At 41.3% G+C, this 134778-nt stretch overlaps 5 protein-coding genes and 1 long non-coding RNA gene across 6 annotated transcripts; 3 read left to right on the top strand and 3 right to left on the bottom strand.

Moving 5' to 3' along the window:
- Nucleotides 1–37703: 37703 nt before the first annotated feature.
- On the top strand, nucleotides 37704–80573 carry LOC117452227 (rapamycin-insensitive companion of mTOR-like). Its single transcript, XM_034090729.1, has 37 exons — nucleotides 37704–37782; nucleotides 37908–37955; nucleotides 39392–39489; nucleotides 45667–45731; nucleotides 45939–46070; nucleotides 46280–46343; nucleotides 51101–51227; nucleotides 51882–52051; nucleotides 52928–52995; nucleotides 53450–53517; nucleotides 53622–53704; nucleotides 54269–54356; nucleotides 54920–55010; nucleotides 55132–55198; nucleotides 55288–55368; nucleotides 55548–55648; nucleotides 55850–56015; nucleotides 56573–56674; nucleotides 56762–56808; nucleotides 56892–57027; nucleotides 57139–57338; nucleotides 57435–57561; nucleotides 60815–60979; nucleotides 61476–61552; nucleotides 61667–61745; nucleotides 61871–61980; nucleotides 62072–62159; nucleotides 62288–62380; nucleotides 62498–62604; nucleotides 63396–63625; nucleotides 68815–69907; nucleotides 72901–73160; nucleotides 74802–75008; nucleotides 75126–75290; nucleotides 75399–75522; nucleotides 75831–75969; nucleotides 78961–80573. The coding sequence occupies exons 1-37, from the start codon at nucleotides 37734–37736 to the stop codon at nucleotides 79039–79041; spliced, it is 5196 nt and encodes a 1731-aa protein (XP_033946620.1). The 5' UTR covers nucleotides 37704–37733; the 3' UTR covers nucleotides 79042–80573.
- LOC139434494 (uncharacterized) lies at nucleotides 46669–48390 on the top strand. The gene is made up of 2 exons (XR_011643845.1): nucleotides 46669–47178; nucleotides 48202–48390. It is a non-coding gene; the product is annotated as an uncharacterized lncRNA (long non-coding RNA).
- Nucleotides 80574–82442: 1869 nt separating the features above from the next.
- On the bottom strand, nucleotides 82443–96590 carry npc1l1 (NPC1-like 1). The gene is made up of 21 exons (XM_034090302.1): nucleotides 96414–96590; nucleotides 94917–95078; nucleotides 93252–94163; nucleotides 92524–92817; nucleotides 92026–92249; nucleotides 91423–91523; nucleotides 90893–91065; nucleotides 90665–90793; nucleotides 89629–89811; nucleotides 89418–89532; nucleotides 88618–88883; nucleotides 88314–88403; nucleotides 88037–88227; nucleotides 86184–86311; nucleotides 85947–86076; nucleotides 85809–85864; nucleotides 85492–85642; nucleotides 84807–85038; nucleotides 84128–84241; nucleotides 83878–84040; nucleotides 82443–83338 (listed from the first exon to the last, which is right to left on the bottom strand). The coding sequence occupies exons 1-21, from the start codon at nucleotides 96453–96455 to the stop codon at nucleotides 83121–83123; spliced, it is 4074 nt and encodes a 1357-aa protein (XP_033946193.1). The 5' UTR covers nucleotides 96456–96590; the 3' UTR covers nucleotides 82443–83120.
- A 6928-nt stretch (nucleotides 96591–103518) lies between these two features.
- nono (non-POU domain containing, octamer-binding) lies at nucleotides 103519–105777 on the bottom strand. Its single transcript, XM_034091167.2, has one exon. The coding sequence runs from the start codon at nucleotides 105640–105642 to the stop codon at nucleotides 104356–104358; it is 1287 nt and encodes a 428-aa protein (XP_033947058.1). The 5' UTR covers nucleotides 105643–105777; the 3' UTR covers nucleotides 103519–104355.
- Nucleotides 105778–106004: 227 nt separating this feature from the next.
- pold2 (polymerase (DNA directed), delta 2, regulatory subunit) lies at nucleotides 106005–109673 on the top strand. The gene is made up of 11 exons (XM_034091166.2): nucleotides 106005–106165; nucleotides 106368–106597; nucleotides 106687–106808; nucleotides 106914–107037; nucleotides 107235–107349; nucleotides 107433–107631; nucleotides 107750–107830; nucleotides 108005–108162; nucleotides 108762–108889; nucleotides 108982–109083; nucleotides 109210–109673. Exons 2-11 carry the CDS (start codon nucleotides 106375–106377, stop codon nucleotides 109368–109370), a joined length of 1413 nt encoding a protein of 470 aa, XP_033947057.1. The 5' UTR covers nucleotides 106005–106165; nucleotides 106368–106374; the 3' UTR covers nucleotides 109371–109673.
- A 264-nt stretch (nucleotides 109674–109937) lies between these two features.
- aebp1b (AE binding protein 1b) lies at nucleotides 109938–124882 on the bottom strand. The gene is made up of 22 exons (XM_034091165.2): nucleotides 123983–124882; nucleotides 122713–122913; nucleotides 122563–122619; nucleotides 121404–121865; nucleotides 119977–120051; nucleotides 119402–119467; nucleotides 118913–118996; nucleotides 117774–117845; nucleotides 117584–117693; nucleotides 117072–117211; nucleotides 116911–116995; nucleotides 116670–116814; nucleotides 115842–115930; nucleotides 114919–115042; nucleotides 114018–114214; nucleotides 113702–113878; nucleotides 113293–113456; nucleotides 112534–113120; nucleotides 111845–111984; nucleotides 111472–111571; nucleotides 111216–111382; nucleotides 109938–110617 (listed from the first exon to the last, which is right to left on the bottom strand). Exons 1-22 carry the CDS (start codon nucleotides 124230–124232, stop codon nucleotides 110243–110245), a joined length of 3867 nt encoding a protein of 1288 aa, XP_033947056.1. The 5' UTR covers nucleotides 124233–124882; the 3' UTR covers nucleotides 109938–110242.
- Nucleotides 124883–134778: the final 9896 nt, after the last annotated feature.

Here is a 134778-nt window from a genome sequence, read left to right as displayed (position 1 = left end):
GAGCCTAGGACCAGCTGCTGCGAAGGCTCGGTCATGGATGATCCTGCGGTCCTGTGTCCTGGATCGCGAGCGCTGGATCTTGAGTCGTGGCTGTGGTCCTGGATCATAGGTCCTGGATGGATATCCTCGTGGATTCATCTTCCTATTATACACACATGCATTTCCAAACATTTGGACTACCTATGTTGCAAATGTATTATCTTTTCAATTTACACACGGCATCTATTGCACGTCTGTCCGTCCTGGGAGAGGGATCCCTCCTCTGTTGCTCTCCCTGAGGTTTCTCCCATTTTTCCCTTTAAACTGGGTTTTCTTTGGAAGTTTTTCCTTGTACGATGTGAGGGTCTAAGGACAGAGGGTGTCGTATTGTCATACTGATATTCTGTACACACTGTGAAGACCACTGAGACAAATGTAACATTTGTGATATTGGGCTATATAAATAAACATTGATTGATTGATTGATGTTGGTTAAACGTTGAGGCTGACTAAGAAGTGTTTGTTTTAATCTATGAAAATCATTTTTTACTATGTCTATGGTATATTCACTTTAATTCAAACATTTAAGAACCTCCAGCTGTGCTTTAACCACAATTGAAACTCTAACTACTGCCATGTTTCATCTTATTTAACCTAGTAAAGCTGAGCTTTCGAACATTTTGCAAAGGTGAAATGCTTTCACAATATTTACTAATCTTGTTTATCTTCATTGGAGGACATGTTAAATCATCCGCATGTGTTAAACCCATAGAACATACACTCTTAGAAGTAATGTGTAATTTTTTTTAACACACTGCTGTGTCAAAGGCAATTCAACACATTCAGTGTCATTTCTGAAGCATTTTACACACACATGTGTAAAATAAAAATGCACATAGTCAACAACAATACAACAATAACAATAGTGTGTGTCCACTGTCCTGCCCATTAACGGTTGAGTTATTTCAAATGTATCATTTTTCAACTGTCCAACTGTCCAGGCATCATATCCAAACAAACTGCCCTTTTCACCTCTGCTGTGGAGGATTGATGTGTCAGCGGAGGAGTCTAACACTAGGTAAGTTATTACAGAAACAAAATGTTTTTAACAAAATGAGCAGATATAGTCATAGTGTGAGCAAGCTAGGGGTCTAAATACATATTTGTTAACTTAAATAAATATGTTTTGCCAATGTTGAACAGCTAAATATTGTTTGAGTTTAGCTGCCTGGATGACAATTATTTTCCTTTAGGCCCATCTTCTTTTTTTTATTATATTTATTTTAACTTAATTTAGCTTACACTATTTTCTGTGACCATCATTCTTCAATCGGCATTATATTGATAGCATTAGCAGCTATATGTTTAATGCTATCTAGATACTTTGGTTAGGTTTCATTGTTCGGCCAGATGTGGCCAGATGTGGCGGGAAAGTGAGAGTGAGAAGACCGACAGAGGCTGCGTTAATATACAGTCTCTTACAGTGCAAATAAGTAACTCGGCACTACATTTATGAATTAGTAGTAAGTGTACACTACAGTTTACCTGTTTCTGACTAAAAACATCAGCCACTACTCTATACTTGCAAATATTAAATTGTGTAGAATTGAGATTTCATATCTGGCAGCAGGGCCGGCAGCAAGAGTTACGACACTCTTTGATGTCGCCACCAGCCGGTCACGTGGTTTATGTATGCCGGGATAGTTACAAACGCACTTCCGTGGCAATGCTTCTCTATGACAAAAACAGCACGAACATGGTCAAAATAGTCATAGATTAAACCAACGCTGTGATTTTTTAAAGATTGCTTTCATATTTAAATGATGTGGTTACACTTTGTATGGATTGGCACTATTTACAAGTTTCGTTATTTAACGATATTTTGAGGGGAAAGTGTGGTATAGCACAAGCAGGCTATGTTGATGTCACTGCCAGGGCAGTCACGTCCGTAGTATAGTTGCGCTGCGCTGTCATGTTCTTCTATGGGACAGACAGACATCAGCGATTGCGTTATTGGATGGTAAATAATATATATTAAAAAAACACACACACCCAAGTACTTTTTCAGCTGTAATTGTATTATTGCATACTTTTTATTGACAGTTTTGCATTTGGAGAGGCAGGGTGACAACGGAAAGCTTGGTAGCCTATTACTTAGATAATTAGATGCTAGATATGTTAGCATGGGTAGCATGATCATGTTAAGACTATGAATATCATTTTACCACAACAGTGGATGAACAATTGATATATGTGTTTGAACAAGAACAACAGGAAGAAGAAAGTAAAATGGACGAACAGTGTATGGAAAAAGTGATGTGTGTTAGAACAAAACAAAGTAAAATGAATGAGAAGGAGAACAAAGAGGGTTAGGGTTAAACAGAAAAAGATTAATTCAGCCAAAAAACACAATTTGATTCATCTAAAGTGTAAAACAATCTTCAACACAGACCAAATTAGTGCCCTTGGACAACAAAACATATGGTGGGGCAAATAAATGATAAATTAAATTGAGACAGAGTGGGAGACTGAAAATGATTACTATGATAAATATTCAAACAATTTACAAAACAATTTACAGAAGCTCCTGTTGAACCATGGTTCAACAAAGCAACAAAAACAGGTTTATCAACAATAAAAATAAAAATGACGAGGCCACTTTTCCAGGGGGAGGTGATCCAGCGACGAGACAATAAAAAAAAAAGAGAAACTGATTTTACAAATATTTACTAACAAATATTTACAAAAAAGCAACTATTTTTAAAATAGCAATACTATTTACAAAAAAGGGTAAGGGTAAGCAACTATTTACAAAAAAGCAATACTATTTACAAAAAAGCAATACAGAACCATTTTGAAAAAAACAAAAAGCTTCCTTTGTGAAAGGGACATTTCCTTTGCATCTGTTTCCTGGGCCCTAAAAAGCAGAGCAGAATAGGAACAGTGGTGAATAAGGGGAGAGAATACAGTTGGGAGCAGACTGAACAGAGGACATAGCAATATTCATGTTAAAATGTTTGCATAACAAATATTATGGTACTTTCGTTTATATTGCATTTTAATATATCAGTTGTCATACCATGGTTGGATGTGCAGCATTTGGATGCTCTAATCGATCCGAGAAGGGGTTCCGGATGTATGGCTCCCCTAAGGACGTATGAAGGAAGAGATGGATGGCAATGGTCAACAGACAAAACCTGTGTCTGAGAGGACAACAACAGCAGAAAACTCTGTCATGTAAGTAATGTTCACAGAGGTGACATGACTTGTTAACATTTTAAAGGGCATTGCGTCAAATATAATTTACATTTGATCTAATCGCCTAAATAATCTGCGGTCGCGAGCTGTTATGTGCCATCATGACGCGCATGGTGTTATTTTTTAATATATGAAGCGCGAGCTGTGTGCTTGAGTCTTCCTGCCTGTCGGGCCGGCTGAACTCTGCTGCTCCGGGATGAGGGTCAGCTACATTATCTACGGTGCGTTCGTTAACTGTGCGGAGTCACTGTGGCACAGACTGCACCGCTGGTGAACAGCTGTTAGAACGGGCAGTTCAGGTGTTCAGAGCAGAGCTCCCTGTCGGAGCGGCAGAGCGTGATGTGAACTGAAACGTTTTTCTGTCGCAATCGTTGAGCTAGCTAGCTAGCTAGCATACATTGTCACTATCCATGGTCACTATCTGCTAACGTTAGGTTTAGCCTTCGTTTTCTAATAATTTTTTTCATAGGCTATAAACAGAGGTGGTATAAGGATAGATATTGTGCTAGAGTAAAAGTAGAAGTACTCAGATCTTGTACTTGAGTAGAAGTACTCAGATCTTGTACTTAATAAAAGTATAGTACTCAGATCTTGTACTTGAGTAAAAGTATAGTACTTAGATCTTGTACTTGAGTAAAGGTAGAAGTACTCAGGTCTTGTACTTGAGTAAAAGTAGAAGTACTCAGGTCTTGTACTTGAGTAAAAGTACCAGAGTGAAGGAATACTCTGTTACAGTAAAAGTCCTGCATTCAAAATGTTCCTCAAGTAAAAGTATTATCATCAAAATATAGTTAAAGTAGCGACAGTAAAAGTAGATTGGTCCATTTCAGAATAATATATGATATGTTTTATAATGATTGAACATTAAAGTGTTCTCAAAGCTGGTAAAGGTGCAGCTAATTTGAATGACTTTGTATACTGCAGGGTAGCTTGTGAATTTACTCCAGGTGGAACTAAAGTCTGATTTAACACTTGATTATATTTCACATCATTCATCCACATCTGTAAAGTAACTAAAGGTATTAAATACATGTAGTGGAGGAAAAGTACACCATTTACCTCTGAATTGTAGAGGAGTAGAAGTACACAGTAGCAACACATTGAAATACTTAAATAAAGTACAAGTATCTCAAAATTGTACTTGTTGAGTTTATGAATTTAGTTACTTAACACCGCTGGCTATACAGATAGAAAGACTAAGCCTTGCACAGAGGCATGACAATACATTTTCAAAATGCTCAACAGTGCTGCCAGAATTATAAACTGAATGCGACAAAATTAAAATAAATGGTTTTATATATTTCCATTAGATGTGACTCTTTGGCATTTCTGTTATTATTACCTGCTGCTTTAGTTGTTCTGGCTGCTAAAATCCTCTGTTATTCCTCATTTTAAAGTCGATATTCCGTGGGGTCGGGGGCTCGGATACTTGTCACCTTTTTCATACCTGATGAGTTTGCATCCCTGACTACAGTTGCTTAGCGTGTAGAAGCTAGTAAGCCTACTATTTCATTTGTTTTAGATAGGCACAACATGTTTCATATGCAGACCTTATTTTCCTGTTCCATGTTAAAATAAAACATTTTCAGTGGTAATTATTTTTGGACATAGAAAATTAGGTAAAGGTCATGGAAAAGTCATTGAAAATCATTGGTGAAAAAGTATGAACCCTGGATATATGAAGGTAACAATGGTTCCCATGTTATATAATTCAAGGATAGACTACACTCCTAATGCAACCTTCAGATTATACATCTTAAAAACTACCAGGGTTCAGGGATTCTCTGAAGATTCATATACCACATGTAGATAATCTACAGATTTCTTCATACTTTAACATTGCCAATACGAACTTAGATGAATGTCCCTATAGGAGTGTAGTGTACCCTTAAATGACAATAGGTGCACATGTAAAGGCAGCATACACATATAACAGCAAGATTGCCTTGTTATTGTTACAGAGATTCAGGGAGATATTGAGGTGGAGTTCCAAGGGAATGAAAGGGACATAACAGACAGAGTGAGACAGATGTCAGCAGACTGCCAGGGGCCAGTATGTCAGGGGCCGACAATCAAGAGGCCACCTTACCAGAGATCAGTGTGCCAGGAGCCAGTCAGTCAGGGGTCAGCTATGAAGAGGCCAGTTTGCCGGGGTCAGGTGCTCCAGGGACCAGACTGCCAAGGGCCAGTTGTGACCGGGCTCACGTGGAGGATCTAATGAGGCAACTGAGAAGGGAGAGATTACTAAGAAAGAGAGCCGAGAGGGCTCTGGTAAACCAGAAAAGGATTAATTTGGCATTACAAAAAACACAATTTGCTTAATCTAAAGTTTAAAAAAATCTTCAACACAGACCAAATTAGAGCACTTGGGCAATCAAAAAAAGGTGGGATACGGTGGGGGAAAGAAACTGTGAAAAAAGCAATACAACTACACTGTAAGCCCCAATAAGTAAACTTAACTCAAAAAAATTAGGGCAACTGATTGCCTCAAGTATTTTAAGTTAATCAACTCAAAACTTACAATTTTCGAGAACTTAAATAATTGGATTAAATGCTACATGTACCTATTGGTTACAGTAAAATTAAAATGGATTATTAAGTCAACTCAAATATGTTCAGGTACTGTGACTTAAACATTTGAATTCACCTCTACTAATGGATTAAGTTACCAGAACTTAAAGAAATAAGTACTCAAAGTCTTTTTTTTTGGGTTAACAGAACTCAATATTTATTATTACAACCAAACCAAACACAATGACAGTCTGAACCCTTTAACTGTAAAACTCTAAAATGTAAAAGAGTTACATTAACAAGTATCAAATCTCTGGATGAGTAAAAGTGCAGCAACAACAACAACAACCAAACGCATAAACACACATTCACATTAAAATACCAAATATTTCTGATTAACTGGCATTAATAAAGTGCAAACAGTCATCCCTAAAAATCAAAGATACTTTGATGAATGCCTTAAAATGCCCCACTCCACACCTGTTCTTCAGATGCATTTCTACAGATGCATCATCAAGTCATTCTTGAGGGTCTGCAACTTGGGCGACAATTTACCATCTTCCAGACCAAGTAAAACCTTCTGTGTGAACTCGAAAGTGTTTGTCAGTCCTTTGGGATAGCTGAGGTGTAGTGCATAAATTAGTCCAAACATTACTAGGAATGCATCTGCAAGTCTGGGGAGGCTGACCACAATGTCATTTTCGATGACAACCGAGATCGTCACAGGCTGATAATGCACTTGACTTGTGCCATTGTCACTGGTGACAGTAAGGAGGGCCACTGCAACACCTCCAAGCTCTGGTTCGGACTCTTCCTAAATGAATGAAAGAGAGATCACACACACACACACACACACACACACACACATACGGGTTTTTATGTAATAGCCAGACTTTTCCCCTGAACGGGCTCGGTGGTGGTTTAGATGGGCTACCCTTGCCTGAGGTTCTACAGCTATGGGAGTTGGGTCAAAGTACTCTAAAAAATCTGAAAAAAAATCAGCTCACTTTAGATAGCTGATACACCCTTTAGAACGGTTACACATACCACCCAATTATATTGTGGTATACACAGACATTTGTCTTTTGACAAAAGTGTGACTTATAAAGACCAAACAAACACTATGGGGTCTTTAAAGGGACGATAAGGCCACTCCCACAACCCTCCAAATTTACATACATACACGACAGGACACAGCATTATGGGAGCAGTCATTTTAATTGTAAAAATAAAGTAGTATTAACTCTAAACAAATGTATTGGTTTGAGAAAACACATTAAAGTCAAACAGCTACACAGGCAGAGACATACAGATCGACAGACAGACAGATCGACAGACAGAAAGACAGCTTACAGACAGACAAACAGAGAGACATACAGATCGACAGAGAGAGGGCTTACAGACAAAGAGACATACAGATCGACACACAGAGACAGCTTACAGACAGACAAACACCTACACAGACAGAGAGACATACAGATCGACACACAGAGAGACAGCTTACAGACAGACAAACACCTACACAGACAGAGAGACATACAGATCGACAGAGAGACAGCTTGCAGACAGAGAGACACACAGAGACAGCTTACAGACAGACAAACAGCTACACAGACAGAGAGACAGACAGCTTACAGACATGCAGACAAACAGCTACACAGACAGAGAGACATACAGATCGACAGCTTACAGACAAACAGCTACACAGACAGATCGACAGCTTACAGACAAACAGCTACACAGACAGATCGACAGACAGCTTACAGGCAGACAAACGGCTACACAGACAGATCGACAGACAGCTTACAGACATGCAGACATGCAGACAAACAGCTACACAGACAGAGAGACATACAGATCGACAGCTTACAGACAAACAGCTACACAGACAGATCGACAGCTTACAGACAAACAGCTACACAGACAGATCGACAGACAGCTTACAGGCAGACAAACAGCTACACAGACAGATCGACAGACAGCTTACAGGCAGACAAACAGCTACACAGACAGATCGACAGACAGCTTACAGGCAGACAAACAGCTACACAGACAGATCGACAGACAGCTTACAGGCAGACAAACGGCTACACAGACAGATCGACAGACAGCTTACAGACAGACAAACGGCTACACAGACAGAGAGACATACAGATCGACAGAGAGACAGCTTACAGACAAACAGCTACACAGACAGCTTACAGGCAGACACACAGCTACACAGACAGAGAGACATACAGATCGACAGACAGCTTACAGACAGACAAACGGCTATACAGACAGAGAGACATACAGATCGACAGACAGCTTACAGACAGACAAACAGCTACACAGACAGAGACATGCAGATCAACAGACAGCTTACAGACAGAGAGACAGACAAACAGCTACACAGACAGACAGACATACAGATCGACAGACAGCTTACAGACAGACAAACGGCTACACAGACAGAGAGACAGACAGATCGACAGACAGCTTACAGACAGACAAACAGCTACACAGACAGAGAGACAGACAGACAAACAGCTACACAGACAGAGACATACAGATTGACAGACAGCTTACCACAATCGTTTTTTCGGCCACAAAACAAAATGGCCTGGATAACATCCAAAATGTTACATAGCTTTCCTATTATAACGCAATTTGTATCCAACTTACCACAACATTATAACACAGGACACATCTGAATAGTATACAATTTAAACCAATGTCTCAAAAAACACATTGGATACAAATAAGAGCATCAAATCCTTGGTTTAACACAAAATAAAATTGGTAAATAACCCAAATCAAAGGCTTTTCTTCATTAACAGCTTTTTTAGTTTTATGGCCACAAAACAAAATGGCCAGGAATATAACTTATATGCTTTGCTTTCAGCATAATCTCTGTCAACACGTTAGTCATCAGGATAACCACAAAACAAAACTGATGGTTTCACTGTGACTGTGACAGCCTCTTCCGAGCAATTCCGCGATTGCGAACAAAGTCTCTTATATTTTGTATTGTTCGTTCATCAAGCACTTTGCCTTCAACCAGCTTGCAATGCTGGCACTCTGATTTGGTTGCCAGATTTCCTTTGGCAATATGACACTTAAAATGCCGCATTACTGCGGCAACCTCATCCTTGGCCCACAGTTTTTTTATCGTTCTTCTGGTATTTTTATGATCCTTTCCTGAAAGATATACAAGTAAAAAAAAAAATCAGTAGAATCAAATGTGAAATGTACTAGGCAGTCATATTTTAGTTGGAAATAACTGTAAAAACATCTGCTTTTTATCTGAAAATTGGATACGAGTAGCACATACATCCCATCCTCTTCCTGCCTGCCAGTCCTAGGCTGGAAATGCATTCTAGTAATAATTGACCACTCCCAAAAAGGAAACTAATCAATCAATTTTTGAAGATCAAAACTGTCTCGGCTAGGTCTTAACACTGTTTTGTATTTTATTTATAAGCTTATTTCAATGTTTTTTCGGAGTTTAACAACCAAACTGGCCTTACCTTCAGAGGGAGGAGCAGTCTCACTCACTGTGGATGACACCGTTTCTGCTTAACACACAAATGTTTTTGTTGTTAAATATATAATTAGTATTCTCTATTCTGTCAGACATAAGTCAGGTAAGTGATGCAACCTACCCAAATGGTCAATGTCTTGCTCTGTGACAACAGATGTGGATGCAGCAGTCACAGGTTGGCTAGTTCCACACTCTGTTGCTGGTGCTGCTGTATCATCATCATCATCATCATCATCATCATCATCATCATCAGAGTCACTGTTTACGTCTTCAGCATCACTGAATGAAATTTCATCTAGGAAAAAGTACAAGCAAAACGTGCATTAATATCTAGACATACATAAATAAAACATACCTGAATTATTTTAGCTTTAGATATATACAATTCTGTAATAGTTTAAACAATGCAAACTCAAGAAGCTTATTCAATGTAAGTGCACACTTTAAGAATCAAAAGCCAAAGTCAACCTCACTCACAATCAGTGTTGGGACTAACGCCGTTATTTTTGGCAGTAACTAGTACTCTAACGCATTACTTTTTAAATCCAGTAACTCAGTTACCGTTACTACATGGTGCGTTACTCCGTTAGTTTTTTTATATAGTCAACAGCCAGGCGAACAGAGATGAGAACAGTACTTAAGTACAGTACTTGAGTAAATGTACTTAAATACTTCCTGTGTCAAATGCGGAGACGCGCTGTGGGCGTGTTTGTGTTGTTTACTAACAAGACTATCATGGCGGCGGCGGAGCTCAAGTCTAGTTTCTCCACCTGGAGATATTCTCACTATTCCACTTTTGTCGAGCACAAAGAAAAAAACGTTTTAGTTAAATGTAAGTTGTGTCCTGGCGGGTCAAAGAGCCTATCTACTGCCCAAACCAGTCATTCACATCTCTTAAAACATCTGCAGAAACAACATGCTGGGACGAAGCTAGTAGCTAAGACCACAGAGACTCAGCCGACGCCACTCCACCTGCACCTCAGCAACAGCGGCTGGATTTTAACCAAGGGACTGCTAGCCAGGGAAAAGTCGATAAAGCCATTGCACGGTATGTTGTAGAACACATGCAGGCTATTGCTACCGTGGATTCACCCGCTTTCAGGGAGCTAGTTAGCATGATAGCATGTCCGGGCGGCACACGGCATATGGGACGGAAAACTTTTTCCAACTACCTGGAGAAAGAATATACAAAAATGGAAAGCCAGCTAATATCGATGCTATCCAGATTGCATATAATGCATGTCAAGTTGATCAACAGATTGTATTATTCTCCAATGCAATAACAGTACTGACATGAAGGCTAAGGGCATTAATATAATGGGAGCCCTTTTTTTAAGTAACTAAAACGTTACTTTTCACAGTAACGCATTACTTTTTGGTGTAAGTAATCAATAAAGTAACTTGGTTACTTTTGAAATGAAGTAACTAGTAATGGTAACTAGTTACTGGTTTTCAGTAACTAGCACAACACTGCTCACAATGCATTTCATTTGATTGGTTAATGTTGTTTGTGAACTCAACATTTTCCTAGACCATTCCAGGCTGGTAAGAATGAGTGCAAGTATATTTTGGTTTAAAATAAAAATAAAAAAATCTGTACAAACCTTCAATATCAATCTCGTCCAGTGATTTCCCCTGAATGCTGGAAAGCTGTCCTTTCTCCAGAGTTAACAGCAGTTTGAAAATCTTGGCCAGTTGTGTGGTTGGAACTGGTAACCTGTAGAAATCCCGGTGTACCCGGATATCATGACCCAGGAAATCAGCTACCTGGTCCAGTTCATTGTTTTTCAAATTAAGCACCTGGGAGAGTGTTGCGACATGTTTTCTAAGGTGTGTCGACTTGAGGTGTTCAGGGTGCTTTGCACCACACTTGCTTGCATGAAGACGCAAGCAGTCCTGTCCTCGGTAGTAGCTCATACATTTGGGTCTTGCAAACAGGAACACATTGGTGGAATAAACACCACATTCAGTTCTTTTACTCACAAGAAGGGACAGGGCATCCAACATGCTTGGTGAGAGCAGAACTGCAACCTTTCTGCCCCTCTTTCCCGGGATTTCAACTCGGCTGAAATAGTTGCAGAGCCTCTGTTCAGTCTTTGACAACCCCTTGGCAACATCTTGATGCAGTTCTGCGTTGTCTCTTTCATTAAAATGTTTGAGACGCATTTTTGAAACCTCCCCAGTACGTCTTCGATTAAACACTATGATTTGTGCAAGTGCAACTTTTGCAAGTTCAGCATAGTTCTGAGGCGTCGCCTCCTCTTTTAAGTTGCAAATGGCACTTTCTGCAGACTTGTCAAGGTGCCGATGAAGGATCTGAACATCTTCGGTGAAGGGTAATGTTGATGGTTTGTTGTATTTTGCATCGCTCAGAGTGTTCAGTGCACTGTGAGACACAAATTCAGACCACTTGGAGGTGTAGAGTTTCTGGAACATTTTAGTCGATTTGATCAGTTCATCATCTTCTGCCATAAGGGCCCGACAATGAACAATGTCACTTATTTTGAGTAGCGTATGTCCAAGTTTCAACGCCAGGCTTGGTGTTGAATATGTGTGGTGTTTATCATCAAATCCTGACACTATCTTCACCGCTTGCACCACTCTTTGGAAGTTAGTAGGTTTAACAGCCTCCTCAAGGTTATAAACCGAGAATTCTGTTCGCAGACAAAGCAACAAACGTCCAACTTCACGTAGCTTCTGACGTATGTATTCATACTTAGTAGTGTCTTGACCGTGTTTGTTGTAGAGTGACTGGGCAAACTGAATAATAGAATGGTCATTTCGGACAACTGAGGCAACCTCATCCTGTCTCATCGCATTGAGTAGCTTCCACACTCCACTTGAGATCTGCTGACAAAAAACTGACTCTTGAGCTGAGGCCAAACCCAGTACTCTGGTTCTTCCAGGTTTTTCTTCTTCTTCGTTTTTTGGCTTACAGGGGCATCTGCGGACATGTCTCCAAAGGTCCTTGCGGATGTACAATCCTTGACAGTGCATGCAGTGGATGAATTTTCCTGCCGGTGCTTCAGCCTTTGGTTTTCTCTTTACTTTTAGTGTCCCTGTTCCACTCTTTAAAACTTCAGTGTTGTTTTTAAAATTTCCTTTATTCCTCATTTTTTCTATTAATATCTTTCGCTCTTTCGAGTGTTCGGGAAGGGAAAATGCATGTATAATTTCAGCATGTGTTTTGTGAATTCTCAAATGGCGGGAAATTTTGCTTTGTGGTTTTCCACAAATAAAACAGTAATTTTTAGTGCTCATTGTCAGAAGTTGTTTGGGAAGCTCAGCTTTAGCCTTTGGCTTTTTCTTGTACGTGTCTTTGTTAGAAATCGATGGACCAGATGTTGTAGCATCGATAGCCATATCAAGAGGGGGCCAATCCTTTGATGTACTGGCCAATACTGGGAGGCTTGTGTCCGATGGATAATTTTTTCCGACATCAGTTAGTGTTTCAAATTGAATCCGTCCAGCTTTTGACTGACTAGGCATTAAGGGGATACTTGCATCTGAATAATCATCATCATCCCCTTGTGAGTCGGGTATGTATTCCTCATCAGACATGCACTCATCTGATATTTGATCCTTTTCTGAATCTGATTGGTTTGACTGCAGTTCATCTCTGAAACTGTTTTCCTTCTGAAAAGGAAGCTGTTGGAAATGAAAAAAAAAAAAGATGACATTTGGTTTTGACGTAGTTATAGACAGCTAAAGGTTCAACAAAACCTTAAGCTCATACTCACCTTAGGTAGATAATGGAGGTTATCATCTTGAATTTTTCTGAAGCAGGATTTATGCCAGACTTGTGAACACTCTGCAACACATTTTTTGTACATTATTGTACATAGTACATATTGAAAAAGTTTTGTTTGCACAATGAAATACAAAAGTGGGGTCAAAACGATCTTCAGCATTAACCCATAACAGATAAGGAAGAAAAATAAAACATTTGTAATTAATCTAAACAATATACTGGAGTCTACAACTATTATAATTCAATAATGACCTCTTTTTACACATCATTACACAAATACAGTTTATACTGTATAGCCAATGGTGTAAACCAGGAATAATTTTCCCAAGGTGTATCATTTTAAAAAGTATACCAAACTACTGCAAATTCATACATGACTATCTCACCTCTGCATTCATATCCAAGCCACTTGAAGGAGGACACAGGTCCCACACAGGAAACACACCTGTCCAATGAGGATACAGTTGCGATCCTCAAGCAATGCTGTTGGCAAAATGTAACAATTTAGTTTTTGAGCGGCAACAATTTCACATTGACATATTGATATCTACTAGCAAATCCTTTAATAGCAAAGATCAATGTTTAATTACATTTGCTTTTACAAGTCTCAAGACTTACTCACAACTTAACATACAGATCACATGCAGGCAGTGCAAGTACGAGTTAAACTCAGATGAATGCCACTATCAACGCCAGCTGACGACATGGCCCCTTAAACAGCCAGGAACTCCTAAACCATGTCCCTGTTGTTCTCAGATTGATACACATACACTCAAGATCCTGACTTACACTTTGAAAAGCGTTTGAAGACAATGTCCTCATATACCATTGTCTCTATAAACCATATGATATTCAGACTACTGCATACACACACACAGCCCAAAGAAACATGTGGGTATGTAAATAGATCAAATCAAGTAGGATTTAAATGTAAAGTACCTTTTCAGCTCTGCTGAGGGGAGAAAGCACTGGACCTGTCGTCTTCATGTAGCTCTCAGTGCAGTCGCTGTTCTTCACCATCTGTAGCAGATAAAACACAAAGAGAAGGGTCAATAAACAAGGTCAAAAATGTACTAGCAGAGAATATGTGGAATTGAATAAAAGAATGGTCCTACTGATGACAGAAAGAATGAAAGGAAAACTTAGTTTAAAACCTTACTGGATCCTTTTGTAAGCCACAAAACATCAACTTGAGATATTACATTATATCTTGTCATTGATGACATGAATCATTACTTAGTGGGTCGCTTTTCACCACCTGTTACTGAACAACTTCACATACATGTAAAACTAACATACAGATCACATGCAGGCAGTGCAAGTACGAGTTAAACTCAGATGAATGCCACCTGACGACAGTTCAAAACCTTACTGGATCCTTTTGTAAGCCACAGCACATCAATTTGAGATATTAAATCTATGTTAAATGTAAAAATACCTCTTCAATGTTCTCATTTGGAGATGTGGCCTGTGTGGCCCCACAGGTTTCCAGAGGCATCACTTCCTCAAGACCCTGCAAGATGCAAACACACACACAAAAACATTACATGAAAGCATTTATGGTTGTGTTTCTGAAATCCAATGCAGTTCTGCATTCACTCGACAGCCCAAATGATTACAGGTCTTAGGTTATGAAAAGTATAATCCTTAAACCTACTTTTCACTTAGGAATTCAGGATATACTACATTTAGTTTACATTATATCTTGTCATAAATTACATTTACCATTACTTGGTGAACAACTTAACATACAGATCACATGCAGGCAGTGCAAGTGCGAGTTAAACTCAGATGAATGCCTGATAACCACGAATAGTAAGCAATGATATGACAGTAATGATATCACATGATCATGTCAGACACTGTGTTATTTTCAATCAAGCCTAAAAGATAATGTGTTCAAACTGGCTTCACTCACTTGAATTGCTTCCTTGAATATAATTTGTATATATCCCTACTCAACACATGTTTGTATTGTAATGCCACTCCTATTTTTTGTATTTTAAGGTGACATTGAATGCTTTGAAAGGTGCCCTAAAATAAAGTGTATTATTGATCTTATATCTGTGCCTCTATTACATTACATTTAATTTTCTATCACACTATTAATGTTCTTTATTTTAGACTAGGTTAATCCTGGTGTCAATAGGGAAGATTTTAGGGCACCTTTCAAAGCATTCAATGTCACCTTAAAATACAATTAAAAAAAATAGGAGTGGCATTACAATACAAACATGTGTTGAGTAGGGATATATACAAATGATATTCAAAGGAGCAATTCAAGTGAGTGAAGCCAGTTTGAACACATTATTTTGTAGGCTTGATTGAAAATAACACAGTGTCTGACATGATCATGTGATATCATTACTGTTATATCATTGCTTACTATTCGTGGTTATCAGACACTTAAACAACAGAGAAGGTTTTAAGAAATAGGACTATTGACAAATCACATATTATCCTGTCATTGTCTGTTCTGTAGGAAGGAGGAACATAGCAGAGTGGGACTATACACTCAAAAACGGAAGTTTATTCCAATACGAAGATTGTGACAGATCTGAAAAAGGTGTCCTTAAAACGAGCCTCCTCGCAATTGTATGCACATTATTTATTCAGCCGTTTGCTGTTTAATCTGATATATCATTCAAAAGAGAGAAAAAAGCTTTGATAAGGGTGAAAATACGGCGAACGCCCAATACAGGCGATTACGTCACCTCTGGGCGTCCCCGCGAACAGGGCTTCAATCCACGGCAAGGCTTCAACCTACGGCATAACACCGGTTCAATAAAACGGAGGCTCCTTATAAACTACAGTTCATACCTTCCGTCCTCAGCTCTGGTGATTGAAATATCATACATTACTAAAAAAGACAGGAGTCTAATCTTGCCCTGTTTTTTCCCAAACCAGTCTGCTTTCTACATTAATTAATGTTCAATCAAAAAACAAAACAGCTGCCGACATTATTTCTTTAGCATTACTCCTAGCTAGCATTTACACACGTGCAGCGAGATTACATCAGCTGTTAGCTCTTAGCCCTCAGAGCTCACAGCTCCTCATAAACTAGACAAAAGTTAAACAAGTACAAACCGCAGACTGTCTGTGTCATGGCGAATACAGTCGCTGGTTTATTTATGTCTGTATAGGCCGTTGCTGTGAATGTGGATGGTCGGAGCATATACAACGTTAGCTTAGCCAACGTTAGCTTACCCATTTTAAAAGGTTTTTTGCCTGCCGTCTGTCTGCAGACTTGTCAAGCATTAATTCATGGTTTTTACTAACCGGTATGAGTATGTTGTTACTTCGGCATCATTTAGAAACGTGTATTAGAATTAAATCACGGTAAAATATGTTCATTTTGTTGTAGTTGTAGTAACTCCCGACACAGCTGACAGCCGCGGTGAAACTCGAGCGATTACAGCGAAGCAAATATTCGCATCGTGTCCGGTGTGAACGCAGCATTAATCGTGTAAAAATAAGCAATATCTACAAGTATGCAAGCTTACCTGTTTGTGTTTAATTGAGTAGGCTCGTAGTCTTCTGTCTTTCCATGAGCTGAGTGAACGCAGCTGCAAGCATGCGTCTTGGACGTGACTTGTTTAAGGACCGCCCACGCAATTGTGTATGGAACTGCAAAAATGTGTATGACCCTGCAATCGAAAAACCACCTGAGCGACGCTGTTCTATACACTGAGATACATTACATAAACGGGTGTTGTGGTATAACTTGACCTTTCAGAAAATGAGGATTTAAGTTAGTTAGACACTAACAAACATGGATACACTCTTAAATTGTAAGCGGACTTCGGCATAGGTACACAAAGACGTTGTCAGAAATGAGGATTTATGTTAGTTAGACACTAAAAAACATGGATACACTCAAAGTTTTAAGTGGACTTCGGCATAGTCCATGTATACCACTAAGGTTCGCGTTTTGCTGGTGGGTAGTCAGGTAAAATGGTAGGGTATACCACATTGACCAACACACACACACACACACACACACACACACACACACACACACACACACACACACACACACACACACACACACACACACACACACACTAAGGAGACTCACTGTGCAGGTTCGGAAAAATCCAGAGGTGTCCTCTTGCAGATACACAGGAAGGGCATGGATGACGGTGGTACGCCTGGTGTTGATGTCGTGTAATTCCTATAACGATAAAAATATAAGCGTACAAACTGTTGACTGTGAAGTTTACTGAACAAACCTGTCAATCCAACAATCCAATCGGAACATATATCCACAGATAACCTGTTCACATCTTTAATGCAATCAGACAAACAGCAAAAACAAAGTGGGCTAATTGTAAAATTCAAAAGATATTTTTTTAATCTGTTTAACGTTAGATGTTCGACCTTTGAATTGTAAAAATAATCTCTTTACCTGTTCATCGTGGATTTTAAAAATGTCAGCCAAAGCCTCAGCTGTCTTCCCAGTTTTGGACGCCTTCTCTCTAAATATGGCCATCAGTCGAGGAAGATGGCGGTCAAAAGCAGCGTAGAATGTGTTAGGCAGATTCTGGTTGGTAATCCTTTGGAACTCTGCATACACCTATTTAAAAAACAGAGCAGAACATACAGCAATGTCAATTAGTCAGTTCAAAATAAATCAAACCAGGTTAAAGTGGTATCTTCCTTACAAATGTAATAGATCCTCCAAGTTTGACCAGTCAGTTCCTTCCCTGTGGCATGAACGAGAACTTCCCCTGGACTGTTCTTTTCCTTACATTACATTACACCACAGGGAAGGAGCTGGAACTTTGAAGATCTATGACACTCCTCTATACAGCAAATAGCCACTATAAGAGTCACAGAATGTGCCATATGTTATCAATAAAGAAGAAAACAGGAAAAAGAGAGCTAATCCATATTACCTCAGACTCCATTTTGAGAGCAGGCCAGAGGTCCATGAGCTCGTTCACTGGTGGGCATGTCCTCACTATGGTCTGTCGCCGAAGTGCAAATGTGGTCTGCATCATCTTTTTAATGAGGGATAGGTCCATCTCAGTCTTCTTGACTTCCTCAAAAATTGTCTGCCTCAAGTGCTCAAGACTTGAGGGATTCTCTCCTTGGGGAAGGTTGGGTAGAAAGTTGACTTCGGCTTGCTTGGGTCTTTTAATGTTGGAGTGTGGAGGTTCATTGTGAGGATTGCTTCTACTTCTTTTTCCATCATTTACAATGACCTCCAGACATCCAGCCTGTCTCATCTTGTTCCTGTAATTGCCCATCTTAAACTTAATGCTCTGCTTCCATCCATTCTGCGATCCTGCTTCTTTCAAGCAGGGATGTGTGGCCACAAGAGCCTCAGCTACCATTGCTATGTTGTTATCACTTGGGTAAGCCTTGAAGCCATAGATTGTAGATGCAAGCTTTTCTAATATGTCGTGCTTTAGGTCTCTTGTCATCTGAAAGTATGTGTTGTTCTTCTCAAATTCAGTGTTCCCTGCTCTAAGTTTCAGCTCAACATCAAATGAAAATGTGGGAACTAGAAAAGGACCTGGAGGCCATCTGCCTTGACGTTCTTCAGATGACACACTTGGAAGTGTTTCAGTTGATGCAAGAGAGCTGGAATCCTGTGCAAGTGAGATATGCACAACAGCTTTTTGGGGCAACTCCTCAATGTCAATGAGGGAAGTGAGTTTTCCATCAAAGTCTGGATCTTCGTATCGCAAACTGAAGTCAAGGTCTATTTCCAACTGTGCTTTTAGAATATGAATCAGTGCATCAACAGAGGCTAGTCGTGCATTGAGTTTTACTTTTCTAACCCGGCCCGCCGTCTCAACAACACGAAGGATCATGGGTTGTGGGGATTCAGCTGCCATTGTTGCCATTGCTAACGAAAAAGAGACATTCAGTGTGTTAAAAGGTTATTATTAAAATATACAGATTATGAACTGCGCGATTACAGAGTAATAAATAAAGATACTACTCACCATTGGCTGTCCTCAGTTCTGTTTCACTTGCAAGAACGGCTTGGGTGTCAACAGCAGCGAGCCGCCTATCTTGTATGCTGAGAGTGGGACCGTATCATTGAGACCAGATTGCAGGTGGATCGAAAGACTTGTCCGTGTGGCTAACAGCTCATAAGACCGGATATGTTCTACATACCAGGAGTCATAATCACTACAAAGAAAAGACACACTGTGATTCACAAGGTAGATCTGTTCTATTTTGCAAAATGTAGACAGTCCACCACTGGCTCCAACAGACACAAACATTCCACAGACATAGTCAGTGCCATCAATGGTCACATTTGATGTGTGGTAGATTGTGTCACTTGTTGTTTGTCTTCTTATGTGTGCCTGAACTACTTCTGGTAGAGCTGAGACTAGAACAGAGTCCACCCTGGACGCTTCTGTTTTTGGCTTGAAAAAAGATGGTGCAGCAAGATGATAGGCCATCATGTGTTGGTGTCTGATTGCCATTGTCTTCAAAATATTTTTGAAGTTTTGAGCGTCATGTACCACTCTCTTGAAAAAGCGGTGTTTGGCCTGTAAAGAAATATTTGTATGTATTCAGGTTAGTAAACTATCAAGATGCTTAAAAAGGGAAAATGATTTGTGTAGAAAACTGGGCTGGTTTTGGGCCTGCTAACATGTGGTTTTGTGAGGACAAAGGAAGAGGGGGAAGGTGTGGAGTTGACATAGTCATCTCAGATCCCTGTGATAAGGAAGCTGAGCCACTGGGATTGGGGACTTAAGATGTGGGGTGTTGATGATAATTTGGGCAGCCAATCACTGGTCTGGAAGGGAGGCGCAGATAACTCCTCCTTGGGTCAGCGAGGGATATAGACAGAAACCCCGCTGTGTTCGGTCTCTTTCTTCTCTGGCTGGCTGGCTGGCTGGCTCACGTGAGTATCAGGTAAATGTGGGATCCCACAGAACTGTATGTAATTTGTACTGTATTGATTGTACTTGATTGTATTGCATTGCATATTACCATTAAAGTGGATTATTGTTAAATGGTTACTTGTAGGTTCTGGGTTTCCTTCCTGTAAGATAATGGCTTGTAGGAACGCGAGGAGATTTAAGAAAGTGGACAAGTTGTCTACCAAATCTCCTAACAAATGGTGATCTCCGACGTTTCCGAGTAGACAGGGCTGTGGAAGGATTCAGAGGACCACACTGGGTCGGGAACAAGCACTTTTAGACGCCTCGGACAATAGCAGGGCCATGTATGATTGTCTGTAGGCGTTTCAGAGTGTTTTTGAAGTTTGAATGGAGTATACAATGCATCTTTTTTACCATGTTAGGAAAGTTATATATAACACGTGAACGTTGATCGTCAGGTATAGAGAGTCCTGCGTAACAAGAAATTAGAGCAGTTTAGCGTGGATCTTCAGGTAGTTTAGTCCGGAAGTGGCGTAGGAGCGGTGCAGTTCGTGGGATGTGCGGTGTGAGTCCCACACGACGTAACCTGGATGATCGATATTTAAGATCGGTCCGCCGTTTATAACTGGGGGTAAAATAAGAGTCCAAGACCAAATAAGCGAAAGTGTCAGCGGACTTTTATCTGTTAAATCCTTGGGAGAGAGCGCTAACGTCACCTACATTGTGACGAGACCGGCTCCCGTTTCCCTTGTCTGTAAAAATTAATTTGAAAGGCTGACGTAAACATAACGTTGATCGCAAGGTAGGCAGAGAGTCCTGCGTGACGACATATGAAGCACGTTATCAAGCCGGACAAAATGTAAGGGGAATAGATCTGTGTGATTTTTACCTAAATAACCTGTATGAGCATTGTCTATGGATATCAGACGTTCGCTCAGAAGAGTGAAGCTCATTTGTGCTCTGCTGCTGCCATCTAGTGGCTGAAAGGGGGGGAAGCACGTTAATTAAGTCAGATAAATAAAAGCGAGGTCAATATATTGCGTATATTTAAAGAAATGAGCTGTCTGTAGGTTGTCATTGTTGATTAGTACAGACCTTGTTTTATGTTGGTAAATGTAATGATACAAAAGCAAGCTATTCATCACAATTGTATTTTTAGGTTATGAATAAGACAAAAATAGTGGCCTAAGGGATAAGCAGAAAGGTTTTTGAACGCTTGTCAGTTATGACAAGGCGTTTAGGTTTTCAATGTGCGCCATCACGTTAAAACAGGATTGGTGGCATTTTCAGTTCATTGCTTGCTTCCACACGCCTTCCCCCTCCTTGTCTCTTTCAAGACTATAGTTAATGCATTGGAACGATTGTCAATTTGCCGTGTTTCTAGGAACACGGCTGTTCCGGAACGGTCTTTCAAAATAAAAGCCAAAGGCCGCTGTTCGCCAGAGATGCCTTCACAATAAAACAGTAATTACCTTAACAATATATTTAACTTATATTGCGTCTTTAAATATTGATTTTAATTCATTACAGATCTAACCTGCTTGTAACACCACTTTGATCAAAATAATAGGATAAGCAAGTGGTTAAAGGGGGTTTCCTGTCTGGCTCATTTGATTTAGAACTGAAGTAAGGGAGAATAGTGTTTTATGAGTCATTCCTCATGGTTTATAAAGATAAATCATCAGTTTGTCTGGACTTTGATATAGAGATAGGATCATGGTGGAGAAGGAAGACCTTTTTTGGTTTCAAATTAAAGTAGAGTTTAAGGATGAAGTAAGCAGGACTTCAACTGGCCAAAAGACATTTTAAAGTTTAATATTCTTGGTTAGCAAACAAGACATCTGATTATTATGTCACACATGATAATCTTGCTATAGGAACTAGCTTAAAATATTGGAGTAAATATGTAGATGTTCTTTCGTAGTGTGTGGAATATGTGATGCTGGAAACATGTACGTTTTTCAATGTATAGGAGAAAATGTTTTCCTGAAAGAGTTATGTTGGGTACATATGTAGCAATGGATGAAACAATTTTTAGAGTGAGTTTTTGTAATATCATTTGTAGACATCAATTAGGTTGTTTAGATGGCATGTAACAATTAAGACAGATAGTATGATTACAAAGAGTCAGAGTGGAAAGGGTTGGATTTATTTAACCTCAGTGTGCTAGATTTTTTATAGGTAATGCGTCCCGAGACCTGGACTCCCCCTCTGAGTTAGAAAAGGCTACGGTCCCGACCCTCCAAGCAGACAAAAGACCTAACCCAACAGGAAACTCCTCCTTCTCCATCGAACAGACAGAGAACCAGAGCTGAAACGACAACAAGACTGCAGCCAGAACTATCTCCGCCTGTGACATCCAGAACCAGACAGCATGCTGACGGGCAGAAATCTACGCTCATCAGTCCCTCAGACAGGACCATGAAGTTCCGAGCTGAGCACAAGAGCAAAGTGTGGGACATGAGAGCAGAATCCGCCCTCCATAAAAACAGCAGAGAGACTGTAAAGGAGGGGATAAAATGCAAAGCAGTGCAAGATGGGGCATGCAGAGGTAACTGGGCCAATGGCTGACAGCGGATGAAGTTACAGCTGAGGGACTGAAGAGAACACAGAATCAGAGGAGTTGGCATGGTCAATTAGAAGTGAGGAGGCCGGGGTCACGGCTTGAGAAAACCAGAGGAGGAGAAAAGGAAAACGGGAATGAGTGAGTTTACACATAAACACACTTATTCACAAAACGCACATTTAAAGCATAAATACGTAAAGACAGAAAGATTTATTAAATTAAAAATAGCAGTAAACTATTAGAGTAAAATGAGAACACACTGAGGGTTAAAGGGGGCCACATGACAAAGTACAACCATATTCTTCAATCTTTTCATCAGGTTAACAGAATATTCTTTGACATTTTTATTCACGTGTGAATAAAGTAGTGGGATAGTTTTGGGAACCACTCTATAAGACAAATCTTTATCTGTATGGATAATGTTAAAGGGAGAGCTGGTGCCAAGCCAGATATAGTATTCCAATCTAAATAATTGATTTCACCATTGTAGCATAGTTATTACCATGGGAAATATGAAATGACTTCTGTTTTTAAATCCTTGATAAAGGAGGGAGGAATGGTTGCATGTTCGGACATCCAGGGTTCCACACACTGCTAAAGAGTTTAACATTGGTTTTTAGGTGGACCAGAATGGATGACATGTGGTTGTTATACCATTGTTATCGTGAACAAAACATAAATAAGGAAATAGTATCGGCTTGAAGATGAATGGATTTCATATCCTAGAGGGGATTTAGTTATTGTGAAGACTCCACAAGGTATCTACTAATGTATTGTAAAGAACTTGAATTGACTTGATAAATAAGTGAAGATAAGAAGATGTATGGACCATAAATTAGTCAATTGGTAAATAAAAATAGCGGAAAAGAGGGGAACTATTAAAGGCAAGTGAAAAATCAGTCTAATACACACTGATACAAAAAAGGGGGGGGGCATGAAGGAAGTATGCACTGGATTTTTTATTCGTGTGTGAATTTGGTAGTGTTTTAATTTGTTACAGTATTGATCAGTTCAAAGGGAGAGTTTTAGTAACAGCTCTATAAGATCAGATAAATATTTATTTATATAGGTCATGTTGAAGGGAAAGCTGGTTCTAAACAAAATATAGTATTTCAATTTGAGGTACTGGTTTCATGTTCAGACACCCAGAGTTCCACGCACTGTGAAAGAGGGTAACATTGTTCTTTAAGTGCACCAGAATTGAAGATAAATTGATAGAATGAGTTATGGAATAAATAGCAGAGCTTTACAGATCCTAGTAATGTTTTGACACAAGATAGTGAGGTACACATGTTTCTGAAATAGATCTATTAGTCATTTTAATACTAATTAGGTGTAAATGAATTGCAGTAATAGTAATAGTACAATAAGGAAGTGACATTTTTTTGGCTAGACACTTTTCAGGGAATGTGGGAAACAGCAAGGAGGGGTTGGAGATATCTTGAACGTTATAGTTGTAATTGTGAATTAATAAATGATGGTGCTCCATATATACAGATTTGTATAGACGGAGGATGCTGGCCTGTGCTGGAACATCAAAGTCTCTGCAGAGCACAACACATGGCCAAAAAGACGGAGACCAACTGACCTTTGACCCTGACAGACAGGGTAACTTGGGAAGGCACTGTCAATGACTGACTCTGCGGTGAACCTGACCAAACCTGACTTTACAACCTGACAGTGTGAGTGTGTGTATGTCTGCACCTGATCAGTGCAACTGCGTGATTTGAAACGATGACTAATCAAGCATGTTTTGGACTAACACATTATTTTTGTGTGATAATAATGTGTGAAATGAGAGCTTTCCTAACATTGCACAAAAGGGGAAACCGTATCTAATCTGGTTGATGATGTTTCACTCCCACAGGAGGTGGCGGTTTGAAGAATGTGAAACTCAAACTAGGAAATTTGGAATTCTGTTTCTTTTAGAACTGAATGATGGAGAGAAACACTCTCAAGTGTTTACTGGGAAAAATGTTTGGTATTGTCTTATAATCCATTATGACCTGAAGGTTTTCTTCCCATACAGGTTTTTGTTTACACATGAGAGAATGTGTAAAAAAGGGGGAGTGTAAACTTTACAATGTACATTTTTCATTTAGGGACGGAAAGGAACCTGCTGCCCAACTCCATTGTTCAATCTGACCAGTGATTGACAGTTTTAGAATTGACCTGCTCCATATTTGGGGATAAGAGGCTGTTTGGTGAATGTTGACATGTCTCTAGTATTGATTGAGTTATAGCAGGTAACACAGGTAGAGAATCAGTGGCCAAGGGGCTACCAGAGAGATGTAAGTCCAGAATGAAATACTGGAGAGGCTGACCGGTGAGTAATGTGTCAACTAATGTTTCAACAGGTATTAAAGTAACTGAGGTTTGAAATGTAGAAAGAACATATTTACAGTTAAGCTAAAACATAGTAATGTAATGAGACACAATGTGATTTGGACAACATCATGTAACTAGTCTGGTAAAGAAGTAAAAGCCATAGACTTTATTGTTTAGGTCATTATGGGGATATACATTTCATCTACATTTAGAAAGACATTTGATGACAGTTGGTGGGAATTCTGTATTCATTTTTTCAGTGGGATAATATCTAAGCACTGACGGGTAGAAGCAGTATCACCAGGAAGCCATTCACTTTGTTAGTATTGTGATTTTGGTTGTTTTTGAATCCATAAGATTAGTGTGTTTCTTTACCAGAAACATTAGCAGTTCAAATCATATTTTTAGATTTTTAATGGGATCTCAGGGATTTCATTTAAAAATAAATACAGATGCTTGTGAGAAATTCAGAGCTATTGAAATATGTTATTTAGTTTACCTAAAGATGTTGGGGTTCTTATTTAGTGGGCACAGTCCAAGATTCTGAAGCAGCACAATTAATTTAGAAAACCTGTGCACACACGTCTGTTGTTTTAAGACACCCCACCAACAGGCTCCAAGTTGCCACGCACTGGTGGGTTAAACAGCCGAGGGCCCCAGAGCCCGGAGCGTAGGCTTGAGGGATTTGTATCAGATTTCTCCACACAGGTTGCGGACGCCGAAAGAGGGACCCGAGACGCAGGAGGCTGACTGTCAACCCCAGGCTCTCCAGCCCCGACCGAGTGACCCAGAGGACATCCCGTGCCGTCCGCCTACAAGGAAAGGGGGACAACTGGTACCAATGTGCGGAGCCAGTGTGCGGCGGGGGAAAACACCTGCGAGGACCCTAGACGACATCAGGACGGATCGGGCTCTCATCATGGAGGTCGACTGGGAGGCATCATCATCGGACCGGAGAAGGAAGATCGGGAGGACATCTATTCAGCATCGACTCGGAAGCCTCCATCAGCGGATCAGAGGGGACAAAGACACGGCAAGCCAGGACGGCACAGGGGACTCCACTCTCCGCTGAAACAGGAGTGTGGGTTAAGTGCAACAAGACGGTGTATGGAGCCAGCCAGGCCTGCCAAGCTATGGGCAGCCTCTACCATGACAGCTGCTTCACCTGCAGCGCCTGTAGTCGAAGGCTGAGAGGGAAGGCGTTCTACTATGACGCAGGAAGGGTTTTCTGTGAAGAGGACTTTCTGTACTCTGGGTTCCAGCAGTCTGCAGACAAGTGCAACGCAGGTGGACATCTAATCATGGACATGCAGGCCGGCAGGCCCTGGGGAAGTCTTACCGCCCCGGTTGCTTCCGCTGCGTCATCTGCAACGAGAGCCTGGACGGAGTGCCCTTCACTGTGGACACTGAGAATAAAAAGTATGGAGACTCAGCAGACAAGGATGCAGTTTTTTGCAAGTGCCTTGTGTAAATTGCACTCTCTTTTTTAAGAGTGCAAAAGAGGGAATTGTAAAGAAATATTTGTATGTATTCAGGTTAGTAAACTATCAAGATGCTTAAAAAGGGAAAATGATTTGTGTAGAAAACTGGGCTGGTTTTGGGCCTGCTAACATGTGGTTTTGTGAGGACAAAGGAAGAGGGGGAAGGTGTGGAGTTGACATAGTCATCTCAGATCCCTGTGATAAGGAAGCTGAGCCACTGGGATTGGGGACTTAAGATGTGGGGTGTTGATGATAATTTGGGCAGCCAATCACTGGTCTGGAAGGGAGGCGCAGATAACTCCTCCTTGGGTCAGCGAGGGATATAGACAGAAACCCCGCTGTGTTCGGTCTCTTTCTTCTCTGGCTGGCTGGCTGGCTGGCTCACGTGAGTATCAGGTAAATGTGGGATCCCACAGAACTGTATGTAATTTGTACTGTATTGATTGTACTTGATTGTATTGCATTGCATATTACCATTAAAGTGGATTATTGTTAAATGGTTACTTGTAGGTTCTGGGTTTCCTTCCTGTAAGATAATGGCTTGTAGGAACGCGAGGAGATTTAAGAAAGTGGACAAGTTGTCTACCAAATCTCCTAACAGGCCTCAAACCGCATGGTCCACATGTGCAGCAGGGGCCCAAAGCACTTGACTAGGGTGGGATAATGTTCCACATAGTGATGTTTAGGACGAAGCCTAACCTCAGGGAAAATCTCGAGCAGTGCCTGCCTATGATTACTGATTTTGCACTCAAAATAGTCTAAGGTTTCATCAGTAAACGATGGGCACAATGCTAACTCCACCACCTCTTTCAATTCCATCAGAACTGCCCATGCACCATCACCATCTGGTACTACACTGCCAACAAGCAATGGAAGCAGTCGGAGCAGAGTAGCATTTTCATGCCCATTGCCTCCTATTGTTCCTCGAGACTGAAATGTTTTGGGAATTGGCTGAGGTCTATTCACTTTATCAGTGTGCTGATACGGGAATGATGCAATCTTTTGGTTCAAATACTCTAAACTGAAGTACTTCAGCCGGATCATCTCCTTAACGCAAAGAGAAAGCTCCACAGGAACGATACCTTCCAGAAGATCATGTAGTATATCTGGAGGAAAGCCTGTGATTGGATGGAAGTAATTCAGGGACTCACGCAAGACACAGCCAGCTTTAACACCAAAGTGGCTTTTCAAAGTTTCACTTTCTTGAACATGTTGTACATGAAGGTCGTGGCTGGCTTTGGTTCTCTGAGAAAACTTTCTCTCTGACTTCAGTTGCTTGAAACTCTTCTCTTGTGGCCATACAGAATCTGCAAATATAACCTGCTTTAAATGACTCTACAAAGCCACTTAACCCATGGGCAGCCAGATTGTCTGCAGAAACACAAAATATGGTCCCTTTGATATTCTGACCAACTCTTTCAATGAAGACACCATCCTCCTCAAGAATACGAACATCATGCAGCAATGGAGCAAGCACAGCTGCATATCCATACTTACGGAGGTCTGTCACTTTTACCAGTATTGCTAGTTGTATAGCATGTAATGCTGATCTGTATTTTGGTGACACGTTGGCAAGGACCCAGTATACAGCACAAAGTTTGTGAATTTTACGTGATGTGCCAAGCGGGTTGGCAATTTCAAGGTCATCGATATATAGCTGAAGTGGTAGGTTGAGATCCCCTGTTGACAGTAACTCATTTTCAAGGAAATGAGAGCCATCAGAGCATGACACATATTGACCAGGCTCAGTATTTGGTTCAGTAATCTTGTTAAGAATGTCTGTGTTTCTAAACAACTCCTGAATCATTTGAAGGATCGGAACATACATGACGGTATGTCCAGGTTGCTCCAACGGATACTCTACTGGCATTACACATGGATAGTTATGCTCAATAAAGGTTGTTCTGCGCTTGTATGAAGACAACTCTGCACCTTTAGAGGTAGCAGTAAATAGAATGTTTGAGTCTACAACAGCACTAACAACCTCATCCAGTGTAGGTTCTGCAATATTGTGACCATTTCTCTGCAATATGTCACCAACTGCCTCCTTTATCAATGGCTGAGATAAGGAGAAGATCTGATTCAAGTGGTCCACTATTTCTTGTGTGGCTGTGTTTGAGACATGGAGGATAGCCTGCATCTTTAAGAATAAGGATGATACATTCATTTTGAGTTGATGTCTTAGATTGACAGTGTCATCATCCCCCACTTCTGTACTCTGTCCTGGACATTCTTCATCCAAATCACCAGTAACCTCTGAAATACTGGCTTGGAGATTCTGGGGATCCTCACTGACAATGGCACTTTGAAAGTCTGATGTAAGACTTGCTTGATGTGCTCTACTTTTATGGGAATTGAATGAAGAGTACACATTTGTGCTATAGTTACAATCCCTATATGGGCATGTCACTGTTTCATGGTTTTTTAAATGCCTTCTGAGATGACAGAAAACAGATTCAGAAAAAGGTTGCTGAAATGTGCATAAAGGGCATTTAAATAACGCAGTCTCCCGACTCTGCTCTGCACTACTGCTAAGTTGTGCAGTATGTGTTCTTGACAAATGAGTTCTCAGTGCATTAAGCGACTGAAATGTACACATACAATCATTATAGAGGCATGGAAGGGGGCTAACTCTGGAAAAGTGGCCGTGCTGTAGTCTGTAGTGTTTAAATAATTGTGGTCTGGAAGAGACAGAAGTTGAACACAACTTACATTGCCAAATCATACTGGACCCAGCGAGCTGAAAGGCAAGAAAAACAATTGTCAGAAAGTGTAAGCCTCCATCAATAATATTTCATTCAGAATTACTTATACTTACAACTGAATAAAAGTTCAATACCAGTATCCAACCAATATCAGGTTACAAAAACATCACCAACTATGACAATTTTTCATCTATCGTTTTAACAACCTACTTTGGATGAAACTTCCCCAAAATACTTTCAGGGGGGGAGGGGGGAGATGTCACCACCACAGCAAATACTGTTCTAAAATGTAACACTTTAAAATATCTCTGCGAGCGAGCAAACCGCTGCACGCGCTCTCTCTCCCCCTCTCTTAGGTAGTTCTTATTATACATCCATGATTTTAGGTTGCCATTAAGTTTGGCCAGACTATAATACATTTCTAATGTTAAATAAATGAAAAATATTCACAGTTAATACATTTACAGTTTATTATTTATCTAAATTCATAAACTCAAGTACTATACTTGTACTTTACTTAAGTATGTAAATGTTTTGCTACTTTGTTCTTCTACTCCTCTACAATTCAGAGGTAAAAGGTGTACTTTTCCTCCACGATATGTATTTAATCCCTTTAGTTACTTTACAGATGTGGAGGAATGATGTGAAATATAATCAAGTGTTAATTCAGACTTTAGTTCCACCTGGAGTAAATTCACCAGCTACCCTGCAGTCTACAAAGTACTTCAGACTAGCTGCACCTTCACCAGCTTTGAGAACACATCAATCATTATAACACATATCATATATATTATTCTGAAATGGACCAATCTGCACAAGGACTACTTTTACTGTCGCTACTTTCACTATATTTTGATGAGAATACTTTTCTACTTTTACTTGAGGAACATTTTGAATGCAGTACTTTTACTGTAACAGAGTATTCCTACACTCTGGTACTTCTACTTTTAATCAAGCTGCTGAAGTTAGACCCGTGGCGGAGCAGCAGAGTTCACCTTCATCACCAATGTGTATTTTAACTAGTGATAATTAACTTGTATTTCTAAACAACACATCTTACATTCAAGTTGAAATACACAAGGGATACACTTTATGTTTTTAACTATAATTGTAACTGTTTTCAACCACTTTTAACAGTTCTTCTTAAGTTATTCTTAACATGAACATGAACAGATATTGCAGTCAGCATGTAGCAGCACTACAGCTAATGAAACAAATTAAATAACTAAAAGAGAGTGGTTTTAAGTTAAATTAGAGCAATGCTCTTTTAATATCTATGCGATCAGCTTCTGTTCTATGGAACTAACACGTGGTGTTAGCCATTCGCTTCTGCTAGCGTTTAGCATCAACTCAGTTAGCGCTAGCTAGCATCGCTAGCACGTTAGTTTCGGTTTGAGGAGTGACCGTGTTAAATAGTGACTTTCAGTCCAATGCGTTCGGTGTTGCTCGTAGTAAATCAAGTAAATGGTTGGGTATATTATGACACACATTTGAGTATAAATTGATTAAACTAACATTGAAGGCTTTTATTAGGAAACCTACCCGGTCTGTTAGTGTTTCAACGGCTGCCGTCACGAGCATCCACAACCACAATGCATTTGGCTGAACTTTTTGAATACATAATTAGCTTAGGGGCAATGACATTTTTCATCATGTTTTAATGAACATTTCAACGTACAACAAAAAGTGACAGCCCTACTTTGACACCAACAGTTTCCACAACTACATCTCTTACTACAAGTTAACATTACATTAACTGCAAATAATTAAGGCATTTTTGTGAATCTGCTGACTCAACCTCTGGCTAATGCTAGCTAACATCCATGTATCTGGCTAACATCAACACTCTCTTTCACATGTTTAATCTCAAAATATTTAAAAAAGAGAAGAAATATGAATATTGCTCTTACAGTGAGACCAATGATGCTGATTACCACCGGAAAGTGTGGAAATTAAGTGTGAAGATCCACCTTATTGCAGGTATTAGCCGCATGTGCTGCATCCCACTTTCGACGGTTAGTCACATCAGACACACAATAAGCATTAGAAATGAGTACAGTTCAATGTATATGTTTAAGTGATGCTTACTTAATCCGCCAAATAGTTCAAGTTAATCAAAGATTATCAGTTTAGTTAACTCAAAAAGGAAGAACAGTCACAGGAACTGAATCTATTGAAGTTAGTAGAACTTTTTATTTTATTTAAGTTTACACTAATTAATCTATTTAATTATTTTGAACATTCGGGTTTACAGTGTAAGGTTCTGTTGTGGCACTACAGGACATAAAACCCTCCAAGCCATGAATATGCCTCTGCCTGACATCAGGACCATTCAGAGGAGGATGCAGCACGTCAAACTGGAGCCAGGAGTGTTGGGGGAGGTGTTTGATATGTTGAGGCTGAAGGCTTGAGTGATATGGAGAAGAAATGTGTGCTCACCTTGGATGAGATGTCCATCACCCCTAGCATGGAGCTGCATCTGGGAACAGGGATTCAGCAGATAAAAAAAAAAAAAAAAACATAATCAATCTAAATCCTGCTTGTTAGTTACCCAGCATCATTGATATATAAACTGCTAGCGATTCATTACTGAAATCTTACCTTCAAAGCTGATGAAGTCGCGCTAGCTAACTAGCAGGCAATGCTAACAAAATTGGTTGTAACAACCAAGATAAAATATAGATAATTACGCTGTGCATATACAAATGAAGACCAGTATAAGCATCATAAAGGGCCTCTGATACAATATAGACAGTTGACAATTCAAAAGAGTTCGATATTTCAGCAACTTACCTAATTTATAAAGGGATATACCTCCAAAAATGGCGTACGCCAGTTTCTACGCAATGTTTGCGATTTATAAAATACTAACTTGACGGGAAAATGTGCGGTCCTCCACGCAAACTCTAACTAAGCACAAAAACGGGATGGACGAGAAACTGCGACACCGCGTTGGCAGAAGGAAGAATGGAGAGAAATATGTGGAAATAATACCATAAATAAAATGTTCCCTCTCATTTATCATTATGAAGAATTCATTTTCAAACATTGATTAAAGCCAATCTTAAAATGATTTAACGAACGCCTGTTTGAGACTCCTCAGTGCACACAAAAACATAACTTGGAGAAATAAATAAATACGGATATGTTATTTAAAACCACCTCGAAATTAACAATGTGTTAATGTTATGAAATGTTTTCTCATAAATGATGCGGTAAGCAGGAGGACAGAATTACGTCTAAACTGACGCCGTTTTGCATTTATATAGGTTGTAGATACGAGCATGGTTTTATATACTATCACGTTTAATCGTGTTTTATGCCGTTTGCCAAGACTTGATAAATCGCTCGTAAAACACAGGAGGTATGGAAAATAAGAACACCATATGTGGTAAATTGTACAGCTAATATAACACGACAACACATTAGTTGTATTTCCTTTAACTGGTGGATATAGAGTTGCTGCGGGGGGGGGGGGGGGGGGGGGGGGGTTGAGACCATAGACTGGTTGAGACGCACAGGCTGCAGTGGAGACGCTGCGCACAGCTGATCGACAGCTGAAACAAAAACCACCAAATACAGAAACATAATTCAGATCCAGTCGTCATGACTCCACTCCGGAGGGATTCCCCGATCACTTCTTACAGTCTCTCATCAAGGGGGTGTCTCCTGTCCCAGGTACAAACACACTAGGCTTGTTTGAGACAAGCAAGACCTGCGCAGACCTGCGCAGTTGCGATCAACGTCTTGCTAGTGCGTTGCATGATGGTTAGTCATTTTGTCCGACTTGCTCTGGAGGCTCGCCCACATGAGACTTTGAAATCTCGCGGGACAAAGACGCCCGCAGCCGTGAGAGCGAGGCGAGGCGAGTTGGCGCAGTTGCTCACCACGAGCTGCGGATGCGAAATGCTTGCTGGGAAACGGCTCGCTGGTATCTCGAGCTGAGCGCTCATTGGTGGTTTTTACCACGTGCTGCTGATGAAACTCTCCAATTGGCTGGCAAAAGTTTGTTGTTGTTTTGTGTCAGTTTTACGTCGCCACATCCATTCCCATTTTTCATCATTGTTCCACAATGTTTATCATCATGAAATTAATATCTATATATGTTATACTATACGGCTTACCGTTTTCATACTTTATATCCATCCATCCATCCATCTTCTCCCGCTTATCCGTGGTCGGGTCGCGGGGGTAGCAGTTCCAGCAGAGAGCCCCAAACTTTCTTTTCCCTGGCGACATCAACCAGCTCTGACTGGGGGATCCCAAGGCGCTCCCAGGCCAGCGAAGAGATATAATCCCTCCACCTGGTCCTAGGTCTACCCCTTGGTCTCTTCCCAGCTGGACGTGCCCTGAGCCGCCGAATCCCTCGGAACAACATAAAAGCCATTTTCAACGGTTTTCTGGTATAGGTGCGAAAATTATATATAATTATAATTCTGCAAATATTACGATAAACTCACAGCTATTTAGCGGCCCGGCAGTAACACCTCCGCGGCCCGGTACCGGACCGGGGGTTGGGAACCCCTGCTCTAGAGGAGCAACACCCTCCAGTATGTCATGCATTATGTCCACACATGCATTTTCTGTTACATGAAAATGTTTAAGGCTGTTCAAACATGAGTTTCCTTTCACACCAGTCGAGCTGGGATTACAGATCCTTACATGTTGTTCATAGTTCTCCCTGTTGCGTTTAACAACTCTGTCTGACTGTACTTCCTTCTTGTCAATCAGGCAAAACTGGCAACATTTGTTTGCAGAAAAACTCTTACATTGTGTGTATTGCTAAATGATCTGCTGTTAAAACTGAAATTGTTCAGCTTTTTAATGAGTCCATTAGATTGTACTTCCACACCAGAGTTTTCAAGGACTCTGATGTCTTCAAGAAGTGGCTCTAGGATCTTACCAAGGCCATATGTATAATAGATGAATATGAGCTAGAGATGAATTGCACTCCGGGGGTAAATTCCGTAGAGTGAAGTAAGCAGCACCCATTTTATGAATTTTGGTTTTAGATCCCAGAGGATTTGTTGTCTCTACGTCATCATAATACAATTGAATTTGCAGGGAATCTGGATATGAATGGTATAGTGAATGGTTTGAAAATAGATACCCATCACTGTAGTCACAGATCATATTGTCTTTTTTGTTCTTGTTTTGAAAGTATATGCTTTGCATTTTGTCGTTGCTAAATAAGAATTTGATAGTTTCAATAATCGGAATATACTGACAAGTGCCTGGTGCCAAAACTTGCTTCAATTGTCCCTGTTTCTTTACTGTATCTGCTCTATGACCAAGGAATATTTCCTGTGGCTTAATAAGATGAAACTTTTCTGAAAAGTGTTTCTTTAACACAAGTTACAGTTCTTGTGACATCCATCTTTGTTAAATTTGATCCAGAATACATTTTTGTCACAAATGAGGCTGCACGGTCAGAGACAGGTTGTAAGCTCTCAAACAGCTCAGCTGTGTTTTCCTCTTGACTAATTGTGTCTATGGTCCTGGGTTACTTGTTATTTGGTGCTCTTTTAGAAATGTGCTTTGCAAATGAATGTATGCTGTGGTATGTCCTTGGGCAGCCATCTTGGCTGCAAGTTAGAGTAAATCCCATTCCTTCTGACAATGCATGGATTTCACGAAGATGCCGGATAAGTTTTTTTATCTGTGTGAATTGTGAAGGGCATTTTGGATAAGTATACATATTGTTTTTGATTTAATTAACAGACTTTAATTTAGAGATGAGGTCCAAAACCTTTGCTCTCCGGTTTGTTGACATTGGTAGGTCGTAGATGTGCTCAAAGAATGAGAACACAGAGCTGAGTGGGGTTGGGTAGGCCAGGTTGCATACCCAGTAAAGCTTGAACAGCTTGTCCACAGCACATCCCAGGCCTTCATCCAAAGGAATGGCAATCTTGTCACAATGACGTACTGCTGTGACCCTCCCCTCTGATGTCCAATGCACTGCAGACAAGATGTGGCTGTATGGTCTGTCCTGGATCCTGGGGTGCATCGAAGAGGGAATCAATGGAACTCCCTGTCTAGAAATATTGAAATATTAGAATTAGTGTTTTCACTCAGTTCATCAACAGCAACTCCTAAACTAGTTAATTATAACCAAGTATGTGCATGTTGTTTTATATTGACCTACTGACTAAAATTCACATAATTTAACATTAAACTAAACATACCGGTGTACAAATTCCATGAGTTTTGTAATTGCAGACTTCACGCTACAGCGTGTTGCAGCAACAGGAGAAGATGAGTTAGTACAACCAGCATTGTGTAGCAATTCTCATGAGAATCAGGGTTGGGGGATTGGGGAAGAGTAAAGTAGTCATTAGCATATTAAATCATTTTCTCAATTTTTTTAATAAATTCAACAAAACATTTGTATAGGCCCTGCATACCATCAGTTTGGTTTTCCATCCCTTCGATCAAAGCTGTAACATCACCCTTCCCCTTGGCAGCTACAGCCTTCAGCTTTGGCATGATTCTGGCCTCCCATCGCCTTATGAACAGGTCCCCCTTACCATCAAAGATTTTCTCAAACTCTGTATCAAGCTGGATGGTGGAAAGATGGAGACAGTTGATACAGATAAAGATACAATGACATTATTAAAATGACAAGACCAGTATTTTAATCTAACTTTTGTTAAACGATCAGATAATAAATAATATTATGAGAATGGGTCATTTTGTGTACTGCACAGCTGTGAACACCAATGCACAAATGCATAAAGATGCTAAAAAGCCTACCAGGGTTGGTATATCCAAGAATCGTGGATACTCTTGGAAGATTTGGTTAATGGTGGGTGAATGTTTGGATATCCAGCTTCTGCGCGATGTGAATGTTTTCTGCATTGCTGACTTGATAGATGAAATGTTTTCTGCAGAAGGCCTCAGCTTTTTCTTCAGGTTGATACATTCTTTTATGTCACTATTGTCCTGTGACTTCGTCCTGCTCAGAACTTGGTCCAACATCTCTGCTTCTCTTGTCTCCTGTAACGCCGCTGAACTTCCTCCAGCTTACGCCGTATATTGCGAAGTCTCATCTCCAAAAACCCAGAATGTGAAACTGGGTCATAGAGATGCTCCTGAAATTAAAGAGGGGAAAAAATAACATATCAAATCAAAGTTGATTTCGTAACGAAGTGGTGAACATTTAAGAGGATATGACGAAGCAATATACATTTGATTGTTGACCAACTAACAGCTGCTTATGTTTAGAAGTGAAATCTAGAACACACTAATCATTGTTAATCACTGTAAGCTCAGGAGAGGTATATGTAAATACAAATATTACCAATAGGCAGCCTTTACATTCATTACAATTGCAGTACATATTAGTCTACACATCAAGTTATTTGAATGAACACTCATCATTCTTATTAGACAAAGTAGATGTTGGCCCTAGTCTGTACTTTCACAATGTCATTGAGACAAAACTGCTGTTTTCACACTAAAAACCATTCAATCAGAATTTTCAATGTTTTTCGATATTTTAGAAAAAAACGTTATACTCACAAAGCCTTCTCCATAGCCACCGACTTGGACTTTCAGCTGAGGGAATATAGTGATAAGATTCCACCACCTATTGAGCTATTTATTTTTCATTTTTCAAAAAGAATACAAAAAGTTCTAGCATACAAATATTACAAATGCGTGATGATAAAGCAATTGTTTATAAAGAATGTCCTTTGTATCAAGCAAATAAAAAAAAAAGATGCCATATTTGTATAACCAATATATCACTTAAATGCAAAAATTATATTATAAACACATTTCACATTCGGCTCAAACTTGTCAAGGTTTACATCTCTGACTTGGTGGAGAGGCATGGGTTGTAAGTATATGTCTTCTCCATAAGAATGCCATTAGTTTGCAGTTTGTCAAATACTTCTGGATTTTTCTTCTTAAGTAGATCAGTTACTGTTAGGCCATTCAGAAGAACTGGTTCTTGTGTAGGCTGAACAAAACAATAAGATAAGCACATCACAAAGTAAAGTTCTGGCATTTGTGATTTTTTTAAACACAATTTAACAAGCATGGTAAATGTATACCTGAGTTTGACAGACTTCTCTTAGGACAGGCTGAATATCCAGTGCTTCAGAAAAGTGCACTTGGAATCTGTCAAAGTCACTTATGTTCTCACTTCTCAACATCTATAAACTCTTGGAAGTCTGTGTTTTATTTTCAAATCCTATCAAGGACAAATCCAAATTCACCTGTTACTTCCAGGAGATGGTTTGTGCTTTGGACATTGTAGATTTTTCCTTTTATTTCCTTTCCATTCTTAAATGAAATTGAAAGGACTTTAACAGATTCATGCTGCTCATTCCCGCTCCCTGTAATTATAAGAAAAAGACAAATTCATCCTGATGTTGACTAATCATATTATGCCAGATTAAATTAAATTCCATCATCTATCATCTTCTAGTTAAACCCATTAATACACACCTTATATAGTAAAGTTTACTAACATTTCCAAATTGCACACATTAATGACACTAAACCAGTGATCTTGTTTATTACATGTACTTGTGCACGCTATGTTTCAGAACATTTATAAGTTATACTATAAGTGGTGGGGACAAAATTGGCCGTTTCAAAAAGTGGTGGGGACATGTCCCCAGAGTCCCCAGCGAAAATTACGCCTATGATCTGATCTCAGGTATGTGGGAGTTCTGCTGCAGCGATGTCGCGGCTACAACCCCTGTCGTCGGTTCTCTTCTCTCGCGAGAAGGCGCGAAGTTTCCGGTGTTGTGTATGTTCCTGGAAACATGGCGGCCAGCTTCCGCGGCCGTCCTATCCGGAGTCTTCGGATGCGAGGTAAGCCTGAAAAACTCGATGCAGTGATGTCTGTTATAGTGGCATATTGCGAAACTAGATTTCCCCAGGCAGCTGATGACCCCGGTGTGTCCCCTCATCGTGTCCTTGGTGTGTGTTTTTGACAGGTCGGAATGACAGCGGAGAGGAAAATGTACCGCTGGATCTGACCAGAGGTAAGCTTCATCACATCACCCTCAAAGCGATTATTGTTCAAAATGGAAGTGGAGCTGTTCTGCAAACACCAGCTTTACAAAGTGACACCCCAGAAAGTACAGACACTTGTCCTGGCAAAGCTGCTGTAAAGTCGTTAGTATTTACTTTCTGTTTCGTCTAATAACATTGCTGGCTATATCATAATAAGAGGCGGGCAGCGAGCTAACTAACTAGCTGAGTTAGCGTTAGCTAGCTGCCACAGCTAAACAGCAATGACGATGCCCTGTTGTTTTGATTGGTGTGAGTGGGCAAAGATAGCCTGTAATTTAGCCAACCAGACATAAGTGCTGTAGTCATGCATTGGTCATCACTGGCTGTATGAGGAAAAGAGTTTCAAAGCTGTTAGCTGAGTAGCATTTAGTCAGCGCAGGGTATTTTTCCAGTGGCTCACTGATACACAGATGCACTGCTCTGACATATTTTACATGGAGCAGCGTCTCTCTGTCCCCATGTTTGGGAATTAGGGACCGGCTGATTTCATTTGATTGCATAACAGAATAAAACCTCAAATGAATGCAGCATAAATATCCAGCCGTATCATAGGGCCATCTACATGACAAGAGCCCACAACACAAGGATGGGTTCACCTGTGAGCTGTTCCATCAAAAATAAATGAGAGTTTATCCTCATTTTTATTTCAGGTCAGATTCTCTGTTCGCATATGGTGGTGTATCACAAGGGATTTGAACACTCTTAAAGCTGAAGATGTAACCATGTCAGTGCCCAAGGGTGCACGATCATGAATAGCAAGTCCATGTAAACTGTCTTGACACTATTACCATGATTCTTACACAGTAAATAGGCAAGATCCGTTTGCAAAAGACCTCTGGTTATATAATTGGCTGAACATACTTATCAATCATGTTTGATTTCTTAAAATATAAGCGGAGAGAAGTTGGTTTAGTACCCTTTTTAAGATAACAATGATTTCAGTTACGAAGCTTATACATGCAAACTAAATCAAGCTCACCTGCTGGTGAATTTTGTGGTTGAGGAGAAACTATGATATGCAATTCATTAAGCTGGCGTATTCATAGTTTTATGCAGCATATATATTTTTCAATGTTATAATGAACTGGTTTTTATGCAAACTAAGCTACTGCTAAGGGACTGATTCCTGCAAAAGGAATAGTGTTTTTTGTCTTTTGTCAAGAACATCTAGCATTACAGAAGCTGATAATCATTGGAAGGAACTGAAAACCGAAACTTCCCGGGTCAAGTCCTGCTTTGTGCGTCTAGACCTTTTGTTGACTGTAAACACTAAATTAGTTCGACCAGCTAAACCAACTTCCTTCCTGCAACATCAACATCAATTATGGTTCATTGACTGATATTATGGCAATATGGCTTAATATTTGCCTTGGTTACATTGTATTTCTTTATCTTTTTTCGACAGAACCATCAGAAAACTTCCGTGAAATCCTTCAAAATGTGGCCAAACCACACGGAGTCAGTAACATGCGCAAACTGGGCCACCTGAACAACTTCATAAAGGTAATGCTGTCAAGTTTTGCTCCCTCTACCCCAGTGTTTTATTTGTGTATCTCGGCTGTGCTGACAACACAACACTATGAATAGTACATTTGTTGTATCTCCCTAAACCTACTCCCAAGACTAGGTTAAAGCTGTGAATACAAACATGCAGCTTTCTAATAAGGTTGACTCGCTGTTCAAATATCTAATACGATTGACTAGCTGTGCTCCCCTCTGTAGTGTCATCACTAACCTCTCCTTGATCCTCTCCTCTTGGGTGTTGCTGCCAGCAGGCCTAGCTGTGCCTGTCATTGTGACGTTGACAGTGAATGTAACTGGAGCTTAAGGGATGGGAAAGCACACAGACCCAATGTGTGTGAAGAGCAACTCACCAACTTTAGAATAGAAACCTAAGATCCCTAATCTTAGTTATAGTTCTTATGAATCTCAGAAACTCGTTTTCCAACATGTATGTTTTGCCCCAACTTCAATGTATTCCTCTTTTTAGATGTCAGCGCTTTGTTCATGAGTGATAAAGTGTCAGTCTTGTCTCTGTGTTGCACTGCAATGTACTGGCACATACTGTTCTGCAAATGTGTCAAGTAAAGAAAGTGATCTGTGTGCGCAGGTAACATAAAATAATTGATCATCATCATAGAAATCACAGACATTTCTTAAACGTGGTTTTAGATGCAAGTGTTTTTGTGCGTACACAGCCGTACTACGCTGTGATAGACTGGTGACCTTTCCAGGATTTATTCTGCCTTCCTCCTGACACAAGCTTGCATAGTTTTGAGCCTTCTTGTTACTTTAAACAGAAATAACAGGGGTGTAGAAAACAAGTAAATCTTGCAAAACTCAAAGGGAAATCTCGCTGACATCACGATGTCACCATCACCTCAATGAGAAATGTCGCAGCCATTTACACAACCCGGGTCACTGATTCCTGCCTAGACGTTTGTTGATTTTATCGATGCACGCGTCGCCTTTAAGCATGTCTGACATTGTAACCCAGAGGTGCCCAGTACGTCGACAATGCTGGTAGATCACGAGTCATTAAAAAAAAAAAAATCCAGCTCCGTTAAAATAGACAAAACAGGTTTTGATCCCTCCTCCTTTGGCCTCCCTGCCACTTAATTCAGGAGTTTACTTGATTGACAGAAAAAGCGACCTATCGCTTTCCAGTCTGTTAACCCAGAATGCAAAGCGATACAAAATCAGTCAAGTGCTGGGAAAACTCAAATTAAGTTAAAGAGACAAACAACAAAATGAGTGCGGGACCGAGCAAAAAGCTAAAGACATACCACTTCCACCCAGAATGGGAGGAAGAATATTTGTTTGTGATGTCACATTCAACGGTTATTTGCCTTATTTGTAAAGCAAGCGTCGCTCTGCCAAAGAAAGGTAACGTGGAGAGGTATTATCGGAGTGTTCACAAGGCATATGACAGCGACTTCCCTCCGAGTAGCGAGTTGAGAAAGAGAAAGGTCATGTATTATTGCTACAAAAACATTATCTCGCAGTCTTAGTGTCGCCAACTCGTTTCTAACATGCAAAAAGACAAAACAAATGCGTCTATGGTCGGTGTATTTTTGATCTTTCCAATCGAGATGAGATCTCTCTCTCCCGTCTGTGTGCGAGGGGGCGGGGCAGTTTACACACATGCAGCTGCTACATGCAGCAACACACGGCGGGGATGGCGGAGAGAAGCGCTCCAAGGTGTGGTTAAATGTTACCCGTCTTGAGGTGGACAATGCTCGTTGCCAAGAGTGTTTAGCATGTAAGGGTGGTAACACGAGCAATTTGTCTAAACATTTAGCAAAAATGCACCACATTCAGACGGAGAAATGCACCGGGTTCGACTGTCTTTCTAGCAGCTCAGTAGCTCCATCCACGAGTAACGTTTCCACGTCAGGTGTTATGTATGCTAGCAGCAATACACGGAGTTAACTCAATGATACAAACATGGGTTAATGATTAGAGGTAACTGAGTTATTTATTTTGTTAAAGTTTCAGCTATTCTGTTTACAGTTCTGTCATCAGATTATTTAATACGATTTGTTAAAACATTGTTGTTTCTTTTGATGTGAAATATTATGTATTTAATTTAAATAAAAAGCAATGTTAATTTTGTTCACAATTTGTTAAGTTAATTTAATAATATGTATTTTTGAATCAAGTATTAATCTTTATTGTCTTCATTGTTAGTTTCCACATGCCTAAAACAACCTCAAGCTAAATCTAAAAGTTGATGGCTAAATAAGAGGGTTTGAGAAATTGTGCAAGGCATACAGTAATAGTCCGAATAGTCGATTAGTCGTTTCATTAATCGATAGATTAATCGATTATCAAATTAGTCGTTTGTTGCAGCCCTATTGTAGTTATCCCATGTATAAATAAAACGTGTTATTCAGCAACCCTTGCAATTTGGGATTTTATTTTTGGTTGGTAGACCTCGGTGAGCTGGTCATTTCAAAAGTAGCTCACCAGCCAAAAAAGTGTGGGCACCCCTGTTGTAACCAATCGTTGGTGCGGCCTTTAGGAAACTGCAGCTGGCAGTGTAGCAGACTGAGTGTTGGCCTAACTCTCTGGTTTACAACTGACAGGAGCGTAATATTGAGTGTGTCTGTGTGTATACGTCTGTGAGTGCACCGTGCCTCTGATTCCTTATAAGGGTTTCAGGACAGTGAGGGTGACCTAAACCCCCAGAGAGTGTCACATGCCCCTCTCCCCGTCTCCTCCTCCTGACTGCTTGAGCTCTGACATCACAGCTGGTTTAAAACAACCCCCTACTCACCATGCCTCTCATCGTCACCCGTCCCATCATGCTCCAGCTCTCTTCCAGTTTTGTTTTTGTGGTTTATGGTGAAGGAAGGAGGAGATTTATGTCGAGCTTTAAGGAAAGAGTCAAACCAAAATTACCTGTTTGTCTGTCTCAAAACTTTGGACGTTGTACTGTCCCATGAACACTTCCTGTAAATGTAATTTTAAAAACTACCAGACGACTAATGTAATGACAATATTAGAGCACAATAATGCAATGACATCTTTTCAATGCGGAAGAATATTCTAGAAACCTCAAAATAAACAAATTGACTCTTGGGGCTCTGTTAACCAGAATGAGCAATGTCTGAGCGATGCCAACGTCATCTACGAACAATTCGTGATGTAAATATTAGGGGTCGACCGATTATCGGGGCCGATATTCCTCATTTGACCGATTATCGGTATCGGCCTTTTTTTTTATAAAATTGCCGATAACACTTTGGCTCCGATGCGGCCGTTTCTCTGTCTGCAGTCACCACTCTGTGTACACGAGCAATGTCCCGCCCACAGCGCTATCTGATAGGCTATTACTGAAGTGTCAATCAACACTGAAGATTTTCCGGGCGGGAGCCAGCCAGAGAGGCGGGACCTTCTCAGATTACAGGCAGGTGCGAAGAACGCAGACACATGCCCCTTTCACACCAGCGCCTTTTCAGCTCCGGCTCGGAGCTAGAGCCTGAAAAGCGCCGGGTTTTCCAGTTCACACCGGAGCTGCGCCGGCTCCGGAATCCGCTTCATTTCCAGCTCCAAAAAATTGTCGGTCCAGAGGCAAGAGCTTTGGAGCTAAGAGGTGACGTCGCTTACGTCTCTCTTACGTCGAGGCGTGCAGGAAACTAAACCCACCTCCCATGGGTCGACTGTCATGCCTGCCTACAAGCAGTAGTGCCTATAAACACACTTTATAAAGTCAGGCAACACTAACCAGGCTTCGTGTGATTCTGTTTATTTGTGCCTTACTTTGACCATCCGTTCACAGTTATCGATCATTGTGGAGAGAGGCAGACGTGTTGTTTTGTATTATTGCAGCTATCGGATGCAAGTAGTCAGTTTAGCTTCGGTTGCTATGCTAACATCACTCGTTTTATACCAGAGAAACTTTCATAACAGCGTTGTGATACCAAACAGTGTCAATTCAGACTGACACACATTCACTTAGGCTAAGGGGAGCTGGGGATATGCATCAGCTGCTTGTGTGAGTCGGACAGTGATACTTTAGAGCGGCCGCTGCAGTGTGAGCTAACCGGGAGCTAACGGGAGAATACACTCCGTGGAAGAGCAGCACTGCAGCGGTCGGTAAATGCTGCAGAAACACATTAATAAACAATGAACCACGGCACTCTGGAGAAAAGTATAAGGTTGGAGAAGTCGTTATTCAATTTATTCTGGCTTCGTGTGATTAAAAGCAACACGATCATCGACCCGACGCAGTTGTTGTTGTGAGCGCCGTAATGGCTGCCGTTGGATGGCAAATCAGCGATGTAAACGGTGACGTCATGACGCAGCAAGGGCAGCTCTGGGGCGCCAGTGGGCGGTGTGCACAGAGCGGGAGCTGAAAAGGGAAACCGGAGCTGAAGCAGAAAAGCTCCCGCTCGGAGCTAGAAACTGAAAAGCGCTGGTGTGAAAGCCGCAACAGAGGCAAGCAGCAGCGCTGAGCGGCAGAGCCGAGCGGCAGAGCCATACATGTGAAGGTAAATCAGTTGAAAGCCGAAGTTCAATAAACATCCCAATCCCCTATGCTGAAGTTGCAAAAACAGCACGATCTATTGATCCAGTTCTATCAGCTTCCTAGTTACACAGGGACGCGGGAAGTCAGTCAGCGTGCAGCGTCTCGCTGCGGAACTGTGGTTCGGAGGGGGGGCTGCGAGTGAAGCCTCGCAGTTTTTCAGGTTGATATGTGAAGCTCATTAGCTAGCCAACATGTATTTAGCAAATGTTTAGCAAAATATTAGAAGTGAGGCTACTAGACTAACGTTAGGTCTACTGTAATAGCCTCACTTTTAATAGTTTGCAAAACATTAGCTAGCACTAGTGTTTTGCAGTTGCTAGCAGCTTATGGGGATTGTATGCTAGACAGACAGGCATTGGTTTGATATAATAAAGTAAGCATTATTGTTAGTTAGCATGTCAGCCTGCTGCCCCACTTCTTGTCTCTCTCTAACTCATTGCAGATGGCTGCACTAAAGAAAAGGGCTCAGAGAGGAAACCAGTTGTAAGATGTTTAAAAGTTCATTAAACATAATATATGCTTAAATGTATTTCAAAGAAGTTGTGTTGAGTTGTGTTGGAGTTTGTGTTATTCTACATTTTGACACTATAGATTTTCTGATTTTACTGCAAATGTATATCGGTTACAAATATCGGTTATCGGTCTCCTTGATTACTAATAATCGGTATCGGCCTTGAAAAAGCCATATCGGTCGATCCCTAGTAAATATATTGAGGTCGTGTCAATATATCATATAAGAAAATAACGTAAACATCATTACAGGCATTCACTGCTGCAGCATCGGGACAGGCAAGGTTAGACTGAACTTCTCTGATGGAGTAGCACTGACTGGTTTGAAGCGCTTCAGGGTGTCTATGAGAAAAGGTGGCCGTTCTAAAATAGCAGCACCCTTTGCCCAAGGAGCTTATTGCTCTGTGGGTATAATGAGTTGACACAGACTGGAGCTGAAGGCTTATTGTTTTTATAATGAACTGCTTTTGTGTACATAGAATTTGAATCTTCTCAACACCAGTTGTGTGTGAGCCTCTGGTAATAATAAAGGGGCTTATGGTGAGGGGACGGCTAAAAGTGTCAGGGGGATGTGGCTCAGGGAACTTTTGTGCTGAACTGCCAATCAGAGGACCAGTAGTTTGGTCCCTGCCCCTGCGGTCAACCTGTCCTAGTGTCCTTGTGCAAGTTACCTAACCCAAAATGCCTCGCTTTGGATAAAAACGTCAGATGAAAAGCATGCAGTGTAATGTAAAAGTGTACATTTGTGCTAAAAATGGATAACGGGAACACATTTTCAGCCTATGGATGGAACAAAATAATTTTCTTACTTTCTGTTAAAACCTTCTTTTTCACAAGTCCACCACATATCACCATGCATTAGTAAACAACAAGTGGTGGACGTGACACTGGTCCTGTGCATGTGTTGCCCCAACGCGCTGGTGATTATAACTTCCACACACCACCAGTGAAAACACAACATTATGCAGTCACGATTCATCTACTCCAAACCAGTCAACATGTAACAGAGAAGTGGAAAAATACAACACACCTGCATGGCTCCTGCAGCACCCTGCTGCAAACTGACCAAAGTCTTGTCACCTCCTTCATTCTATAAATCAATGTATTATATGTACCCTTCTTTCTCTGTGTTATAGCTGCTATGCAGTATCAACCACCGTGAAGAAAACTTTGGGTTTACATACGAAGAAATCATCGTTTGGTAAGTCTTGTTAGTTACTAATGTACACCATGTACTTCATTGAACATCTACTCTTTCCAAATCATTGGCTTGTTATTAAGGCGACAGAGTCAGGTCCTGTGGCTGATAAGCAGGAATTAGAAATCATCATGTTTGTGAAAAAAATGCAGGAAATAACAAAAGTATTTCCCGTGAATCGTGTTTCATGTCCAATTTGTTTACTTCCAGTCTGCGACTAGCTCTACTGAATGAGGCTAAGGAAGTGCGTGCTGCAGGTTTGCGGGCGCTCCGCTACCTCATCAGAGACACCACGGTGCTGCAGAAGGTCCTCAGACTACAGGTGGACTATTTGATAGCAAGGTGGGTTGAAAATAAACTGATATCTGAATGACTTCTCTTTTTGTGGGTCCAAAAATATTAGTGTTTACGAGAAGTCACCTCTCAAAGTTGGCCAGTTTCTTTGAAATGTTATGCTTCAGTCCCACTTGTCTCTTTCCTGCTGACACATTTGTTGCTGGTTGTGGTTTTAAGAAAAGGCCATGTCTAATAATGCTTGTGTGCTTGTTTAGATGCATTGACATCCAGCAGAGCAATGAGGGCGAGAGGACTCAGGCTCTGAGGCTAGTCCGAAAGGTAAGATCCTCTGTATTTTATTTATTTATTTATTTCCATACTTCCTCCTTAAATTGCTAGAGGAATGCACCCTCTGCCCTCACTGCTCAGCCTTAGTGCGAGCAGAAAGATCATTGGGTCAGCACACACACACACACACACACACACACACACACACACACACACACACACACACACACACACACACACACACACACACACACACACACACACACACACACACACACACACACACACACACACACGAACCCACTAGGGATGAGGAAGGCAACACATACCAGATGGTTTTGGTAAATAATTATCGCGTGTCTAAAAATAGAACAACAATATTCTGTTTTATCGTAACTTAATGTCCGATAACATAATCTTCCTGTGCCAGAACAATGCACTTGAACGCATCAAAGCTTTGTGATTGACGTGACCCCATGTGTCGGGGCGTGGCTGGTGGGCAGTGGGCACTAGTTCGCTGACGTTGTCCGTGGCAACAGGAGTGACCGTCCGCACACACACAAGACCACAATTATGGCAGAAGCAAAAAAGCCCAAAATATATAATTTTCACTCCGAGTGGGAGGATGATTATTTTGTTATCTATTCCAATTCAAAGTCCATCTGTCTCATCTGCAATGCGAGCGTGGCGAAGGGTAATTTAGGAGCGGAATTTCAAAACAGTGCACAAACGCTACGAGACGGAATTCCCTCCTAATTCGAGTAGCATGAAGCTGCAGCGACAACAGTTACAGGACCGCACTTGTAGAACCGCACACACAGGTCCCGCGTCACAGCGGCACGTGACGGAGCACGTTCACATGAATGTGAACGTCAACGCAGAGAATGTGAGTAATGTGAAGTGCTTATACAGTTTTATTTGTTTAACATTAATAACAATTCCGGTGTCTTGAAATGAAGTGTGATTAGCTAACGTTAACTATGATAGTGTTAAGGCAATATAAACAAACATCTGTTTACTTATGATAGCTTCTAACCGTATTAAAGTCTCTAAAAACAACTATTCGTTAGCTATAGCTTTCGGCAAAAGCATTACCAAAAGCATTAGCTTCGTTAGCATATTTGATCATTTGTTTAATGAAACTAGCGTGATTTTGGCAAGCCCAACTAGGTGTCATAGTTGAGTAATTGAATCACTAATTACAGTAAGAGTGTGAGTAATGTGAATCATGTTTTTTTTTTTTAAATTAACAACTATTCTGTTGTATTGAACAGCCATACAAGCAACAAGTGCTAAATGTAATCTGTTAGCCTATGATGACTCGCTGCAAAACCAACTGTTAACCATTTTGTTTATTTGTTTAATGAAACTGTATGTTATGGTTATGTTATTTGACAGAGACTTTTATCCAAAGTGACTCACAAAAAACATAAAATAACCATAATTAACATTAGAATTTCAATACAAATAGTTACATAGTCAAGTTACATTACTTATTACAATTTAACATGGTAATTACTGTAACCTACTACATTTAAAAAAAAAAAAAGTAAACTTCCCAACCCTAATGATTAATTATAGTCAGCTAATTAATTAAACTTCAACGGATGACAAAAGCATGTCAATATGTCCACTACATTAAATCAGCAGTAGCCTAAGTTCTGTCTTCAGTGTAAATGCTTCTTTAATAGTCATTGTATTACAATTTGAATTCATTGTAAATAATCTTTACTGTGCTGACTGCCTGTTTACCGTTTATCAGACAGTGTCATCATTTTGACATGTTTTGTAATATTGCATGAGGTGTTTTAGTCAGTTATTGTTGAGATTATTAATGCATATCAATTGTGCACCAATGCCTTAGCCTATGCAATACTTTAGATGACGTCTTGTTCTTATTGTTTCAAAGGCATGGCCAAAGGTTTGCCTTCTGGACTCTGGAGGCCAGAAGCTTGCTGGAGGGAACCCTTCAGCCAATATTCAGAGTGCCACGACAGGTTATCTCCCTCGAGAGGGAACAGCAGACCCCGCCTCACCCCCAGTGAAGAAACAGCAGACCCCGCAATAAAAATAAATAAAAATGTATTCTGAACTGAAATGCCTCTCGGTCAAACTGCTTGTTTATCTTTTTCAGGCTGGTGCATGAACACACTAACAGTTGTTTTTCAGTAATCTAGCACCTCTTCGAAGACACCTTTGATTTATTAATAATAATAATGAAACGATAATTATGATACTGTAGAAGGAACAGTGTTTAACAGTGTTGTTTTCTTTTGAATAATAATGAAACGAGAATTATGATACTGTAGAAGGAACAGTGTTTAACAGTGTTGTTTTCTTTTGAATAATAATGAAACGAGAATTATGATACTGTAGAAGGAACAGTGTTTAACAGTGTTGTTTTCTTTTGAATAATAATGAAACGAGAATTATAAACATACCCAAAACTAAATTAACAGTGTTGTTTAATATACATATAAAAGACATAAAAGACTATATTTTTGAAATTCTCAACTAAATTAACAGAATATCATAGACTGTAGCCTATATATAAAGCAGAATATATATAAACATTCATGTGAACGTGCGTTGACCGCCACATGCTCCGTCACGTGCCGCCGTTACGCGGGACCCCGTCACGTGCCGCCGTCACGCGGGACCCCGTCACGTGCTCCGTCACGTGACGCGGGACCTGTGTGTGCGGTCGTGACGCGGTACCTGTGTGTGTGGTTCTGTATCTGCGGTTCTGTAACTGCTGTCTCCGACGCTGCAGCTTCATACTATTGCCTAATTCGGCCCTACGCTCCCAAAAGGGGAGGGGCCTGAAAGGACAGCTAATGCACAGCAGTCCATTTTCACCAGGCCCAACAACAAGCGCAAGGCTGCTACCATAGCATCTTATCGTGTCAGTCACGTTCTTGCGAAACACATGAAGTCTTTCAAAGACGGCGAAGTTGTGAAAGAAGCATTCCTGGAGGCTGCCGACGCGCTTTTTGGGGACAGTAAAAACAACAGTAGCATTTCAACAGGTTTTTGATATAATAAAAACTCAAGTTAGATACCGTTATTAATCAGCTGTAAGTTTTAGTTTGTTTGAACTTATTCATTATAATTATTGTACAAAATGGAATAAGAATGCAAACTTAAATTGATTATAGTCTATCAATTCAGGTTAAGAAACTAGTGTTGCTTGCATCCTATTTTAAAAGGCATTTCTTTTTATACTGTACTAAAATGCAAAACATAAAGTGTCATATGTGGCAGCACTGTTCAATGTTTCTTGAAAACATTACCCACTGTAGTATGTGACGTGTGAATAAACTCCAACTCTGTGTCAACAACACTGTTGTGTAACTTCAGTTAAATAATTGTATGTGTGTAGATCAGAAAGAGGTGAGATAAAGGATCTGCAGTATTTTATGAAGTATTATGGCGCGTTTCCACTGCAGGCCTAGCTCGGCCTCGCTCGGTTTGGTTAGGCCTTATTAGGCCCGGCTCACTTTAATGCTGCGCTTCCATTACAGTTTAGGAACTGGGGTAGTTACGATAGTAACGCAGTGTAGGCGGAGCCGTGACGTTATCTTCAATGAGCGCCCCAAAAAACAATACAGCCGTTAGCTCTTAGCCCTCAGAGCTCACAGCTCCTCATATCTGTTCAGAAACTAGACAAAAGTTAAACAAGTACAAACCACAGACTGTCTGTGTCATGGTGAATACAGTCGCTGGTTTATTTATGTCTGTATAGGCCGTTGTTGTGAGTGTGGACGGTCGGAGCATATATAACGTTAGCTTAGCCCAGCTCCATTTAGAAAGCACGCATTTAAAAGGGTTTTCCGCCTGCCGTCTGTCTGCAGACTTGTCAAAGCATTAATTAATGGTTTTACTAACCGGTATCAGTATGCTGTTACTTCGGCATCATTTTGAAACGTGTATTACAATTAAATCACGGTCAAATATGTTCATCTTGTTGTAGTTGTAGCCCCCTTGCCAGCGATTCTCTCTCTAGTTTAGCATACTCAGCCCGACTCAGCCTGGTTGTTCCTGGCCCTAGAACCACGATTTAGTCGGGCCAGAAAAAAGGTTAAAAAGTAGCCCCGGGCCAAAACTAGGCCAAGTGGAAACGCAACCAAAAACGGGCCCCGCACGGCTCGGCACGCTTAAAGCGAGCTACCCGCTGCAGTGGAAACGCGCCATAATTATTAATGTATTTAGCTGGTAGTAGGCTGTCAGTAATGGCTACGCCTCTCTATTTGGACTGGTAGATCTCGGCACACTGGCAACTTTAAAAGTAGCTGTTGGTTCAAAAAAGGTTGGGCACCCCCCCTGAAATAGAGCCTCCTAGTAATTTCTGTTATCACTTCTTGGAATGTAAATTCAGAGAAATGTGACCCTCAGATTTAGGGCTGTTTTCAACTAAAGAAAGAACATTCTTAGTATTTTATTTAATTCATCAATACTCATATCTTTCTTCCGCCTGACCAATTTTAAAACAGCGTTCCTCCAAATACAATTTTGAAAAAGCACCACTTTATACCTTATGTTTATCAGAGATGGGCTCAAGTCGTTCAGCTTGAAGAAATCCATGAAAAAATGAATAATCGTCTAAAGAAATCCTAGCCAATTAAGACCAAAAACACCAATTATACGCTCTTTGGTCGCAATTACATTACAATTAGGTAATCTTTTTTCATTTTCAAATATGTATTTTCTTTTGTGAGACCTGGAAAGAAATGTTAGTTATTTTTCTGCCTGTGTTTGTCTGGGAATGTTTTAAGACCGACGTTTTCCTTCTCTCTATCCCACTCCAGATTATCACTGTCAATGCAATGCTGTTCCCCTCCTCTGTTGCAAACTCTTTAATTGCCGTGGGCACTGATGGACTTCAGGAACGAGACCGCATGGTCCGCGCCGCCATCGCCATCGTATGTGAGCTAGGTGAGTACCTGGCTTTTAGAGATGGAGATTCACAATGCAGATGTTCAGAATCATTAATTTTGCAAAAACCAGCGGCTTTGTGAGGAGCTCTTGAGGGATTGCACAAATAGTGAACAAAACTAGTAAATTGACATTTAAATGCTATATCAAGATCCCAATGCTGTGCGTCTTTATTGTTTTGAAATGTCTTTTCATTCAACCTGGTATTTTTTCACAGTTGCAGATTAGTCCACAGTAATATAATTAGCATTATACTATAGGAAGCATTATATTCCTGTGGGGGCGGCGTAGGATTGGATTGTCAACCAATGTCATGTTGACATTTCCAATAACTCAAGAGTCCAAAAGTAACTTTTTATTTGCAAAAGAAATATGTAATCCTTTCCAAAGTTCACAACATGTTTTTATAATTCAATATTTGTTGGTGTTGTGGTAAACCTTTCAAAACTAGATTTATTAGAGAAAGAGTATTAAATAAAATATAAGTCATTTAGTCTTACATTAGATCAATCATCCTATTCAAATTGTGGATTTAAAAATAATGTCTTTAATTTGAACCTTCATTCGAAAAGCTCAATAGAAGCTTCAAAGGTAAAAACATTCGCTACAGCAATGTGAAACGGCTCTAATATTTCTTTGCTGCTGAACACTTAGCTCTGAAGAACCCGGAGGTGGTGGCTAAACGTGGCGGCCTCAGCACCATCCTGAAGAGTGTGATCGACTGTCAGCTGAGCCGCATCAACGAAGCACTCATCACCACCATCCTCCATCTACTCAACCACCCACGCACCCGGCAGTATGTGCGCGTCGATGTCGAACTGGAGGTACACACACACACACACACACACACACTCACTCACTCACTCACTCACTCACTCACTCACTCACTCACTCACTCACTCACTCACTCACTCACTCACTCACTCACTCACTCACTCACTCACTCACTCACTCACTCACTCACTCACACACGCACACTGACACAGATATGAATTCAGGAGAGGCTGCCTTTTAGAAATGAGCCAGTGTGTAGTCATTCAGTCAGGATTAGCAGCCGCAGGTTGCCCATCTCTTTCCCATGGAGCTTACAGTAATCAGTTACAGCAGATCTCTAAAGCCTCATTGTCCGTAAACAGACACTTGGGACAAAAACATCTCAGCACACCGTCAAAACATCCACATGATGTCATATGAGATCTGAAGCAGGTTTATTATTACTGAAAGATGTTTCGTGGGAATATTTAAAGGTATAATATGATAAGATAAGATAGTACTTTATTGATCCCAATTTGGGGGCATTTTGTGTTGCAGCAGCATAAAAAGACATGGCATTGTACAATAAAAATGAAAAGACAAGAAATAAACAAGAAAGTAGAACATATACATGTTGAATTTACAAATGAACAATAACAAGATATAATATATAAGATATATATATATATATATATATAAGGTATTATATATACATAAGTATGTGACAGAGGGAATATTAAACTGAATATATAAATGTAAAATGTACAGTGTGATTATGGAACATTTCCACATTAAAATGTAGCTATACCTAGGTTTTTAAATGTGTTGTCTTTTAATTGAGCTCCTCCTATTGCTTGTTGTGTGTTTAATTGACACTTCATTTTCAATGAGATCTGAATTCGGTTGTATTTTGTTCTCATCCCTCTTGTGTTTGTTTGGTCCTCCAGCAAATCCTCGCACCTTTTACAGATTTTCACTACCGTCACAACGCAGACACGGCTGAAGGGCAACTCAAGTGAGTGTGTGGGTGTGTAGGGGGGGGGGTATGAAGGGTGTCATTGTTGCAGTAGGAACAAAATAAATAGTGTTCTGACATTTCCCTGTGTTTACCATTCGCTATGCTCCCATATTGGTATTGAACACCATGCATTTGAGAGTTTGTATTTTGTTTTTGCGATATGGCTCATGTTATCAGGGCTGCTCGACTCCAGCAGGACTTGATAGAGGCTTTGAAGCAGTTACACTAATGCTTTAAGTCACTCTGAATAATGTGTTTTTATATAAAAAGAAATCTCTTTATGATTCTCCGTGACTTCTATTTAGCATTTTGTTCTGCTTTTGTGTTGTAGTTTCTCCTCTCTGATATGCTTTGTGTGCTCTGTTTGAGGCGCGGTACACAGATCATTATGATGCTGTTTGTATGGAACATGGTGTCCTGGTTTTCATTTGTGTTTCTTTCATGCTCTCAGGGAGGACAGAGAGGCCCGTTTCTTGTCGAGTAGGATGGCTATCGTGGCAGCCTTTCGCTCCTGGTCTGGTAAGGACTTGGATGTGGTTATAAATAAAGTTATTTAAGTGTAAAAATAAATAGACTCATTTGATTTATATTACTTTTGATTAACTGTCTTTTTCTTTATTCAGGAATTATCAACCTATGCAAGGCTGGGAATTCTGGGATCCAATCTCTAATTGGCTTACTTTGCATACCAAATATGGAAGTTAGGGTGAGTATTGAAATAGTTGTATTCAGAAAAAGGAAGTTTGTGGATGCAAAACATATGATCAACTTCGTTATTTAAATTAGCAGTGAATATATAATTGATAGCAAACTTTACTGTTAATATTTTAGTCACACCAGTCTTCATTTGACAGCACAAAGGGCTATTGTAGGAGGAAAAGGCACTAGATATTATTCCCAGAATAATGCTAGTGACCTACTCTTCTTGCTGTTGCTCTTGGTTTAGTGCGCTGATCTGCAAATGAGTGGGTCTGCAATTCTATCCTACCCCCCCCCCCCCCCCCCCCCCTAGTAATAACAATGACAGAAGATAATAAAGACAGTATTGTAACTGGTTCATAAATAGTTTTGTACATGAGTATCAGAGCAGAGAGTGAGATGGCCGCTCTGGCACTGACGGATCAAATCACCACCCTGTTACCAGAGAGTAAATAGGGAGAGTAACTGGAGTATTGTACACTGAGATAATAGTGGTGTTTTTTTGAGTGCCTACAAATGTAGTTTGTACTGTATCAAATGTGTGTCTGCTGTAATGTGATTTCCCCTGCAGAAAGGCTTGTTGGAGGTGTTATATGAGATATTCAGGCTCCCTGTGCCCATTATAACTCAAGACTTCATGGAAGCTCTTCTAAGTGTTGGTGAGAGAAACATCTTTATATCTTCAGAGCACATATTGATACCTTCTCCCAGTTTCTTGGTACCTTGCGATTAGGGAGATGTTCTACATACAGAAATGATCATGTCATCGCCATTTTTGCTCTGTGGTATGGACATAAAGCAAACTCCGAAGTCAGTCTTGGGGAGGAAAGAAATACCTGAAATGGCTTTATGTAGCTAGGTTACAAAAAAGTGACTATTAGATTACAATTACAGTAAAAATACATTAGATTACTGACATTTTAATAAGATTGGGAAAAATGTCATGATGACAATTTGCAGTCACATTACAACACCTCACAACACAGGTCTCAGTCAATGGCTTCTACTGAAAGTGCAAGTCACAGAAAGGTTCATATAAATAAAGGGAGACTTTGGTTAGGTTACTCACTACTTTTTTATGAAGTAATTGTCTTACATGTAAAGCATCCATCTCAACTCTTTCCAAAGTCTCCTACTTAAATGGTTTGGTGCTCTTTCAACCCAAGACAATATTTGAGTCCCACAATGAGTGTAAACTAATCTCTGTTCTGCTCTTCCTCAGACCCCGCCCGGTTTCAGGACACCTGGAGACTGTCCGATGGGTTTATAGCTGCTGAGGCCAAAGTCATACTACCCCATCGGGCCCGCTCTAGGTGAGAGATGATATGAGAGAACAGAGATGGAATATGTTGAACCAAATTTGACCCAAAAGGCTGTCAGTTCAGTGTATGCATGACATGAGCATGAATATCGTTTTCTGTTTTTCATCATTAGACCTGATCTGATGGACAACTACCTGGCATTTGTTCTTTCTGCCTTCATCTCCAGTGGGCTGTTAGAGGTGAGCTGATACTGTGTTTTTCATTATTTTGCACCGAAGACGGATTTATGCTATTTTTGATACAATGATGCTCTCTCCTGTCACTGTAGGGACTTGTGGAAGTTGTGACCAGCAGCGATGACCAGCTTGCTGTGAGAGCCACCATCCTCTTGGGAGAACTTCTACACATGGTAATATTAAAATGACGAAATACAATCTCTGAAAATATACTTTGACTCCCTGAAATGCTGTGTCAGTGCTAAATAAACATTGCTTTAGTCAGATTTTTTTATTTTAGAAAGTGGCCTACAAATGTTGTGATCGTGAAACCTAATGCATACTCTCTCTTTTCCTGGCTCTCTGTTTTTAGGCAAACACCATCCTTCCCCATTCCCACAGTCACCACCTGCACTGCCTCCCCACCCTCATCAACATGGCGGCCTCCTTTGACATTGCACAGGAAAAACGACTGTGAGTATACTTTGATAGGCATGTCAGGCATTTCCTTTAAAAAAAAAAAAAAAAATCTAAAAAGCTAAACTCTCTTGTAGAGTAACTCACATTATGTTACATTAAGTACATAAGGGAACTATGAACGTGTTCTATTATTAATGTATGTGAAATATTGTAAACCACATTTAAAAGAGATGTATGTTTCTTGTTATGTTGTAGTCGGGCAAGTGCAGCAGTCAACAATCTCAAGCGTTTCCATGAAAAGAAGAAGAAAGGTCTGAAACCACACAGTCTTTACCTGGATCACATCATCCGCAAGTCTGTGTCTTCTCATAACCGCAGAGAGACGCACTCGCGTGTCCACAGAGACATCTACGCTATAAAGGTAAATATCAACATGCTTTCTACCTACTGTGCCTCAGCAACATATTTATTTAAGAACTACATCTACTTGGAAAATATGCTCATTTCCATTATACCCCACTCAATTAATATCAAACTTTCTTCTTTGTAACGGACTTAGACTCGGAGCCTTTAGATCTTGTTGTTGTTTTTTTTTTTGTCCTGTCTCAGTCCTTTTTTTTGTTTTGTTAAAAAAAATGTCTTTGTGCGTTCAATACAAGACTGGTGTGTGTTTAGCTTAGCTTAGCACAAAGGCTTTAAAAGGGGAAACGCACAGGAAAACAACCTTGTAACTGGAAAAACACTTACAGTAAATGCTGGCTTCATTCATCGTTTCCTAATGTATCTCTGTAAAAAGCATTGATTGAATGAATTGCAGGTCTTAAAACATAAACTTCTTGATGCTAATGATATTTTGTTTATTGATTTGATTTGAGTCTGTAATTTAACATCTAAACGAGCTCTCAGGGCACATTGAAAAAAACAACAAAATTACTTTTACATTTTCTAATATTTCTTTTTCTCTGTGTTTGTGCTCAGGACACAGAAGAAGCACTGATGTTGAACCTGAGAGACAGTCACATTCTGAACCACAAGCAGAACCTGGAGTGGAACTGGTTGCTGATCGCCACCATCCTGAAGGTCAGGCTGCTCTCATGAAGCCCCACTGACCTTTATGCCAGGTCTACTTCATGTCTGATGTTTTAATGTTGTTGTTTTCTCCCTCAGTGGCCACATGTAAACCTCAGGAATAACAAAGATGAACAAATGCACAGGTAAGACTGCTTCGTATCATCAAAACCCAGGGCAGCATTTGAAACGGTTAATTGTATTGACATCCTTTTTCTCTGTGATGCAGGTTTGTGCGGAGGCTGCTGTACTTTTATAAGCCCAGTAGTAAATTGTACGCAGGGCTGGCGTTGGATCACCCAAAAGCCAGACAACTCACTGTGGTTGGCTGTCAGTTTATCGAGTTCCTCATGGAATCGGATGAGGTCAGAGAAGTGTGCATTTACACAACAAAAACTCACGTTGCTTTTTTACCTTTTTATCATTATCTTACCTGCCTTGCGTTTCGGTCTTTTCTCTTCTCTCCCCGTCAACAGGACGGCCAGGGGTACCTGGAGGACCTGGTGAAGGACATGGTGTCATGGCTGTCCTCGTCCTCAGGGCTGAAGCCCGAGCGCTGTCTGCAGAGTAACGGCCTGCTCACCACACTCAGCCAACACTACTTCCTCTTCCTGGGGACACTCTCTGCTCACCCACAGGGAGTCAAACTGCTGGAGAAATGTGGCCTGTTTCAGTGGTGAGTGCATGGACCTAGAATGGAAGACTTACAGAGATGTCCTATTGATACATTGAAACATTTTACCAAACATCTTCTTTTTTCTTTTTTTTGCAGCCTGCTGAATCTGTGCTCTGTGAAGAACCAGGATGCTGTGCTGAAACTGGCTATATCCACACTGGACTACAGCAGGGACGGTCTGGCCAGAGTGATCCTCTCCAAGACCCTTACTGCTGCTACTGATGTAAGACAGCCTCCAGAAAACAGGGCGTGACGTACACGTAAAAACCTGCATATGGCACTGTTAGGAAAAGCAGCACAAGTTCTGAAGTTGGCATCTACCCAAGATTGAAAGCAACATTAGACATCTCATTGAAAAGTCATAATAGAGGTACTCCCAGTGGCGTAACAAGGTTGTGATTGGCCCCGGTGCAAATATTTTTTTTGCACCCCCCAACTCAGCGCTGCTTGCTTCTTTTTTTTCTCTCTCTCTCTCTCCACTTTCAAAATCTATTTAAAACTCATAACAAACAAACAAAATTCCCAAAGTTGTCTTGAAATTAACTTAATAAATAAACTAAACGAAAAATATAGCCTACTTATGCAAACAACATTGAATCTGGACTTGAAATGATTCTGATTAGGCCTATTCGGTATTATTCCTGGAGCACGCGCTCTATCTCTCACTCTCTCACTCTCACTCACAAACACAGGCTTCAAATCAAGTCGTCATTATTACAACAAATACACACTTGCAACTGATAACACTGGCAATTATTTTATATTTATTAGACTATTCAAAAAAAATCATGCTTCAACTGAGAAAGTTTCCACTGTTGGGCTGTCCAAGAATCTCCCTATGTCCTCTAAAAGCCAAGTTACAAGTGGCCAGAGTGATTGTAACGTTGACAATAAGCTCAAGTACCTGTCTCCAGTAATTAGCAGCATTCCTTGCATTCCTCTCCATGTTTGCATCGATTCTCCCGTTTTTCTTCCGCTGTTCATATATGACACACGCTCCGACATGGACCTGAGATTGTGCATGTGAGTCAATCTTCGCAGACAAATGTTGCCAGTCACGAACTCCTTTGACCCACGCATTACTGTAGAACGGTGCACCTCGGTCTGCGAACAGCCAGCACGGCTCACAATAGGCACAGTCCAGGGTGGGGGAGTAACACAGATACCTGCTCTGGTAGTGGTGGTGTAATACATCTCGGAGAAACACCTGTTTCCTTGATGTGTCTCTCTGTTGAATGGGCCGGTAGGCCTACATGGGCCAGTTGCTATAATATAGCCTTTGATCTTGGCGTCGGGGCTCTCAATAGCGCCATAGTCCCCTATCGGTTGGGGAAGGGGCCCTTGCAGGAACTGTAGGACCACCGCCGGGATCAGCCAAATTCATCCTCTCCTCCTGGCTCATGGCTGGAGAAGAAGGTCGCACAGCCACAGATACAGCTTCACTTGTGGAGCTAGACGATGGTGAGGCAGGTGAGCTATCGTTAGCCTCCGGCTGCCGCTGCACGCCAACATTATCAACGTTGGCGTTCGATTTCGAGGACGATGTATGACAAAAAAAACTGTCTAATTTTGTCAGTTTAGCCTTTACATCTCCTTGTTCTCTCTTGTCCTTTCTCTTTTGAGCGCCGCTCTTGTGTTTTGGTTTGGTGTACATTATAAATGCTAGCTATTCAATTTGTTATAATTCTGCCGATCTTTCTGCTGCTATAGCTGTGCAGTACATATAACTTTTGATGTTGATTTAACGGTTCGCTCGTCACGCAAGGTATCACATGACATGAAAGGGAGCAAGGTCATTGGACAGACAAATTACAAATTAATTTAGGTTGCTAGGTTACTTTGAAGACTGCGTGAACCAGTCAAAAAAAATATCATTGGGGCCCCAAAAAAAATAAAAATAAATAATAATAATTATATACATTTTATGCACCGGCGATAGTTACGCGACTGGGTACTCCGATTGTCTGCAAATTCCAATTGTATTTGTTTCTTTTATAAGAACATTAACTGGCACCAAAGGTATTCAAAATAATGTACACATGTTTAAAGTTGGTCCTCTATTTTGGTGTTACAAATTGCAAGCTTTATTTGATTTTTGATTTGATATACTTTATTAATCCCATGGGGAAATTGTTTCTCTGCATTTGACCCATCCTAGTGTTAGGAGCAGTGGGCAGCCATTTTGAACAGCGCCCGGGGAGCAGTGTAGGGAACGGTGCCTTGCTCAGGGACACCTCGGTAGCACTTGGTCTTGCCGGGACTTGAACTGGTGACCTTCCAGTTGCCAAGCCAAGTCCCTATCGACTTCGCCACCACCGCCCCCTTTATGTTTTCTTACCTCACACTGAAGAACTTCGGCACCGACAGTATGATGCCGTTTGTGTCTGGCTGAGAAGTTACTGTCTTTGTCCGTGTGTGGTTCAAGTGTTTAAATATGACCCGTAACAAACGGATACATAAGACTGGGTTTCCTCCGCTGGCCCATTGGTGCATCTCTAATAGATACAAAGTACCGTAATTTTCGGACTATAACGCGCACCTGAATATAAGCCGCAGCAGCTAAATTGAATGATGTGTACATATATAAGCCGCACTGGACTATAAGCCGCAGGTGTTTTAATGTTTAATTACCATATGTAAGGGTTCGTGCACAGAGGGGATTGTCGGGAAAGAGATGGCTGTTTGAGGAAGCTCTCAAAACCAACGAACTCCTCTTCGTCACTGTCGGAATCTAACAGCCTCTGAAGGGCCTCAGCTGTGGCGGCGTCCTCCTCTTCATCACGCAGCAGTCCAGCCTTTCGGAACCCGTTGGTGATCGTGGATGTTTTTGACACTCCTCCACGCTGTCAGGATCCACTCGCAAACTTGAGCGAAAGTTGCTTTTCGCATGCGACCAGTTTTGGTGAATGATTTATCGCCGCTAGTCATCCACGCCTCCCACTGAACGCGTAGTGCCACTTTGAACGCACGATTGACACTGATGTCGAGTGGCTGCAGATGCTTCGTTTGTTTTCCATAATGAGGGTTTGTGCATGAAAACTTCAGTTGCACAAACTGTCTCGTAATGTCTGTCTGTCTGTCTTGCTCTCGTTCTGTCTCTCGTACCGCTCTCGGTTCCACTTTTACTTTTGGGCGCTACCTGTCTCACTCTTTTCCGGCCTCCAGCTTTTCCTGCTGGAGCCCGCCGCTTAAAGGTGGGGGGCGCGGACCGGCCATAGAGCCCATAGAGTTAAAGGTGGTGGACTGTAACCTGTAAAATCCATAGATTTAGGAGGTCCCCTAGTGGCCGTTAGCTGTAAAAATCCATAGATTAGCCGCACCGTTATATAAGCCGCAGGGTCGAAAAATGGGGGAAAAGGCGCGACTTATAGTCCGAAAATTACGGTAATACACTTGCCATGCTTTGCCATAGGTTCTGATAGTAATATCCTCATTTCCACTCTTTCTCCAACAATTCTTCCTTCCTTGTTGAGCAGGTGTGCAGGTTGTATGCCACCAAACACCTCCGTGTGCTGCTACGTGCGAGCGTGGAGTTCTTCAGCAGCTGGGGCATGGAGCTGCTGGTCACACAGCTCCACGACCACAGCAAGGCTGTGTCCTTGGAGGCTCTGGACATCCTGGACGAGGCCTGCGAGGACAAGGTGACTGCTGTCAAACACATGCGTCCCACAGAAGACCGGCAGAGAAGTAGAACAAAGGATCTGTTTGTCAGATTAGGATGCATTCTTCCCTCACTATTACAGTGAACAATAACGACCACATACTTAAACATGATACATTAAAATTCACCTAGAAGAAAACATACATGCTTTTTGTTCTATTTAGAAATGGTATGCAATTAGTAATGATCCTTATTGACTATTTAAAATATTTTTCCCTGACGAAAAAAAGAAACTAATATGTGTACTTGTTGTTCTTAAGTCAATAGCAAAGGAAATAAAACAGTTTAGATCATGCTAAGAACATGGATCACCTTCAGGATTTCATAAATAACAAAATAATAATGAATAATTCCTGGATATATGTTATTCTTGATATGTTGAAATGCAATTAGATTGAGTTGATGGTGTTTTTCGGACAGTAGCATTTGATTCTCCTCTTTACTGTTGTCTGACTGTCTGTTGTGCTGCTTCTCAGGCCAACCTCCACGCTCTGATCCAGCTGAAACCAGCTCTGTCCCACCTGGGAGACAAGGGCCTCCTGCTGCTCCTCAGGTCATTACAACAGCACTGCTTGCCACACATGGATGATAGGATTTGGGTCAGTCTTTGATGTAGTCCAGCAGCCTTCTGAAACACACTGAACATTTTGTTTTTCTGCTGTTTTAGGTTCCTGTCCATTCCTAAAGGTTTCTCCTACCTCAATGAGAGGGGGTACGTCAGCAAACAGCTGGACAAATGGCAGAAGGTATGATCACGATATTGGCCTTGAAATGTGCAAACCACGTTTAAATTGCATTGGCTACTATAATATATGAAGACCACGCACTAACAGAGGTTTGCTATTTGAAATAAATGCGTCTTTGTTTGTAGGAATACAACCTAAAGTACGTGGACCTAATAGAGGAGCAGCTCAACGAAGCACTTACAACCTACCGCAAACCTGTAGATGGAGACAACTACGTCAGACGCAGCAACCAAAGGTGAGAAGCTGGAGTTTATTATCACCTGACAATGCAAAGGATACCCTTTCGTGCTTAACTTATTTTTAAACTTCTCTGTTTGTGTCTCCAGGTTACAAAGACCAAATGTCTATCTTCCTGTGCACTTGTATGGTCAGCTGGTCCACGATAAGACAGGCTGCCATCTATTGGAGGCTCAGGTATTTCTCACTTGTTCCACCGCACACTATGTTCTTTTTAGAAGTGCTTCATTTATACATTGATTTCTCTGGGGATTATGCAGATTTAGCCGCCTTTCTTCTTAACGTCTATTTTCGTTTTTCTCCAGAGTGTGGTTCCTGACCTCAGCTACACTGTTCGCTCCCCGATGCTGGACACCTGGGAGGGCATCAAACAGCTGAAGGCCGCTCTCTGGGCTCTGGTCAGTGTCACTTCATGTCAACTCAGTTACTGTGTTGCTATAATAATAATAATAATAATAATGAAAAGGCTAGTTACAAAGACATGGCGGTAATGGTGTGTGCTGTTTTCCATACAGGGAAACATTGGCTCTTCAAACTGGGGTCTGAATCTCCTGCAGGAGGAGAACGTCATTCCTGACATCCTCTCGTTGGCTCAGAACTGTGATGTACTGTCAGTACGAGGGTAAGCGTTTACAGTGTAGCATGTATGGGCCTCACACGGGGCACAGTTATAAAGAAAGAAAGAAATGTTCTCTTTGAATTTAAACACGTAATAGACTTTGGTGGTGTTAAGAGCTCAGAATATAATTCAAAAACAGTGATGAGTAAATGCAAAAAAATGAAATGAGATTTCTTATGACATTACAGATCAGCAAGCCACCAGTCATTAAACACTATAAAAGTGTTCCAAGTAGGACTGATCCATATGCAATATAATTCATGTGTAAATGATATTTTTTTTTAGAATTGATATCTTTTATTTGAAATAAAATATTAAAAGGACCATGGTGAGTGGATATTTTTCGTTAAAAGTCTGTAGAATATGATTTGTATGCTGGGGCATTTTTACTGTCCCACAATAATGAATCTGGCCTTAAATAATTAGTGTGCTTTCTCCAATTTGAATATTTCACCTATTCTTATCACTTATCTTATCCTTAAGAAATGGCCCATTCATTTTTCAGCCATGATTTAAGAGTTTTCTACTATTTTAGTTCCATCTTTGCTATCCCACAAGTCGTGTGGGAACTACTCTGGTCCCTCAGTCTTACACACATGTTTTACTTTCCAAAACTATTGTAAATGTAGTATTTTGACCTCTCCACTTTTCCAGAAGTGGGGTGTCTTTCTTTTAGTCACCTACATCTCCTACAACACAAATCATGCTATGGTACTTATGATTGAAAGTACGTTATTGGTCAACACATTTGTACAATCGGTGTGTTCATTAACCATCCTCTCACTCCTTCACAGAACGTGTGTGTATGTGTTGGGGGTCATCTCCAAGACCCGGCAGGGCTGTGAGGTGCTGAAGCAGTACGGCTGGGACGCAGTCAGACACAGCCGCAGGACGCAGTGGCCGGTCACTCCAGAAGAGGTCGACGCACAGCTGACCTCTGAACTCTCCTCAGTCCCGAGCACGCTCAGTCTGAACTCTGAGTCCACCAGCTCGCGCCACAACAGCGAGAGCGAGTCTCAACCAAGTACGTAGGATTCGCTTTGCTTTATTACCAGCATTTGAAGACAGTCAGCTCTACTACAGTGGAAACATTATTGATACATAAGGAATATAAAAGATCCCATTTCTATACGTTTTGTTTGTTCCCTGGCCATTAGGTAGATAGACAGACAGGTAGATAGATGGATAGATGGATAGATGGATAGATAGATGGATAGTAGGGGTGTAACGGTTCACAAACATTTCGGTTCGGTACGTACCTCGGTTTTTAGGTCACGGTTCGGTACGTTTTCGGTACAGCAGAAGAAATTATCACAAAACATAAAATATTTCTTGTTTTTTTTTAATTATTATTAAACTGTGAATAATGTATTCACTCAAATAAATACAAAATATAATAAAATAAACATTAAGGTGCATCATTTCGATGAACTGAAATAATCTGTATTTGAACTTTACTGTACTAGTAGGCTACTCACAAAACATAAACTATTAGTTTTGGGTTTTTAATTATTATTAAACTATGAATATTCACTCAAATAAATACATAATAAAATAAACATTAAGGCTTTTGGGGGTGCTGTGGGGTAGCTTGACGTTTCATAGAGGGTGCTCAAACATTTAGGGTTTCCCATTAATGTACCGGTCGCTACAGTGGAATTTTCTACTGCAACACTCCCCACGCATACGTACCTGCAACTGTTACAATGAAGGCTCGATAATCAGCTCACGGCCGCATATAGTTGTAAGCAGGGGTAAAGTGCTATTTTTATAGGTGGTGTGTGGACCTCACATAGGGGGGTCCCGGGGCAAGCTCCCCCGGGAAGATTTTTAAATATTGAAGTTAAAAGCATCAATCTGGTGCACTTTGAGAGCAAAATGAAGAGATCTATGGATACATCTCGCAACACCCATATGAAACAGAACTGTAAACAGTTCTCATTCATAACACTCCGTTCGATGTCTCACTATGGGATGCGCCTCATCGCGGAGCAAACAGAAGCATCAATCTCATTACGCCAATCCTGATTGGCTGGTGATCTTGACGTCAGCGTCAGGGGAAATCACCCCCAATAAGTAGCTTGCGCCACAACGCATGCGTCATTCAAACACCTCTTCTCGCTTCAGAGCACATCTCTACAGTAGCCGGGCAAGCTTCACTGTCCACAGACTGAACCCAAATACCCATTTCGGTCGACGGGCGCTCGCCGGCTACTCCTTCTGCTTCGCAGGAAGACGGTAGTACTAACGCCAGTTAGTATTAAAATCGACCTCGCCCTTCTCTTCCCCAGAAAGTAAGGTAGGTCCGATTTTTTTAAGCTAGCAGCACACCTGTTACTAGCTCGCTCCCTCTCTACCGACACCACGGTAGCGAGGACGTTTTTTCTTTTCTCTCCTCCACGGAGGGGAAAAGGATTAAAAAAAAAAAAAAAAAAAAAAAAGGAGCATACTGCCACACCAGTCAGTATTCTCCGGGAATAAAAGACCCACACTGTCCTTTTCTCCGGATTAAGGTCTCCCGTCCCACCTGTCGAGAGCGGGCCCTCTCCACGCCACGAGGCGGCCAAGATGGACGCCCCTCTCCCTCACACCAGAGGAGTCAGGGACTCGGTGGCTCGACTCTGCGGCTGCGGGTTGAAGATATCGGGCACAGACACACACCAGGTCTGTTCGTCCTGCCTCGGGCTGGAACACGCCCGAGGCGCTATCGACAACCCCGGCTCATGCGGACATTGCGTCCGCTTCACTGTTAAGAGCCTCCGCCGACGGTTAGCTCGACAAGCTAGCCTGTCGGAACAGGACCCCCCCATGTCCACGGACCCGCCAACCGGCAGTCAGGACACAGGGGCGTCCGCCACAGAGAGTGAGCCCCTCTCCGTGTCGGTCGGGGGCTCACTATCTGCTATGGCTATAGAACCATAATCCCGCGCCCTGGCAGGCCGGGACCCGGTGACGGAAAGACACGCGGGAACGGTTTCCCGCGCTCCACCAAGCTGGGGCTCCCGGTTAGACCTCACCATGGTCTCACCCGTGGAGGATGTCCTCGGGCCTGACTACGAGGAGGACGAAGAGGAGGACGCCCTGGCGTTCCTCCTGTCCGAATCGGATGAACAGGAAGAGGACACCTTCATGTCACCGGCTCAGGCTGCAAAGCCTTAGGCAAGTGCTGTTCTCCCGGGCGATGGCACACCAGCTTCGCCCGGTCTGAGCATGGACCTGCAGGCCGTGTGTAAACGCGCTGCGGCCAGACTCAACGTCCCGTGGCCCGAAATGGCCAAGGAGACCTCCAGGTCCCGCTACGAGGGAAAACATCTTCCCCAAGCAGCGGGGAAAAAGAGACAACTCCTTCCAGTCTTCCCGGAGATGTTGGATGAGGTGTCGGTCTCGTGGAGAGACCGGCCCTTCAGCAACAAGGTCCCAATCCAGGGTGCCTCCTCCCTAGACTGTGACGGAATGGAGAAGCTCGGCCTGCTCTGCATGCCGCTCATGGAACCGCTGGTAGCGGCTCACCTTCTACCAAAGGTGGGCCCGTCACCAAGCAGGAAGCCCACGCTGCCAGCAAAGTCGGACCGTTTTCAGTCAGCAATGACTGAAAAGGCCTACAAAGCGGCAGCGTTGTCCGCCAGGGCCCTGAATGTGTCCTCGCTGTTAACCGCCTACCAAGCGGAGCTCTGCGAGGACCTGTCGGGTAACCCGGGGGCAGCCACTCTGGACGAGATGGCAGCGGTCACGGACATTTGTCTCCGTGTCCAACGCTGCGCCGTCCAGGCCACGGGCCACGGGCAAGGCAATTGGGATCATGGTGGTGCAGGAAAGAGCGAGATGGCTCAACCTCACCACTCTCCCAGACCGGGAAAAGGAGGATGTGCTGGATATGCCCATCGTTCCCGAGGGAATTTTTGGCTCCGCTCTCGCCTCCATGCAAAGGAGGTGTGAGACGAAGAAGAGGGAGGACGAGGCACTCCACCTCTGCCTCCCTCGAAGGGTCCAGCCGCTGCTGCTCTCGCAGCAGCAGTCCTCTGCCAAAGCTGCCTCGAACTCTGCTCGGTTTAAAACACCGAAGACGCAGAGGTCGCAGCCCCCCCGAGTCCCCAGCCCAGGCTGGAGACAAGGGCAAGTTGGCCGAGAAAATCTCCGGTTCCGGCTGCAGCTCAGGCTCAGCCAACCCAGAATTTCGGTCAGCAGTCGAGGAAGAAGAAGCGAGCGGTGTGACAGCCCCTCCTTCTCCCCACCGTGAATGTGTTCCCGCCGCCTCGAGAGATGCCTAAACACCATCCTCAAGTCCGCACAAACACATGTCACATGCTGATTGATTCCTCTGTCATAAAACAGGCGCTGACGCATCCAGGCTTCAGGCCGAGGGCGCAGCTCAAAAAAATGAAAAGAAAATCAATAAAACCAATAAACAGCCCGCCAATTCTTCCCCTTTTGAGAGCAGCTACGGCATCTCTCAAAAGGCGGATTATTGACGGGTCTGTGAAGGCACCACGCGCACGCGCAGTGCCGGCTGGGGCTTTAAGGGCACCACCGTCACGCGCAGTGCCGGCTGGGGCGGCTGAGGCGCATCCCATAGTGAGACATCTCACTTCATGTTACTCTGAGGACTGGGGTTACGTAAGTAACCTATAGATTTACTATTTCTTTATGGATATTTTACAAATCACTCCCCCTTTATTCTTTTTTTAATGTCATGTAGTATTTCATACCTGCTTTTAATTTATTCTCTTATTTTTTATAACTATAATGATCATATAAACGTGTGCCTCGGAAATAATTGTTTACATTAATGGTGACCAAAACGTGAGAGACTCCTTTAGCTCACTGAGCCTCTCAGTCTGGCAGGAGAGGACTCTCCTCCACCTTGTTGAAAAGACTCCTTATATCCGTTAGCGTAGCTCGCTAGCACCAGAAGCTCACATCAACTCGCTCTCGCACGCACACAAAATGGCTCGTTCCACACACACACAGAGCCGAGCTTTAATGAAACACAGAAAGTCAGACGTAATAGTACTGGACTGTATCATATTATTTTCAATCACTAATTTTTCCAAATATGATTTTTTTTTTTTCTACATCTTTTTTTTTTTTTTTGAATAACCATTTTTCAATGTAAATGCCTCTGCGCGCCCCCCCACTTTGAGAACCACTGCGCTAGGGACAGAGGTAGCAGATACAGCCAGGTAGCGCTTTGCTAACATGGCAACATAAGGATATTTGGCGTTTGTAATAGCTTTGGTTCGGTCTGAACTTTTTGCGAGTGGTGGAGGCTTACATGCTAGCGGGAGTTGGGTTTGCACTTCAGTCTTTTTTCTTTTGGTACCGGTGATATTCACGTTCGGGTGATGCCTTTTCAAGAGTGTGCAAGTTTTATGTATTGTCAGCCGCGTAACCAATTTTTGTTGAACAATGCCGACAAACAGATTTGGTTCGGTCCACCTGTCTTTGTCCGTCATCCTTGTACGTAACTGCGAAACCAAAATGTTCCCAAACCGGAGACTTCAATGATGCTGGAGGATTTTCGAGCTCAACTTTATCTGCGTTCGCCATTTCGACAGTTCCTCAAATTACTGACTACATTTGAACGCATCCCTCTGACCAGCTCTCATAGTATGCCTCTCGTCCAATGAAATGACTTGCTCGCTCTATGACGCGTTGAACCCAATGTGAGCAAATTACTCTGAATGCTGCGACGCAGCACCTGAGATTACTTCCAAAAAGTTGTTCACGTTCTCAATTTTTTACGTTTAACGTTATATTCGTTTGGTACACTTCGGTACACACCTGTACCGTACCGAAGGGCCCGTACCGAATCATTTCGGTACGTATACCATTACACCCCTAATAGATAGATAGATGGATGGATATACTTTATTGATCCCAATTTTGGAAATTATTTTGTTTCAGAAGCAGTGTGTTCAACATTAAAATACAAATACTTCAAAAGTGGAACAGAGAATGAACAATAAAATGAAAAATAGTATATCAAATATAAACAATATAAAATATTCTGGATAATAAAAATGTTCTTAAAAAAAGTCCTAACCATGGTGGAGCACAGACATGCTGTATATACAGACAATTGCAAATTGTTCATGGTTATCAGAAGGAGAAACTCAAACTATGTAGCAGTGAGTTCTTATGTGTTATATATTACGGTGTGTATATATAGCCTTCTAATGTTCCTATTGTGTTCTTCACTCCTTGTGCTCTCAGACATGTACATCCTTGACGACGACAAGTGTGATGTCCTGGACCCCTCAGACGAGCCCTCTTACTTTCTACACTCCAAACCAGCGAAGGACCGCAGCCCCTTCACCATCCTGGCCTCCACTCGCTTCGTCCGCACTCGCTTCCTCAACTCCCTGTCCCTCCCGAGCAAGAAGCTGCGCTCCACCAGCGACCCCAAGATCCCCTCAGGCTCTCGCACCCCCACTGAACTCAAGATGGGCAGCATGAAGCGGAACAGGACGGTGACGGAGCCTTCTATCTACAGCCCCAACCAAGACGTCTTCACCCCTGTTTTTAACGGCAGAGGAATGCCCAAGAGTCCCACGGTCAGCCTGGAGACGTCCTTTGTCGGGACGAGGGGGGACTCTGAGGAGCAGCTCGTAGAGGGCGGGCTGGCCAGGGTAGGGGGCTCCTCCCTCGGGTTGAGTGGCCTCGCAGGGCATGGTGCAGGGGAGCAGCCCAGCCGAGAGAGGGAGCAGAGCAGCCGGGAGCGTCTAGCAGGGGACGGCGGCTCCTCGTTGAGCGGAGGAAACGTGGGGGGGGGCGGCGGAGGTACTCAGTTTAAAAGCCGCAGTCAGAGCTTTAACACGGACACCACCACCAGCGGCATCAGCTCCATGAGCTCCAGCCCCTCCAGGGAGACCGTGGGAAACCTCGATAATCCCGAACCAGAACCTGACTCCTCTGACTGCGTGAGCCTCAACACTGTGGTGTCGGCCAAGACTGTCAAACCGCTCTCCTCACTCACCCCCCAGGCTCAGACCAACCACATGTCCACTTCCAAGTCTGCCACCGCCTCTCTGGTACCGCCTGGCTCCTCCCACACTCTCCCCCGCAGAGCCCAGTCCCTCAAGTCTCCTTCCCTGAACACCATGAAGAACCTGGCCGACTGCAGCTTCATGTACACCAGCCCGCGGGACGCCCTGGGCTACGCCACGCTGAAGAGGCTGCAGCAGCAGAGGATCCAGCCGTCTCTGTCTCACAGTGAGGCGCTGGCTTCACCCGCCAAAGACGTGCTGTTCACCGACACCATCACCATGAAGACCGGCAGCCTGGACTCCAGGTTAACGCCTCGCAGGTAAGGCAGCTGTCATGGCCAATATGACAGAAAGCATCCATAGAAAAGGTTCTGCAATAATCCAATTATTCATTTTTTATGAATGATGGTCATTGTTGCATTAACTAAAAAATAAAATGTGTTTCCTCACCCTAGAGAAACAATAAGTTACACTTTTTCTATGAAGACTGCATCTATACTGCATTATGAGGGCATTCACAGTGAATTATAATGGATTTATAATGCTGCTTGACTTCACTCATTAACAACTCATGCTTTCTGATGCATGATATCAACACAAAAACAATAATTTGACTTAATAATCTATCTACTATTTCTTCTAACTTATGATACTGTGTGTACCATAGCACTTAAACAGTAAAGTCATGATGTATTATAAGTCAGCCTGTAGTTTACAACGTATCAAAAGCATTTATAATGCGCCTTTAATTTATTTTCAGCAACATCTAAAACCTTTTATGACCGGTATAAAAGTGCATCTTGAGTGTAGTGAATAAAGCTTTATAAATGCATTGTAATCCGCTATGAATGCCAACATGGTGTCATATAGCTGTGGTCTTCGTAGAAAGGGTTACCGACAAAACATTTCACATTTCCATTTGTGCTACTGAAGCTTAAGCAGCGTGTGTGTGTGTTCTTTGTGCGCCTTCTATGTCTGTCAGGATATCAGACAGGAGGGGTACCTGTCCAGAGCCCCCCGTCATAAGTCCATACCGCAGGCTGTCCAGAACACTTGTCCCGCGGTGGGTGGAGCGACCCAGTGTCCTCCTTAGTAGAGCCGTAGCTTCTAGAACTGACCCAATCAGATAGCTGCTTTCTCTAGCTCTATGTCTGCCGTTCATTTGATATTGCTTTGACTCCTGTAGTGTGAAAAAAACCCATGTAGATTGTTCAGTGGCTGGTTGGTCACTCCTCGTAGAGCTTCCTAGAGGTGTAAGTAGTACACAGGTAGAAATAGAGGTTATAATACACACGTGGTTTACTGTTTTCTCTGGTATGAAGACGTTTTTGTTAAAGTAACTAAATCATGTGAAAGCAATGGTGGGTAAATATATGTCAGACAGAAGAGGCTGAAGGCAGGTTAAATGATGGTGAAACCTGTCAGTGGTGTGGAAAGTGTTTTGAGCTCCGGCAAATAAGTTTACTGTAATCTCAATCATCATTTTATTTATAACCCATTATAAATAATACATAACAACTTTGAAATGTCAACTAATGAGACTAGCAGTGCTGCACAACAGTTACATCTCTTTCTATAGAAATTATGAGGAAAATAAATATTCAATATATATGAAATATAATTCAATTTAGATTTGACTGATACAGTTTTGTAGTATTAACACTAAACAGAAAACAAATGGTGAAACAAGAGCATCACAATTTCCCTGAGCCTAAAATTGTAATTTTTAAAACGTAGAGGTGTTTAATAAAATGAAATGGTTGATTGTTCTGGTGTGTATAGGTGTGTAAACTGTGTATAGACATTATGTTTTATTAGACCCAATAGTTTAGATAACTGTTCAAGAGCCTCCACAATAAACGTATAAGTATAATGCATTATAGCTGTGATCTATATTGAAATTGTTAATAACAAAACAATCATTTGTGCAACTATAGTTTAAGCAGCTTTGTGTCTGGGCGAGGGTTTTTGCTTCTGTCTACATGGTAATGAAAGGTGTGTGTGTGCGTGTGCGTGTGTGTGCGTGTGTGTGTGTGTGTGTGTGTGTGTGTGTGTGTGTGTGTGTGTGTGTGTGTGTGTGTGTGTGTGTGTGTGTGTGTGTGTGTGTGTGTGTGTGTGTGTGTGTGTGTGTGTGTGTGTGTGTGTGTGTGTGTGTGTGTGTGTGTGTGTGTGTGTGTGTGTGTGTGTGTGTGTGTGTGTGTGTGTGTGTGTGTGTGTGTGTGTGTGTGTGTGTGTGTGTGTGTGTGTGTGTTTTGTGCACCTTCTATGCCTGTCAGGATGTCAGACAGGAGGGGTACCTGTCCAGAGCCCCCCGTCATAAGTCCATACCGCAGGCTGTCCAGGACACTTGCCCCGCGGTGGGTGGAGCGACCCAGTGTCCTCCTTAGTAGAGCTGTAGCTTCTAGAACTGACCCAATCAGATAGCTGCTTTGACTCCTGTAGTGTGTGTAGAGTGAACAAGCCCCATGTAGAGTATGCCGTCACTAGTGGTTCCCCCCTCATAGAGCTTCATAGAGAACAGCACACAGGTAGAGATAGGTGTTATAACATGCATGTGGTTACACTGTTTGTATGGCATAACAATGTGTTGGGATGTTAAGTATTATAGTGTAATAATTGATTGATTATAAAAACAATCCTGCACAGTATTTATTTCCTTCTATAGAAATTAAATCAAACATTGAATAAATTGAATTGGTAAAACTATGTTTTGTTCTTGGAAAGGAATAGTGATAATAAATAACATTGTTGTTTTTGTCGAATATCAGAACATTAATGTAAAATGGCTAAAGCGGCAAATATTTAAGAAGCTTGAACTTTTCTTGAAAGATAAATAAACTCAGAAAATCGTGGCTAATGCAATGTATTTGAATTGATTCAAAACAACACAGACTTTGTCAAACGGTATACTTTCATTGGCCAATATTAGAAATAGTTATATAAACTTTTAGGTTCAGGTTATTTTGTCTACTCTAATAAACCTTTCCCTTAATTAATACTCTTAATAGGTAGTTTTTTAATTTGTGAAACTTCAGACTTTTCATCCTTGGGTGCTTTATTATATTTTAAATTGTTGCAAGTAGATATTAGAAACGGCTATGATGCTCTTTGGATGAACAGGTGTTCTGTGATTTCAGCTGCCGCCCTGATAGCTTTCTTTAGCGTCCCATCGCCAACCCTTCTTTCTGTGTTCACTAAAGTCCGTCTCTTTGCTTTCATCCAACATTTATTTCACTTACTCCTCGTGTTCCTCGTTCTGTCCCAGTCTCTCCCCCCGGACCCTCTCACGCTCCTCTCCTCTTGCTTTCCCTAGGTTCCTGAAGGCGCTCAGCTTTGCCTCTCTGGATAAAGAGGAGCTGCTCAGTCCCATCAACCAAAGCACTCTGCACCGCTGCTCCTCAGTGCGCTCCATGGTCTCCAGCGCCACCTACGGGTGCAGCGACGACTACGTGGGCCTGGCTCTGCCCATGGACATCAACGACATGTTCCACATCAGAGACACGGCCTACTTTCAGCAGAGGATCAGCCCCCCGTCGGAGGAGCGCAAAAGCTTCCTCTTTGGAGATGGAGACGGTACATTCAACTTAAGGCCTGATTAAATTATATTTAAATCCCAAAATTAAGAACAAAAATATTCTGAAACTGATGGTTGTTATCTATAGGCGCGTTCACACCGGAGTACTTTTCCCGTTTAGTTCCGTTAGTACCCCTTAATGAGATAAAGCAAATAACTTCTCTTTTAAGGTTACAATCAGAAAGTTGATATCATCAGAAAAAGTTTTTTATTTTTAGTAGATGTATACATAGGAGGAATTTGCTTTGGTGTAAATGGTGCAGACAAAGACACAGAAAGAAGGACAGGACATATACTTCTACACATACTGTAGAACTATAATAGTTCAAAAATATAACTATTGTAAAAACTAGGGATGCTCCGATCGATCGGTCACCGATCGAGATCGGCCGATACTCACTCTCTACCGATCGATCGGTGCTCTCTAAACATGCCGATCGCGAGAGCCGATCGCATGACGTAAAATACATGACACTTTTCTCTGTGTGCGGCAAAACAAGCTCGCCAAAATGGCTTCACCGGTCTGGCATTATTTTAAGGTGTCCGAAAAAGACAATAAAATAGCGGAATGCAACGTGTGTGTGTGTGAAGCAGAAATCCTGCAGCTCCGCCCGCCGGACCGGTAAGCGGAGCGATATACACAAGAGTTCGACCTAACACATTTAGCTATTTTATCTACCTCTGGAACAAGCTAAACTAGTTATAAATATGTTTATTCTTCACTGTCGGGTCACTCATTACTGGATCAGTGAGCTGCATGAAATACTGACAGGCTGTCAGGAGAGGGACAGAGGGGGGAGAGAGAGAGGGAGAGCACTTCCGCTCATTTCTCCCGTGTTATTATCCAAAGTTAATGTAAACTTGAATAATGTACGGTACATCATTTGAATGTAATAATTATGTTGATTGTTGTTTGTGGAAGCTCCAGTGAATGAGCCCCGTTAACTGAGTTTTAAACATCACTTTAAATGGAAGATTTAAAGTGATGTTTAAATCTTCCATTTAGGCCCCGCCCACTTGATCCGATCGGTATCGGCCGATACTGATTTCGGCGATCGGCCCCGAAATTGGCGATCGGAGCATCCCTAGTAAAAACTATAGTATTCTAATTATGGAGTTGTGTTTTACTACGTCCTATGGTATTATATTAAGATTAAGATTAAGATGAACTTTTATTAATCCCTCATGGGGAAATTATTTCTCTGCATTTGACCCATGTCAAAGTGTTAGGAGCAGTGTGCTGCCATTTTGAACGGCGCCCGGGGAGCAATGTGGGGAATGGTGCCTTGCTCAGGGAGCACTTGGTCTTTCGGGGACTTGAACTGGTTCCCAAGCCAAGTCCCTATCGACTTCGCCACCACCGCCCAATGATGATATATATTTATTTTATTTGCCATGAATCTGATTTGTTAAAAAAAAAGAAATGTGACCGTGCCTTCCAGGTGGTGGCTCCAACACCGGAACTCTCTCCCAATTATTATTATTATATATTATTATTATTATTATTTATGTTTGACTAAATCCTATGTTGTTATATAATCATGCAAAACTGCAATGGATAAAATGATTTCACAATATTTAAAAATAACAAATAAAGAAAAGGGTTGATTTTTTAGCTAACTGAGTTCCTCCGTGTGCAGGAGACCACCCCCCCCTCCCCTCCCTGAAGCAGCAGTTCAGCATCTCCGAGCTGATCGTGTGCCGCGGCGACAGCCAGACCCACACGGTGGGTTTGGACGAGACGGGCCTGCAGGAGCACACCGAGGAGAACTGCCTCTACTGCGTGGGGTCCAGCGTGCTTGGATACCCCACTCGGCCGCCCATCAACAACACACACCCCCGCACAGGTCAGCACACACACACACACACACACACACACACACACACACACACACACACACACACACATTCAGTCGTTAACATTAAACTCAGTGCAGAATATAACGGATCTTTCTTTGTTCCAGAATTTGTGGATTTCCAGCCGTGGGGAGCGCAGAGCGGCCATCGCCTGGAGGTCATGCCTCAGTCCAAGTTATCCGGCGTGTCGGGCTGCAGCGACGCCGCCGTGTCCCAGGGGTCCGTCTGCAGCACGCCCATCCCCGCGGACATCGTCATAGGGAAGACTACGAGTAAGTGAACACAACCTGCAGAGCGGGGGGGGGTTTCTATACCTTATCATAAATAAAGAAACCTTTTCGTGGTAAATATTGAATATTTCTTCATTATGTGTCATGTAGGCAGCAAGTCGATATCAGAAGACGGCCCCGCCTCCCGAGTCCTGCTGAGGAAGGAGGTGCTCCGCCTCATCATCAACCTCAGCTCCTCTGTAGGGACCAAAGGCCACGAAACAGGACTACTGACGTACGGCTCTCTCTCCTTTTTATTGCTGCGACTTGGTTATTTTTGTTATCAATTGATCTGCCCATTTTTCCACATGTGAATCCATTCATTGTTTGGTGTATAAAATGTCAGGAAATAGTAAATGTCCATCCTAGTTTCTCGAAATCCAAGTTGATGTGTTTAAATGTCTTGTTTTGTCAGTGAAAAACTCAAAGAAATACAGCAGCTCTATTTAACATTTTCTGAGATGCATGTTCATTTGCAAAATGTATTTTTTTTGCAAATGGTGTTTTTTTTTAAACACCTGTATACCCTTTTTTCTCCTGCAGGATAAAGGAGAAGTTCCCCTACGCGTTTGACGACATCTGCCTGTACTCCGAGGTTTCTAACCTCTTAGCCCACTGCATGTTCCGCCTGACCTCCAGACGCTTCATACAGGAACTCTTCCAGGACGTGCAGTTCATGGCGGTGAGACATCATAACCGCTGTGTCAACACACTCATATATTATACCACAATATGTAATAACTAAATGTTTAGCATTTTCACCTCAAAAAAAAGAAATGTCTGCCTTACATTTTAAATATTGCTGAAGGTATAGCATTTTTACCACTTCCGGTTCCTTCGACTAAAAGCAATGCAATTTCTCCATAGGATTTTGGAAAATAGCTCGAAATAAGGTTTGTGGTTGACAGATTATCTAATCGATAGATTTATGATTAGAAAATGATAAAAGTCGGGTAGACATGTGGATATTATCCGGCTGAACAAAACGTGATCCGTCTCTTAAATGTGTGTCAGCCACAGACCTTATTTCGAGCTATTTTCCAAAATCCTATGGAGAAATTGCATTGGTTTTTGTCGAAGGAACCGGAAGGAGTTTGCTTCCGGGTTTTAGGACGCGTCACTGCGGCACTCTATTAAGTTGTGAAATAATACATGTATTGTGTAATTACCAACCAAAGTGTGTGTCTTCATTCATAAAAATCCTTCTTACAAAATCAGAACTGACTATAAATGAATTATAACATATATAATTAGTTCAGATATTTATAGTATAAAGAAGTAAATGTTTAGTTTGCTCCACCTACATCAAACGAAATAAAATAACCAATGCAATATTTCATAATTTATTACAATATGCAAGTATTACTATGAAACGGACTGAACATGCATTACATTTTGTCGAGCTATTACATTAATTGTGGTTATACCTAGGGGTGCACATAACTTTTTTGCGCTGGTTCTCAAAGGAGTACCTGGAGATGTTGCGTGGTGCTCATCCTTAAAATGAAATAAACCGTAACTTTTGAGGGGGTCTTGACTTTATTTGCCAGACACACGGCACTGAACATACATGCAGAGATGAACACAGAACACACATGCAGAGGTGAACACAGAACACACATGCAGAGGTGAACACAGAACACACATGCAGAGGTGAACACAGAACACACATGCAGAGGTGAACACAGAACACACATGCAGAGGTGAACACAGAACACACATGCAGAGGTGAACACAGAACACACATGCAGAGCAGGGTTTCCGCTAGGATTTTTTCTCGCCGGTCAAATGTCCGGGCAGAATTTATTTTACCGGACTAATTTGAAACTTACCGGTCATATTTCAATAATAATAATAGTTGTGTAGCAGAGTTTCCGTTAGCAGGTAATTACCGGACTATGAGCAGATATGCTTCAGTTTAAAACTCAGTTCACGGGCTCATTTTTATATTGCTTCAGTTTATAATCGTAACAGATCGAAACATTCAGATTCATTTTTCAATAAATGATTCCACAAACAACAAACAACATAATTATTACATTCAAACAAACTACATTATTCAGAAGTTTACATCAACTTTGAATAATAACACGGGAGAAACGGATCCTCTCCCTCCCTCTCTCTCTCCTGACAGCAGTTTCTCCTGCAGCTCGCTAAACAGAGGGCGGGGCTTCAGGTGATTATGCAGAGCTGCGTGTCTCGGTCAGACTCAGCAGCTGATCTGATCTCTCTCTCGCTCCGGTTACACTTCACTCGCGTTTATGTCCATATCGATCAGATCCAGCTCTCCTGATCGGCCTTTATATAGAGCACCGATCAAACTATTAAGAGTGAATATCGGCCGATAATGACTGGCGGCCAATCGATCGGAGCCTCCCTAATTATTACCAGACATTTTGACCGTCAGGTTTTGAATTTACCGTTTTTTTATAAATTTTACCAGCTAAAAACCGGTAATTACCGGTTAACGGAAACCCTGATGCAGAGGTGAACACAGAACTGAACACAAGACAACATTAGCACGACCAGTAATCCTACAAGCTGTCATCACTACCCTCCTGACTGTCAGACATGGTAGCTGATGATGTAGGCCTACTTCTTTCTCTCTGGTTGAGTCTGCGATTAGCTGCTTGCATCCACAAGTCAACAGCTGGTTTTGGGTCGAAAGTCTCTGTTGTCATCTTAGACAAGTGGATGTAATCAAATAAGTATGTGAACATAACCAATAACCAACCATAGCCAATAACAAATGAATGTAACTTGTTTTATTTGTGTTCATTCATATCTTATTTTACCTTAACATTTATTTATTTATGCATTTTTTTTTATCTCCAGTTTTAAAGGATATTTTTGGTTAGTGTCCTATAGTATACATTGGAATGATTTCAAACCTGTTTACCCCAATAATTATAAAGGAGTGCCTTGGAAATATGGGTTTACATAAATTGTGACCAAACCGTTTGAACTTAGACTAAAGTGAACTATCTAAACACTCAGAGTCCTTTACCTCACTGAGCTGTAGTTATCAGCCTCTCAGTCTGACTGGAGAGGACTCTCCTCCACCTTGTTGTAGAAACATCTTCTTCTTATATCCGTTAGAGCAGCGAGCACCAGATTCTAATAACAACAGCGCTGGTACCGGGTGGTGCGCCCTGCTCTCTCACTCGCACTTTGGCTGTGAGCTGCGGGCGCCAGATAAGCCAACATCCCCCATTTTCATCACTTACAGCGCCCATCGTACAGGGCGAATGTAACGTGTAACCGGGGTGAAAAGGGTGTTACATTTACTTAATTATGAATATTGTTACATCAAGGCCGAAACTTAGGATGAGCACCAGAGCTGTCAGCGCAGCACCTCCCCAGATCTGGCGCCCTAGGCGAACATCTAGCCAGTGCTACGGGCCGGCCCTGAGTTCATATCATGGTTCATATGCAACTCGCAAATATCTCTCTCTCTCTCTCTCTCTCTCTCTCTCTCTCTCTCTCTCTTCTCTCTCCTCTATTTTCTCTTCTCCCTTCTCTCTCTCCCTCTCTCAATGTTGGTACGCAAATGCGCTTTGTTTCAAATGCACCTGCGCACCAGTTATGTGCAGCCCTGGTTATACCTCCCCTTGCCCTACATGATCTGAAACTCTACGTCTTTGTCTACCATCCCCATGTCCTTATTTCCCAGATGTACGAGGAAGCAGAGGGGATCTTGATGAAGATACCAAAACCTGTTGAAGAGGACGAAGACGCTCCTGCAGAATCCTGATCCTCCTCCTCCTCCTCCTCCTCCTCCTCCTCCTCCTCCTGTGTCCCCTGCCACCCTGCCAACATGAACAAATGGACTGACAGAGTATAATATGTAACGTTAGGAAGGCGTCTGGAATGTTTCTGTAACTCAGACCGAGTACCATAGCCAAGGAAGAAGAGGAAGTGGTCATCGCTCGCCTTTCTTGGAAACGAAGGATGTCGATATCTGTAAACACAATTCAACCCGACACGCTGTTCAAGACTTTTTTTAACAGGAAAAAGGGGGGAGCAGTTTTACCAAATACTGTTTTCAGAAGGGTCGGCAATCTTGAGCAACACTCACAATACATCAACATAATGCTAAAGGACGCGCTGGATCATTAGGACAAAGGCTCTCGTTGTGTTTTTAAAGAAGAAAAAAAAGTAACATTTGATCTCTTTCCGGAGATGGTGTTTTTCCCTGTAATGAATTGAATAAGGCATGTTGTTGTGTCTACCCAGTGATTCCTCTGCCCCCCCCCCCGCGTTATTTTCTCCTTATGAAACAAAACACTACAGAAGGGTCCTGCTGTTTTTCAAACTCATGTGGAGCCTTCCTGGTTCATATCTCACCCCGACTTGTGATCTGTTCGCCCCACATAACCTGCTTCTCCTTCCTCACCTCTTCCTACAACCTGTAGCCTCTCGTCAGCACAGAAAGCCAATTACTTTTCTATGACTTGTATCTCAGACAATCAAACATCATTAGTATTGTATTTTCTAAAGCACTATATAAGTACACAAGGAGAATAGCATGTGATTGAATGCTAGTTTATTCCATCCTTTACTTGCTTAGGACCTTTTTAATGTTTTTCTTCAGCTCCCCAGGAGGTGGGCTAATCTTGTGGAAAGATTATAAGTTATTTCTAGATTGATTCATTACAGATTTAGTACCAAATCTCTGCTTCTTACCTCTGTGCTTCACCTCCACTGCATGTGCAACAAGCATGGCAAAGTTGTAACGTCACCTTAACGTGTTTCTTGCTTGTAACTTAAAAATAATAATAATAATAATAGATTGCCATTACATGCTGCCATCACATTGTTGGAATATAATGACCCCTGAATCTGTTTCCACAATGCAATATCACTGTCTGTCATTGGCTGAGATGGAGGAGGGGGAGTGTGATGACTTAAGGATTTGTAAAAGGTTTCCAGGGAAACTGGGGATCTCTGTTTCCATTGGCTTGTTTTTGCTATAATGCTGCTACACAAATGGACTCATACAAAGATGATTCATAGATCAGCTGAGTGATGTCAGATCCGATCTATTTATTATATGTCTGTACCATAGAGTGAGCTCGACCAGAGAAGAAAAAAAAAGTTATTTATATTTTTTCCTCAAGACTGTATTATAATTTAAAAAAGATTTGTCTCTTCTTTTGTTTGTTGCCTGAATCGTGGTTTCCCTTGTAAAATGTGTACAGTATGTTTTTGGGGGCATTGATGACCTAAAGAAACATACAATCCTATCAAAGGGATGCATTGTTAATAAAAAACAAAATTTGAAATACCCAAAACGTTTGATGCTTCTTCACTTATTTAAATGTTTTATTTGTCAATTATTTCTGAGTTTTACTAATGTTTCAGTTATGACAATGAAAAATCGCTGATCAATCATCAATCAATGTTTATTTATATAGCCCCATATCACAAATGTTACATTTGTCTCAGTGGACTTCACAGTTTGTACAGAATATCAGTATGACAATATGACACACTCTGTCCTTAGACCCTCACATCGTACAAGGAAAAACTTCCAAAGAATTAATGGGGAAAATGGAGAGCAACAGAGGAGGGATCCCTCTCCCAGGACGGACAGACGTGCAATAGATGCCGTGTGTAAATTGAAAAGATAATACATTTGCAACATAGGTAGACACATGCATTTCCAAATGTTTGGAAATGCATGTGTCTATAATAAGAAGATGAATCCACGAGGATGCCATCAGGGAAGCAGTATGATGAGAGTCAGGTAGGACCGCACAGACCGGTTCAGCCACGACTCGAAATCCAGGGCTCAGGATAGGATGCAGGATTCAGGATGCAGGACTCAGGATCCAGGACCACAGCCACGACTCAGGATCCAGGACCACAGCCACGACTCAGGATCCAGGGCTCGCGATCCAGGACTCAGGACCACAGCACCAGGATCAGCCACGACTCAGGATCCTGGGCTCAGGATGCAGGATCCAGGGCTCAGGATCCAGGACTCAGGATCCAGGACCACAGCCACGACTCAGGATCCAGGGTTCAGGATGCAGGACTCAGGATCCAGGACCACAGCAACAGGCACAGCCACGACTCAGGATCCAGGGCTCAGGATGCAGGACTCAGGATCCAGGACCACAGCAACAGGCACAGCCACGACTCAGGATCCAGGGCTCAGGATGCAGGACTCAGGATCCAGGACTTAGGATCCAGGACCACAGCAACAGGATCAGCCACGACTCAGGATCCCGGCGTAGATACACCAAAAAGAAATTTGGGGGAAGCTGGGTTAATCGGAACATGAGAGTACACAGGTACAGACAGAGAGAAGGAAGAAGTAAGATGTCCCCCGACAGTCTAAGCCTATAGCAGCAAAACTAGGGCTGAATCTAATCAGCCATAACTATAAGCTTTATCAAAAAGGATAAGCACACTCTTAAAAACGGATAGGGTGTCTGCCGCCCGAACACAAACTGGAAGCTGATTCCACAAAATTGGAGCTTGATAAGAAAAGGCTCTGGCTCCCATTGTACTTTTAGACTCTAGGAACAACCAATGATTGGGTCTGAAGCCAGTAAGTGATGGTAAAAATGTTTTTACTTTTACTTTATCTATTCATCTTCTTAAAGGAGCTCTTTTATGCTCATTTTCAGGTTCATATTTGTATTCTGTGCCTTTACTGTGTCATTTTTACATGCTTTAAAGTTCAAAAAGCATTTATGTTCCTCATACTGCCTCTGCTGCAGCACCTCTTTTCCCCCTCTCTATGAAACCAGAGCCCAGTGTGCTCTGATTGGTTAGCTGACCAGCTCTGTTGTGATTGGTCAACCACTTAAAGATGTCCCGCCCCTTACCCTATCTCGTCGGTGAGTTGGAGCGCTAGCGAATAGAAGTGCGATTGTTTCTAGTGATGTCACTGAGTGTGGGAGAGAAACTCCTTCTGGAGGGGACACAGGGATGTTAGCGTCTGCAGACCCTTTACATGCACACAAACCTATAACACACTACAGGGAAGGGGAAACCCCAAAAGCATTTGAAGGCAGCCTCTAAAGAAGAGTTGCAGTTTATCATGACCAGACACATGGAAGGACAAAAAAAAGATAGAAGAAACAAAACTCTGCTAAATAACCTTTTAGTAGAAACCTTTGCATGAAAGTACAGGAAGGGCATTAACAGATGGAACTTAATGATTACCATATTTATTTATATATTTAATACACAATAGCTGTCAGTCACATACAATTGTATGGATGTTAAAGAAACTAGTGTGTCGAGGCTTTTCTTCTATGTACCATAAATACAATTATTATAAAAAATGATGATTCTAAATGTTTAAATACATTACATATTTTTTTATTTTACAGCAATTTTCCATGCTATGCTATTGAAGAAACTATAACATGAAAATATGGAGTGTGTGTTCCTTTAAATCCCTCTAAACAGTGCTAATGTAAAGTGTTCACAGATACAGAATAATTACATTTAATACAAAAACTACAAAATGACTAATTCAAGAACATGTGTCGACTTCCTATCCTGTCAAGAAATTCCACAATCAAAAAAAACAAATCTAGCCCGGCTGCAGACGTGTAGTTTCTCTCATGTGGAGGCAGGGAGGTTGACTCTCTTTGTCGCATTGCTTGGATATATTGCACAACTGTGGTTTTGTCTTCAGTCCCACCGGTCCATTTCTGATTGAGGTACATAGTAAAGCGAATGATTTCCATAGGGAGCCAAATAGTGGACTCCTTGTTTGCTATCTCTGTCCTGTTTCTGTGTCCATCCTTGTTCAGTTTGCTACACAAGTATTTACTCATCAAAGCTTTAAAACAGTTTTGTTATTGGCGCTCAGAAGCTATCGATCCTCTCCTCTTTCTCCTGCTTTTGATTCTCTTCAATTTGTGAAGGACTGCTGGAGTCCTTTGTAGGGTCCTGTTTTATCTCGCTGTCTTCAAAGCTCAGGTTATCATAGATACGTCTCATATTGTTCCTCATCTCCAGCTCCCTGGCGGCCTTCGCTTTGACCTGCTGGAGCTGCAGCAGCACGGCTTTGTTCACACCAGGACCTGAGCAAGGAAAAAAACAAGGTGTGAGTCAAATATATTCAGATTTTCTCCAAATCTCTTTGCATAATTTTTCAGTTTAAAAAGAAAATGTTTAATACAATTGTCACAAGTTTTATTGCATCAATTTTTTTTTTTTCATGCTTCAAAACCTTGTTTTTGTTTATTTGCCAAAAGCCACCAAAAGGAAAAGTTGCTTTCACCCTGTTTTAACGGTACTCGTCAAAATGTTTGGATATTTTTTCACCATGCTAATCAACCAGGGATATTTCATTTTTTATTTTAGTTATATATTATTTCATATCACAGTGAGCTTTTGAGATTAGGGTCTTCAGTAGCTAAATTAATAAAACATTTATTTGTACCTCCTTACAGATTTTGATCATTTAATTGAACATGTATTTTGCAAGTGATTGAAAAAGAAATGCTAATTGCAAAGATTAAAACTTCTCACTCACGAATTGATAAACTGAGATAAACTGCAATGTAGCTTTTCAAACCTCTTTGTTACATATATAAACACGCACCTATAAAGTACTTACCAAAGTAGCTGAGCAGCACAGGGAGGAATATGAGTCCGTGAGCCATCCCCAAAAGTGTGATGACTAAGTTTAATCGGAAGAAGAAGATCTGGATGAGCTGCGCTTTGGCAAACGCCAGCACGAGGATGCCTGGCAGGTTGGTCATAGCAACACCAGCAAACACCTACAGGGTGAAAAATACATATATTTATAAAAATCAAATGTTTGTATTTAACAATTTGTGCACTGGTTTGTCTTATGGTTAACTCACCGCGCTGCCCATGTTGGCCGTAGCCTCCTTGGCTCTTTCTACACGTGTTGGTTTAGTGCTGAGTGCAAAGGATCTTGTCATATGAGACACAAACTCCACCGAGATGCCCACCGCCTGCAAACAACACAGAGAGTATGCAAGTAGAGTAAGAAATTAGAATAGAAATGTATTTGAAACATATTACTCTTCTAACAATGACATATAACATCACAGATTGTCTACAAGACATATAAAAAATACTAAAATAAGATTATAGCAATTTAGTTTTGCACCTGCATAATGAAGGGGACCTAACAAATGACTGAAGATCTAAAAAAGATTGAAATTGGAGCAGCAGAGGCTAAAATATCTGGATTTCTAGCACCTTAATCTGGAACTAGGAACACCTTTTGCATGTTTTTCCAAAAAAATGTCAACTACCCGAATTGGCGGAGAATTTTTAAAACTATGGGTTACTTTAACAATATTGTTTTTTCTTCCTTTATAATTAATAATATTGATATTCGCAACTGTGTTCTCACAGCTAAACCAGTTAACCTAGCATATTGTGTCAAATAAATCCCTTTAGTAAAACAGAAAACCTCATACAACTGTCTTCACAGGATGAGAAGTACTCCTTATTACCAGTAAAACTATCTTCATATGTAAGATCAGCGCAGCGCCTCTTTAATTGTCTTACCGTGACCAGGTTGATAAGGGCGACGGCGTTGTAATCGATGTTCCACAGAGTCATGACCCCAACAGTGTCCACGGTGATCATGATGATGGTGATGAGGTTGAGCAGGCCGGAGCACAGGTCCAGACCGAGCAGCAGACAGCACACCACGAAGGTGGGCAGCAGACACAGGGAGATGTTGAACAGTCCCTCTGGAACAATGGTCAGGTACTGCTCATAAAATACATTGGTCACCCTGGAGGAAGGAGAGAAGACAAACAATGGTTAGAAATGACAGACAGCAAAGGTTTAAAGGGGGCCTATTATGGGGTTTTTCTCTCCTGTAGTGTGTTATAAAGGTTTGTGTGCATGTAAATGGTCTGTAAAGGCTAAAATCCTAAAGTTCAAGCTAGGGAGAGTTTCCCTCCCACACACTCCCCCCCCTGCCTGAAACGCCTCCATTGGACTTTTAAGGGGCGGGACATCTCTAAGCCATACAACAGAGCCGGCGAGACAACCAATCAGAGCAGACTGGGCTCTGGTTTCAGACAGAGGGTAAAAAGAGGTGCTGCAGCACAGGCAGTATGAGAAACTAAAGAGCTCTTTGAATATTGAAGCATGTTAACAAGTCACAGTAGAGGCACGAAATAAGAAAGAATCGTTTTTGTAAAATTATCAAGGTAAGATACAGTTAAATGAATGTACATACGTGTAAGGAAATACTTCAAAGTCGGGTGAGGTGCCTTCGATTTTCCTCATGCTCATTGTGATGTTGTGGGCCAGCTTTCTGGCCATCTTGAGTGCAGCAGTGAATTCCTGCGAGTTGGTTAACGGTGTGTGGTACGCCATGAACCGAGAGGCTGGGAGCACAGGGAAGAAAACATTCATTAAAAAAACACTTATTTTTATTGAATTTAGGCCCTTCTTCCATTTCATATGAATAGTTGTTGATTTTTTCAATAGCTTCCATAGGCCTACAAACAAACTACATAATATATCTTAGATAGAAGATTTTAAATGACTAACCTATAATTTCTCCTTTTTCATCCATCACCACCGCTTTGTCATAGGCACCAAGACCTCTGTTGAAAGAGATAATAAGCAGTCATGATATTGTTTTCATGTTGTGATGTTTTAACGTGTGTACATGTGCCGCTAACATACCCTTTGGGGCACTGCAGGTTAGGTCTGTTACCCAGGAAGTCAGGCAAGAAGCGGTTGAATTCTTCCTTAGTGGGCCTGAGGACGCCATCTGGAGGCCTTGACATGCACTTCATGGGACAGAGAGAATCAGCTGTTGACACATAAAAGCAGATTAGGTATGAATAAAAGAAGGATAATAGCTTTCATCATCAAAGGAAATTAAATGTAAAGAGAGTTTGTTACTGTGGTTATTCTTACATTCGCTTGCAGGACAGAACTTTCCAGCATTTGGGCCAGAGAGGTACAGACGACAGCATCTGGATTCTGGGTTCAGCCAATCAATGAAGTCGTCCACCCAGGAGTTAGAAGGAATACCCAAGTATGATCTAGGGACAGGGGGGGGGGGGGAAATCACTAATGTGAGAAACCATAATCTTATCTTTATAACTTTTAAAAATACATATAAAAAAACGTTTTTTCCACAAACAAGGGACACAGTGTCTACACTCAGTGTGGTGATGAGGTTAATAACAGCTCTCAAAGGGAAGTGATGCAACTCCGTTCATCTAGTATATGTGAACGTTTCTCCAACAGATATGCCACTTCGCCTGGATCTTTCGAGTTTTTCCTCAGAATTTGACCTGAAATGGCCTTAGGATGTAGAAGCACACATTGCAGAGAACATTTAACCATTTAAAGGTATTTTTGTTACGTGTCATATTGATAGTATAAACAGCTAGGGAATATAAATATGCTCCTTAAAAATGAAGCTACAGCGATCAGCCAGTTCTTGCCGTGCAGAGACTTCTTTTGATCTTACTCTCTGCAAGAAAGCAAATAAGTATATTTCCCAAAATGTAAAACTATGAATACATCCTCCTGACATATTGCAGTGAATGGGAACACCATTTGATCTTATTTTAGCAAGCTAAACTTAATAAATGTCTTATTATCAAGCATCAACGTTTTCTTTGTCTCTGACCTTGATTTTATTTGATGTCACACTATAATTCTGGGCTTCCTTATTTATGAGAAGAGCTTTGCAGTTTGCAGGTAAGCAACTGATAATGAGGATAATAAACTAGCTCTATAATTCTTATTTTGCGAAGGAAACAATTTAGGTCATATATATTATAATCCCTCTGACTCTCAAAAGGGCCTTCAAATCAAGCTGAACGCTGATAGTATATCAAAATCAGATAGTGAGCACAAGGTTATACAATTCTCTCCTGTAAGTGTATTCATTTGTCTGTTTGTTGGAAAATAAATATGCTGTACTGCAGGATACAGGCTACAATCCAAGTGTTTTTAGACCTAATAATCAGCCCGGTCATAACCATAATCAAATGTTTCGAATAAAACAGTCAGTAATTATGATCAGGGATGTTCTGGGTGTTGGCTCTTGATGGCACGGTCATGTTGAGGCAGCCTTTATCTGCTCAGTGAAGCTCATGTAACTGAGTTAACCATTAACTGATCTGATTGGATAGTATGTTAGAGGTTGCTACCATGATACCAGCAGGTTCAAGGAAGAGTCACTGTAAAATGAGAAATGTGAAGGACAAAGGCAGAGAACCAATCAGCACTGAGCCACTGGCTGATGTAGAGCAGCTACTCTCACCAGTAGGCCCTGGTTACTCTTGGTAATTTACAAAACTAGCTTTTATTATATCTAAAAGTGCCCAATAATTCACAGAGATAAACGCCAAATTGATCCTGAAAGCACAACACACAGGACTAAATAATTGTCTTCTTTTTATACCATCAAAGCATCATATCACCATCAGTACAGTACTTAAATTAAAGAAAATATTATTCATATTTTTCTTCTGTAGTTTGGCAAATAGCCAAGTTTAGTAAAAAAACAATTAAATGTATAATTTGGATATTTTCTTTTGTCAAGTCCAACATAATTTATGTTATGAAACGGAAATAGCCCAAACTCTCCAAATTGACCAGTGCATAGAAAAAATATGTTTTGCCTGTAGTGTCTCACCTCACAAAAGGTTGAAGAGTTTAACTGAGCCACAATTTGTTATCAAATAAAAGTGCATAATCTTTTTTATAGTCTACAGTTTGACCTACATAGATCATGAAAATGATAAACTCACAGTTCAGGGTGGTTGGTGGCGTACTGGATCTTCTGGGTGAGTGAGAACTGATCGCAGCCCACGCTGGAGCAGACTGCATTCATGCCCTTCACAGCAGTGAAGTCAAAGCCTTTCTTTGTTACAAAATAAACAGGGACTCCGACTTCAAAGTATTTGTACAGGTACTTGAAATAGTCCAGCATGTAAGAGCCCTGCACCAAAAAATAAATAATATATGTTAGTTTAAAAAAAATTGGTGAGCAACCGTTAATTGAAATGTATGGAGGTGCTGACGGACCTCAGGCATAGCCAGCTCCTGATCCAGACCCACAGTCACATTAAACATGAGGTATACAGATCCACACAGCATGGAGATGAAGACCACCATCTGAAGAGATAACAGTAAAGAGGTATTATGACTGAGTACTTCTTACACCACTTACACCAATACAATGTCCAGTTAAATTAGTCCTGGAATCGTTTTTTAAATGAGAGCATGATCATCTTACTTGATGTCATTGCTAAAGTTAGATTTCACATCAGAGGTAAACTATGTTCAGAATGAGTCTCTTATGTTATAGTTAACGGGGATGTAGCTTTACCACAATAAACCTGGTGACGCTGTGCAGGAGGACAGGGGCGTAGTATTTCCTCATTAACGGGAGCAGGAAGCCCTCGTTAGGCTTGTTGGGACGTTTTGTCGATACTGTGACACAGCAGACCAGTTCACAGCGGTTTCTGTCTTGGCGACGGGCGTCCAGGGACAGCAGCGCCACGAAAGCTGTCATCTGGAGGACAAAGTCCATGAGCACGGCGAAAGCCGCGTACAGAGCGAAGGTCTTCACCGCTGGCATGGTGGACAGGGCCCCTGGGGAACAAAACAAGATACAGTTATAGAAAATGTTTTGCATGTCTATTCATTCTGTTTTAATCCTGTATTTCCACACAGTTGCGGATAAAGACTAGGTTACAAAAGTATTCTTATTAAAGTATTTTTCAAACTTGATGCCAGGGGAGGCTGCGTATAACTGTGATCGAAAAATGTCCAAGTTTAACAGAAAAAATATATAATAAAAAGATGAATTCAATACAACACAATTTAATCTAAAAAAATATTCGTCTTTAATCCCAATTTTTGGGTTGTTTAGCTTTTTGAAAAAAAGTCTTTCACTGCTGGTAACAAACTTGTTATGTCGAATGTAGTGTATTAAAACACCACTCATTCAGTAAAACTACAATTATACAAAAAAATATACATTTATAAATCTGATATTTCACTTTATTCAAAAAGAAGATTTTGGTCCAAGGTTTACGTTTTTTAGGGTGCTGACATGATACATATTTTTGATGTCTCCCCAGACATGTATTTTTTTACTTGGGTATTTATTACAAAGGTTCCTACCGAGGAAGAAGCAGATCGACTCGGAGAGACTGCACAGGAGCATGCTGGGAGCTACGTTTCCAAGCACACGACCGATGTGCTCCTCTCTCTTCTCTCCAGGCATCCGCACATCTCTCTGCGAGGAAAGGAAGAGTGGAGTTACATCCATCAATTATTTACAGTTCACATCCTGTAAAGTCAGCAATACTGGTGTACACAAACAAGTACACACCTGGTACTCCAGAACAAAGATAAAGATGTTGTCGGCTCCAACGGCGAGCACCAGGAAAGGCACGACCTGCAGGATGATGAGCGAGGAGGGGACGCCGATCCAGGAGTAGAAGCCCATGGAGGAGAGGACAGAGCAGCCGACCACCAGGATCCCACCCAGACCCACCAGGAACTTGGAGTCCACCTACAGGACGCAGAGATAAGATCCAGATGTAGAACAAACTCAGCGAACCTTCTGAGAGCCATATCTTTTGCTGTATCATATCTTCTGTATTGTATAACATAATGGGCTACACAACCTACGTGCTTCACTGTAGAGATTATCACCATACAGCTGGTGCAGATATACGTCTCTCCTTATCACCTTATCATACATGTGATAAGACGGGGCTTATCAGTTTTACCTCCTCGGATGTGGCTCATTTTGGAGTTGTTCTTTTTTTTATAGTAAACCGACATGTCATCTAGCAACAACTTAACAAGATGAGAACCTTTTTTTCCACCAAAATGAGTGTGTATATGCATGTTCTACTGCATCTCTCTGAAAACCCATCGAAGCAGGTGATAACCTCCTTTTGGGTTGCCGGTAAACTTGTGTGCCTTACTCTTTTTTATGGTGATTACATTTTGACTTCATGAATGTGCAAGGAAGCAGGGTTAGTAACAATGGTGGTTAGAAAGGGAATACCTTACAGGCAAAGGGCCATACGTCGGTTTCAAACATGGGCCATTGCGGTAAGAACTCAGTCTTGATACATCTCAAGGCAACTCATGCAGTAGTTGGGAAGAATGTTCACTCAAAACCCTCAATGTGAACCTCATGTTGGCTCTAGTGGAAAAGCTAAGGGATCATCAAAGCCTGGTGTTAAAGTCTGAAGGACTCGGAATGCCTGTACACAAACTGAAGGCAATCCATCCAATATTTCTTGACTAGTCTGAACCATAGTGATGGCTCTAGCAACCTCAAGTGCCTAAAACAAAGCAGAGTAATATGACTGCACTATAAAGAAGATAGGGATTACTCTTTAAAGTCTTACCAGTATGCGCTTCAATGAAGAGTACTCCCCCAGTGCTACAGCGATGTAAACAAAGATCACAGCATAGCTGATCATGAAGATGGGGATGTCCTCTGCTGTTGTCCGATTAATCTCATCCTCCAGAGACCTCTGGAGACAGAAGAAAATAATTAGGGGCTAAATAGTTAAATAAAATGATGACAGGATATCAACAGGATACAGCATGAGAGTTTCCATATTTTACTGTACCTCTGCCATGTATGCAAAGGTGAAGTTGGAGCTCGGGCTCTTCTGGTAATCCTGGACAATTTTAAGGAACTCCGTCTCCCACTGCATGGCCACTTTGAACTTGGTGTTGGTACGAGCGTAGTTATTGAGGGAGAAGGTCATGACGAGAGCCTCAGCATTAGTTAAGTCGTCGTCTGAGAAAAGCAGGACAACAATTGTTTAATGAATCCATCCTCTAAATCATGAGTACCTCTCAGGATCTAAACACGTAGAGGCAGCCTTCAGTTTCTGTTTGCTGTTGCCTTTTATTAAATCAAATAATAATTCACTTCTTGCACTGTAACTATTCTTCTTGTTATTGATAGCCATTTAGAATTATATTGCCTTATTCTATTTCAGCATGTTTTACATTTCTCATGGCGTTTTAATTGCATTTCAATGTCCTTGTTATTGTGTTACTTTGTATTGCAGTGTTGCTGAAGTGTGCTATATAACCTTGATTTGCTTTTATTGTGCAGCTATTTCCTGTGTAGAAGAAGAAAGTCACTCACTCTCGTAGCCTCCCACAGCCAGAAAGGAGAAGACTGGAGCTCCGTAATCCGCCATGCAGCTCAAACCTAAAGCAGTGATGTCTTTGAAGGACATGGGAGAGCTTCAGAGGAGATGGAAGAAGAGAAGAAAAGGTTATGTTAAATTACAGAGTAAAGGCTGATTTACATATTTAGAACAAAATATAAAAGCAGAAGAAACAATAATCATTATGAAGTTAACTTTATGAGTGAATCAAATTAGCCACATATTTACCAGCCAACCATGATGAGCACACTATTGCATTTTTATAATATTACTTATAATTCCGAAAAATAATATATAATTCTCAAATGGGCCAATTGGCAACCTGAGTACTCTCTGTACTTCAACGCAAGGCTATTTATTTATATAAGTAAAATGTATGAGTCCTTAATAAATCATCCACTGTTGCTTTTCAATTTGAGTTTGACACCCTGACGTTCTTAATATAATAATATTATTATCAAGGTTATAGATTTTTTCATCCTGACTTTGTAATGTGCTTTTCTAGTCACTTATTTGGATTTTGATCCAACTGTGGTATTTTTCAATGTGCGTTATAAATAACTTAGATGCGTGCTCACCCGAGGCAGTAGATCAGATGTTCCCTCCAGTCCACCTCTTTGGTCACTCCCAGCTCCGTCATGTTGGCCTTGGCGTTCAGGTTGTCCAGGCTGTTCTGGAAGTACTGCGGCAGGCTGTTGACTGCACAGTCCGTCAGGTTGGGGTTGCTTGGGTTCAGCGGTGAAAAACAGACGTCCTTCAGACTCGCAGTGCGGTTCAGATCCTCTGACCAGAACTCAATGTTCTAAAAAGGGCGAAGAAAAGGCGTCAGTGTGACCAAAATATACCCAACAGGCCCAATTGGCCACCATCTTTGGAGAAACACCGGCGAAAAACCCCAACAGCAGTGGACAAGGGACTCCTAATTTTATAGTTGTATATTTTTGAGTGTAATCTTGGTTGCAGGGGATGTAGGGAGGGGTAAAATATCGGTTTAATTTGGGGTAAGGTCCGTATTATTTCGGTATGTTTGTACCTGTGTTGTGGTAAATGTTTTGCTTTGATTATAGGCTCTCTACCTGGATTCGTGATTGGAGCTCCATCAGCTCAATAATGAGATCTTTGGAGATAATCCCGCTGAAGTTCTGCTTTCCAAACAGCAAAGAGTCATAAATGTGGCCTTTTTTGCCCGGCGCTGTCAAGATCAGCTGGTTGGTCCTGAAGAAGGGGTCGAAGAAAGTGTCGTGGAACTCTTTCTCCTGCCGGGCGCGGCTGTTCGGGGCAGACCACAACTCCACGGGGTCCGTGGTGAGCTCGATGTCCTTCAGGCCCACAGAGAAGACAGCCGTGACTGCAGCCGACAACAGGAGCACCTTCATTGAAGAAAAAAATGAACTGAAACTCAAATTCTCAAAACAATAGTGTGAAGAATTTTAAGCATTTCAAAAGATGTATATACGTTTTTGTTTGTACAACAATGGAACAATACTTTTTAAATGTACGGCCACTTGGGGCAATAAAGTCAGAAATGTATGAAATTATACCCAAACTAATTAAGAGGCCGCCGCTGACTTGCATGGAACATTTTGTTTGATGATTATATGACTGCCGATTGTTTCCAATTATTGACTTATCATTTAGTTGACTTATCTTTGCAGCTTTTTTGCATTTAGAGTCTTTGAATTGCCTTTCGCGGCCAAGAATGTGTTCAACAAAAGTAAAATAGTCTTTAACTTTTAAAGTGAAACAAGATGTCTATTTTAATGTCTGTTATTATGTATTCAACAAGAATTTTGGTGGAACTAACCGTGAGAGGATAAGTAGCCATGAGAGTTCCCCAATATCGAAACTGTAAGCTGAGGAGGGCCTGAGCAACCAGGCTGTTCTTTTCAGCGCAGGTCACCTCTGACGGATCAATGAGCCGCTGATTCACATCATTACTGTTCTGGTCCTTGCCTTTCCCCTTCCTCTTCCCTTTCTTTTCATCCTTTCTTTTATTGGACCTCACCTGGTGAGCAACGGCGAGGTAGAAAATGAAGGAAAACAACAGGAGACAGAGTAAGAGGATAGTAATCACGAGGAAGCCGTCGGTCCCCAGCAGCCTGAAGGGGCCGGGGGGCAGATTGAGAGGCGGCATCCTGGGGCACGACTCAAGGCAGTCCTGGCAGGAGCAGTCCTGACTCCCGGAGGGCGTGGTCTCGTTACACCGGAGAGCCCGTCCAGCGTAGGGAATCACCCCCGCAGGTAGTCCCTCAGTGACTCCCGGTGGTACCAGCAGGAAGTCGATGTCTAGTGGAGCAAGGCCGTTACTGGAGTCTCCCTGGAAGTCATACCAGTGCTGGGGGGTGCACAGCTTGGCGCCGTAGCGACCACACATGGTGCCGATGGCGAAGCCTCCTGTGGAGGGGATCCTGACACTTTTGCAGGACTGGAAGGAGAGGTCTGAGAAGGAGGTGCTGAGGAACGCCTCGTAACCTACCACCACCTCCTTGGTTGTATTCAGTATGGTGACGTTCATGACCTTTGTGACCTTCACCATCTGGCTCTGGTTGGGGCTGCAGGTGTTGATGCAGTGCAGGTGGGCGAAGTTCTCAGCGCAGGACGGGCAGCGGACCAGCAACGACTTGGACAGAGTCAGACTCATCTCCAGGGAGAACAGCTGTTTCCTGGAGCAGCAGGCGAACGTCTTGCCCTCTCCACGGTCCAAGAAGGGACACACCTGCAGCAAGAACAGGGGCTGTTTATAAACCGACAGACCCAAATACTTACTGTAAAGGCAATACATAAGAATTATTACTTAAGAATTCACAAAAAACACTTAAAACTAGTCTACCATGCTTTATTCCTGTTCTGGGCTCCACTTAAACTCACAGTATGTATTTTTATGCTTTATTGCAAAAATCTGAATTTGGTCACATCATGATATAGCGTGGGATAATATATCTAATATATATATAATATTTCATCATTCAGGTTTTGACTGGAAGCCGAATTATCCACAGAGGTGGCTTCCTCTCATACAAACAGACTCATTGATGAAACACATTGAAAAACAGAGAATAAAAAAAAAAAATCTGAATTGCTCTGCTGCTGCCCGGCTGCCGCTTATGTTGGCTAAGGTTATTCCTCTGCTAACTTAAGATACAGATGTCTATGTGACTAAAAGCTGGTGCCTTCATCCAATACAAATATTTAGTTAGAAGAGACCACGATCTAAAAAAGCTATTAGTATAAAAAATCAATTTATGTCTACACAATGACAATGTTGGGGATTGCGCAAATGAGATTTATCACCATTTAAAGCAACTAAATAAGTAGTTTTCCGACATTTCAGATTTTTTTACAATTAAAATATGTTAATTGAGTATATTTGGGAATATAAGTACACAACCAAACAACATATATAACTTTGTTCTAGTTGTTTTTAGACGTTTTAATGCTGAAAAGTGACACACTGTCACCATCTACAGACCTCTTTGAGTCTCCTGTAGTGCTTCCCTGTGAGGGCTCGGGCTCGGCTGTAGTCCAGACAGGGGACGATGGGGGGGAGGAGAGCGGCTCCCACTGAGGGGTTGCGACCACACTGCTCATAGAAAGAGCAGAAGCCCGGCTCGTGTTGGGCCTCTGACAGAACCTGCACTTAAGAAAGAATCGTCACAAATAATCACAGGAGGAGAAACCACATTATGCTGCTGCGGGTAAGTGAAAAAAAGGAAGTAAGAAACAGATAAAGGAAGTTAATAGTTACTCAACCTAAAGACACTGACTTTTCATGTTGTATCACAATTTTGTAGTCTATAATGTACAGCTTTTTTGAACCAAATAGACACACTGTAGTCAACATAACTACAATGATAACTACCATGAATAAAGGTTGAGTGCGTCATAACTTGACTCGTGACGTTACTGCTGCAGGCTACAGTGTGTCCTGCCCTGTGAGCTACACTTAACACTTGATCGCTCGACAATTCAATTGTAAAACATTAAAATATGTTCAAGTTCAAACATGTTATAGGTAAATCTGTGACACATTTATATATAATTGTTATATTAAAGAAGGTCTTTAATGATCATCTTTACATATTGTAAATGTACTTTTTTTATTACTTATCCATATGGACCTCTCTAAAAGACCTTTCCCATCCAATTTTAAAAACCTTTCTAAAAGGTCCGCATTTCAACTTTATCTTTTGCATCTTGACACAACTCGATTTTTACGAGTCTATATTTGATTACTTAATGTTATATATGTGTTATGCTTCTATTTCAATAGCACTTTCAGGTGTATGGAAGATTTTAAATAGCAAAATAAAAACACATCACAATATCTATTGTGTTTAGTTTAGTTTAGCATTAGGCTAAATATTGTAAAGACTTACTAGGCCTTTGCTGCATTAAATAACACTTATCTAACCTTTGTGTTGGGTGAAAAGATTTGACAAACGATTAAACATCAGTTTTGTTTTGTCTTTTATTGTGTTTTACTGTTTACCACATTAAGCGCTAGTCATTTTATGATTGCCTGCATCTAGATAATAGTTGAATAAAACACTTCTTTGTGCGTGGTAGTGTTTATATTGCTTAAGTATCTTAATTAGAAGATAAATTACTTGTGTTTCTCAAATGTACAATCCTGGTCACATAGCATATCCTAACCTAAGAGGAGGATGTTTTTTTTGCTTCTTCAGCATAAATTAGCAATGTTGAGAAAAGAGTTGAAATCTCAGATTTAAATTTTGATCAGAGAAAGAACATTGTTTCTCTTTGAATTTAAGCATTAAATCTAAATGTAAATTTTAAATGTTGAGAATGATGTTGAAATACTGAGACTACATAAGAATAGCTAAGAGTAAACAACAGTGAACATTGGAGAATAAATCAAATGACCCTTATACTCGTCCATAGTGGACTGAAACAAGTGTACAGTATAAGTACCCATTCCAAAAGGAAGGTTTCCAGACTAACTTACCATGAAGGTCAGAAAAGTGATGAGGGCTGCGACACGGTTCATGATTCCTGAGTTTTCCAGCAGCAGGTAAAGAAGGCTCCTCAGGTAAGAGTGTAAGGGAGTGTTTATTGATCACTGCTGCCCTACCTGAAGATACAGATTGTCTCTTAGACAAAGAAAGAGAGTGGGAGACAGCCTCTCCTTTAGTCCGTCTGACAGTGTTGGGGAAGGTGAAACAACATGTACTGAGCCCCCCACTCCTGTGATGTCACACCTATCTTATCTGGTGTGATGCCACGGCTGGCCAATCACAGCTATGGATGATCAAATTCCTCTTCATGATACGTAACATGGGTGGGATTTTGATAGGGTTGCTGGGGTGATCCCAAGCAGCAAGTAGAAACTACAGGCGAAGAGGAAGAAACAACCACACCCAGCGTACATATATCTCCAATCATTTATTTTCACAGCAACTTTGGGTGTTTGTATAAACATTAGTCGGACTGATTCAGATCAATCTGTTCACTGAATGTGACCTTTAGACCCTCATCCCAGTTGCACTGCTGTCAGAGAGAGAGAGAGCTTATCTGCCCACTTCCAATAAACACTTCCTTACAACACTCCCTTGTATAAAATGTTTTTAAAAAGAAACAAAATAAGTTTTCAAATCTGAATACAAGGAGGATATTCTTCCAAGCCAAATTCATATCGATATAATTAGAAGACTATTCTGTTCCTGGATCACATCCTCCAATATCAAATCAACTTTATTGTCATGTTGTTATCATGCTTCAAGGTCTTGCTGAGATAAACAATTCTAATTCTGTGATAAAAGGACAAGAATAAAAAGGACAGATATGGTGATACGTTCTTTGTTCTCTACTGTGCTGATAAGTCACGGCAACACATAAAACGTTGTAACTTGGCCAGCAAACCAAAAATCTAAATGTCTTTAATTCGGATATATTGTACACATTTTGTGTTTTTTCTGTATATTTGTTACACAATTCTGTTTTTGTAATGTTATTTTTAATTGTATTATCCTTGTGAATTACTGAGTTTAGGCACGTTAATAACGTTTTAATGAAGTTGACTACAGTATGTTCATATTTGTCAGTGCTTTCATGTCAATTCGGCGACATAAACATAAATGATCATGGTGAAGATGATGATTACATTAGGATTAAAAATCGGTGGTGAGAGCTGCTGAATTTCCTCCCGTAGGATGTGATATAAAAACAAATCGATTATTTTTGTAGTTGTAAACTCAAGTGGATGAAACTACATTTATTAGTGCTTTCATGTCAATTCGGCGAACATATGATACATTAAATGATCGTGAGGATGATGATTTAAAAATCATTTGTTTGAGCCGGTCTGCATTTCCTGATGAGAAAACAAACCGATGCTTTTTGTAGTTGTAGTACACCAACATGGATTAAACGTGTGTTTTTTTTACCACAATGTTGGGGAAATTAATGGATAAAATGCACGGATTATTATTATTATTATTATTCCCACTCCGATCGGGACACTAGGTCCACCGTTTCCCCGCAGCGAGGCTCCCCCCGTTGACAGTTTACGGACGAATCCCGATGGGCCGGTACCGAAGTGGGCCGGTCAGATAAGTCACTAGCACATCCCCCACTCCCCCCGTTGACAATTTACTAGCGGTACCGAAGTGGGCCGGTCGAGAGTCCCGGGATGATTTTTAGTCCCATTCCACCACTGGCTACATGACCATATGATCGCGCATATTGACGCACCTAATTCCTAAACTTCTAACAGATACAACATAAACTGATCCTTCAGCCTCATATGAGCTCTCAGACACGTTAAAAATTAAACTGTCATCGCTGTCATCGCTTGCTGCTGTGTGCGCCATCGTGCGTTTACATGCAGATGCTGGGATCCTGAACGGTGCAGCTGGAGCGCTGTGCCCGCAATGACGTCACACATCATTTGGCGGGACTTGAAGAATCCCCGAGAAGATCCAGAAAATGGTCAACATTGAAGGGCAGATTAATGGTTATCAAAGTACAAATATCCAAAATCAGTTCAGTAACGGTTTTAGAGGGGACAATTTGTACTCAAATTGATGGGTTTGGATCAGGTTTGGATGATGGGGGAAACTCGTGTCACAGGCTCTTTAATGTGCACTGTTCCTGTTAAATAAATGAATAAATAAATACAAATTATATGATTACATTCTTCAAATTATTCTGAGTGCATAAGTTGTTGGTTATAAAAATTGAGACAATCTGAGTGAAATATAGGCTACAGTGTGTGTTCAGTCCAATGATCTGTGGTACACAGGTCAGATATTAGGTACACCAGGGGTGCCCAGATTATTTTATTACTTCCACACAAATGTTTTAATGTTTTACTACTATACATATTGAGCCTGATATTCAGACATGACTTGTTTAACTACATTTACTATGAATGATTTCCTTCTAGCTAATTTAAATGTGTGGGGTTTGTTTTTTGAAAGGAAAGTGTTGGTAGTAGTTTGTTGAGGTGTTTTTTTTTTAGCAATTAAAGACATATGCCAAAGACAATTTCCAACAACTTGTACTGTTGCAATAATGCATTTACACTTTCTGAATCGTTTTTAAAGTACTTATATCTAATTTTCATAGATTTAGCTGTCGATACCATCCCCATTCTTAATTCTGTTTACCAGGCTCAAATTAATGTTTCTGTTGTAAAAGGCCAACAAAGGTGCCTTTTTACCAGCTAAACAAAATATAAGGTACTGTATATAAGCAGTGATTCAGAGGTCTAGATCCAGGGGCTACAAGAAGTGTATGTTCACCAAATTGCTAATTGGCTTCGACTGTACACTATGTGTATTTTACAGAAGTCTGATTAAAAAAGCAGAAGAAGCATCATTCAACCTCAGATACTAATTTTCTTTGATGACGAGTATTTGCTTTGCAGGGCTAGGGCAGATAATGTGTCCATCTCCATCATATTTACATCACTTTAAACAGCCAGAGATATTCAGAGAGGCTAAATTGATCCCTAATAAATATACAAATGAATTCATTAATGGGCCAGTCTGTGAGCGTGATGACATGCGGGATGCGGGGAATATGAACATGCAATGTTTATGGATTGTTTTCCTTCATCCTGATAGCCACATTGATACAGATTCCATGCAACATATTATTTTGTAAAATCAATCACAATGTCTGCTCATATTAATATAAACAAGTCACAAAACAGGACATAAATATGCAGATTACCACTCTCAGTTTTTCTCAGTTTCATAGGCACACGATCTGTCAAATTAGAAAGAGACAGATATGACAGATCCTGTGATGTCACACCTATCTTATCTGGTGTGATGCCACGGCTGGCCAATCACAGCTATGGATGATCAAATTCCTCTTCATGATACGTAACATGGGTGGGATTTCGATAGGGTTGCTGGGGTGATCCCAAGCAGCAAGTAGAAACTACAGGCGAAGAGGAAGAAACAACCACACCCAGCGTACATATATCTCCAATCATTTATTTTCACAGCAACTTTGGGTGTTTGTATAAACATTAGTCGGACTGATTCAGATCAATCTGTTCACTGAATGTGACCTTTAGACCCTCATCCCAGTTGCACTGCTGTCAGAGAGAGAGAGAGCTTATCTGCCCACTTCCAATAAACACTTCCTTACAACACTCCCTTGTATAAAATGTTTTTAAAAAGAAACAAAATAAGTTTTCAAATCTGAATACAAGGAGGATATTCTTCCAAGCCAAATTCATATCGATATAATTAGAAGACTATTCTGTTCCTGGATCACATCCTCCAATATCAAATCAACTTTATTGTCATGTTGTTATCATGCTTCAAGGTCTTGCTGAGATAAACAATTCTAATTCTGTGATAAAAGGACAAGAATAAAAAGGACAGATATGGTGATACGTTCTTTGTTCTCTACTGTGCTGATAAGTCACGGCAACACATAAAACGTTGTAACTTGGCCAGCAAACCAAAAATCTAAATGTCTTTAATTCGGATATATTGTACACATTTTGTGTTTTTTCTGTATATTTGTTACACAATTCTGTTTTTGTAATGTTATTTTTAATTGTATTATCCTTGTGTGAATCTGTATTGTCCTGTTTTTCATTCTCACTCTGTCGCTGCTTTAAACTCCTGAATTTCCCCACGGGGAAAAATAAAGCTCCATCTTATCTTATTTGATTTGTTTCGGTTTAATCTTCCCCTACCTATGTCTGTATACTGAAATCCTACTTAGCAATACACCAGGTTAGGATTCTGATTAACAAACATTACAAGCAATTTATTATTTTTAACAGTATCTGTGCAGCGCTGTTATATTGTTTATTTATGTTTTAATTACTTTATTCCCACTACTTTATCGTCTTTTTATGCCCTTCAGAGGAAGACACTGTACTGGCACCCATTATTTATGAGTGCCAAGCTCAACATGAGCATGCACTGGACTTTCATTCATAAAGTGTTTCTGCAAAAATTCAACACAAGTCTGCATTTTTGGAAGAAACTACTCCTGGGAAATTCCCCAAATCCATAAACGGGAAGCTACATTTGAATTTGTCCTGCAAGACTTTGGGCTTCGCTGTAACAGCTTAACTTTAAAAATATGTGTGTTTTTTAATGTTATTTATTTCCTGTGAATTTGAATCCACAATCCTCTTTTGCCAAACGCCACATAAAATCATAAATAATAGCACATTGTAAGCAATCTGAAATTAAAATACAGTGTGTATTTACAAGTAGATTTGCTGTATTTGTTTTGTAGTTGTATACAATTTTAACTATGATTTAAATGTACTAATAACATTTCATAAATAATTAATGTGTAGATTTATAAAATATATTCAAACGTGTGTTAGACACTTGTTCCTTAAAGAATTATAAATAAATAACACTTATTTATATACAAAGATCCTGACAAGTAAACTGGCATATTACGTTGCAAGGTCTGACATATATTTACACAATCATGCAGGCGTGTATAATTATTCAAATTTATTATTTTAAATATAAGGAATAACTGATGACATTGATGTGTTTTTGGGTTCAGGTTTAAAGGCCTCAGTTTCACAATCATCTCTGTTGCTCTCCCTGAGGTTTCTCCCATGTTCCCCTTAAACTGTGAGTTTTCTCTGGAAGTCTTTCCTTGTACGATGTGAGGGTCTAAGGATAGAGGGTCTAAGGATAGAGGGTGTCGTTTTTCTCATACTGATATTCTGAACAATCTGTGCTGTTGTATTTGTTGTAAAGCGTCTCTACTGTAGGCTATTTTTATTATATGTACAGCACTTTGGCTCGACCAAAAATCGTTTAGAAATGTGCTATATAAATAAAACTTGATTTGATCAATATACCATCTATCATCCGAGGTACGGAATCTTTCAAAAGTACTTATCTATCCCGTTTTTAGACCTTGCAGATCTCTCGTCCAGATAACACACACTTTACCCTCTTTATGATCCAGTTATCGATCAACATTCACGCAGCTGTCACTCCTGCAGGACGCTCACGACTTGATGGACTCAGATACAGGTGAAGGGTAGTTTAATCCAAAGGCCTTGACCATCATCTTTTATATCTATGGATAGACTTGAGATTATTTATTGATAGATATATGTGTACATCCATATTTCTTTATTGGTAGACTGTACGTTCACTCATGGGTCCGGCTTGATATTCTTCCTCTTTTCATCTTGGTTGAGTTCTGAAGTATGACCTATTTCATTCTGTTTCTTTTTCATATCTGTTGTTGCCATGAAACCTGAATGTCCTTCTAGGGGTTGATTAAGGTTTATATTTTCTTATCTCATTGTATAAAACCTTTGCGTGAGGCAGATTAACACACTGCACTGCAGGCAACCCAGAGATGATCTTTCGTACTATGTTACAGTGAGATCCCTGCTCTCTGCTTTAAATGCTCAAATAACTGATAAATATATTTTCAATTTAGAGGGATGTTTACTTATTACGCTGTATTTTAACCTATTTGTAACCATTCATTCATACTTTTTAGTTTAAATGCATTGACTTGATTTATAACATTTACTGTGTTGTCATTTTAAGTCTTTTAGGTATTCCTTTTTTAAAGGATAAAGTTGTAGATAGGAGAGCCCTTAAGTAAAAAGAAAACATTCTCCTTATTGTAACGGGAGACATATCAGCTTATTTTATACAACTCAGTGTTATATTTTTTGCACGTTGTCATGAGAACCATCCCTCACTTAACTCTTTATCTTTTTGCATAGGTGTTTGGGCACTTGTTCAACCAAAACCCCAAAGACTATAATGACATAACCCGGTCGTCTGGCAGATGCACTCTGACACTGTTTGGATATTATGCAACCAGCTGTCCGCCTCCATTAACACACACCCTGTTTACATACCAGGCTTTCTCTGCATGCCGTGTGTTTGGGTTTCATCTTGGCAGACTGAGGAGTTTCTCCATGAAACTTCAATACTGCTGTCATGGCATTGAACGATACTGATATCTGAACCAGTTGAGAGCAAAAATGCCTTTAAATACATGAATATTTTAACTTAAATACTCTGCTAGGATTGATAGTTTGACCTTTAAACTTTGAAAAAAGCAATACATAGAGCCGTATGGAAAACTCTAGCTTGAGGGAAAATTGAGACCTGTAATCCTAACACATTCTGTACATTTGGTATCATTATACTATAGATATTATTGTTGTTACTGTTAATATCTATAAATGTACTGTTTGTTTATTTTAATTTGATCATATTTTTTATTATTTGCAACAATTTCCCAAGCTAAGATCAATGAAATGTATCTACTCTAGTGGACATTAACTGGTATCTTTACTGAAGTACATATTTTAGGTACTTTCATAAATTTTTTATTTCATGTTACTGGTTATTTCTATTCCACCACCTGAGGAGCAACTATTGAACTTTTTACTCCACTATGTGAATTTGATGAATTAAATTAATTTGTAGATTCAGAATAATACAACATAATATATGTAAATATACAATTATATTCACTGTTTTCTTTCTTATGTATCTTGTTTAATCTTGCTCACCACTGGCAAGTGTACATGTACAAAGCAATACATTTTGAAAGACACTACAGGAGAATAGGGTAAAAATATTTATTCAACAGATATCACCATGAAACAGAAAGATCTTTCCGAAATGTTTAACTATGCAAATGATGTATTAAGTGAGCTAACTTTAGGTGAATAACGGAGAAATCTGAAGAATCAATTAAGACAAAGTAAATAAACAGATAAATGTGTATTTTAGGATGAGTTTTTTCACTAGTATGAAAGAAGACATGGAAGACATGTTATGGAAAAAAAATAGCCCTAAGTCTCAAAAATGCCCAGGGCATGAAAAACAATGACTATGCCTAAATGTATCTCCTTAACATTATACGCTGCAGCTGTGCTGAAAAGCAAAGATGGCTCCCTCTAACTGTGATTCAGGCCATTCATCATTAAATCAATATTCTAATCAATGCCAGGCATCCAGCTGACAGCTGTGAACACCAACTGAACCAAGAGTGTGAGACACCCCCACCTATAAATGGCCATCATGTAGATAAAATGTGTCTTGACGGAGTCACTTATGCTGCTTTGAAAAACATTGAGAAATTCTTAGGGAATCATGAATTTATTTCAGAAAAGCCGACATTTTCAGGACGAAAAAACGTTCTCTATCCAAATGAAAAATACAATAATGTGGGAAATAAAAGTAAAACACATGGCTCATTCAGAGTTATGACAGTTTAGTACTAAAGACATAACCCAAAAAAAAAAAAAGGTACAAAAAAAAGGTAAAGAACTAAAAACAAAAAAACAGACGCTGTAGCGGCCGGTAGACACATGCAACTGTCACCTGTTCAACCAGTAACTCCTCACTACCTGAACTTTAAAATACAGCGAGTATGAAAAAGGATTTTAAGCATATTATTCAAAATCTGCGTTGCTTGTTGGGTCCATAGTCTCCAGGGCCGGCGGGACCCCTGGGGAAGCCTCCCTGGCCCGGCCCGGGCATGTTGTTTCCTTGCCCTGGCATCATTGGAGCATTCTCAGCAGGAGCACCTGCAGGACCAGCATTGGCACCCAGCGAGTTTCTGTTCATCCCGTGACCGCCCATGTGCATCCTGATTTCTTGCTCCCTGTTTTCAGGGAAGTTGCCTCTGAAGCCGCCCTCCTGCTGCCTCTTCAGCATCTCCTCACTGCGCATCCTCATCTCCTCCTCTCTCCTCCGGTGTTCCTCCTCCTGCCGGATCTCAGACTGTTTCCTCTTCAGCACCTCCTGATTGTGGAGCTCCTCCATCCTCCGCAGTTCCTCCTGACGCCTCAGCAGGTCCTGCCTCATCAACATCACCTGGTGCTCATGTCTGGCCGCGTCCATCTCGACCTCCAGCTTCTCCTGAGCCTCCTTCATGTTGCGGTCCACCATCTCGTACTGCTGCTTCTCCATCTCCATCAGGGCCTTCCAGCGCATGGCATACTCGAACTCGAAGGAGCCCGGCTGTGCAAATCTTGGTGGCTGCTCACGCTCTTTGTGATACTGCTGGTTTTTGTTAATGATTTTTTCTGACAGTCCTTCCTCTTCATCCAGCTGCTCCATGGGTTCCACTGTAATGGGTCGAGGAAAGGCTGTGAGAAGATAGGCACCATCACTGCACTTATCCAAAGCCTTTCTTGCAGCTGGCTTTGAGGTGAACTCCACTATTCCCTTCCCTGTGGGCCTCCCACGATCATCCACTATGACTACAGCTCTCTCTATCTGCCCAAAGCCAGCGAAGGCCTCCTCCAGCAGCTCGTTGGACACAAAATCTGGCAGATTTTTTACAGTTAAGGCTGCACCGTGTGTGGCAAATCTCACCCTGACAGGCCTGCCTTTGAACGGGGTATCATCCAGCTCTGCTCTGGCTATCTCTGCTATGATCCTGGTCTCCAGCCGGATGAAGCCGAAGCCTCTCTCCTTGTTGATAAAGATTTCATTGGCCCTGCCGTACTTGGCGAATAGCTTCTCCAGTTCCTCCTCAGATGTCCCGGTGGGCAGGTTTCCTACGAACAGCCTGCTCCGCTGGGTGAAGGTTTTCTCCCCGGGTTTCCTGAAGTTCTGCAGGTCCAGGGTTAAGGCCTCGTTGCTAGGATCCTCGGGCTGCTGGCCGTTGGTGTTCTTCTGCTCCACCGGGCGGTTAGACCCGTGGTGGTGCTGGGGGGGGCCTCTGTTTCCTTGCATTTTGTCTATTAAAGAATTAAAACCCGAGTCGACGAATCGCTCGTCAAAAAACACGCAAACTCTTAAAGCAGAGTGGCGCACAAAGAGCTGCGAAAAAATGGCGAGGAGACGGCTGGTTTTGTGAGATCAACACAGCGCGACCCTTGTTTTGAAATGTGTGACGTATATTGGGTGCGACGTTGTAAAAAAACCTAAATGTACTACTCTCGATCTTTATAAAATGCCCCTTTATGAAATAGTATGCTGATTATATGCCAGACTGCTTCTTAAACTTGATTCAGTTAATTTATATTCAAGTTAACGTTACGTTACCTTAGTTTTCTATGTTTGTAGACTTGTTATCCCACATCCCATGTTTTCTCGCGAGACTTTGCAGTCATCTTGAAAAAACAGCAATGTTGAGCGGGTGATTTCGCGGGAATTGTTTCCTTTGCTCGGGATGAAATGACTGATATCTGACTACATAACATACAACCTGATTCAACACGGATACCAGCTGAAGCCTTGCGTTGCCTGTACTAAGGTAAGGTCGTTACATCTGTGACATTATTATTGATATTCTCAAAACAGTGGGAATGTTTTGGAAGAGCACTATTGTCATTAACGCTGTTTTGAATTGAGCTGCTAGCCTTTTAAAACGACTTTAAACGTGCACGGTATTCACGAAGTTTGGATGTAACACAGCAGACAGGTTTCTACTAACCTCTCCTTCGCATCTGCTTCAGGACAGTCATGTTTTCCGACCTAAGTGCCCAAAAGCAGGGCTCCTCTCTACTCTGCCGCCCCTCCGAGGACCAGGGCCCGGTGTTTGACAGGATGTCTCTGGCCTACAGTCCATGCTCCGAGCGATACACGGTCGGGGAGAGGAGCTTCAGTCGCCAGTATGCTCATATCTACGCAGCACGACTCATGCAGATGAGACCCTTGTTGTCAGAGAGAGCCAAGCAGAAGTGGGGTGAGCTTGGCACATATTTGACCTACATTTTGGACTCAAGCATCTGAATTAATTTTTCTTATCTATGTGTGTCTTTTTGTTGCTGCCAGGATCAGATGTGCTTATTAGGAAACTGTGTGATCTTCAGACAGGGGAGCAGTGTTGCATTGTGGGGACTTTGTTCAAGCGTATGGATTTGCAGCCATCCATTCTGAAAGAGATCAGTGAGGAGGTCAGCAGTCAAGGAACATTCACCAGCTTGACCCCCTAAATCCCTGACAAAATGAACGAATGTTCTGGCAGGTGTCATGTATCATTGTTTTCCTCTTCCCTTCAGCACAACCTGTTGCCTCAGCCTGCAAGAGTCAAATTCATCAATGAGACGGATGAGCTGATTCTGGAGGATGAGCTACAGAGGATCAAACTGGAGGGCAACATTTACAGAGACAAGTGTGTCACAGGTAAGGGGAACATAGGATGTATGTGTCTGTCCACAGTCCACACTCATACAGATCTGTGTCACATGAAAGCTAAAGAAATTGGATTCGGGACGCAGTTGCTTGTAATGTGAATTTAGAATATAGGATTACAGGGTTTCATCACTCAGCTGTGTACAGCTGTCCTCTATGTAATGGCTTATCTTCTGTTTCTCTTACAGGTAGTGTTATTGCAATATATGGAGCTGAAAAGAATGATGGGAAGTTCACTGTTGAGGACTTTTGCATGGCTGATCTTCCTCCACAATCACCAAGACCTACACTGAGCTCTGACAGGTAAACACACAAATACATATACACACCATAAATCCCTGCCTTTAGTGATAATACGTTCTAATGCAGCTTCTGTCCTCATCCAGGTTTGTGCTCCTGGTCTCAGGACTCGGGCTCGGCAGTACTCACGCTGACAGCATGCTGGGGCTGCAGCTGCTGGTTGACATGGTAACTGGTCAGCTCGGTGACCAGGGGGAGCAGAGCAGCGCAGCGACAATTTCCAGAGTATTACTGGTTGGAAACCTGCTGAGCCAAAACACCCAGGATGCTGACGCAGCGACCAAGGTAACTGTTTGACACACAATTATTCTCAAAAATATGTTTAATTAGTTCTAAAGAAGCAAACATGAACTGGCTCTCATAATTAATATTTAAAAACATGTTTAATCCTCTGTGTGTTAAGCCTAAATACCTCACTAAGAAGACTCAGGCTGGCAGCGTGGAGGCCATTCGTCTGCTGGATGAGATGCTGCTTCAGCTGGTGGTGAGTCTGCCCCCCCCCCCCTCCCCAGTAGCTTGTTACATGTTATGGAGTAATGCAATTAGATAACAAGTTAAGTTCCTATCCGTTACAGTTACTTATTGAATCTCTTAAAAGGGTTTTCATCTGAAAAAAGTGATGATATAACTATGTTGTCACTGCCTCCTGCTGTTATAGGCCTCAGTTCCAGTGGATGTCATGCCGGGCCAGTACGACCCCACCAACTTCACCCTCCCTCAGCAGGCCCTCCACCGCTGCATGTTCCCCCTGTCCTCAGTGTACCCCACGCTGCAGCTGGTCACCAATCCACACCAATCACACATTGATGGAGTTAGGTAAGCAATACAGTACATACATACATTCCTAAATCAACACATTTCTTTAACTATTAAAAACACATATGAACCACTCTTAAAATCGACAAAGTCCACTGTTCAGCACTTATTATAAAAAAATATAGTCACGAGCAGAGGATAGGATTGTAATGGAAACTTCTGGAGCAAGGAGTAGAACAAAATGAGAACACAGGAGAGCTGGAACTGGATGGCAAACACTGAAGATTCATTTGAAGTTACGTCCGGAGAATTGACATTTGCTGCATCCACAAAGTGACACAGCTCGTGGCCAACCAATTCTTAAGATCTCCCCCCCCAGTTCCATGTATTTAGCTAGTTATAAGAGAATAATCAACATTTTGCACGACAAGACCAAACAAACAAATCACTATTACACCTCTATCAGCTGACACCAACAGGCAGGAATAAGGAGACACAACACAGAGAGTGCATCAACCCTGTGCTCGGCAAGGGGAGTAGAACATTATAAACTGGGTCAAAGTTGTGGGCCTAGGAAAATATTTTCCTCAACAGATTTGGTCTTGAACCCTAAGCAAGTTTGAATATGTTAAAAGCCATGTTTTTGTGTTTCCTCCAAGGTTCCTGGGCACATCCGGCCAGAATGTCTGTGACATTCAGAGATACAGCAGCATGGACGATCACCTGGAAATACTGGAGGACACGCTGCGACTCAGACACCTGGCGCCAACAGCACCCGATACTCTGGGTTAGTCACACAAGTTGATGCAAAACAAACGCAAACCTTCTGGGTCATATCTGTTGTTGTACTCACAATGTCTTCTGTACATTTTCTTCCAGGTTGTTACCCATTTTACCAAAAAGACCCTTTCATCTTGGAAGAGTGTCCCCATGTGTACTTCAGTGGCATGGCCCCAGCCTTTCAGTCTAAGCTCGTTAAAGGTAAGCGATCACATTATGGTCTGTCCTTAGACTCTAAATATTAAGATATTGACATTATGTTGGCTATATTGTGCACATGAACTGTCTCATATGCCAATACATGTTTTCTTCTTCTCTTCTTGCCAGGTCCTGATGGCCAAGAATGCCTTCTGGTTACTATTCCAGACTTCAACAGCACCCAAACAGCATGCCTGGTGAATTTACGTACTCTGACATGTGAGCCAATCAGCTTCTCTGCCTTCTCCGCGGACGAGGATGAGGACAGTGAGATGAACGTCAGCCACTGAGTGTCCATAATATTCACATACAGATCAACACTTCTAGGACGCTATTGATGAACACTCAAACTAAATTCTTATGACCACAGCGGAGTCACAGCAACATTGAGACATGAACTACAGAGGCGGGGGTGTTTGTGAAACACTGATGCTGTCCAGTGTCATAATGGCCAACAAATTGCTGTGAAAGTCACTGTTGTCAAGGTGTGTTATTTTTCCAGAAGGGATAAGGGCCCGGCCACATCTTAAATAATGACTTTGAGTACATTTTAAAGTCACAACTCAAACACTTTTTCTCAATTGGCCATAATACTCATTTGTAGTTTTAAAATAAAGATATAAAAGCACTGATATCCCAGAATGCTACACTCAAATACGTGTTTACAAATGCGCAAAAAAAAAAGACAGAATAGGCATTGTGTATTACAGTAACAAACCTTTATTTGAAAAATAACTACTTTATTGCTGCGTCTGAGGCAACATGACAAAAGACCCTTTCCCTCTGAATCGCTGTAAGCTTTTTGAACCCTTTTGTGACTTTTCATACTGTAAAAATATGTGTAAATAACTCTGAAGTAAAAAAAACGACTTTTTTAATGTGCATCTACAATAAACATCTTTTCATGAAGCAAACAGACTGTGTTAGAACAATGCAGTATGAACTGAAAACGGAAATGTTATAACAATATCTGTGAAGAGGCGTTCTGTTATAGATACACTATCTTTATACAAGTCAATTACTAGTTAATATTCTGTGCCTTCCCATTGCTTGTCTGTCACAAAGACAGGATTCCTCATCAGCCTGCTCAAAGTACAACATGGCAATTAGAACTACTTGAAGGGGAGGAAAGATGCATATTTACTGAATTGTGCGTGTAAGATTAATAGTCATCGATCTTGTATTCATAGTTATAGTCCAGGATGGAGTCTGTGAATCCGCCAAGCGTGGAGGACTGTCCCTCCCCTACGGTCCAGGAGTCGTACCAGAAAGTGGTTGTTTCTGGCGTTGTGGGAATTGTGGTTGTTGTCGGGGGTAACGTCGTCGTTGGTCTTAACTTCAGTAATCTCTGTTGACGAAGGCGACGGATGCGAGCTATCCTGAGCCTCTTCTGCTGCTCGGTGATGACTCCCGAGTTCGCTGTAACTCCATTGTTGCTGTTTACAAAACGTCTGTTGCCACTCCCAACTGCCGGTGACTGCACTTTGTTGTTGCCATAGCTGAGTCGAATGGGCTTGTTGCCATTGAGGGCCATGATCTGCAGAGAAATAAGAAATACACTTTCTTAATAAGGATTTAAGGTAGACATGTACTGGTTTTACACACAGCAGCACACAAGCAAACATGTCATTGGTGTGGAAGTTGTTTAGTGTGAGTCACATAAAGCTACACATTTGTAACCCATGCAAGTCCAAAATAAGCTTTGGACTAACAGTCTTGAAAACATTTAAAACGACTTTGAGATTGGCTTTAGTGAGAGTGAGATACTAACTTGATGCTGACTTTGAGATAATGTAAGCATTTATTTTGGTCATTTTTGTATTAGAAACGGGAATAAAGTATTCAATTCAAATCCTTTAATCATTTCACATTATACAGCGCCTGGGGAGAAGTGTGGGGGTCAGGTGCCTTGCTCAAAGGCAACTCGGCAACACCTAGGAGGTGAACTGGCAGCTCCCAAAGTACCAGTCAACACTCCAAGCCAAGTCCTTACAGACTGAGCTACTGCAGTCTGATGAACATACCATTGCATTTCAGTTTTCCTTGATAGTAAGTTAGTTGTTTGTTTATGCTGTGAATTATGGTTCTTAAAAGTAAAAACAATACACATGACTTGTATGATGGTAGTGCCTTACCTGTTTGATGCGGTCCCAGTTGGACTTGGCCAGGTTGAAGCTGCAGGCGGTTGCCACTGACTGATACCCCACCACACAGAGTTTAGTCACAGGGGAGTATCCCTCAGCTCGAGCCGTCACGCGGTACTCCCCCGGGTTGAGCAGCCGCCAGTAATCCCCTGTTTGGGCTACAATAACAAAGAGAGCCATTTTGTTTTAAGAACCTCAGTTAAATCGTATGCAGAGAGATGCAAGAAGAGGAAGTCTTTCAGGATACCTGTCGTGACATCATGGTTTACTCCCTCTACAGACACAGTGGCGTTCGAAATGGGGTTCCCCCGCTGATCCTTCACAATGCCTCGGATACCACGGTGCACCTAGATTGAGAAGGAGAGTATTTTAAAGGGGGTGAGATCACTACTTCTGATGTTGCCATGATTGAATATTTTCTAAATACCTGTTTGTTTTTTGTCATTTTATTTTACAAGAGTGTACAATAATCAACAATCACCAATGGGTCAATATACAAACATTACACAGAGATGTAATGCAAATATAAAGTTGATCTGTCAAGGAAACCATACACCTTTTAGTTGAGGACAATCTTAATTCAGGAAGTCAGTACGATGGTGTGAGAGTGTGTGACTGACCTGCTCCATGAAGATGAGCATTGCTTCTCTGTTCTTCTCCCACTCATACACCAACTCATTCTGATGAGGGAACTTATCACATCCCAGGAATATAGAAAGCTCAAAGCAATTGGTGTGCAGGTAGCTGAAATCATTCATACCTAGAGAGGTGAACACACACACAAACTGAAAACCAGATCCTGCACAGCACATGTTGTCCAGCAGGGTGTGTTAAAAATGCATGGAGATAGCTAAAACATTGGATAAACCTACTGACCTCTTACATTTACTTAGTAGTAAGTAGAGTATTCCAAAATTGTATTAAACTTAATTTGCTGCTACTTACATTTCTACTTCACTACAAATCAGAGGCAAATATTGTACTTATTACTCCAACACATTTTATGAGTTACTTTTAAGCAGATTCACATTAAAAATACAAAATATAATCAACATAATTTATCAGGTATATACTGTAGGTCAGATAATCCCAAGCTAAATTCTAAAAGATGAGATCCCTCTTTACCAACTTCGAAAGATAAAGTAATGCATACATATAATGCAATAGTTATGATCCAATAATATAATATGTATATATTTACATATTTTGAATACAGGACTTTCAATTGATTTGTCTACACTGTCATTGCTACTTTAATTTTGGTAAAACAAACTGAGTATTTCCTCCTCTACTGCTGGCATTTACTTACTTCCTTTGATTGGCTTCCATGTGGCCCGGTTGACGATGCCGTGCGTCCCCGCGGCGTTGTCTCCGTGGCAGGAGCCCTGGTAGTTGTGCGTCATGGTCAGGTGAGTGGAGGCGTAGGAGACAGCCAGCCACCTGAAGAGGGACTCGTCTGGGATCATCCGAGGCTCATCTTCAGGCTCCCCGTACTGGTTACCGGCACCTCTTCCTCGATCATCCTCTTCCTCCTCTCTTCTCTCATAACCTTGGTTTTGTTCGTAACCTTGGTTTTGGTCGTAGCCATGTTCGTATCCTTGGTTTCGGTCGTAACCTTGGTTTTGGTCGTAGCCATGTTCGTATCCTTGGTTTCGGTCGTATCCACGGTCGTATCCCTGGTTGTGTTCATGCCCACGGTCGTATCCCTGGTTGTGTTCATGCCCACGGTCATATCCTTGGTTTTGATCGTAGCCATGTTCGTAACCTTGGTTGTGGTCGTATTCCCTCTCCTCCTCTTCTTCTGGCTCTGAATGTCCTCTTGATCCCCAGTCTTCCTCCGGCTCTGTGTGGTAGCCCCTTCCCCACTCTGTCCCATCAAAACTTTCCTCTGCATACCTGTAAGAAATGACTCTAGTTGAACTATTTAACTTTATGGTGAATGTGAGATGTTCATGAAGAGTTATATGCAGGAGATAGCTTGACAAATAAAGAGTTTAGGACATAAATGTGTGCAAAGAAGGAAAGACAACGTCAGAACGCATTGGTTAAGGGTGAGGAAAAGCCATACTGTCTCTTCTTGCGGCTGTGGGGTTTCTGGCTCTCTGCAGGCTTGTTGAGACGTAAGCTGTCATAAGGGTAGGCTACAATTGACTCCCCACCCTGGAAGTTTGCACCTAACACAAATGGATAGCTATTCATCCAGGAGATTACCGCTTTGGTTTCCACAGCAAACTGGAATAAAGACAAGAAGACCGATGTAAGCAGAGTAGACACTGTGTTTAGCTTAAAGAGTAAACCTCAACCACCTTTTTGAGGTATATACAAGTATATTTTACATCCACCGGCAATTAAAAAAATATGAGGAGAGGTTACAAGAAGTGCATTTGGTGGTGATAAAACAACAACCCTAAACTGGAGGTCTTTTGTCCTCAGATTTTATAATAAGCTGGTTGTAAGACACAAACAGGGTCCCATACCGAGCTGTTGGTCTCGTAGTTGTCGGGTATGGGCACGTGGTGATTGGGAGTGAGTTTTGGCACAAGGCCCTTATCATCAGCATCCCACAGGATACTATTAAGTTCGGGGAAGTTCTGGAAGATGTCAAAGCCGTCATCAGTGAAATGTCCCGTGGTCCATCCACTCAGCTCTGATCCCTGCAGAGGAGAAACGGGCCACATGAAACCAAGTCACCCAAGACCACGAACATGACTCTCTGGCATTTCCTGTTTGTGCCTCTCTTTTGTTTGCCAGAAAAGTAAAAACACATGATGTTAAACAATGATAACCACCGACCGCTTCAAAAGCTTCCATGTGTCCGTCAGGGTTGAGCGAGGGCACCAGGTGGATGCGTATTCCCTCCACCAGACGCTGCACTCTGGGGTTTCTGTCTTTGTACTCTTTGCACAGGTACTGCATGAGGAGCAGCAGCATCTCCCGGCCCACTGCCTCGTTTCCGTGAAGACCGGCCGTGAAGCGCAGCTCTGGCTCACCTGTGGAGACAATGGGAGAAGAATGTAGTTGTTGGTCCCGTAAACCGTAATCTGCTGACTTCCACCTGGTGTTTATCTGGATTTATAGGAATCATTGGTGGTGCCATTGAGCCCCAGTTGTTCAACCAAACAGCATTTAACAGCAAAAAAAGATTCATCATCATAGGGATGCAGAATATGGATGTTATCCTGCCAGTGCCAACAACTGATTATTACTTGCTTATGTGGCCGATCCAGTAGATACCCAAACATTTCCAGTTTTTTTAAAAGAAGTTCAAGACCTGTAGTTTATGATCATCAGAAGGTAGAAGGGCAAGGGCTGTAGATTTAGATTAGAACGACAATTTCATATTCCATAGTTTGACCTAACCAAATCTAATTTAGGGTTTGTCATCATATGTATTAAAACTACAAACACATAATACAAAAAAGTAATTTTTTAATACATAAAAAAAGAAAATTGCAATCATGGTTACTTTGTCTGAACATTTGAGAAACGTCAACACGTGCGACCACATGTTTGGCTCTCTGTCTCTATCTACAGTCAGTGTAGATAATTAATCGGCAGTTTGCAAACCAACTTACTCTATAGACACAAGCTGGTTAAGTGAATCAAAGCTATTTGGCCTTAGAAAATCAGCTGATCTTTTATCTGATATTATACAGTATATCTTGCATCCCTAGTCATATGAACACATGCCCACCTATTTCGTGCTCTGTGGGGTTGCCGGAGATGATGATGGCCATGATATCGAGTCCCTTGGAGCTGCGGCCCAGGCTGTAGACGCTGGTGATGTTGGGACACTCTGAATTCACAGACTTCATGACCTGAACACGTGGGACGATGGTAACAGTCAGTATGCAAAGTATTATACATCATTTACATGTAAAAATCCTCCTAAAAATCAACAAAGTACTCATGACGGTTGGGAAAAGTGTGGGCGCTGTTCATGATAAGCATTGCCTTGGAAAGGTCATGGTAAAAAATCTGCTCAAAGATTGTTGGTCAACCCTGTCAGAGACTCTATGACTCATCATAACAACCTAGTGAGGCTGTCCAACAACATAATCTCCGACCCAAACCATGTTCTGAACAGTGAATATGAACTGCTACCATCTAATCGGAGATACAGGGTCCCACGATTCAATAAAGTCAGACTGAAGCATCCTTTGTGCATCAGTCAATCCTCTCAGTAAATACAGAGCTACATCCCAGATCAAATGCACGCTGAAGGCTCTTTGAGCAGCTTTTCTCTCACTGATTGTGCTGTTATGTTAAATGTTTGTTGTTTGTGTTTCATGAATTTGTGTCTGGATACTTGTCTGTTGATGTTGGACATGGAGCTGCTGTGACGCAAGTCAAATTTCAGACTTGATCTGACAAATAAAGTAATATCGTATCGTGTATCGTATCGTATGTTGGCCTCTGGCAGCTGTAATAATAAGCAGAGAAGGAATGAGAACACTGTGGGGTTAGGGTGAGGGTTTAATATCAGTTCATATTAAAGTGGATTAAAATGTTCAAGGAAATTATTTAGTTTTTCGTCTTTGGGGAAATAACTGAGGTATTTCCTGTGGAATTCAATGAGCCAGCAGATGTGCAGGGGGCCGTGTCGAGGACACTCACTTCAACCATCTCTGAGTAGCTGTGATGTCTGAACTTTAGGTAATCCACTGGAGTCACTTCATTCTGCCTGTACTGAGCATCCACTGGATCTGTGGAACAAGACCAAAATAAAATGCATCCTTCATTTTGTATCGTGCGTATTTATAGTGTGCGTGCATTAATAAGTGTGTCAAAAGGATTACTTCATCCAGAAAAGGTCAATTTGTGTATCAATTACTCACCCTTTGTTACATTGAATATGTGAAGAAAACTTAGTTTTTCTCACATCGCTCCTAGTTAAATGAACAATCGGAAAACTCTAGATGAATTTAATTGCATAGGGGCTGCAAACATTTATGGAAACATCCAATCACAAACTCTCACACAACTTCTGTAATATAACCCAAGTCTCATTTAACCAGCTGTAGGCTTATTACCTCTTGCCTATTTGCATAAAACCTTCCTATTTAAACAAGTTTGGACTCATCCACACTTGTTTGGATACTTTTTATGCAGATGTGTTTTTATAGAATAGAAACGTTATAGTGAAAATGCATGTGTTTGTGAAGAAGTGAATATACGACTGGTTAAATGAGACTTGGATTATGCTGCACGAGTTGTATGAGAGTTTGTGAAAGGATACAATGTTAATGTCTTCAAATGCTGCCCTCATTTACTTTAATTCACCAAGACTTTGTACTGTGTTTGATTCTTCATTCACCGTTTGGGTATGTATGAAACAACGTCTTGAATAATTATCGGTAACACAGGGTGAGAATGTGCTCCTATGTATATATACTGATTTACAATTTGCTTGTGAAGATTGTTTTTAAAGTGTTGGAGGCTCACCGGGCCGTGGGCAGCCGAGGACCTCCAGCCTCATGCAGAGGGAGCCGTTCCAGCTCTGAGGGATGATTCTGATGTAGCGAGCCAGCACAGGCTCTGCCAGCTGATTCATCACCGGAGTGTCTTTATCACTGTTTCCAAAAAACAACTTGGGGAGAGGGAGAAAGGTGAGTCAGGAAAAGAGAAGGCAAATCAGCTATAATGCCAAAAGGAGGGGCCATATAGTACATTAAGGTGAACTAACCCAGTCAGTGTACCCATCATGGATGGTGGTCCACTCTCTGCTGTCATTGCTGAAAGCCAGGAAGTAGGACAACACGTAGTCACTCCTGGAATGAGGCAATGTGTTAGCAACATGTTCAATTCAGAAATAGAAAATACCTAGTCTGTGTGTTTGTGTCTTACGCGTTCATGGAGTCTCGTCCTTGGGTTATGACTCCTGTGAACTCCGTCTCTCTGCGAGCATCAATCTCAAACCAGTGGATCTTATCCTCCTGGTTTGCACACCACGCTCCTCCTCTCATGTTGTCTTCATCATCTGAGCCCTGGGAACCACAGAGACCACAACACATGCTGCAGGGTGCTTTGACTTGGTCACATTTGGAGCCCAAATATTAATTTATCGCGCACTGACATGCAATTATATTTAATTCATACCTCACAGATGCACTGATGACTAAAAAAACTGCAATAATTCATCAGCTGATCCAATAATTTAGCTGCTAAAAAGGTTATTCAGACTATAGATTATGGCCATAGACACTCATAGAAGATAATGGATGTAACAGACTCAGCCGTAATTTATATTTTCCGACATGGCTCCTCAGGTAGCTGGTGTTTATATTAAAGCCTGGCATTATGTAAGTGATAGCTGCCTGAAAGCGTTCACACCACAGTAGCCCCCTCTGATGGTTTACCTGCATGTTGAGTCGCGCCCTCTGAGGTGCAAAGATATACTGAGACATGGAGGAGGCTGTGAGCTGGTCCGACTCGACCCTGTGGGACTCCATCCCCAGGGGAGGGCACTCTGCCAATACAAATGTTAATGATATGTTAATGTTATCAGCAGAAGCTTAAGCAATGCCTTCCAGATCTGAACAAACGTACTCTTTGGCTCTTTGAAGACGCGCGGTCTGTTCCTGGCCCGCTCCTCGGCCTCCTTCAGCTTCTCCGCTCTCTCTGGCAGAAATCAGAAAAAAAAGGTCTTACTGCAAATCAAATTGTCTTGGCTGAATATGTTCTCTCTCTCTTCCCAGAAATGATCTAGGAACTCATGTTAATTCTTTTCAAATGGAAATGCCAAAAAAAAGTGTAGTAAAAAAAAAACCAGATGTTATGATCTCTCTTCCAAGTGCTGATCAAACTCAGAACATCCTGACCCTACTAAAGAGAAACACTGCTGAATCCCATCCAGCATTATCTTAAGTCAGATTTGTACACACTGAACTGACATAATAAAGTTTATTGCTGGTAGTATGGCAGCCAGAAGTCTTACTGACAGCTGTACGTTAACTCACCTACCATGCACACACAAGTGGACAAACCCATTCACACACTGATGTGTATAGATGCAGGAACACATCTGCTGTTCTTTGTTACAGATCATTGTTTCAAGCCCCAAAAACGTCTGATCTTTTTTAAGCCAAAATGCTTTTCACCTTAAACCCAGATAGCAGTGAACCATCCACACAGGAAGTGACCTATTGACACCGGTCTTGGTGGAGTTATATATCCTCGTCTCCAGGCTCTCCTTAACCACCAGCTAACCCCGCTACACACAGCAGACACGTGGCGAAAAAGAGCTGACACTTTAAGTCTCTACATTGCAACATTGTCTGCCTGCTAATTCTCCCTGGTTGCCTTTTTCTTTATCACTCACACTAATCTACTGCATTCAGATCAGTGTCAGTTTACCTCCCCTCTCACTCCCTTCAGTGCTTCAGTGCAACTCACAAGAGTCTTCTGAAATAACTTTGAATAATCTCCATTTTGTTATGGAAGGGTTGAACTTTTGTTCACAAGTTAAAGCAAGTACCAAAGGCTTGCTGACATTAACATGGTAGAAAGTCACATCTGCTGTTTTCTTAAAACAGACATTTGATCTAAATGAGGCAACACCTTCTGTTATCTGTTAGTACTTTTGCACTGAGGTCACAGGCCATGTTCTTTGATTTGGCAACTCCAATATCTGTGTTTTCGGACAAGATTGTGAAAAATGTGTTATCTATAAGAGAGTAGTATCTTACCTTTCTCTTCCCTTGCTCTTTCTTTTGCTGCTCTTTCTCTCTCCTTCTCCATCCATTTGTCATCAGTCTCTGCTCCTTTCCTGCCTGTGGAGAATTAAGGATCATTTTATAGAAATACCTATATATACACTTGTGCCCTGTACAGCAGTGTGTATGCAAGTCTGTCTGTGTTTTTATAAGCTATTAGGAACCAAATGCAGTACAAATGTCACAAAAGATCATTTAAAAGTCTGGAAAGTTATGACCTGACTGTTATTTATCGCTTTGCTCTCCTTGCTCTCTGCTTGGTTGGCAGGAAGAGTCACTGCAGCTTAACTAATGGATCTAATATAAAACAGTTTGGATATGTTTCTGTGTGTGTGTGTGTTTGTGTGTGTGTGTGTGTGTGTGTGTGTGTGTGTGTGTGTGTGTGTGTGTGTGTGTGTGTGTGTGTGTGTGTGTGTGTGTGTGTGTGTGTGTGTGTGTGTGTGTGTGTGTGTGTGTACATACTATTTCCGTATTCGTCGTAATCATCATACCATGTCCCCTCATCGGGAGGAGTGGCTGTGGGCTCCTCTGCGTAGATAAAACAAACATAAAGTCAGACAACTCGTTCAGACAACGCTATTAAGTGATACTTTATAAGATGACGTGCTTTCATAAAGTTTTACAGGTTAGTCCAGCCCTGATTTATTCACCCACAACAACTGTTCTCTATTTGGATGCCACTGTGATGCCTACGATGTAATTAAGTTGTTAAATCTTTAATTTACATTTACAGGAATTATAACAAAGTGGTGATCTGATGACAAGGCTCTTTTTTTTTTTTAAACTCCACATCAAAACTAAGGAACATTTTGTTGATTCTTTGGAACCAAGCAAATCTACCCACTCCTGTTTGAAAAGTAGGGTAGGTTAGCTCACAGACTCACTGTTATGTTATTCCCATGTGTTGAATTGCACAGGATTTCTCATCTGCTGCCAGCATAAAGGCACAGATGGAATTACATTTTGTCTGCATCACAAAGTCTACAGAGATATCTCAATTTCTCGAATTTTAAGCATGTTTGAGTGACAGAAGTTACCTGGTATAATTTCTACTTCGATTTCAGGGCTGACCTCTTTACCATCAGGGAATGGAAGATTCTCCGGCACCTCATCTGCAGAAGAAATAAAAAACGTAATGAAAATTAGCTAAACAGAGGGATTATATAAGTGTCCGATCAGACTGAGAAACAGGAGAACGTGATAGAAAATGCAGGATGTGCAAGTGTGAGTGAATCGGTGGAAATGTTGTGAGAGCATAGGTATAGTATGCTGGGAATACAGAGTAATGAGCACATATGTCCGCTCCAGATGAGTGTCACCGACCACACAAAGGACTGTTTCTTACATCTGAGCCTGTGGAAAAAGGCAACTTCCAACATGAGTCATTTGGGGGAGCTCTTGGGAAAAAAGCTTGGGAACCCCTGACCTAGTGAATGTTGTCACAGTCAAATAAAACCTAACAATTGAAGAATCATTACATAATGCAAGTGTTTTTTGGTCCAAATATTGTTTCAAATACATTGTTTTTTTGATATTCCAAAATACAAGTGAACAATTTTAAACCTTTACAAAATGTGACAGTGAGTGGGTCACCAAAACTTAAAATCTACAGCTGTGATTCATTACGAACTGATCATTCACAGAACAGATCAAATGAAGCCGTTTAGAAACCTTGTGGTCTTCTTCTAATAGGTTACAGGTGGCGTCATGTGGACCTGGTTTAAAAACAAGAACACAACGATCCATGTTGGCTGTGACTGTAGTAACACAGTAAACGAAACAGGGATGAGGCATTGTGGTGCATGAAGGAATCTAACTGGAAGCTGCTGATGAGTAATACAAGCAATTGGAAATTTTGTTCTACAACTATTTGCAGTATAACTAAAAAGTTAAATGAATTTCTTACATTTGTCCTCTTTGAATAAATAAAAAACATTGAGTCCAAAAGATCGGCACAACAATTACGTTTCCATAGGATAATTCTAATTGTACCTCATTGTATTCATGCGTGTGATAAACATAGGCTGCATATAAGAAGTCGTCCCAATCATTGGATGTCACCATAGATGGATGTCACCCATTGGTGTCAAGATGTTGGAGCAAAGTACATACATAAGTACACATTGCTGTGAAAGGGTTAGAGGGTAAGACCATAACACGACTACACCCAAGAAAAGCAACCTGTCATTCATAAGTTAGACAAGCCCTAAAGCATACTCTGCTCTATCTTGAAACTAGCAGTCGAGACCATAAAATCAATGAGAGAATGTTTTCTGAGGTAATAAATCAAGTCCCAATAGAGTATTTTTCTCATAGACTTCTATAGACTTCCCTTTTGCCCCCTGCTGGTCATTGAACAGAATGCAGGTTAACAACACTTCCATAAATGCCACACTTCCCTAGATGTTGCCCCTTGGTGTCAAACTGTCACTCCACAAATATCTTAAATCAAAGAAAGACTCACAATTGTTGTCATAGTAGTCGGAGTCATCAGTCTTCCCATCCACCTCTGGGGTGGGGGGCGTCGGGTCCTCTTTCCAATAGGTGTCGTAATTATCAGTCACAGGAACGTATGGTTCTTTATCGTCTGGGGTCCAGTAGTCATCGTAAGCATTAGGCGCCCGAGTGGATGGCTCTTCCTCCTTGGGTTTCCAGTAGTCATCGTAGACGTCTGTCACTGGAGCAGCCAGGTCTTCCTCCTCTGGCTTATAGTCATCGTATGGAAGATCTGTCACTGGAGCAGCCAGGTCTTCCTCCTCCAGATTATAGTCATCATACGGAAGATCTGTCACTGGAGCAGCTAGGTCTTCCTCCTCCAGATTATAGTCATCATAAGGAAGATCTGTTTCTGGAGCTTCAGGCTCAGGCCCGGCTGGTGTGGGATCGGCATCCCAGTAGTCATCTTCTGGTTTCCAGTATTCATTGTCTGGCAGAAAAACAGATGTAAAGCTAGTCTCAGGTGTCCAAACTGAAATATTGTTCAAGTTCAAGGTTCAAGGCTTTTATTAGTCATACGTACATAGCTACAGTGTAGTTATGACGATTACAATCTTAGGTCCCAGGCTCCACCAACAGTGCAACAACAACACTTTTTAGGTTATGCTTATTAACTGCTTTCTTAGAAAACATGATACAGCATTTGCTATTGGAAGCAAACTTAACATAGCTGGACTATAATATGTTATAGGTTTGTCTTTTGGAATGAATGAACCTTTCACAACTGGCTTTCTGGCTAAATAGCACTAATCTTGTGTTTTTTTTATGGATATTGTTTTCCTTTAAGGGAGATAATGGAGGCTTTAAGCCCTGAAACCTGACTTTGATGTTAAATCTGTGGAGTACCCCTTTAAAATGTTCAATAATTGTGGGAAGAGTTGTACCAACCCAGTATTATATTATAAAATATTAAGAGGAGGATGTTGCAGTCATGGGTAAATCCAAATGAAATATCAAAAATGCTACACATTTTGTAGATCTAAAATTTGATAAAATAGTCTATTATTTATCCCCAGCGGACACATGAACTAAAAAGTGAGATTGGTCTATAGATAGATTTTTTATAAATAGATTTATAATTATAGAATGTACCTATATTTCCTACCCAATTAGTTTGTGTCACTCACCAACATCAGGATAGACGTAGTCAGTGTACGGTTCAGTGGGCGGTTCAGTCGGGATCACTGAAGGCAGCAGACAAACACAAGGTCAACAACATCCATAAAGTACAAATCATTCAAGTACAAACTTGGCTTTCTGCTCTGTTCTGTCCCCACCTGTTGTGGTGGGTGGTTCAGTTGTTGTTGTTGTTGTTGTTGTCGTCGTCGTCGTTGTTGTTTTCCTGTCCTTCTTCTTTCCCTTCTTGTCAGTCTTGGGCTTTTTGGTGGCGTTGGGGTCCTTCGGCTCTTTTTTCTTCTTCTTGTCCTTCTTCTTCTTTTTACCTTCTTCTGGCTCTCTCCTCACCCTGCCAGAAATACCTAGAAAGATGAGGTTAACAGAAGAAGAGCGGTTTTCCCAAATTAATTTAATCTTTTGGCCATGATCAAAATAAGCACAAAGCACAATAAATGCATAAACAATTGTCTTTTTCCCCAAAACAATTAAGCCTCTTCAGCTGGTATTACTAAATATCTTATAATGCCAAGAGATGAATCCATAAAAGCCCTATAACATTAAGGACTGAAATAAAAGGTAAAGTAACACTGTTTCATTTATGTCAGACTTGAATTATGCAATGGTTTCTTTCCTGCATTGGCAAAACACAGCGCTGCCAGGGAAAATCCAGACAGCGTATTTATTTTAGTGGCTGCTTCAGGTTCATCAGTATTTCCTCCTGAGGTTGTCTGAAATTGTGAGGCCCTTTCATGGAAAACACTGCTCTATCTTTCCATTAGCTGGACTCCATAAACCAGACTTCAGTTTTAATATGTCCAGATGTTCAATAAAGACATCACTATCACCTCAGCATCACCTCATAAGTGAGACTCATTAAACGGTGCTCAACGGTTTGAGCTGACTGTTTGCAATTGTGCAACAGTCTTCCTATCAGTCTGACCAGAGTGGATATGCACTGTGGTCAGTATTAATCATACAGGCAGTATGCTGTGGCAGTGGAAAAGGTCCGTCTGTGTCATATCTGACCGCAAGTCAGTGTATTCTTCCCTGTCTGGAATGTAGGACACACACAATCAGTTGTATTCTCTGCTGTGGAGGAGTAACAGGTTAGTATCTGTACTTTCTCATGCCTGTAAAGCTGTCAGACTCTGTGTGTGTGTGTGTGTGTGTGTGTGTGTGTGTGTGTGTGTGTGTGTGTGTGTGTGTGTGTGTGTGTGTGTGTGTGTGTGTGTGTGTGTGTGTGTGTGTGTGTGTGTGTGTGTGTGTGTGTGTGTGTGTGTGTGTGTGTGTGTGTGTGTGTGTGTGTGTGTGTGTGTGTTTTCTCTTCCCTATCATCTTGGAGGTCAGACCATACCTGATCAGCTTTGATGTCTTGACTGTGCAACAAATGTGTCTTTTACTTTACTTAAAATCTGAATTGTGTTCACTCACCTGCCTGTGCAGCCTCCTCTGTGTCTCTCTTTCCCCTTTTGCTGCTCCCCAGTGGGTGAGGGTCCTCTGCGAGTACTTTCTCACTCTCTGGGTCTTCCAGGGGCTCATCTTGCAGCTGATCCCCAGCCTGTTTCTCTGCTTCAGCCTGCCGCAGAGAAACGATCCCCCCAGCACTCTCCCCTCCTCTGGGGATCAGCAGGCAGCACAGGGCCAGCAGAGCCACAGACACAAGCACAGTCTGGCTTTTCATACCTGCTGCTCTTCCAAATGCACAATCCTTTGGTTTGGAGTTTTTTTCGATTCAATCTCAGTCGCCTCAATCCAACCTCGTCCAGCAGAAGAAATCCTTCTCAACCTTTCCTTCTCCTGTGTCCTTTGCAATGTGATCCACACTTTTTACTCCAGCAGGGAAACTTCTGCAGCTCCTCACACAGACACAATGTCAACCAGACTGGGCTAGACTGAGATGGAGTGGGAGGGGGGTAGGGATATGCAGGGAGGTGGGTTATACAGAGAGAGAGAGAGAGAGAGAGAGAGAGAGAGAGAGAGAGCGAGAGAGAAAGAAAGAGAGATACAGAGCAAAGCAGCAATCCAGTCAAATGAATGGACTGGTTTCCTAATTGCCCCACAGCTACGGTCAGCTGCAAAAACAGCGCAAGGCCAGAGGATCCCCCCTCACCTGGCTGACGACGAGTCAGAACAGGTGCAGGGATCAGACAGGAGATGGCGGGGGGAGGATGAGGGAGGGCAGGTGAGGCCTCAGACTACAGGGCTTGCACCTCCTGGGTTGAAGAAAGAAGTCAGATCTTTCTTTCCATCTGCAGCTCCTGTTGAATTCCTCACGGAGAGCTTTAACCCTGCAGACTCACACAGAGCAGAGCAGCAGGAGAGACGAGCGACTGCTACGACTTAGAATTCCACACCAGGAGGAGGAGGAGGAGAAAGGGGAGAAAAAGGGGAGGAGGACATGGATTGTGTGTGTGTGTGTGTGTGTGTGTGTGTGTGTGTGTGTGTGTGTGTGTGTGTGTGTGTGTGTGTGTTAACAAAACCAAACACTGCTAATCATCAGAGGGAGGAATTCAAAGAAAATGAAAACAGAACATCAATTATTTTGCAGTCCGAGGCTTGTTTTGGTTGGGAAGGGATCTTCACTAACCGTCTCGTGTCTGTCTTTCTTTCCTCACACTAATGATCCTTCACACAGGACGGGGGAATTGTTTGAGCAGATGACAGAATAATAGCCTTTTAAGATTTTAGTGTTTTCTTTGCCGTCCCCCCCATCCTCCTCCTCCTCTGTCCACCATTTGGAGGGGCCTTTAAATGATGGATGTGTAGCACATTTATCCAGAGTCAGGGTACATGAAATAGTCTTTCCTAGAGCAGTGTATTCTCAATGGGGAAATACAAATCTAAGTGAAGATATTAGACAGTAATGACATATTTTTACATCATGTAGAATTAAGTAAGGGGTCTAAAATAATGTCTGTGTAAAAAGGTGTTACTCCACTTTTGCACACATTCCTACAAAATGCAATGACCATTGTCACCTGCACTCGCTCCATGAGAGAAGGCTTATTATCCAGACATGCCTGATGTTTGAGTAAAGAAGTGCAAATGAAAACACTGCACAGGAATGTAACTCTGACACAAGACAGACACACAATAGCAAACACACCTGGTAAAAAACATTCAGTTTATATACACTCTCAGATGTTGAAGATAGAACAGACAGACAGAATTGGTCCAGGAGGATTTGATTTAACATGCAATGATATCTGTGTTGGATATGACTAAGGCTCTGAAGAATGCAGCAGATAATTCAGACTAGAGTAAGGTCAAGCTGAGGCCTTTTTATCTGGCAAGGATACAGTCTCACACAGTGGGGAGGGAGCTGGAAAACACTTTTCCTTTTTTTTCATCCAAGCTATTTCACAATACAGACAGAAATCTGCAAGGCCGGTGTCTGCCTTCAGTAATAAAAGTCAAATGAAAGCATGGAAAACAACATGTGAATCTCTTAAATGATTTACTCATGAAGAATGGAGTATAAGAAAACCAGAGCAGCTTTGATAGTAAATAATTTGTGTCTTACCAGATGGACGAGTGTGGAATTGTAATGGACTCGTACTTAACTTAAGTATTTACATTTTTACAACAATTTTGCTTTCGTTAAAGACTCCGATTACTTTTTAGACCATTTTAAACAACAATGGTTGTGTGTGAGCTGCAGTTACATACACAAATATCACACCAGGACACAGAGATAACTCCTGACCTTTGATGTCACTCACATGGTGATTACTGTTCAGACGAGAGTAAGTGGGGAAGTCCTTTTTTCCAAGAAGCGCAAGCATAATGTTTCAGAAATGACACCACAGATGGATAATTACACAGATGAGCATTTGAGGCCTCACATTAACGTACATGACAACACTTCCCACTTCCCACCCTTTGCATCTGGCATGTAATGATATAAAAATGTAATGTCAAGCATTTCCTGCCGAAAACAGTTGATATTCATGATATATTCCAGATAACAATCAACAATTTGCTTAACACTTCTTAAATGCCACTTGAACATACTGTAGCGGAATATGTATGGCAAAGAAAAGCGTTTTTAGTGAAAAAAAACTAAAAACAAATCTTAAATAATGGTATTTGTAAAATAAATCAATAATATATTAGGAAACAAATAGCAACATTCTGTTCTTTCTTACATGATAGCTCCTGTATTTGTTTTTAAAGAGGCCCCATGATTCTTTTTTTTTTTTTTTACCTTTAGTGTGTAGTGTAGTGTTTCTCTCCCACAAACTCCCCCACTGCCTGAAACACCTCAATTGTTTACTTCTAACAGAGTGACAACACTCACGCTATTATTGGCTAGCGCTCCAACACATTGCACATGATGATGCTATGGGCACGATGGACATCTCTAATGGCGCATTTCCACAGCAGGGCCTCGCACGGCTTAGTACGGTATAGTTAGGCCAAGTTCACTTTATGCTGCGTTTCCATTACAGTTTAGGAACTGGGGTAGTAACTATAGTAACGCAGTGTAGGCGGAGCCGTGACGTCATCTTCAATGAAACACAAAACCAAAAAAGCCCTCAGAGCTCACAGCTCCTCATATCTGTTCAGAAACTAGACAAAAGTTAAACAAGTACAAACCACAGACTGCCTGTGTCATGGTGAATACAGTCACTGGTTTATTTATGTCTGTATAGGCCGTTGTTGTGAGTGACGGTCGGAGCATATACAACGTTAGCTCTCCATTCAGAAAACACGCATTTTAAAAGGTTTTTCGCCTGCCGTCTGTCTGCAGACTTGTCAAAGCATTAATTCATGGTTTTTACTAACCGGTATCAGTATGTTGTTACTTCGGCATCATTTTGAAACGTGTATTACAATTAAATCACGGTAAAATATGTTCATTTCGTTGTAGTTGCCAAGGCAAGGCAAGGCAAGGCAAGGCAAGTTTATTTATAGAGCACTTTTCAACGCAAGGCAATTCAAAGTGCTTTACAAAAAAAAAAAAAAATGAAAGACATTAAGCATTAAATAAGAAAAGCTAATCAAATAAACATTAAGAAAAAAATACATGGATAAAAGTTACAGTGCAGTCTAAAATATAAATAGTTCAATTAAACATTACAAGAAAAAGTACATGGATAAAAGTTACAGTGCAGTTTAAGATATGAATAGTTCAAATAAAAGCAGCGACAAAAAGAAAAGTCTTCAGCCTGGATTTAAAAGTAGTCAGAGTTGCAGCGGACCTGCAGGTTTCTGGGAGTTTGTTCCAGATATTTGGAGCATAATAACTGAACGCTGCTTTACCATGTTTAGTTCTGACTCTGGGGACAGAAAGCTGACCAGTCCCTGAAGACCTGAGAGATCTGGATGGTTCATAGTTTAGCAGGAGGTCAGAAATGTATTTTGGGCCTAAACCATTCAGTGCTTTATAAACCAGCAGCAGTATTTTGAAATCTATTCTTTGACAAACAGGAAGCCAGTGTAAAGACTTCAGAACAGGAGTGATGTGATCCACTTTGTGATGTGATGCCAGCGATTATTTCACTAGTTTAGCATACTCAGCCCGGTTGTTGGCCCGGAAAGAACCTCGATTTTGGAGCCAGAAACTGTGAAAAGGTACCCGCTAGCCGGAACTACACCTAGTGGAAACGCAACCAAAAGGGTCATTCCAGAATTGGAGGACAATTTAGACACCAACATTTTTGAAAAAATAACCTTTTATTTTATCATTTATTTTTTATGTATTTAGGAAAAACAGATAATAAACCATCAAAAAAAGGGATTTGCCAAGCTAAGGCATCAAATGTATATTTTCCAATGAAAAATTACCCCTGTTACTCTAATTATAGTAACAGGGTTGAAAGTAACAGGGTTGAAAATCAATGCTAATTTGAGCTTTAACCTCAGGAATTATTGCTAGATGTAGCATGTAATGCTACTTTCAAGGTAAGGACAAACTTGTATATCTAATGCAAGAAAGATAACTTTGAAATTAATATGCTTTATTCTGATAATATGAGTAACAGGGTTGAGTGGGTCAGAGTGCCACACTCTTTTAAGACTGAAAAGATTGTAAAAATATGAAAAATAAAAGAGGAGACTTAGTTTTGGTCTACCCATGGCACTAGCACATGGCTTGCTGATGTCCTTTCCACTGTGTCATCTGACTTACAGTTGTTTCACTTCCTCTGCCAATCTAAAAAGGTTTGGGTAACAGGATTGAACGCATGTTGAAGGACACACCGACTGTGCAAAATTACTGTTATTTAAAATATGTTTATGATTTAATAAATTGATTTTACCATTACAAGAGACATATATCAATAGAATAATATCAAAAAAAGTAAATAAAATCCCGATTTTAAATGTTATATTTGACATGCAAGTTGGTCACCAAGGAGCGGGGACAAGAGAAAAATGCCATTTTAGGGGATGTTCGAGAGCTATTTGATAATATTATCATAATATTTTGAAACCACTTTTTCTACAACTTCATATACATATTGTCTCAAGACAAGTATGTTTAACACAACAAGTGCATGTTTTAGCTTTTAGGGCATGGATTATTAGATTTATTATATGGGGACATGAAATGTCCTCCAATTCTAGAATGACCCAAAAACTGATGTCCGGGCATGGCACGCTTAAACCGCGCTGTAGTGGAAATGCGCCATCGGTGGTTGACTAATCACAACAGAGTTAACCAATCAGAGCAGACTGGGTTCTATAGGGCCCCTTTAAAATCAGAATCTTTAGCATAATACAGAGCTTTTTCAAGTCACTCATTAGGATATTCACATAAGGATAATGGAAATTTAGCACAATAAATAGTGAATGGTAGTAACTTTCTTGCAACAAGCAGGATAATGTTCCGTTAACTTGCATAGAGCAACTGTTCCCACTGGCAAACACTCAGCCCGTACACATAATTGCACTGACAGACAACAGAAACCAGCAGACTCTACTGACTGGAGTTTTAATGGATTTGACATCACTTTTATTTGCGTCTGTGAATGCCTATATGGCAGGCAGAGCATTAGGTTTAGGGGTCTGTGCACACACCCTGGAGAGGAGTGTAGTCAGCATCTACTGAGCAGGAAACAATGACATCAGAGTGGGAGAGGAGGAGAGTTGGGGGAGGGAAGTGTGCGAGGGAGAGAGAGAGTAAGAAATGCATTGCATGTATTCCAGCAGGCTCACTAGGTACGAATGGAAACAGATTTGAAAAGTCCATCCTGCTCTTTTCTCCTCACTCTGAGCATGTGGACATCTAAACACCCCAGCAGGACATCTGACACATAACCGATGTCTGTGTATCACATTAGTTTCCTATTATGGGCACATATTTGTGTCTTGTATTTGTCCTTTAATCTCACCTGAAACCACATCAAAGAACGCCAACACAAGCACAGACCATAAACTATGAGCAGATATAAAAAATCGCTTATGGAAGTGTGGTTTCGACACAGATAAGTGATATAAAAAAAGGGTTGGCTGAAATATGTTTCCATCCTGTGTGCTGTGATTCAGCAAGTCCGCCACAGCCCAGTCATCTGGCAGCATTGGACCGGAGCCACGGCTCTGATTAGGCACAGATGTTGAAGCATGCAGCAGCACTGAGATGCCTTTGGAGGCATCCCAAATTCATTGACCCATGACCAAAATGCCCCTCTCTATGATTGGTTGCTAATATCTCAACATTTCACTACAGTGGCCCTGTATTGTGGTAAAACAATGGAGGAAAATGTATTATAATTTCTGCTAAATCATGCTTCAATTACGTGTTATTGAGTTTTGATTTGTTTCCCTGATGAAAGACGAAGAGCAGGCAGAAGGGCCTTGGACTGTGGCTGAGACTTTACACAGCTAGCCAGCACTGGTTCTCCGCCCCTAATGACGAAGCAGCAGAGAATCGTATGAGATTCACTTGAAACTAAACAACCAAATAAGGATTAGGTTCAAATTTCACAGCGTTTGACTCACACTGCCTTGAAAGCTGAAGCACAGGAAAAGAGTTGGAAGTGTCCTAAGGATCGTAAATAAAACTTTAATGCCTGCCACTGAACAGGATTCGTTTTTTTAGTGTAGATTTAGTGTAGCCATTTTATAGTGCAATGATACATAAAGCACCCTGTTAACACGTAGCACCTGTGGACTTGCATGTTCTCTTAGAGATTTGGTCCTTTTAGTTGCAAATGTATAAAAGGGTGCTCTCTAGTGGTTGAATTCCAGAAAAGCTAGAGACCCACTATAAACCATTGTTGTGTCTCAATTCAAACTATAATTTTACAGAATGATTTCTGAGTGAGCTGTTTACAGTCGTTGCACTATTACTGAAATCCCTCTGGAGGGAACACAGGGATTTTAGTCTTTGCGGGCCATTTTACATGCACACAAACCTATATAACACACTACAGGACAGGGAAGACCCCCAAAACAATAACAGGGCCTCTTTAGGATTTGCTTCTTTTCTTTTTGTCCTCTACGTAACTGAGCTCTCAGGAATTGTTATGCCTTTTTTACACTTGAATCACAACAATTAATAAACACATTGAATCATTTAATGGAAGAGTAATCATCAGAGATTGATAGTTTCAATAACTTTAAGTTGCAGCCATAGACATGACAGTGGTGGTGAGAAAGCTTCAGGAGATCTAGGAAAACGAAATGTATTACATCTTCTCTTTGAGAAATGTAATTGGCTATGAAACCATGCTGTCACAACATGGCAAAGTACATTGATCTGTAAGGGAAACAACTATGTATTTATCTATACAAATGTGTATGTAATGTGGAGTTGATGGACAGTACATGCCAGTATAATTATTCATTAAATTCAATAAGAAGTCACAGAAGGCTCAGAGAAAATATTTTAGTTTTTTAACAGCATTTATTTAGCTTTCTCCATACGATACATTTAATGTAAAACAGCACATACTGTATTCTGAAATAACTCTCAGTATAAAATAGGGCTTCTACAATCAAGGTACAGTCATAAAATGCTCTGAGGGACATGACGACGACGGCAACAGTAAAACACCTTCATATAAAGCGCAGGATATTTAGAGAAGTGATTGTATTTGCCGAGCGGCTGAACTTCACACCACACCTCTCAGAGCATCCGACATCCTGCAAGAACCCGTTTTCTTTTTTCTCTTGGTTCTGGTTTCACAACTGAGGAGATTTGAAACGATAATCAACGCATAAGAATATGATCTATTAGAACCGCTAAAAATATAAGTTTTGGTAATATGAGAGGATAAATCAGGCCTTGTTTGGATACTGAATATATACCAAGGTCAAAGCATACACTGTATTATGACTCCTAATCAAACGTATATCTTTACAATCATATATTTATTTGTTTGTGACTGTAGCTGTACCCACTGGATTGTTTCTGAGTGTTTTCCGGACATCAAACACTTAAACACAGCAAAATGTATACTGTACTATCACTGAAGCCACAAGAAACCCAGCTTTATTTCAAACATCAGCCAATTATAGATCATTTAAAAAAAGATTTTATCATCTGCAGATGAGCGCGTGTGGGCCTATATAGTGTCTATAAATGTGTCTTTAAATAGATTACACATAACATTTACCAGCTTTTGTGTTAGTTTGCGATAACATAGTTCTTCAGGAGTAGATTATACAATATATAACATGTCCAAATGGTATGAGAGAAGGCCTAGGTACAAGGAAACGTAAAAAAAAAAAGAGTCTGACTGAGAGGCCAAACAAACGTCAGGAGAGAGAAAAGAGAGATTTGTCTCAAGTCTTGAGGTAAGCAATGTGTTTCAGTATAATGCCCTACAGACAATCATACAGTTACAATCATTAATTCTCTATATACAAACTTCCTGATTTACATACACTGTACTGTGCCTCAGTTTAAAAATGTCATAAAACTAAATGTGAAATCAAATATATGGTGCAATTTCTTTTTAGAGGGAGGACTCCACGAAGTTTAATGAGGTGGGCGATAATGGACATTATGGCTATTGAAGATGGCCTATTTCCTCTTGCATACGTCACACACACTATCAAATATCTACAACAGTGCAAATTTTCCTGTTCGATCAAAACACTTGCAAACAATTGGCTAAACTGCATCAGCTCATTTTTTGAAGATATTTCGTGGAGAACGGAGATGGCAAACTATCCGAGTGGACCATAGTGTGTCTTTATGTATATATCCTTTAGGCCTGCATGTTTGAGGGTCACATCGACTCTGTTTACTGCGTTACATGAATGGAGGAAGTCTAATGTGGCACGGTGGCTCAAATGAAACGAAACAAAAAGGAAGCAAGGACAAACCAGCGCTCTACCCCTCGTGGCTCCACTGGACGTAGGCACCGTTTTTTCTGTTACCTTCTTAGAAGACAAGGGTGAGCTCAATAACACGTCAAGCCTATCCCACATCTCTCCGAAACATACGCTGCGCCACCTAAATGTTTGTCTACTGAAGGAGGCCTGATGCAAATACGAAATAAATGTGCTATAGTAGTAACAGTTTGCGCACCCATTGACACTACGGACTGTAACTGAGACATGACATCAACAAGCTTTACGAAGAGGAGGAGGCTATAGGATGCTACAGTACTAGTGCTACCTGAACATGCTACAGATCAAGACTACAACGATGGGGGACGGTTTCACATTAGCACAAAGAAGGAACCAGCTTTGCTGAGGAGCTCTACCCATCCCAGCCGCCAGCTGTGTTCAAAACTAACATCCGTTTTGTTTTTTTAACCAAATAATGTGTTCTTAGTTTATTGGGTACATTTTGCCCTAAGAAATGTTCTGTACCATTTTTTTTAAAACGTCAAAATGTACCATCTTTGCAGCTTGATGGATCAAGTACTTAGTAAAGCTGGCTTATTGTGTGCAGAGGAAAGCACCCCATCTGTAGTCAGTTCCTGTCATACAACAAACACACACACGCCCACACAAACACATTCACTCGCACAAGCGCACAAACCCTGAAGTTAGGAACGATTTCCATCGTCACACAGCAAAATCGTTTGATTATCATTGAGTGAGAGCTGGGATTGCATACTGTACCATACATCTCCGAGGAGAGGCACCCTTCATCAATATCAGCTCATTCATTACATCACACACACAAGCGTACACGCACACACACACACACTGGAATAAATGTTTAACTGTCAAAGAAAACATACAATCACATGCTTTATAACGGAATGTAGAGAAAGCTCATACCAGACCTTCGATTTTATCCGGGACCGAGCCGAGCGCACAGACTCTGTTATGACGCTTGAACCGCAAAAAGATTTCATACGTTCTGGTGGGATAAATCAAAACCCTTCTAACGGCCACAAAGTCATCAAGTTTCATAACAAAGTTCTACAGTGCTTTAACATAACTGTGAAGTTATGGTCCGCTGTCCCTTCAGAAAAGACTAAAATAGTTTTGTTTTTTTATTATTTAAAATATATTCCCCCACATAACGTGGAAGCTCTGGACCTAGTCTATCAGACCCCTGGCAACACACACCATGAAACACCTGGCTCTACCCCCACACACCGGACCTTCAAAGCAGGCTGCGTTTAAAGTCTATTGTGTTAAAATCTTCTGTAACCTCCCTGGGTTTTTCGATCTGCCGCTCCCCACTCACACCAAGAGAAAAACCTGCCTCTTTCCCCCCAGTAGCACGGCTGGAAACGGGTTCATTTCTCTAGTATCACCATGAAGTTAACAGAGCATTTAACAGTATGTATAATGAGCTGTTAGCATGCTCGTGTGATGGCGCTGTATCTCAGAGCAAGGGAGGAGAAGCCCCTCCCTCTTCTACATGTTAACACCCTGACTGAGGGACCCTAGGGACACACAAGTGTACGTTTTGGACATCTAGGCAGGTTAGGATTTAACAACAAGAATTTGGCAGCTATCGATTTGGCTACTAAATTCACAGAAAAGTGCAACAAAAAAAATAAATCACTTGCTGTGTTTCTAACCTGCTTTAGCTCCTTATAGTCAACTGTTCTATGTTTAAAAAAAAAATGTAATCATTAATAACAAAAAATAAATCAAATATAACTCTGAAAGCTTAATCTGATCAAAGTGCAGCACCCCAGCGTCAGAGGAAGGAGTGGAAGTGTTTGAATAGGTTCAGATAGCAGGTCCTAGATCAGGGACTGGTGGGGTTTATCTCTGAGGGTAAGCCGATCGAACACACACACACACACACACACACACACACACACACACACACACACACACACACACACACACACACACAC

The sequence above is a fragment of the Pseudochaenichthys georgianus genome, chromosome 9 (genome assembly GCF_902827115.2).
Source record: "Pseudochaenichthys georgianus chromosome 9, fPseGeo1.2, whole genome shotgun sequence".
In the NCBI taxonomy this organism is placed as follows: Eukaryota; Metazoa; Chordata; class Actinopteri; order Perciformes; family Channichthyidae; genus Pseudochaenichthys; species Pseudochaenichthys georgianus.
Note: the sequence above shows the minus strand (reverse complement) of the source record. Positions and strands in the feature narration are given on the sequence as shown.

Excerpts from the sequence above, each read along its gene's own strand:
- nono (XM_034091167.2), bottom strand. The coding sequence starts at position 105,642 with ATGCAAGGAAACAGAGGCCCCCCCCAGCACCACCACGGGTCTAACCGC.
- npc1l1 (XM_034090302.1), bottom strand. The coding sequence starts at position 96,455 with ATGAACCGTGTCGCAGCCCTCATCACTTTTCTGACCTTCATG. Across the intron at positions 94,164-94,916 it reads ACTACAGGAGACTCAAAGAG|GTGTGTCCCTTCTTGGACCG; the intron begins GTCTGTAGATGG and ends TTCTTGCTGCAG. Across the intron at positions 85,643-85,808 it reads TGAAAAAGGAGAAATTATAG|CCTCTCGGTTCATGGCGTAC; the intron begins GTTAGTCATTTA and ends CTGTGCTCCCAG.
- aebp1b (XM_034091165.2), bottom strand. The coding sequence starts at position 124,232 with ATGAAAAGCCAGACTGTGCTTGTGTCTGTGGCTCTGCTGGCCCTGTGC. Across the intron at positions 119,468-119,976 it reads CGAAGTAGAAATTATACCAG|AGGAGCCCACAGCCACTCCT; the intron begins GTAACTTCTGTC and ends TTATCTACGCAG. Across the intron at positions 118,997-119,401 it reads TTACGACGAATACGGAAATA|GCAGGAAAGGAGCAGAGACT; the intron begins GTATGTACACAC and ends AATTCTCCACAG.
- LOC117452227 (XM_034090729.1), top strand. The coding sequence starts at position 37,734 with ATGGCGGCCAGCTTCCGCGGCCGTCCTATCCGGAGTCTTCGGATGCGA. Across the intron at positions 53,705-54,268 it reads TACCAAATATGGAAGTTAGG|AAAGGCTTGTTGGAGGTGTT; the intron begins GTGAGTATTGAA and ends TTTCCCCTGCAG. Across the intron at positions 69,908-72,900 it reads TCCAGGTTAACGCCTCGCAG|GTTCCTGAAGGCGCTCAGCT; the intron begins GTAAGGCAGCTG and ends TGCTTTCCCTAG.
- pold2 (XM_034091166.2), top strand. The coding sequence starts at position 106,375 with ATGTTTTCCGACCTAAGTGCCCAAAAGCAGGGCTCCTCTCTACTCTGC. Across the intron at positions 106,809-106,913 it reads TGAAAGAGATCAGTGAGGAG|CACAACCTGTTGCCTCAGCC; the intron begins GTCAGCAGTCAA and ends TCTTCCCTTCAG. Across the intron at positions 107,350-107,432 it reads CCTACACTGAGCTCTGACAG|GTTTGTGCTCCTGGTCTCAG; the intron begins GTAAACACACAA and ends GTCCTCATCCAG.